The following is a 144,179-nucleotide window of genomic DNA, read 5'->3' on the forward strand; positions in this document are numbered from 1 at the left end:
TCCCGAAATATATGGAGACCATTTATTCACTGGCTATTTATACTCAGTTTTCAAAATACACAAATATACGCGTAAAAGCAGATTTTAAAATAAAATCACGTTTGAATAAGTCGGTCAAATGAGTGCCATTGTCGGCTAAAACGTTGAAGTGGCTAATATCCATATGCGCTCGCCCTTTAGGCTAACGTCAAGTTAGTTTTTACAAAGGTAACGAGATAGCGTCGGTGTACTAACTGTTTACTAACTTTAAATCCCGCTTTGCTTTGCTTGTGTTTCAGTAAATTACCTTTGCAGCTCTGCGGCGGCAGGAAACAGCCTTAATTAATCACAGGTGTGCGTGCTGATTGCCCAGCTGCTTCCGTCAGACTGTTAATTGCACAGCCATAGAAAGAGAATACAGTCACGTGCCTACATTGTTTGTAAGACAGAACGTTTGAATATTGATATTTATATTGAGACTGAATTTAATTTTTGGGGGCGCTTATTTAATGAAGTCCCAGCTGTTAATATGTGACGCTCGGCCTTTATATCAGTGGCGTAAAGGAGGCACACACGTCATCGGCTGCTCGTCATAACTAACACAGAGCAACGTGTGAAGGAGACCACTAGGTGGCGGCAGTGCACTGCCCCTATGGCTAAAGAAGCTGAGCCGCAGCTGTCGGTGAGAACTGGGTTATATTTTGGGGGCAAATGACCTCATACTGTAGCATCATCTTCATCATTAGGAGATGAAGAGAGAATTAAGCAGTCCTTCTCCCTCGTCGTCACTGCCATCCTCTTTTCCAACAACAGAAATATCAGCCTTGTGCACGACTCGCCATCACCCAGTAGACCATATAACTCCTAGGAAACTAAATAATGCAACACCAGAACTCAGTGGCCTCGTGGGAATAATAAATTCACGTTTTTCGCAATAATTCAGCTACTGGCCTACGTGATGAGGTTAAATATGATAACTGCTATACTACTATGCTACTATGAGTATTACACTTAACCTATATTAAACAAAAACAAAGCATGGTGTCGATATGACATCTCCCATAACATCTGGGGCTTTGAGCTATTAAGGCACGCAATCCCGAAGGCTGACTCCCACGCAGCCCGCATCAGCACCGCAGTGAGGGACGATGGGGGCTGTGGCGCACGATATAAATTTGGGTGGCGCACAATGCACCAAAACCCCCCGAAACGGAATCCCAGGATATCCCACCCCCCACCCACCACTCGAAACGGAATAGCCCTCCTCCCTCAGACCTCCTCCCCCCTCCTCTTCTTTTTTTTTTTTTTTTCTACCTCCGCCTTCTCTCGCTGTCACCCCCATTCCTCCGCCTCCCCCCCCCTCACGTCCCAACTCGGGAGCGCCGCCGATCGGTCGCCAGGATTTTCCCTTCTCGGCCAAAATGGAGGAGGAGGTCTCTCGCTTAATGAAGAGAGCACCGATTGCGTGACCGGATCTGCTTCAATGAAAGGCGTCGGGATCCGCTTTTGCTGATAAATAATCATTGCAACAATAACAATAAAAAAAAAACCTATTGAGGGATATAGCGGTTGCTGTTTCCGCACTCGCGACCCACCGCCATGAGCGCAGGAGAGGGACTAGATGAGGCTGCGAAGGACGCGGCAGACATAGCGGCGTTTTTCAAATCCGGTAAGTCGGGAAGGGGCGAGTCTGGCTCAGGGAGGGATCCAGTAGATCACTGGTGGTCTGCCACATTGTTGCCAAAAAATGACACGGGGAAAAAAAGAAAAAAAAAAGAAGCACGCACGGGGTTTTTAATTGGGCGAGTTGTGGGCGTCGGTGGCGCTGGAGATGCGCACATCTCGTAGTTATTTGCCACATTTAAGTCCTCTGACTTGACCATCTCGCAACCTCTGATGACAGCAGCTTAAATAACACCTCCTGGAATATGTGCGTTTTTAATTATTAGGCAGTGACCCCATTTTGTGTTGGTCCAAGTACGCTACAAGATGTGGATGGTTACAGCTGCTGCGTGCTTTACGCGTATATTTCGTCGTCACGGGATGTATCCATCACGAAGCCATAGTGATGTGTGTCTCACATTTCTATGAATTGTTTTTCGTTTTCAGAGGTGTGTAGATTGAACAATCTTGTCAACGAGCATGGAGGGGTCATGCACGGCTCTCTTAGTCCAGGTCTCACATCCGATGCATGGATGGAGGCTATAGGCCAGGGATGCACGTATGGGCAATAGGTTGCACTGGGCCCGTCTGATATGATGGCATCATGCTCACAAATAATAAGGGGAGGCCTGCCCACCTTATCACTCTGCATCCAGAACACACGCACCTCACAGAGGGGGGCTGCAGTATACCTGATATCAGCCAAATAACAACACAGGGGCACGTTGTTGCTCGTGAGAAACATTATTCTCTAATGTTATTATTATTATCTGGTAGGGCAAGGTGTCATTTGCATTACATGAGCATGCTCTCTCCAATGATAATAATATTTTACCTGGAATTTCTTTTTTTCTTTTTCCTCAAACCTGTATAACAAGCATTTATAGGAGTGTGAAAACATGGCGTGGCAAGTTTTAGAGTTGAGACTTTTCAACGTTACGTGTTTAGAATAGATGTTGTTTTCTCTTTCTGAAACCTCCGGGATTTCAGATGATTACTCACCATGTTCTAACCTTATGAAATACTTATTTAACCCAATCTGACACCGCTATCAGGATGCCAGGGAGTGCTATATAGCCCTTTTGGAAAGGTGCATTTTAAAGAAAAAGTGCAGTGTTTGGAAATATGTGGACCACCTCTGATACACACCAGAAGAAGCAGCTGTCTCTCTCTCTCTCTCTCTCTCTCTCTCTCTCTCTCTCTCTCTCTCTCTCTCAGCTGTTTTTCTCTGTGACACCTGGTGCCTGGGGGTCTGCTGTTCACTATTACTGCAGATTGCACACACAGGAACACACACAGACAACATCTCCACTTAAGTGCATATGAATAAATAGCCGGCGTGCTTGCATGTGCACACACAAACACACACATACTACTTCATACTTTGTTTAAGCTGCCTTTAAATCACACACTTTCTCCTATAAATTGCCTCTGCCAGTCAGACTGTTAGGAATGTTGTCAAAGTGGATTGTTTTCAAATGCTGCAGTCTCTCTTACGGTCGGTTGGAGGCCTGCCAATGTATTTTCCTATAGCTGTGTTGTATCAGGCTGGAAAGTTGGCTCACTGTGAAGTTGGACTGCTTGGATGTTTATATAGCGGCAAACGCAGTTCATACAGTATTCATGATGGAGACAGGAATAGGTTATATGGCCTCAGGAAACTTTAATAAGATACTATTATAAAGAAAAAGCATGGAAAGTTTTTGGGCTGTTACAATGGGAAAAGGCACTTTGTGTCGTTTATTCAATTAATTCAAATATATTATTGCTCAATCCAACATTTAAAACGTTTACTTCAACTCTCGTATAAGTATTATCAACCACATATACAGATTTGCAATTTGTCCAAACATTGCTCTGACATTCTAGTCCTTCGTGCTTAATGCATGCACACTACATCCCAGTCTTCCCACAGCTTCCCCGTGAGGGACCAGTAGTGATGGCCACCCCGCTGCCGGCAGCCTCTCCAGCAGCCTCCATGATTGCTGCCAGCTTGTTGCATGTTGAAGTCTTGGCACAGAGCTGCTCATCCCAGTTGATCCCTAGCACTTTATTGCAGGGCTCTGTGTGTACATGTGTGAGTGTGTTTTGCTTTGCTGGGGCTCTGGATGCACTTTGCTGCCTGTGGTATGATAGAATACATCTGATTCTTCTCCTGAAACAAGAACTGTGAGCGACTGGCTGTCTGAGCTGCTTTGATCACTGGCTAAGAGGCTGACTTAGTGTGAGAGTAACTTACCGCCCGGCTGGATGCCCGAAGGAGAAGTTACTGTTTGTGTAATTAAACTAAGATTTCCATCAAAGCGAGCAGAAAGTGTTTAAATATCCTAATCTTCGATCCTGCACTATTTCTTTCTTCGTTTTCTTCGCCTGAATCAATGATATTCTCGTCGGCCCTTGAACATCGATGCACCTCTCTGCTTGATTATTTTTAGTGAGCAGATGGAGCTCCATCTCTGAGTCCCACACTGATGCTGTGGATCACAGCTCAGCTGCTGAGTCACTCTCCCTAGTTGCTCATGCCGTGATTTAACATCCAATCCTGGAATTATTGCAACCAACCGGTCGCGGATGAGGAACACAGAACCGCTTTCTTGAACATTTAGAAGACATGAAACTACATTATCATCCCATCGCGCGCAGCTGTCCAGGTGTTTTTTACTTTTACAAGTGTTTGTAAAAACAAACCTCTGAAAGCACGGAGATACAAAACCACTCTGCAACTATATTTAGTAGTTTATAAATAGCTTCATCGGTAGGCTGTCAGACCAATGCTCTCTCCTTGTGTTTTGAGTTGATGATAGCGCCCCTTTGTTTCCTGTTTGGAGTGTTGATTTGGACTTAAAGGAAGCATTCCTCAAAGTGAGTCATCCAATAGCACACTGCTGGTTACTCTTAGCCCACACACCTGAGTAGCATAGCATGCCCCCGGCTTAAAAAAGATTAGATAATTCGATCAGGGCTCATAACTCTGTTTTTCCCTAGTTCTGTCAAGAATTGCATTAAGATGATTCTGGAAGTTGTGTTTTTTGTTGTTAAATATCCATAAACTGAGTACATTTTGTTTGGGTTTGATTCACTGCCTATCCCGATATCTTTATATCTGCCCGCTTTAAAATGTTGATGTCATGTATTACATTTTAGGAGTGGATGAGTGAGGATAGCACTCTCCTTCTCCGTCACGTGCAGCATGTTCAGATCATCACTTGACAGACACACAAACACATGAATTGATGACACACAAGCACTGCAAATACCGGAACATAAGAAGAAAATGCACAACACAACGGGAAACAGTTTCCAGGGGGACAGTGAGACGTGAGGCAGCGCTTGTTGTTGTAAACGTGTTGGCGTTACGTTGGTGAAGATGATGCATGTGTCTTAAAGCTGATGTTTTCATGTGAAGATCTTGTCAAATGGGCGAAGACGTTTCTTTTATTTGCTCTCGGCCACCGGAATGACCTCTCAAATTGTAGCTGTGAATGAAAAGTGTGCATGCCGATGGCGTAACACTCTTCTTCACTAGCAATGTGAACTTCTCAATCCATCAAACAGAGCAACACTTGTGTCTCAACCTGGATCAATGTGCAGGGCCCCCAAAACCAGATCAAGCCAATCCTTATCATCATTGGATTTCTGCTTTCCCAAAGTCTGTAGTAGTGCATTACAAATTGAAAAGCCTGTTAGGAAGACGCTGTGCTACTGTCTCTGCGGTTTGTGATGCTCGGCATACCTTAATGTGCAGTCATCTTTTGCAATGCAGAGCCCTGCATGCCAAATCCCTGTGGTCGTGAAGTGATGCATTACATCTTTAGGTTATTAACCACCGTTAAATACATTGGAGCACGATGGACAGAGCCATCCTGGCAAAACCAAAAATAACATTTGCGCCCACGATATAAGAACTTCTTTTTTTTTTTTTAAACAAGGTATTAATTCATGGATAGTCTCTTGAGTAATCTGTAATTAATTTACTGGGCCTTTGCAATAGCATTACTGTACAGAACTGCACTGTGAAACTCGATTAGGACATAAAAGCAGCCGGATGTTCCGTATGCTGGAATAAGATTAAATAACTGTCTAAAGAACTTGCTCCAGAGCCGTGTCCCCAGCCATAACTACAGCGGTCATCAGTATGGGACTCGGGGTTCGTTTGCAAAGATCTACTGTTTATGTAATCTGTGAAACGAGAAGCCAGTTTCACACACAGTACTGTGTGAAACTGGCTTTCCGTCTACTCATTACTTATGCAGACCGGCTTTCAACTATATGTGTATGAGTGTCTTTGCAGTCTGCAGTGTTAAATAATAGATTTTTATACCAGAAGAATAATTGATAGGCAGGAGCATAAGTGATTACCTCTGCTTTGGAAGAAGCCCTGTGTTGCACAGACAGGTTTTAAAGCCCCGATGCTTTTAAAGATCTGACTTTGTAGTCGGCCTCGAGCTCGATTTCAGGCTGACAGCAAGTTGAAGCAAAAACAAACAACTGAGTAAACACCAATAATGTTGTTGCACCGCTGTATATACACTTCATTGCTGCATTGAGTATAGAAACAAGACATTAGCATCACTGATGACAGTGTCAGTATTGACAACACGGTGAGGCATTTCCCCCTGTGAACCCACTGACCTGTGCCAGTGCAGTCTGTAACCAGAGCCAAGTCAGTGCAGTGATTCTGCATTTTATTCTCATCGTAGTCGATGAAAGCATAATGACCTGATGCTATCTTGCATACTCTTGCAGAGCAGAACTCTCGTATAATCGCGTAGATGAGAAAGAGGACCGTGCAGGGTAGCGTACAGTGGACAGTACAGTGAGAGACGGAGGGGGGTGAACGGGAAGGCAAAGACAAATGAAGACCAGGTAAAGACAAGAGAAGGCAGGTCAAGAAAGTATGCACATATAGAATTGAGGGAAAAGAGAGTGAGCTTCAGAAAGGGAGAACTTGACATACTTACAGGGACAAACAAGCCTTCACTCATCAAATTATAGAGCTGAGGCTTGGGTGGAGCTCGCCCTGCAAAATGTAGGCTGCTCCGCTCTCCACGAGGCTGAAGCCTTTTGGTTGCATCCAGGGGCACAGTCTAATTGGCAGTTGGTCAGAGTTAAAGACCAGGAGCTTAGGTTGGCACTGCCTGCAGCGCTAAAGCGCCGGGGCCCGCGTGCAGCTAGCTCACGTATTCAACTCAAGGAGAAAGGGAGGACTCGCTTTGGAAAAAAAAAAGAATCATATACATCTATATAGTTATGGTATGATATAGTACAACATGTTAACCTCCTGCATTGCAACGTCTGCATTGTCAACAGAGCGAAACTGAAAGATTCTATTGGTCAGTGTTTTAGTTCAGCAGCAGCAGGGTCAGCTCACTGGTTTGTGATCCGCATTGTACTGGTTTAACAATCCAATACAACAGGACGTCTCAATGTGACAAAGTTACAACATGAAATGATAGCATTGCTTGTATGGGTGAAGAGTTATTGGAAATCAGATGCTTCCAGAACTCTTCAAATCCAACAAACATAACTAGATTTCCATGATAATCAATAATCATTGAAGTGGTTTGCTTTAAAAGAAAGAAGGTCCTTCCTGCAGGAGCGACTTGGTAGCCGAGTGGTCACAGTCAGTGCTTGGTTTTGATTTCTGACTTTCTGACAACACTTGCTTTCCCTATTTCTACACATTTCTACATCATCTGTTCAAGAAAGGCTAAAATTCCCCAAAAGCAGGGACACAAAAAGAAGCAAAAGTGACTGTTGCGTCCTGGAAGTTGTTGTTACTGTGACCTATAGCACTGTAAAAAAAAAAATACACATTGAATGCAAATAACTCACAAAAGAAAGTTAAATTGTGAAATACAAATGACCACATCACGGCTAATAAGCAGTTAGCAGCCTGCCACGAGCGAGGGATCCCAGGCCAGTGTACTGTATATGTGAGTAAGAAGAGGCACTTTTTTTGAGCTTTTATAAAAAAGCCTCCTGTATGCTCCCAATACGTACCAGATGTTTGCTATAGCTCGTTCCTCTCTTACTGTTTATTGGAGACTTTTATGGAGAGTTTCAATCAAGAAGGTAGCACAGTGAGGCGAGTCCCTGCTTTTACATCCAGACCATGCTGATCGATCTCATCAGAGACCCTCAACCAATTTTCGAGAGAGTCGTAATACACTTTACAGGCATGTAACCCTCTCTATCTCAACAAATTATTGATTGGTGTAAAATGTCATGTACATCTATGACAGGGGTCACTTTGAAGACACACAGACCAGGGCTTCTTTTCTTCAGCCCAGAGAACATGTGCAGATATATTCCAGTTACTTCAAATTAAAGCTGTTCAAATGTTTTAGCTTGTCATTCATTCAGTTGGACCCAAATCTCAAGACATGCCAGATTAATATTTTACGCAATGCATTGGAGACCACAGTAAAAATTAAACAGAGCAGTGACCTATATCTATATCTATACCCATACTATACCTTGTTAGATCTAAGCTACTTTATTCTGCATTGTGCAAATGCCAAGAGAGATCTTTTGCATTATTTAATGTAAAGTGATAAACATAAAATGAATGCACGGGCCTTAACAAAATCACCTCAAACCAACCAAAGTAGTAAAACGGTCACTGTGGATGAAGACGGGTTTTTTTCTCTGGGACTTGTTGATACCACATGATATACCTGAAAGATATCTGTTGTGGCCATATGTCGATAATCAGGAATTCCAATTGGTTGGTAATGCGTTTGTAGGATGGGAAATGTAGCCTGTGGGACAGCCTCATTACTTCACACACAAGACACACACACACACATGCACGGAGGTATAAATCATTACATCCCACCCATGTCGCCCGGGGGCTCTGGAAGCAAGGAAGAGGGGGATGGAGGAATGGAGCGAATGACCGAGGGATGGAGGCCTATAGGAGGATTGCGGGTCATAAAAATAGGCTGTGGGCTCGGCTGGGTGTCTCCTGCAAATCCCTCATCTGATAAGAGAGAAGCCTCTTGTCAGTCATCTGCAGACTCCCTCTCATTCTATCCTTTTCCATTCCTTTCATCGCCTCCTCCACTCCTCTCCCACACGGCCTTCCATCATTACCTCACACCTTGCCTCTGCTCAGGGTTGTCATACATTCAAATAATGATCCCGTTTGTGATATCCGGTCTCCTGTTTCTGACTCTCACCTCAATCAGTGCCTTCCTTCGCCTTGGGCAGTAACTATGACATCCAAACAACAGTTTTATTGGAAATTAATATGTATTCAAAAACAGGCGGCACATTAAAGAAAGAAAAAAAAAGTGTCTTAGGTTTTTGTTTTGGCATGAATCCTAAAAGAAGAGTGCCAAGCATCATTATTTCCAAAAAAGCAAAGCATTTTCACAGTATTGTAATTCCCAAAATGCCAATATGGATTCTTCCACATTTCAAACGGTTCCTTCCTCGACCTCCTCTCTCCTCGTGCCCCTTCAGCAGATGTTTCAATCATCCCCGTCTTTTACAGTTCCTTCTTTATCTCCTCTCCTCTTTCCCGGCAGCTTAAACCAAGAAAGCATCTGGAACTGGTGACTGAAGTTGCAAGCCTCCCACAAAGCTCTGAGCCTCCTTTGAAAAAGAAACCCGGGACTCACGAGCCCCCCCCCCCCTCCTCCTTCTCCACCACCGCCCCACTCGTTTTTTTTTTTATTAAGTACTTCCGAAGTCAAGTGTCAGAATGTGTGTCACTTTTTCATTCATGAAGTAGGTTAGTGAGTGAGCCAGCTCGACTCCTCGGGTAGAGGGAAGCAGTAACGGGTCACTGGACTCCAGTCTCAGCCTCTTTTTTTCACCCTAGCTCTGGTATTTAGAGTATAAGGGTTGATAGGTTGGCAATAACTTTAAATAATTAATATTCTCTCACGTACACTAGCACACTTGCACACTTGCACACGTCCATCTGCATCCTTGCAATTGTAGTACGTACTAGTGTAATGCACTAGTCTGCATTAATGACATTTTTAACCTTTTTTGGCAGACTTGGGCTTCTTCAGTCTCTATGGAAAACAACAACAACACAACATGTCATGAAGCAGAACATGGACTTAGCCTGGGTGAAATCAAAGCAGAGCCTGCAGTGTGTTTAAGTGTACATGTGTGAGCTTGTGCGCTGCCTGAGACTGCTTGTCTTCTGTCAACAGCTGTGCTCAGTCTGTCCAACAGGAAATGTGTAGTCTCTCTTTCTCTCTCACACACACACACACACACGCACACACACACAGGGTAGCATTCCCCCTTGCTTTGAAGACAGCAGCAGGCTCTGATCCCTGTCGCGTAAACAGTGCCAGCCCAGCGCTCCCCTGGCTTAGGAGGGCTGAACTGCCGCTTGGCCTCTCTGGCTTCAGATAAAATAGGTTGAGGATCAAACTTATCATCCCGCCCTGCGGTTTTGGTACAGTTTTTAGAAGAAATACTGCCAATTGTTGTTGTGCTGTTGTCGCTAGCTGTTGTTTATTTTGCTGGTTTAGCTTTCACACGGAAAGCTCTGGCGAAAACCTGCAGTTAAATGTTCGCACGTCAACGAAAAGGAAATTCATTTGATATTCACACTCTGCTACCGCAAGATGAACCTGTGAAAGCAAAGCGCACAATTCTACTGCCTTCTGCTGTTTTTAACATCTGGGTTGGGCATCCCGCTGTTTATGCACATTAGATGTATATGCACTTTATTGAAGCTGCACGGGCAATTGAAAAATAGAGCTCGTCTCCCTCACAAGGCAGATGGAGCTCAGACGAGGATATTATTGGGTTATGGCGTCCCTTCAAACTTGATGTTGATCACGGAGTGAACGCTCCATCACACGGTTCTTTCTCTCCGCCGCTTTGGTGGAAGATGACTTCTGCCTTCTCCTCTTCGCAGACTCCCTCCTGTCCTCATGAGCATGTTGCTGTCTGATCCCTGCCCGGCAGCATAGAGATACCCATGATTTCTCCAGACAATATCTAGATGGTTTAATACTGAAAATGATGCCTCTGAACATTCACTCCAGTTAAATTCGTAACTTCTTTTTTATACACGCTTCCTCGAGGACGAGCACTTTATCCACAGCGCACTGCAAGAAGTGAAACATGCGACGTGTGAACAGGTGAACAGGTGCGTTGGGTAATCCTCGTTAGGCAGCAGCATAAGCCGGCTGGTCTTTGCAGACAGGTAGAAGAAGAGCGAAGAAGAGCTAAGCTGCTCCGCTCTAGAATTACTATTTATTTTCAGGGTTAATGTCACTGACACAGACATCGCGTCCGTTTTCTATTTCAACTTTTCCTTCCTTCCTTCCTTCCTTCACTTCCTTCCTTCCTTCCCTCCTTTCTTTTCTTCCCTCCCTTCCTTCCTTCCTTCCTTTCTTTCTTTCTTTCTTTCTTTCTTTCTTTCTTTCTTTCTTTCTTTCTTTCTTTCTTTCTTTCTTTCTTTCTTTCTTTCTTCCTTCCTTCCTTCCTTCTGTTCTTCCTTACTTCCTTCCTTTCTTTCTTCCTTCCTTCCTTCTGTCCTTCCCTCCCTCCCTTCCTTCCTTCATTCCTTCCTCCATCCTTCCTTCCTTCCTCCCTCCCTTTCTTCCTTCCTTTCTCCCTTCCTTCCTCTGTCCCTTCCTTCCTTCCCTTCCTTCCTTTCCTCCATCCCTTCCTTCCCTCCCTCTCTCCCTTCCATTTCTTCTTTCCTTCCTTCTGTTCTTCTCTTCCTTCCTTCTGTTCTTCCTTCCCTTCCTTACTTCCTTTCTTTCTTTCTTCCTTCCTTCCTTCTGTCCTTCCCTCCCTTCCTTCCTTCCGTCCTTCCTCTCTCCCTCCCTCCTTCCCTCCCTCTCTCTCTCCCTCCCTCCCTTTCTCCCTTCCTTCCTTTCCTTCCTTCCTTCCTCCCTTCCTTCCTTCCTTCCTCTATCCCTTCCCTCCCTTCCTTCCTCCATTTATTCTTCCCTTCCTTCCTCCATCCCTTCCTTCCTTCCTTCCTTCCTCCATCCATTCCTTCCTCCCTTCCTTCCTTCCTTCCACCCTTCCTCCCTTCCTTCTTTATTTTGCCTTGTTTAATGATGTCTCCATTGAGATGCATTTAATTTGTGGATGTTGTGGATTAGCAGAACATCCACAATGAGTCCGTCGTTATTTATTAATCAATTCTGGATTGATCGTGATGCAGAGATTGCCGTGAACTGGTCCCAGCGCTGCAGCTGCAGCACCAGACACACCGCTGTGAGCGCTTGATGTTCTCAACATCTCATCTCCGTGAAGAGGATTCCTCCTCCGGCACTAGAGATGCAGCTATCGACGGCACATGGTGTCTTTAAGCGATGCATTGGCTTATCAGCCGCTGTGCTGAGAGTCATGCATGAGCCTGTGTGTGTGTATCTGAGGGTGTGTGTGTGTGTGTGTGTCACTTCCTCCCTTCCTTCCTTCCTTCTGTCTGTCCTTCCCTCCCTCCCTCCCTCCCTCCCTTCCTTCCTTCCGTCCTTCCTTCCCTTCCTTCCTTTCCTCCATCCCTTCCTTCCCTCCCTCTCTCCCTTCCATTTCTTCTTTCCTTCCTTCTGTTCTTCTCTTCCTTCCTTCTGTTCTTCCTTCCCTTCCTTACTTCCTTTCTTTCTTTCTTCCTTCCTTCCTTCTGTCCTTCCCTCCCTCCCTCCCTTCCTCCATCCCTTCCTTCCTTCCTCCCTTCCTTCCTTCCGTCCTTCCTCCCTTCCTCCCTTCCTCCCTCCATCCCCTCCTCCCTTCCTTCCTCCATCCCTTCCTTCCTTTCCTCCATCCCTGCCCTCCCTCCCTCCCTTCCATTTCTTCCTTCCTTCTTTACTTTCTTCCTTCCTTCCTTTCTTCTGTCCTTCCTCCCTTCCTCCCTCCGTCCCCTCCTCCCTTCCTTCCTCCATCCCTTCCTTGCTTTCCTCCATCCCTGTCATCCCTGTCATTTCTTCCTTCCTTCTTTACTTCCTTCCTTCCTTCCTCACTCCCTTCCTTCCTTTCTTCTGTCCTTCCTCCCTTCCTCCCTCCTTCCTTCCTTCCATCCTTCCTCCCTTACTCCCTCCATCCCCTCCTCCCTTCCTTCCTCCATCCCTTCCTTCCTTTCCTTCATCCCTGCCCTCCCTCCCTCCCTTCCATTTCTTCCTTCCTTCTTTACTTCCTTCCTTCCTTCCTCACTCCCTTCCTTCCTTTCTTCTGTCCTTCCTCCCTTCCTCCCTCCATCCCCTCCTTCCTTCCTTCCGTCCTTCCTCCCTTCCTCCCTCCATCCCCTCCTCCCTTCCTTCCTCCATCCCTTTCTTCCTTTCCTCCATCCCTGCCCTCCCTCCCTCCCTTCCATTTCTTCCTTCCTTCTTTACTTCCTTCCTTCCTCCCTCCCTTCCTTCCTTTCTTCTGTCCTTCCTCCCTTCCTCCAATCCTCCCTTCCTCCCTCCATCCCCTCCTCCCTTCCTTGCTCTTTATCTCTCTCCTTTACCTTGTGAGAGCACAAGGTAAAGGAGAGAGATAAAGAGCCTCATGTTCAGCTGCAGCATGGACTTTAAGTGCATTTGTACGAGTGTGTGTGTGTGTGTGTGTGTGTGTGTGTGTGTGTGTGTGTGTGTGAGTGCAGTCTAATGTTCTTAATCTCAGGGAGGGACTATCCAGCTCCTCAGATCAAAGAGCTAATCCACAATAGCTCCCTCTCTCATGTGTCTGTAATGTCAAAGCTCTAACGCCTGACACTAAAACATGCTGAATGTTTCTGTACTGCTCCACTCGGCTTTCACTCTTTAAACTTCCCTCCTCCTAACTTTGTTTTAATTTGTTTTCTCTCTCTATCTCTTTTTAGATTGCTCTCTTCCAAAATGTGAATCCAAACTGGATGGCCCAGGTCAGGCTTCAGGTAGGTGTGATGTCACTCAGTCAGGAACATCCTTCCAGACGTGTGCACGTGATCTTTTTATTGCATTTACATGCTCAACATCCCTATCTGTGTCTTGTAGGTCATGCAAGTAATTACGAAAAGGGGTTCCACGTAATCCTATTTGTCCAATATGAAAAGGACCTGCGTCTTTATGTTTGTCTGATCTTTAAATGCTGGATGAGACCGTGTCGCTTATTTCCTGCATGTGTTTGTGTTGCTGAGCTGAAACACCACGTGCACCCTGCCTTCGTTAAGTAAGATGTTGTGGTCCATCAAAGCTTTACCGCGTTGAATCCCATTAGACACAAGCTACTCTCTGGCATGACCATGACCTTGTAGGTTCACGTCCCTAATACCCCCAGGACCTACATGCTAAAAATACACCACTCTCTCCAGGGTGAGGTGGTGTTTTTGGGGTGTAAATGTGCCAATGAATGTGGTTCTGGTTGATAGATTATTCCGTTTAATCTCCCTTTGACTCGAATGCTTTGTGCGTTTGTGGCGCTTTTCCCACAGAAAGGCTCGTTTAAATGGATAGGCTTTGTGTCATCGGTTCCAGGAGAGCGAGCATACAGTAGCAGACATTATATTTGAGCTGTTATTCCAAGAGTGAACAAAAAAAAAGACATTTTAAAGATGTGTCGTAAGCGTTTGAGTGACAGGGATGGATGGGACGCACATCCAGTCTTCAGTAGATTGTGTTGTGTTTGGCTCTGTGAGCCACAGTTTTGACCTGATGTTTCCCAATTGGGTCATTCAGGGATGAACATTTTACAAGAATGTTTTCAACCCGACAGCTTGGCCTATTATTCCCACTTGCCAGAATTTGAACTGGTGTCAAGGGAAATGATTGGGACATGCCAGGACAAATCCTGTGCACAGGCCTTTTGCCCAAAAACAACCCCTTGGAAGTTCATCCCTGAGGCTGACTCACAAAAATGAAAGCTGTGTATATTTTTGGGGAATCGGGCAGAAAATCTGCTCTCAGAGAATCAGAGTAATCAGGTTGTACTGACAGATTTCTGACCCAGCCAACTGTTATTGATTTTCAATGACTATACAAAATGAAAAAATTAAGATTAATGCATTTTTCACTTAATTCTCAGCTGATCTGGTGCATTCTGGACATGAAGCGTGTTTGTGTGTGTGTGTGTGTGTGTGTGTGTGTGTGTGTGTATATGAGTGTACCACACCTCATCAAGGCTGACTAAACATTCAAATATCACAGAGTATCTTATCTGGCTCTTTTGTGTGGGAAAGTATGTATTATTTTTTGTTCCAATCGCCATTTACTGTGGAATTGGCGTGACCTCAACTGGGTATTTCCTGTTTTTTTTATCCAAACTTGGCTTCTTTGACCAAGGTGTTTTGAGAAACATTTGTCTTTTCAGGGCTTTTCAGACTTGTTTTGCTCCCAATTGTGTGAACTGGGAGGACCTCAAAGCTACATGTGTGTACATAATGTTTCACAAGGTATCCCCATATAGAGAATAATGGTTGAAGCCAGGTGAAAAGTGTCACTTCCTAACTTAGTCATCAAGTCAAAGCAGTTAGTTTAACCATTAACGAAGCACAATGCCTCATTATTATTGTTTCTATGGTTACTTGCAGCCTAATATAGGCAGAGCAATGGTTTCGCCCAGTGATTACTCATTTAGAATGAAACCTTGAGCCAAAACCAAGCGACAGTAGGCAGTACTGGAGAACCTGCCCGGAATTAAGACAATACATTGAGTCATTTCTGCAGATGCACCAATACCCAAACTAGATATTGGTCCAATAGCGACTCAAGTAGCTAGATGGGTTATCGGTGGCAAAAGGCTGATCTGTTATTATTTAACACCATTGTTTTAATGATTAACAGTTCATTTCTATGTATTTATGTGCTCCATTTATTATTATTTTTTACAAAGTTAAGAAAGCAACATTAAAATCAAGAATGATCCCAAATCACTTCCTCACAGTGAGGCATACAGGAGCACCAACAAGCCTTTTCCGTTATATTATTATCTCATTATATTATGAGACGAGTGATTAATTACTATCAGGGGTCCCAAGCTGAAGATGGGGGTTTCTGATTGGTGTAGAAAAGGAAAAATAGAATTCATGCACAGGATTGGGCCTCACTATAGTGCTGAGTGTGCGTCTCTAGACTAAACCCAGACTAACTTCAACCTCTCTACCAGCTTCAACCTGCTCATTACACACACACACACACACACACACACACACACACACACACACACACACACACACACACACACACACACACACACACACACACATACATACACACACACACACACACACACACGTACAAATGCACCTAAAGTCCATGCTGCAGCTGGACATGAGGCTCTTTACCTCTCTCCTTTACCTTGTACTCTCACACTTTGGGATGGAGGAAAGGAAGGAAGGAAGGAGGGGATGGAGGGAGGAAGGGAGGGAAGTGATAGAGGAAAGGAAGGAAGGAAGGAAGGGAGGAAGGAAGGGAGGAAGGAAGAAATGGAAGGTAGGGAGGGAGGGAAGGGATGGAGGAAAGGAAGGAAGGAGGGGATGGAGGGAGAGAGAAAGGGAGGAAGGGAGGGAGGGAGGGAGGACGGCAGGAAGGAAGGGATGGAGGAAGGAAGGGAGGGAGGGAAGGACAGACGGAAGGAAGGAAGGAAGGGATGGAGGAAGGGAGGGAGAGAAGGGAGGAAGTGAGGAAGGAAGGGAGGGAGGGAAGGAATGAAGGAAGGAAGGAAGGAAGGAAGTGAGGAAGGAAGGAATTGTGGGAGGAAGGAATGGTGGGAAGGAAGGAAGGGAGGGAAGGAAGGACAGAAGGAAGGAAGGAAGGAGAAATTGAAATAGAAAACGGACGCGATGTCTGTGCCAGTGACATTAACCCTGAAAATAAATAGTAATTGTGTGTTAATCATGATGAATATGCATTAATTTGAAGTTGCACTAGTTAGCATTGCCATAACTAAACCTGGATTAGCTATGGACATGCAATCAGACGAGCTCACACATTTTATTCAGTACACGTGTTTGATAAAGGGGAAAATGAAAAAAGCCTATAATCTAGATGAGTTTGAGAGAAGACACTTTACCACAAAAACACTGTTGGCTGCATATGGATTTACAGACTGAGCGTGCTTAGATTAAATAGTTGGACTCTTCCCCAAATATGCTCTTACTCTCAGTCCCAGATAATCTGCACCAGTAGCCAACTGCCTGTTCAGGCTCATCTCCTGCTGCACTGGTAATGTTTAGCATGCAGAGTATGGTGAGATTTAATGAGAATGGTTTGCAGTCCTTGTCACTGACAATACAATACGCTAGATGAATATTTGAGAGGGAGAGGGAGAGAGGGAGAGAGAGAGAGAGAGTTCTCCTCTCCATATGTTTCTGTTCAGTTTAATTCAGCTGTGAACTCAGCCTCTCATCTCTACCCATAGAGCTCACTGTGTGGTTCCTATTGAATTCAGCTTTGAATGCTAACCATGTGCACTGCGGGTAGACAAGCAGGCACACACACACACACACACACACACACACACACACACACACACACACACACACACACACACACTTCTAAGCAGTGGAGGAAGTGGTTTTCTCTGGAGTTCATTGGATTTAGTTTTTTTCATTCCCCCCTGCAGAGGCCAGCGTGGGGAAAACTAAACTCTCCCTCTGGTGTGTGTGTGTGTGTGTGTGTGTGTGTGTGTGTGTGTGTGGATGCAGTCATTTGTGCGTTTGAATGAATTGTGTGTTTACTCTCTCTCTCTCTCTCTCTCTCTCTCCATCTTTTCTCTCTTCTTTGTTTCAGTTGCTGTCTCTCTTTCATAGTCCTGTTATATCTTTCAAAAGATATATATGTGACATATATGCAGAGAAATAATATGATGCCTTGGCTGCACTGTTTGAACTTTACCTGCAAAAAAGCACATTGTTTGACTTGGTGCTGTCTCCGTATTTGCATACATGCACAACAACAACAACAATAACAACTCCCTAATGTATTTACTACTATGGAAAAAAGACTTTGCAAAGTGGTTTAATCTGTTTATTTTCTTTAATTTATTATTGGATTGTAACATTCCATTCATTAGTTTGGAAAGTTTTTTGTTTCAAAGTAGTTCAAAGACAAAATGCTTCATGACAGCTGCACTTTTGGAGATCTCTCTCTCTCTCTCTCTCTCTCTCTCACACACACACACACACACACACACACACTGAGGCGATGGGTTGAAAAGGGAAGAAAGCCAGTCAGACGCCCTGTGGTGTCTTACATGGAGACAGCTGGAACTCTGCACCGAGTGTGTTTGTGTCGTGTTTGTCTGCACCTTTGTGCGTCTCTGTGCATGCAGTTCATTCAGATGTGTGTGTGTGTGTGTGTGTGTGTGTGTGTGTGTGTGTGTGTGTGTGTGCATCCTGACCTCTCCCTGTGTGTCTTTTGCCTGCTCGTGTGTATGTCTATTTGTGTGTGTCCGTGCAAACGTCCTTAATTGGATCATGCTTTGAAACACTGGCTGTATTGGTTTTAGAAAGCGCACGGCTTGCATCCTTCTGTCACAGGATATCAGCATAATGATTTCTGTTGAGCCAAGTCATATTTCCTGTGGCTGCAAATGACTCTAAGATCAAATCCCAACACCACATGAGTTCATTTATCTGGCGCTTTTTCATAAAAATGTTATAAATTTGCTTAAAAACGTGCACATGGACTAAATAGGTGTTTGTTATGTGACTGGATATTGTTGTTTGGACACAGCTTTAAAGTTCTGTATGACGGATTTGGACCGTTTTTTATTGGAGTTATTAATTACAATATATAATACAATATAAGCGTAGACTCAAAGCCCAAAATCCTACAACGAATGGGAATATTTATCCCTTCAATGCTAACTGTCTTTGTAAAAGAAAGCATCTGGTCAAGGAAAAAATATTCCAATTGTTTTCTTTATGCCATATTGCAAAATACATAATAAATGACACATGACCTAGAGCAAGGCCTTGGGCAGAAAGAGCATTACACACTTGCACAGTCAAATTCTTTCAGTGATCTATCGGCACCAACACCAATAATCATGGCTCATCAATAACGATTTCCCTCATCTCCATGCGTTGCTGAACCCGGCCCTCCATAAACACGCGCACGCAATAAATACGTCAATTCTCCACCACGCTGCATGCTTACGGGCTCCATCTGTTCCACACTGCATTATCCCTGAAGTCAAGACAGTGTGTTCTCTGCACTGTCGACGTCACATACGGAGGTTTCACCATCACGATGTTGTCTCTCTGCAAGACTTGATGTTCATAGTCGTCATACTAGTGATCATATCTTATGGATGTTATGCATGGACAGCGTATGGATAACATATAGGTGAGCAATGTAATGCATCTTTTCCCTCTCTTCTCCTCTTCTTTTACCTCCCTCCCCCTTCAACACTCTTATCTTTCCTATTTCCCACATCCTCATCTTTGTCCTCTCTCTCTCTCTCTCTCTCTCTCTCTCTCTCTCTCTCTCTCTCTCTCTCTCTCTCTCTCTCTCTCTCTCTCTCTCTCTCCCTCTCTCTCTCTTTGACCCTGGCCTGTTCCTGGAGAGCACTGATGCATAGGGCAGCAAGGTTCCACTCCGTCTCCCGTCCAATCGCCATCAACCGCTCCCCCGTACACCGGCCAATCGCTCGCTAGAGATGGGTGAAAAGGGAGGGGCTAAGCAGGAGGCGGGTGGGGGAGTTGCTGGTCGGTCCTTGACTCGAGGGATATATAAAGGATGCATGGCTGCTCCGGGCACGGGGGACTATCACCATAACGATGGATGCACTCACTGCCTTTTGTCGGTCGTGCCGCTGCTGGAGCCACTGCTAGTTTATGCTAAATATTTTTTTTTTTATAGAATTAATTCCAATAATCCCTTCAAAGATGAAATAGGGTGCATGGTCTGTGTGATATAATCGTCATATCTCTGCAAACACATGCATGATTTGGTTAATTTGGTTAATTTGCCTGCTACAATACGATTGATTAATGTTTGATTCATAGCTGCAGTGTAGTTGCACCACAGGCAGACTTTAGATACTTTTGCTCATGGAGTGGAACGAAGACTGATTTCTTCCCTCCCCTTTACTTCTTAAGAATTGGATTGATTAACAGCCTGTGGTTGTATGTTGCAGTGGAGATTGTGCCACTGTGTTTGCTTGCCGTGTTGATGATGGAGAAGATGGGGTGGGGGGGATAAAGGCTGTGATTGTTGAAACCTGCAAGCATTTCTTTCGTGGACGGGAGGTTCCACCATCTCTCAACCTCTGGAAGCTCATATATGGATGGAAACCCTCCTGTTCTGTCATGCCGCTTGCTTTATTGGTCACTTTACTGGTTTGAGTGCAGAGGGAGCAGACACCAGCTGGAGGCATGTCCATCCAGATCCTGCCTGCTGGACCTTGTAAGTATTATATGATTTACAAGGCAAGGCTGAATTTTTTAACATTAGACACACACACACACACACACACTCTCAACACACACGAGAAACGTGTATTGCCCGTTGACAGCTCTGGTCTTGGAGCTATTTCTCGATAGCATCACATCTCTCTATTTTTGGTCTGAGCTAACTAATGAATGCATGTGAGTCATGTGGTCTCACTGGAGGAGCTGAGCCGGAGAGCTATCGTTGGTTTGGGTAGCGTCACGCTACATCTCACTTTAATAATTGACATATACATTTGCTGTATTCCTGAGTTATAACATAACATCATCACACTGAAGACATGAATCGTTGTATTTGGCAACATCTATCACATTTATATCCTGATCCTGAACCGTATCAGAAGCATCTCCCTGACTTCGGCTCATCACCGCTTCCCCTGCACTTTGTTGCTCATCTCTCTCTACTGTTATATGTTTAATAAGATTAGATATACACATGTCCATATGTACATTCAGTGTAGCGCACACAGCCACACAGATTTCTCTCTATCTCTGAAATCGCTGCAGATTTTGTTCCTGACGTCACGGTTTTATGTCTTAAACTCTGTGTCGTTGCATCTCGGGAGATGATAGTTTCACAAATCATGAAGAACATGTTTTAGAATCTAAAATAACTCAAATTGAGTGGAATCTTCATGTAATAAAATGCAATCTGATCACACAGCGATTGAAGATTGAATTGAGTCTTTCACCCATTATCTCCCCGATACACAGTCTCTTATTTATAATTGAGAGATAGGAGAGTTTGGTATTAGGAGATGTAAATGAATCATCATACAGTATGTGTTTGATAGGTGACGGGAGGTGAATTAATGAAAATAATTTGACTGAAGAAGTTTGAAGTGCAGCGTTCTCAAAGACTAATCTTTGATCCCACGCCTCTTCCTCTCCCACTTCGTGACCTTAACGTGAATGAGAGGTCGTCTGGTTCCTTGCTTGGTCACTTAGGTGTTATTTGTATGCTGCAGCTGACTTGGCATCACTCATAGCTTGACATTCACTTCTCCACGTGTGTGGCTTGTGAATTGTGGTCAAATGGGGCTTTGTTAAGTCACAACAAATGCAACATGTGTCACAGAAAATTCTGTTTTGAATTGTATATTTTAAACTGTAGTGAGCTGATTATTTATGGAGAGGAAGATGTTCAGGGAGCAAGAAGAAAAGACTGTCAGAGAGATAATATATGTCTGGCTGGCCCAGTGTCACCTTGACACCTTTGAATTGAGTTGCTATTCTCTCACGGCATGGGCAGCTTTATCCATCAGAGTAAGCAGTTCATACTTTATAAGATTAGCAGGAGACGCTGTCTGTGATGCCCAGTTTTCACTGCAAGTAACAAAGTGCCAGCACTATTTTAGGCTACACATTGTACTGTTTGTTGATTGAATGACAACATTATCCAGTTTTCTCTCTGCTTCCCATTGACACCATGTACATTCTCTCCAGTGAGCTCCTTGTCTGTGAAAAATAGTGCGATGACCCAAACACATTTAATATTTCAGCAGCCTGTCAATAGGGCTTCTGCTGCGTCTGGATGATGGGAATGCGTGGGTCAGAAATCTTGGGAATAATGCCGCCATTTGGATTCCTGTTGATTGTCTCCTATTGTGCTATTTGGGATGTATCGGATGCAGTATTGATGACGGTCAGCAGTAATGAAATGATCTCCTCCTCCTTTATTTTCTTCCTCAGGTGTTTGGCAAAGCTGTTAATTCAAGCTTGATTAATAAAACATGAAATGTCAGCGTTCTCAACCAGATAGGTAGAATTCGTTAGATGTGTTTTTTGTGTTATCATCCAGAAATTAACCTTCGCAGCAAACACTAATGAGGAAATGTCAGTAACCGCGGCTCCTCACAGCTTTTCCTACACGTTCTCATTTGCCATTTTCATTTAATTTCTCTTTTCTGGCCTTGAGGGAGTCGTAGTCTATCACACTGCAAAACGTTCCTCCAGAAACCCAGTGGTGATGTCACAGATGCTGCAAACATGTTTTTATGTGTTCGCTTTTATCTGTCCTTGAATATGTTTTACTCATGAGTGTGTGCAGTGACCCCTACTGTGTGAGACAAAGAGTGCAGGGAGTGTCAGTCTCTCTCTCTCTCTCTCTCTCCTCGGAATAATAATAATGTCATTTTGTGCGGCCTGTGATCATTCACATTTCATTTAAAGTATGTAGGTATCACATGTATTTGCAATTCCCTTAATACAAACGGAAGGTATGAAATGGCCATGTATGGTCTCCTATCCATATATGGTTGGGGTGAGGCCGGATTCAGATGTGGTTCTTTGTTGTTTGCTTGGAGTTCAGGCCCCAAAGTCATAAAAAAAGACCTGCAATTAAATGGCTTCAGGAGAACATCCTAAATTGGGAGTAGACACAAACCATTCTGAAGCAATGTTTCTTCCTTTTTCTCTTCTCCTGCTCCTTCCTCCTCATTTTTCTCACCTCTGTCCGTTTCCCCTGTCTCTCTTTGTCTCCGCTTTCTTCTGTGAGGATGGTTAGAAAGTGAGACACTTGGGAGCCTCAAGTGAATAGGAAAATAACTATGAGATTAGATTTGGAATGGCTCCGCAGTCTAAATTGGTGTAAAAATATTTCCATCTGTAAAAACACTGTTGTAAATCAACTGGCAAGTTGCAAACATACTCCCACGAGCGTGCACAGCTTATTCCCTTCTTTATGTTGTTATTTTGGCACTGCATCATTTTGTGTTCATGAAATGGAGTCAGGTTTCAGAGGCGCAACGATTAAAGCAGGGAGCAAACGGGTTACGCGTTACCCTGAGTGACCACTGGCCACTCTTTTGTGTGTTTGTGCACGCCTGCACGTGTGTATCCATGCATGCAAGTCAGATATTCCATCCCAGAGTCCCATGGTTCCCTGTTTGCATAAGCCAGTTGTTTTCAGGGCCGTAATAACAGGGGTTAGCCATGGGATCCAACAGCCGCCTCCTGGCGAGGACGCGGGCTGTGGAGCCATAGCCTGAAGTTCCCTGTCTGCTGGGTATGTACTCAACAGGACTTTGTCTTTGTTGAGGTCAAGTCTAGTGAAAAACTATTCACAGAGGAACGGAGGGACTGAGAGACCGGCAGCGAGGAGCGAGGAGGGAGGGGAGGAATGGAAACTCACTGGAGAAGAGTGTCGGAGAGGGCGCGAAGTGGTCGGAAACAAAGTCAGGAAGCGGAAGACGAGGATGAGGAGGAAATGAGGAAGAGGCGAGGAGGAGGAGAACGGAGGAGAGGACCAGGGAGGAGCAGAGGGGGACAGGAGAGGAGACAGTAATGCATGTGCGCACCAGCAGCGACACATCTCTCTGGACACACACACACACACACACACACACACACACACACACGTCATAAAACAATAATGTCCAGAGCTAACAAAGGCCTGTGCGTGTGCGTGTGCGTGTGCGTGTGCGTGTGCGTGTGTGTGTGTGTGTGTATGTCTTCCTCTGGGAACTGGCTGTGACTGCTGAGCTTGTAAACAGGAACTATCTTGCTTTTGGCAAACTGGAAGCCCTGCAGGTGCACAGACACACACACACACACACACACACACACACACACACACACACACACACACACACACACACACACAATTGGATGCGGTAAGTTATTATAGTTTTGGTCTGTTTGCTGGATTCGTTGAGGCAGAAATCACAGGGTTTGACTCCCAGTGTATTGTGCAACGCTCTGTTCGAGGCTTTCACTTCAGAAACTCTTCATGAAAACAAAAACACAAAGTCACTGCCGGATTTTTTTATTTGTTTACCATTGACGTGTGTTACAGAGCCCTCTGTCTGCACCCTCATCTCCACAAAGTGGAAGTGCATATCCCAGTGTCATCACAGCATGTGCGTTGTCCCTGAGGTTTGCAGAAGTAAATAATCCTATTATCAGAGCTCAGCTGTTAGTGCTGCTGTCAGCTGAGGACACGCCTTGGCTGACCTGACAGAGATGGTCCTTTATGTTTGGTCCCACGCAGGAGTATTCAGCGTCTGTTACCTTGATGAGAATAAAAGATGTTACATGTTCAATTCAGCACCAGTGAGTCATTTTGTTGCTGCTTTTTTCACAGATGTGTTTGTTTGTTCCTGTCACACGTGTGTTGTGTTTATCAGCCTCTATGTGGATAGAGAGGAGCAGCACGACATGGATGTTTTGTCTATACCTCATGTGAACACACTGCAGTGTCAGCGTGTGTTTGAGAAATCTGCTGACGTCAACCTTTTTATTAAAGCGTCTTCTCCTTTTTTTTCTCACTTTTTTAATGTGCAAAATCAAAGGTGGTCTTAAAAACAGGATGATGGGGTACAGATCTCGCCTATGCCTCTCTCTCTCTCTCTATCTCTCTCTTTCTCGTGTCATCTCTCTCCCATTGTCTGACATCATCAGTTCAAGTCCCATCTGCTTTGGGCCACAACTGTCTAAAATGAATGAAGGACAGCTGACATGGTTTTGTCTCAACACTTTCTCCTCTTGCTCTTTCCTCCTCTGCCCTCTTTTCATCTCAGGCAGTTAGTGACACACTGGACCACACACACACACACACACACACACTGTCAAGTGTAATTTGGTGCACTGTGGTTTATTGGCTTGGTTGTGTTGTGCGGTGGGACAATCGGCGCTCGGTGTGGATGGAGGGAGCTGATGAATAGCGTTCCCCGAGCCGTACAAAGCGTCCTCCTCTCCACTTCATTGATGTCGGGCTGCCCAGTGAGTTTGTACTGTATTACTGTTGTGAGCTTACAAGCAGGCAGATGCACATGGACGCTCAGCTCTGAAAAGGGCTTTTATGCTTCTTCTGTTTGCGTCGGTCCCTCTCACACTGACTGCTTCTGTCATGGTCGACGTGCAACAGTTAGACTGTGTGTGGAGGCCACACAGGCTCGAATATTGCAGTCCTCTTGATGAATTCATAATCTATTATAATGTAATGCAAGATAACAGTGTAAATAAAGGTCAACGAGGCTGAGTCACAAGGGGATAAGTGGGCAGACAGAAACACAGCGTTATGTTCCATTGGGGACTTTGAGATACGGTGAGGCCATCTATTTATGGAGGTTATTATAACACAGATACGTTATGCCATTGCAAAACAAAACAAAAAAAGCAAGTCATCTCCATTTGCAAAGACCTGACCTACAACCCACTCACTCATCTGTTTGTATGTTCCTGTCACAGCTGACTCCCTCCAATCCATGCCTCTTTCTCAGAGGTGACAATCCCCCTCAGTTATTTATTCCAGCAGGATCATACAGATATGTCACGCAGCTCGTTTGCACACACAGACAGCAGGACAGACCCAGCTTTCAACTCACAGACGAGAGAAGGCCGTTAACTCTCCTGCAAAGACACGCGACATGAACGCCGCTAACGTAGCGCAGTTAGCTTTCAGATTTTTTTGCGCTCGAATACTGACTTTCCAAAGCCAGTTGCAGTCTATAACCACAGGATTACTCTTTTTATTTGTGTTGTTGCCACTTTAGTGTACTTTGGATTGTTATCTGTGACACAGAACATGGCTGGTCTGGCCGTGTGGTTCCGTTCCCACTACACGGGCCTTGTCAGGGACAGGAAAGGTCGGCTGACTGTGGAACCATGTCACCCAGCTAAGGAAGCGGGTAGGTGGTCCCAGAAAGGAATACTACACACAGTGTGACTTCAAAGTGGATGTTCATGCGGTTTTGGATGTTTACAAGCAGTAATATTAGTCTTAATTTGATGTTTTAGATGCTGGATCATGACTTTTTGGGCTTTGCCTTTGAGCTCCATGTCTTGTAAACCCACTTTTAGAGCTTATCAGAGCTTTCCTCACAATTTGGAAACCAATGGTAATCCCCCCCTTTGACTTTTCCTGTGAGAGACAACAAAGAAGCTTAATTTTCCTCTCGTAGTAAACAGTGAATGAGCTCTTTGTTTCCTTTCAAGTTTAAAAGATTGTGGCTCCCAGTCAACTTCTGTTTTATGAAAGTGGATATGCATGAGTATTTTAATCAACTTTAGCCAACTCACAAAAGGGATAAACACTAAGATAATGTGGCCTTAATTAAGTTATGCATGGTTGAAGATGTTGTTTGAGTGTCTTTGGAGTTTATTGACGTCAAGATGGCGTAAAGGTTCAAATCTAAAAGCTTTATACATGATTATAAATTAATAAACTTATTAGTAGTGTGTGTCGTAAGACTTCAAAACAAGATGATTGTACTTCAGAATTGACATTTCATTCAGGGTATGTCTCATAAAGATACTCGCCCTGCTCTTAAAAACACAAGTGTGAAGCAGAGGTGCTCACAAGTCATTTTTTGCAAGTCCAAGTCAAGTCTCAAGTCTCTTATGGTTGTAATGAATGTGCCATCCAGCGCACAGAACTCAGCATAGCTAGAGCTTAGTTGGTTTAGTTGGTTGGCCTTTGGTCAATTTCATCAGGCTATTGCAATGCGATATGAGAAAAGCACACTATATATAAACTCTCCTCCAAAGTACATAACTGTATTTTTGCAGGAAATATCGCTAACATTATTAGGCACGCAATACTAACCGTAACTTATTTATCAATAACATTACAACCCTTTTTCTATTACCCTGTGTCTCCAACTAATACCATTTTACAATCTACTGTAATGTAACACATTCCTCTCGCCTCTCAAACCCAGAGATGCTCACACAGCAATATATTGTGTTCCAAGTCAAGTCTGTGTGACCTGAGTCCAAATCCCAGGTCCTGTTATTTACATTAGTGGTCCTTAGGTGCCCGAGTGCAAAATCTATCTATCTATCAATTAGACAGAGAGGAGATTACAACAAATCATTATTAAAGCCCATTTCACCCACAAATCCACCAGCGACAGGCGCACAAGGGAGAAACTGTTTAATGCAAAGCAGCACTTGTTACTAAATCTTGCTTTGGGGAGGGGTTAGTGACACGGCAAAGAAAAGCCAGTTGGTGAAGGCAGAAAGGAGCTGGCAGTGCCTCTGGCTTTTGGCAGCTCAGTGGGTGGCAGGGCGTTGGCCAATGTAGGGCACGCCGTTGTTCAGTGGCCTCTTCGCCGGACTGTGCAACAATGGTGCGGTTGGAAACGCTCGAAGTGGTGGTGGGATAACCGCTGTAGACCTGTGGACTGCATGAGAGCGACGGTTCGATGCTAGCTCTGGTTCACCATGGCAGTGCTGGATAACCACAGCTGGCAGTACGCCCAGGCTGGGGAAACCCTGATCAGACTCTCAGGTAGAGTATTCTCAATCGTAAATATATTCTGTTGTTTTTATCCAGAATCCGGTTTATTTTAAAGTCATGTCTTTGTCTATTTATCTTGTGTTTGAAATAATTAGATGACATTTCTAGGAAGTAAAGGAGAAACAAAAGGCAACTACTTTCATGCACATTATTTTTCTTTTTATGCACTTTCCCGCCGTCCCTCATACATAAGGTGTCCTGTTTTCACTGTACTATATGGGTCATTGTGCTCAGCTTGGGCTGGGCTACAGTACACAGACAGACAACGGATTTAGTTGCAATAGGATAAAAATAGAAAACAAGTCATATGTTGAGGCTATGCTAAACACAACACCTCACTAGAACAGTTTCTAAGCCATCCAGGACTGCTGGCGTACGCCTTGAACATGGGACAGAAGGTAAAATATGAGACAAGAACAGTCCATAACACCCGACCCGGCTTTTACCTCCCCAAATACTTTAATCAGGTAGCTAGAAGATACTACAGCCATCACTCTCAATAAAAAAAAGTGTTGTTTTGTTCTCTCTCTTGCTCCATCACCAAGCCTTGGTGCCTGCAGGGGTAATGAATGCAGATGTCTGAGGAGTAGCTCTGAAGCGATTAGGAGAAATAGTGCTATTCATCATGAGGGACAGCACTGCAGAATGAGATCACAACAAGGCAAGCAAGCTGAGCGAGGATTTATAACGCCTCTGGCGTATAGTCTCATCTGGAATACGTGTCCCAGGACCTCGCACAAAATGTGAAGTCCTGGGTGCTCGTACTTACTCTTGAGGATAACTGTGCAATCAGATGATCAATCCTTTCACTTGGGACAGGTGGACCATTTGTCCTTGTACAGGACCTTTTCACTTTTATAGTAAGTCAGCCCCGCTAAAAGCTAAAGTACCAATGCCTTTATATCGCGTGAAGGGGAAAACTGGTCCAACACGAGAAGACTCTGTAGTTGTCCATTTATGTGTGCACCCCAGGAAGAATTGTTTAATACTGACAAATAATAAAGACAAATGCTTCCAGTCAAAGAGCTGTTGCTTTCTGACGCAGACAAGTTAGGCCTCACTTTTTCTTTATCTTTTAGAATGAAGCCATGTTACAGTGCGTAGACACAACCCTCTAATTAAAGGAGAGCATTAAGTACTGGCAAGTGCCACAGAGGGTTGCCAGTAGTGAGGCCTAGAGGGACACTAAGTATGTCAGAAGTCAATAGAGGAGGGTGCAGAGAGAGACCGACGTCACATGAGATGAGAAACAAGGGAAAAGAGAGAGAAGAGGAGATTTGTAAATGATATACGAAGGTGAGGCTGTTATTCAGACAGGGAGAGAAACAGCTGTAGCACTACAGTACGAACACATAGAATACTTACATTCTGTCAAGGTGTGTTACAACCTGAACAAGTGAAACAGACACACACACACACACACACGTCCTTGTGTGCTGTCTATATCTGCACATTATTATTGTTATGATTTGCCATATTAGAGGGAATGATGTTATTATTCCCATTCACGTGCGATTTTCTACCAATCAAAGCTGTTTTCTTAGGTATGTGGACTATGAAGTTTAGGTTATCTCGGCAGCAGAAGAATATTTCATTTAAAATGGTAATATTTCATTTAAAATGGTACTCATTTAGTCTTTCTCAAATATTGCTCCTCCTGCTATTTTAGTGTTGTGGTTGGCCATATTGCAATTTTTATATAAATGTTGATTCATTGTTTATCCATGCATTGCACCTTTGCTGCTCACACACTGTACTTAATAAGAGTCATATTTAGGGTATATCAGATTGATTGTGCTGAATAGTGTGGATATGATTTACACAACTGTATGACAAGTTGTTATTTTTAATAGCTCCTAATCTATAGTATATATTTAGGTGAAGAGTTGTTAGTTTCAGTCGGTCATCCCTAGGATTTTGTTCTCTTATGCTCAATAATTAATTATTTGTGTGGAAATATTGGCAGTAATGGGCTGAATCATTGAAGATAGATAAAACCATAACAGTAAAACTACTTGTTACTGTATGTTCTGAGTATGGGACTATTTGAAGACATCAGCTTATTCCATGGGAACTTCTCATGGGCATTTGGCACTATTTTGGGCCTTAGACATAGACTAAATTATATTGAAAAAACCTGACAAATTAATTACATTATGAGTTATTATGAATTGTTCTTAAGGTCTTAACTTGCATAACATCCATATATTGCTGTTTAGGTTACACAAATTGCAGGAATAAACGTACAATAACAGTTATTTAGTGGCGGGACGGCATTGTTTTATCTGAAGGCGCCACCCTGCACTTCCAGATTAAGCACACAAGCACAGTGCCAGAGCTCCACCGTGAGATCCGTTCTTGTTTCCTACCCTCGCCATTTGTTATGACTTATTCATGCCTTTTTTTGTTGCTTTGCTTAGGGGTTATATCCAGGTCGAGGGGTAGCGGTAGGAGCAAAGTGTTATTTTTACAGTAAGCCACACTGTAGCAACAATATGAGAAACCCGATGAAAGTTGAGCTCGCCACAGTCCCCAGGCCCCCTGCCAGCTCCGGCTGAAGGTCACAGCATGGGAGTGGAGTAGAGCGGCTGCTAGAAGTGGCTTTGCATCTGAGGGAGAGGAGACTGTGTGTGTGAGTAAAAGATAGGACGGTAAATACATGTAAAGGATGCACAGTTTAAGAGAGACTGAGAGATGGAGCGGGAGGCAGGACAAGAGGGAGATTGAAGTTGTTTACCGTATCACTGGGTTGCACCGTGGCAACACCCGCTTGCTGTTACTCTAGTCGGGGTTGTCACATCGGGGACGCGACAAGCATCCTGCTGGTGACAGCACATTATGTGGACTCCACCAAACACTCTGCTCACTGCAGCCTGGAGGGCAACGGCAGCTTGATGTACCTTCACTCCAAGGTGTAACGCAGATATAGTGAACAATATAGCATCTTCATGATGGGAGTAGATATTTTTCTCAGAGTAAAATATGTTATCATTACCGAGCTCAAAGCTGAATTGTTGGGTTTGAGTCTCTTGGGTGAACTAGCCGAATAATTCCAATCTTAGATCAACGTTAAACTGTGAATTCAGCAGTTTAGTATGTTTTTGCTGAGTGCTCTAGACTGATATTTGACTCAAACTCCCAGGTGACCCCAAACCCCGAAAAGCAGACATATTGTGTGTCTTACCACTAAAACGTATCAGATCAAAACCGAAGAGCTCACATTGCTGCAGACGCCAGCCGATGACCCGCAGCCATGCAGGTGGACATGCAGGGCTCGAGCTTTCCTGGAAGACAACACGACGTTTTCGACCTTTTCTCAGTGTAAGATATTCATTTTCTGTTCAGCTGAAGTGAATTCCCTCGAGGATCTCGAGTGGCATGCGCCCTACTTTCTGCTTGGGTTCTGTTACACCAACAAGCTGATAAAGTGACACATCCCTCTCTCCAAGGGAGCCCTATTCTTAGAGCCCTGCAAAGGGGTTTCAGTGAAACACAGGTCACAACAAATGCATGTACACCTGCACAGACTCACACATGGCATAGACATACGCACACAGCCACGTACAGTAAGGCTAACATGATGACTAAAGCTATCCACTTTCACACTTCCTCTGTTTCTGCACTGTTCCCAAAGCCCCCCCACTTTCTAAACCAGTCCAAGTCGGGCCGAGCTGAGCCAAACCAGGCCGAGCAGTGGGACAAATATTATACCTCCCAGTTCTCTCTTTTCACTCAGACTCGTAGTGAGGTTCACATACTGGGCTCTGACCCAGCACTGAAGTATGAAGGAGCCATCTGAAATCCATCACATTCATATGCGCTGTAAATCTTCTTATATAGCAGACAGTACATTCTTACAAAGGGCTTACATTTATACAGCTGTGATTAATAATAAGCATCCGTTTGTTGAATCTGTACTGTGACAGATTGGCTGAGTGGTCAAGATCTGGGTGCACATCATTGCTATAAAATGCATTTCATATAGAGACTACTGCTCTGAATCTTTGGATCCCAAACACAGTTATCCTCACTGGCAGATGAAGTCAGGTTGAATTGTGCTGTAGTATTTCTGCAGTATAATGTCACAGTCCTGTCTGTTCTGCTTTACTACACATACAGCCTAGCTTGTAATTGCTCTGGGTTTGAGGTTACGAGGTTGTGAGCCAGAGGATTGGCATCATGCGGCGTGCCAGGCTGTGCAGATGCACCATGTACAGTCTAGCCTGTGGTCTGAAGGATTGGAAGCAAAGGGATTGGCTCAATGCACTGAGGTCGTCTGCTCAGACGACAGCAATGTGCAGTTGTGTTCATTCCAGGGTCGTGAATTAGGGTTATGATGCTTGTAGGTGAATACATTGGTTGTGTTTATCCCTTGCACGTGTTATTTTGGTCGAGGGTTTGTAAACTTTTCCCCATTCTGACCTAAACGTAGTGCATTCATTCCCCATTATATCTCATAAAGGCCCTCTAGAAACAAGTCTGTAAACCAGAGTGGGTTCTTTAGGATGCCGGATGTTTTCTCCCCGTGGTGTGAAGGCTCGGACACAATCTGTTCTGTAGTGGTGTGTTGAAATCAGCACGTGAGTGTTTTCAGCCTGGACCTAATAGAGCAAAAGGAAATGGATTGGCTCACTTTCTCCAGTTGTCCAGTTGCACTGCCGCTGACACACAGCGATGTGAGTTTAAGGATGGATCTTGCTCTCTGTCTGTTCTCACTGAATTCTCACTGAGCAGCAGGAGTGAAACTATATTCACCGCTTTAGCTGCATGTGAAATATGTTCTCAGTAACATCAAGCTTTGCTGAAACATAGGCTGAGAAATGATTTTAAAAGGGATGGGTATTGGTTCATGATACCGTTAAGCTATCATGCCAAGGAGTATCAAACTTCATCACTGTACAGACAAAGTTTGCATTATTACAACATTGGGCAGACTGTAACTTTAATTTGCATGCAAGCATGTGATTGGAAAAATCCTGACCGTACATCTAAAGTCTAAATTATGAATGATGCTAATGCTGGCAGTTTTGCACAGGTGTTGTGGGAACATATGCCTCTGGTCCTTAAGTTTTGCCAGTTTCCCTTATCAAGACAATACATTACATGTATGTACTCGTCTTCCAGCATTCCATTGTTTTGGACATTGTTGTTGCATAGTTATCACATGGAAAAGATCTACAATAAGAGGGGGCAATCATTCACTAACTGCTCATACATGTAGTGGCAATGCAAATTACCAGTATAATAAATAGTTCCACTTGTAGATGCATAGCTCACAAGCGCGAGTGTTGTCCTTCTCCAGGGTTGTCGCATGTCACTGATTCTGTTTTCATGCACAAGAAGCGACCGTAGGGAGGAGAGTGTACTCTTTGGGGACCTCAGAATTGCGTCTCTGCTCTTTGCAGATGATGTGGTTCTATTGGCTCCATCAGAGTGTGACCTTCAGCATGCAATGGGACGGTTTGAACCCGAGTGTTAGGCGGCCGAGATGAGAGTTACTACCTCTGAGGCTGAGGCCATGGTTCTCTGCCGAACAATGGTAGGTTGGGAGTGAGTCACTGCCCCAAGCGAGCCAGTGTTCTTGGCATGTCCAATGGTAAGCGGACCCCGGGGTAGAACCAGACCACGCTGGGGAGGTTATATATCTCTTCTGGTTGGGGAATACCTGCGGGTCTCCCAGGAAGAGCAGGAAAATGTCTGTGGGGAGCGGGACATCTGGAATACCTCGCTAAGCCTTCTGCCCAGTGACCCGACCCCCCGGGTAAGCGGAAGATAACGGGTGCATGGAGCTCACAAACAAGAGCATCGTTGTACAATATATCATGCATTATGTGTTGTCACGCCAACCCAAGCGTGAACAGACTCCACCTGACACACTACTATTGTCCCTTTGATTAATGTATTCATAAGATGTCTCTATTACTAAATATGCAGAGAGGGAGCATCAGTGCACATGTGAATGCCCGCGTGTGTGTGTGTGTGTGTGTGTGTGTGTGTGTGTGTGTGTGTCATAATGACAGAATGTCATCCGGCACTCCTGCATTGGTGTCTAAATGATCCACGACCTGTCATGTGTGCAGTCATCACCTTGTCATTCCTGTTACTACGTAGATATGCCAGATGCTTCACAGTGAGCAATGAAAAACAAATATATAATTTCCTCGTTTTGAGTTCTAGATGTATAAAAAAATATATATATTAATACACAAAAGCTCACCGTAAAAAGCGTATTTCTTGGACGAACGCGGTGCATTTTGCCTGGTTCTGCAGGCCACTGAGTGCAGCCTGCCAGTGGAATGGATTGCTCTCATTATGAGTGCGTTATGAACAAGCAGTCTGTGATTGAAAAGCTTTATTTCATGCTCGGCAGACTTGCAAATGAGGGGTTGCGCGGGAGATTGTTGCGTGTGCTCGTGTGTTCCGGTGTGTTTGTGTGAGCGGCGATGATGGGATGTCATGAATCACAGTGTATAGGCTAATGCTGTATCTCTGGAGGATAGTGTGTGTGCTTTATTGCTGCATATGAACATGATGAAAATTAGGAAAGGCTCCGTGGTTGTTGTTGTTCTTTTTCAGGGTCGACATGATAAGTCATCATACCATGGGAACAACCGACAGTTCTCCATTATTGTAATAATCGTACAGTACTTTATGTGAAATGAACCAAACTGATCTACAAAGTCCCGTTTTCCAGCGTTAAAATGTGCAACTTGCTGCATAAAAGCCAGAGTACGTGTTTGTCCGGCCTTCCTGCCAGACTCGGCCCAAGGTGGTGTGAACTGCGGTAACTGGTGCTGCAGCATTGTAATAGAGGGCAGTGTTGGCCCTGTGCCAGTGCCGTATCTTACATAAACCACCACAGTGAGGAATGTGTCTGGGCACGCTTCACAGGGAAACACACGTGCATGTGCCAACACACAAAGTGCAGGAGGAGTATTGTTTCTGTTCCGCTCGGGCTCTGTAGTGCTGATGCTCAACACACACACACACACACACACACACACACACACACACACAGTGAAGCACTCTTCAAAAGCTGATGTCTCTGTTTTTAACATCATTTCCAGCTATTGCCTTGCGCAGGCCTCTTCCCTTGTTCTCTGTGTGTGAGAGACAGGGGGTTTGGATGAGAAACAGGTGCGGCAGGTTATGAAGAAACAGCCAGCGACAGAGGAGATCATAAAACCCATGAGTGTGGCTCCCTTGTGAGGCCCCTCCCTCCCTCCCTCTCCCTCTCTCTCTCTCTCCTCTCTCTCTCCTCTCACCAACCGTGGAATGAGAACGAGACCATTATTGCCGCCTCAGTCCCATCTCCTCTCAGCTAGTGAGACATTATTGAGTCAGGTGGTGTCCGGTCCGGCCACTTCCCCACGTGAGTGCATGTGCAGTCATCCTGACCGCTCCTCCTAACTCTCTCCGACCGTGGATGAAATTGATATTACAGCAGCCATTTAAAACCTGTAGGAGTTATTTAGTCGTCTCTGCAGTCTCCTCTGTCTCGCTGTACTCTGCAGTTTGGTCTGTCTGTCCCAATATTCTTCTCTTCGCTGTCAGGCTTGAATCATTAGCTGCCTGTGCTTCAGTGTTTCTGACGTTTCACTTTGTGCCTCTCCAATGCAGTCTTTGATCTATCTATCTATCTATCTATCTATCTATTCATCCATCCATCTTTTCCGACCTGGAAGTAGCAGTTAACGGTTTAATCAGATTGTGTCTTTACTGTAGTTGAAAATGCATTTAGAGTCATGACTGACTTTAATGTGAGGGCATTGGGTTTGTGTGTGTCTGAGCATGATGAAGCTCTCAGTCTGGCCACCATCTAATTGGCTCATTTCCATTTGTAGTCGTGTGATTAATAAATGTTTATATCATAACTGTCAAAGCAGCACGGTGTTTATGTAAAGTTGTTGCTCTTTCCTCTCTCGTATTTGTCTTCCTTTTTTACTCCTAAACTCTGTTTACCAAAACAGAGCTCAAACACATTTCTTATATCTTCATGTCTCATTCCCCTGACGGCATTCTTTATGATTATGATTTGCCGTTAGCACACCACTTCAAATGAGGAGGTGTGTGCGTGTGTGTGTGTGTGTGTGTGTGTGTGTGTAAATGTGAGGGAGATGACTCAGAGCCAGAATGAGTGATATCTGATGACATCACCAGCTTACTGCATCTGCAGAGAGGCACTGCCCCCCACACACACACACACACGCACACACACACACACACACACACACACACACACACACACACACACACACACACACACACACACACACACACACACACACACACACACACCTCCTCACTCACATGCATTCATATTCTGTGGTCAAAGCTGTCCATATCATGGTCGATGTGAGGTTTTCTTTCGAGTAAATGCCGCATTATAGCTTTCAGCTTCGGATTATTGTGCATTTCAGTGTTGCTGCATTTTCATATTTAAATTATCCAGAATAGTATTTCTGTGTGTGTGTTTTTATGATTCTTGCAAGACCAATGGTTTAAACAAGTATTTGAGTCGCGTTTTCAAGAAATACAGCTGATGTTATTGTCCAAGGTATACGTCCATGCTTATAGTATAATATTAATACCTTTTAAGCTATTTGTCAAAGAAAGTTTCCTGGTTGAGTTGTCTTTCCTCATTGGCTGTAGACAGTGACTTGAGTGGGAGACTTGATGGAAGTCATCCGAATTAAACCCATCAGTGTGCCCGGTCAGTTAAACCTCAAAGCATTATCACACTAACCATGAAGAAATATTGTCTCCTTGACTGAACGCATGATGGAGATTCATTTGTCTTTGTGTTTGAATTCCAGTTGCAAGCCGCCTGCCTCTTCTTACGTCTCCATCTTTCTCTGTGTTTCAGGGTTTCATCGCAATGAGGACATGAAGGCCATCGATGTGCTTCCTATCCTCAAGGAGAAGGTTGCCTTCCTCTCAGGTCAGATCTGTACTGTGTTTGTTGTGTTAGCGCGCGGATGCAAATCTATTCATCTGAAGAGACGAATGCGTAAAGCGAGGTGAAGTCACCCAGCAAGTGACAAGTTCAATATTAATGTAGCGTACCCCTCTGAAAAATAGTCCTGCACTTGACTGGTGATTTAAAATGTATTGATGAATTCCAATACCAACGTAAGAGCAACAAAGGCACAAAGAACTATAATTACGTTAGCTTACTCCTCGTTAGCATTAATAGCATACATACATAGAGCCAACACTTATGCTAATTACCTTAAAACATACACAGTTATTACATTTATTACAACTTGAACTAACCTTGTGCCTCTTCGGGGGAGTGATAATGCAATTTCTTTCTCTAATTTGTATTAATTTTGACACTAAACTGCGCACAATGCGACTTTTTAACTCTGCGAGCCGCCTTCAAAATAAAAGCATATCATCTTAAAACAGGAAACCAGATACATTTAGCTTCAGGCAGGCCACAAAAACAACAAAATTGATTGACAAACAGTTTCTAAAGCCAGAACTCACTGGGTTACTTACACTTAAGCTGTTCATGTTAGTGCTTACGAGAGTTGCAAAGGCAAAGAGTTCATGTAATTCCTGACTTTTGGTGTTTCCTGATGCACATGCATATCACAGGACTGATGTGTGGAAAGCAGGAAATCCCTGGACAAGTTACTAGTCCATTCCATTAGTGACACAGGAACAAAGAGTTTACCACCGAGAACTTGTTTTTCTTGACCTTTGCTCTGCTTCAGCCTTGCTGCAGTATAGAAGCAACATCCACATGGGTAGTAACGGCTATTTAATTGCTTTATTTCTCCAAAGGTGGCAAAGACAGACGTGGCGGTCCCGTTCTCACCTTTCCTGCACGGAGCAACCATGACAGAATACGACCCGAAGACCTGCGCCGGCTGATAGCCTACCTGGCTACCATCCCCAGGTGGGAACACTTCACTTACAAACACACCAATGCACAGGGTTTCTGTGGAGGATTCAAACTTTATCCAAGCACACACACACACACACACACACACACACACATGTGCACATGCACTAACTTTTGAGACCCTTTTCTTGATCTGGGGTTAATTTGAAACAGACTCCTCCTCTTGGCCTTTTGTGCAGTCACACTCACACTCATCTCATTGCTTTCTTTGTGTCAGACTTGCCACCTTGCTTTCATTTAAAAACGCTGAAGCATAACCTGAGGCTACAAAGAGCCGGCGCTGGTTTTATTTTGGACTCTGTGAATATTCAACCCCCTTTCCTCTTTCCCCCCATCGTGTCATATCCTCTTGACTTTCTAGAAAAAAGCTTTATGTAGGTTCCCACTAATTCCTTTTTTACCAACTCTCCTCCCTCTCTCCCTCTGCCATTCAGGTCTGACGTCTGATTAAAGCTTCTTTTCCTTGCGAGGTTGTACTCCATTGCGCTCTGAAGTTCTGTTGCACGCTAACGTTCAGGTCTAGAAACGCCTTTCCTTCACATTTACCACTTGGCTGCAGGCTGTTGTGTTTGGAGTCGGTTATGATTAGCTTAGAGGAGAGCTTGCACTCTCCTGTTCTGCTTCTTCTGATCCTCCTGCGCTGCTGTGCTTCTAGTGTCGAGTGCTTTCAGTCTTTTTCACAGAGTTTGGAGATTTGTCGAGGCGAGAGGTGGTCCGGATCAATTGGGTCCAGGTGTCTTAAGGGCTTCAGGGCTTTCTGGGCTGTACAAAGGCAAAAAAACATATTTTCCAGTCAGCAGTATTCAGAATGATGCAAATATCTGTATGTTGTAGATTGTTTGCAATGCTGTATCAAAGTCCAAGAACAAACTATTCATCAGATATGACCCCTGCAAAGAAGTCTTATATTTAAATTTTCAGAAGGGCAAAAAAACTCAAAAAAATAAATCCCAGAAATGTTCAATCATGTAACTTTCTTCTTTATCCTTGTGCTTTTATCTTCTACTTTCATGCCACATTAGTTGGTGTTCAGTTTAGAGTGCCGACTGGATAAAACTGTTAAAAAGTGACAAATTCAATCTGTTTTCCTTCCTCTGTCCCATACTAATAGAATGCATTAAAACCATATCTTAAAGTACAATGTGGCGTTGCTCTGAATCAGGACATCCTGGTTTCAGGCTCACGTCGGCGTTCAGAGGAAAGTTAGGGGGAGAAAACACACGTCTGTTCTCATTTATCAGTTTGAGGCGCAGAAGGAGCCGAGTGTCACGAACTCAGGAGGAGGTCAGCTTGATTTCTCTTTCTCCTGTCTAAATATTTCTTTCGTCTTTCCCCTTCTGTTACATCTGCTTCTCTCTCTCTCTCCCTCTCTCTCTCCCTCCCTCTCTGTTTTTCTCTACCCATTTGGCCGCCTATCTGTTTTCAGACGTGAGGTCAGAGAGAGTTAGAGCAGGACCTGGGTTTGTTTCTGTCTCCTAGCTCGACACATTCAGATTAAAGCCTTTAACACCGAGAAACAACCTTTTATGGACTTATTCAGCAGCACGACTCCTGGTAAGCAGCAGTGGAAATTTCAACGCTTGAATGTTTTAACAATTTTTTTTTTGTTCCTCCCCAGATGCTCTGCAGATTTGCATGAGATCTTTTTCACTTTAAAAATAAATAAATCGTTTTGCCACTTTTAAAATTCCCATATGTTTTGTGGCTTTAAATCGCCTCCGATTCTGGAATGTTGTGCGTCAATAGGTCGACATTGCTTCCGTCAGCTCATTCAGGTTCGTTCAGTCTCAAATCAAACACATCTGGTTTTGCTACCGTCACTTGTTTATACTCTCCCCCGAAGCTACCCTAATGGTTTAAGCCTCATAAAATAATTCAAAAGTTGCACATCTTCACACGCGTTAATTCTCTTCTCATCCTGGGATCTGACCTGTTTATTCCTGTCTCCTTTGCAGTGAGGAGGTGGCCAGACATGGCTTCACAGTCATCGTGGACATGCGTGGTTCTAAGTGGGACAGCATCAAGCCCCTGCTGAAGATCCTCCAGGAGTCTTTTCCGTCTTGTATCCACGTCGCCCTCATCATCAAGCCAGACAACTTCTGGCAGAAGCAGAGGACCAACTTCGGCAGCTCCAAGTTTGAATTTGAGGTTGGTGACACTCAACATACTTCTACTACTTATAATGCACAAAACTAAAGCCTTTAACATAAATCCTGCTTTTGTTGTTGTGGATGTTAGAGTCTCCTGGTTCATGATTATACTACTGTTTTAGATATTAGTAGAGCTCAGGACATCAGACTATTGTTCTATGTGTTATGAAGATGAGTATTGTGTCGTGAGTTTAGACATCGGTCTTAATTTATCAGCTCTAATGGAGCTGCCGCTCGGTGACAGTGGCACTGTTCTGTCCTCTGTGGGCATGTGCTGGTATATTTAGTCCTGACCCAGTTACTATGGGAACAGGATATATAGGACATGGCAAAGCATTACATCCCAACAGTAGGACGTTGGGTTTGGACCAGCCGCTTGTTGTCGTTGTTTTTTTTTACGATCAAGCATGTACTGAATGTGAGTAGACGATGATGATGATGATAACCAGGAGGTCACTGGTTTGAGTCTCTGGCTGCAAACTTCTAGACGGGGGAGGGAGGGCCTGATCAAGATGTGGTCCCCGTCTTCCTCAAGTACTGTTGAGTTTTCACAACTGCTGCTCGTTATCCAGCAGGACCAGATGATGTTTTCACTGCACGGCCCCCTGCTGCCAGCGTGTGGAGGTTCACCCCTCAAACAACAACTACTACTCGCAGTTTAAAAAAAGCGATAATGGCATCTATACTGGCTCCAACCCCCAAATCTGACCATTTATTTAGCATTTTATTGTGTTTCCTTCCCTCTAGTGAACCTCTGCAGTGTTTGCTTTTACTTCCCTGAGGGTTTATATTCGTGTATTTCCATCTTACTAACGATAACACGAAAGCAGCTTAAAATGACTGGAATGCTGTTTTTTTGGTCACTCCACCAATCTAAACAGTAGACATGAGGAGCCACTGACGCTTCACATTCTTTTCAAAACCTCGGTTTAACAGCTGGAAATGTGTTGACAAGTTAGCGTTTGAATAATTTGGAGCGTTACGAAGACGATGACTGTGATGGTGATTACATTGTTTCTCTCTTTGTCTCCTTCTTGTTCTCCCTTTTTCTTCTTCACTTCTTCTTCGCCTGTATTCGACCATCTTTAATTGTTTTTGTCCTGTCTCTTTATTGTCACATCTGACTCCATTTGTCCCACTTACACCCGCCCACTCCAGACAGTGATGGTCTCCTTAGATGGTTTATCCAAGATTGTGGACTCGTCCCAGCTGACAGCTGACTTCGAGGGCAGCTTAGAGTACAACCATGATGAATGGATTGAGGTTTGGATACTTACTCTTTTTGTTCTGTATCTTGTGTTTAATTAAGAAAAACAGCTGTGCTCTTCACAGCAGAACTTTACCTGCAAGGCTTGTCTTTTACTCAGACTCAATTAGTTGAAATTGAGTATTTCCATATTAGAAAAGGCTGTTCCTTTTTGACTTTCATCCCAGGTGCGGCTGTCGTTTGAGACCTTTGCCAGCGACTCGGCGCGGGCCCTCGCTCGCCTCGAGGAGCTCCAGGAAACCTTGTCCCAGCGTGACCTCCCGCGGGACCTGGAAGGGTCTCGCCGGCTCATGGAAGAGCACTCATCGCTGAAGAAAAGGGCCACGAAGGCATCGGTGGAGGAGCTGGACGCGCAGGGACGACGGCTGCTACAGAGGCTGCAGTCTCAAACCGCGGGAGGTGGAAGTAGCAGTGAAAGCGGATACGGTAACCGCAGCAGCGGAGCGAGTGGAGATTCCAACGACCATCATCACGGCTTCCAAGTGCAGGCGGACGCGCACAACCTAGTAGCTAAAGTGACGGGTTTGCTGGATAAGTTGCATGGGACGCGCCAGAATCTGCAGCAGCTGTGGCACATGAGGAAACTGAAGCTGGACCAGTGCTTCCAGCTGCGTCTGTTCGAACAGGACGCAGAGAAGGTCAGAGTGATATTTGTATTCTATTCTCCTTGTTATACATTGAAACCGTGTCGTTTGATTGGCTCCTCACTGCCTCGTACAAATGAAGACACAATGGGCTCACTTTGAGATTAGATATTTGAAGATGGGATGCTGCATCCTTCATGTGAGTAATATAAAAAGAAAGACTAGGACTGCACACCAATTTGACTTGTTTAATACTGCCACACGGACGTTTTGGCCAAGATGCCGTTCCTCAGCGTTTATTCTGGCAATTTCTCAATGACTGCACCCAGGAGGGGTTCATTATAGGTGGTTGCAACCAGAACTCACTGCCTCCTCATTTTATTCCTACTTCCTGCGTGAATGTTGATATGTGCAAATGCACAAATCCTTTCTTGAGTATTTTGCGTGCATAGAAAGGGAGAGGAAATGAAGGTGTTGGAGTGTGTGCGGGTCAGTGTTTCAGAGTGTGTGCGGTTGCCATGTCTGCTGCTGAGTAATGTAACCGTTTTAAACTGTGCAGAGCTGGAGGCCGATGCAGAGGCCTGCTCTGCATCGGAGCTGTAATTAAACACACCTTTTCCGTACGCCGAGCATGTAGAGAGAGGAACATAGAAAGAACACACCGCCACGTAAATGAAGGGTGTGCAGAAGTGCACACACACACACTCAGAGAGAGTGTGTTCTTTTGTTCCTACTTATTACAGAGAAGCTTGAAGATTACTTCCTTCTAGAAGTCAGTGCAGTGATGAAAGGTTTTGGTTAATTACAAACAGCAAACAACAGGCGGTCTCTTATTCTCAGTGCAGTTGCTCTGAGTAAACATGAGCTGGAAAGACCCTTTTAATTTGTAGTGCCTTTTGTAACACTATCTGCATTTTCTCTCCCTCGTTTTGTGTGCAGATGTTCGACTGGATCATGCACAACAAGGGGCTTTTCCTCACAAGTTACACGGAGATCGGAGGGAACCACCAGCATGCTGTGGAGCTGCAGACCCAGCACAACCACTTTGCCATGAACTGCATGGTAAGAACACACAGGCGATGCAGTCACAAGCTATCATCATTACTGTCATTCGGAGTAATGAACAACCCTTTGCAACCACACACGCATGCATGCGCCTCTTTTTTTACCCGAGCCGTCCATCCTCTTCCTTGGGCCACGACTCGTTGTGGACTGATACTTTCTGTTTTCCACTCCGGCTCAACTCTGCCCCCTCTGAACAAAAACACAAAAACATACGTCATCAATACCGGACCCTGACCGGATTTGTCTTCTGTCCACCGCAAACAATACACTGCCCTAATTCCGTTATATTGCCACATTTTATTTCATTCATCAGTGACAGTGAGATATAATCCCTGTCTTGCAATACCTACTCGTGCAGTCCATTCCCTCTATTGTGACCAAAATGCCCCCCCAAAAAAACATCACCATCATACAGTAAAGTATGTTTTGTTAATGTCCTTTATTTTTTCTCCAAAAAGCACCACAAAAAAGAGACATCCCAAAATCTTACAGTAAATATGTTTATTCACCGATGTCAACACTGGCTTGAGATGAATAAATAACCGCAGAGAGAACAGTAGCAGAAAAGACAGATGGAACTGCATTATAAACACACGTATTGTCACAATACACTGGACACACACACACACACACACACACACACACACACACAGTCGGGTACACTCAGAGTGACCACCGCGCCCTCCACCCATTATTCCACAGGAAGCAGCGTTTCCCCTTCCTGTTGCCTGCGTGTCTGAATGGAAATACATAGTGTCAGGGTGTGTGTGTGTGTGTGTGTGTGTGTGTGTGTGTTTATTATATATATATATATAATAAATTATTTTAGCTTCACAAATGCTCAAAAGCCAATCAGGAGACAGAATTCTTCCTGCTCTCTCCCGATTGGTTGGTTTGTTTTCTCTGATCAAAGATAAGACAATTCAGTGTGAAGCTTCACTACCTAACTTTTTTTTTTTTTCCTCCATCCTGCGCTCTCATTGGCTTGTTCTGGCATCATTTAGTTTTAGTACCAAAGTGTGCATGCAGACACACACACACACACATACATATACATACAGACAGTATGTATATGTATGTATGTATGTGTGTATGACAGGTGTTGGCGTTACATGTTTTAAAAGATCAACATTATTTATGCAATATTGCATTGGTGATTATTGCTGTCAGCATGGTAATTCACTGATATACACTGCTTACAAAAACAACCACGAACACTGTAATTTCCGTGTTAAGAAGCAAAAGATCACAAACAGAAATGTGACATGATTTTAGCAGAACAAAAGAGGAAACCCTGGAACGCGGGGATCTGGTTACAGCCTGGGTCTCTATCGCTCTTTAGATGAATTTATCTCTGGATCAAAGGTGTGGCCCTCCTTTTCCTCCTCTCTCTCTTTCAGTTTCACTTGCCCCATATCCTCTCATCAGGTTTGCGTTAGGAAAACCTTCTCCCTATCTTTGCCCTCCCCCTCTCCTGCATCAGTGTTGGATTAAGGCTTTACCACCCTGCGGGTTTGAGGAGGCCAGCTTCTGTTGTCTAATCTGACTCATAATGTCCTACAGATGGCTCGAGGCCTCAGGCCTTATTGGTTGTGACTCGTGTGTGTGTGTGTGTGTGTGTGTGTGTGTGTGTGTGTGTGTGTGTGTGTGTGTGTTCTCTTTGAGGTCTTTTTCTCCATGTTTCCACTGTTCCCCGTTGAATAATTCCACATAAGACTTATAGCAGTTTAGAGATAATTTCCCTGTTATATTGTATTTGTGTCTTTGTAGTATTTCTAGTAGTTCTACTGTGCAGAACTGTTCCTTTTTGCCTCCTGCTTCGTGCTCGAGAGCAGTGTGACTCCCTTGATTTCTCATGTGAGCCGTACTGAGCTCACCGGTGTCTCTCTTATGCTCGACTTAATCTCCTGCTTTTATGTCCCACTGCCAAGATTTTCTGGATTTTGGTCAGTGCGGGAATGGCTTTGCATGCAAAAAACTCCTTCAAGTAAAAGTAAAGCTCTTCTAAGCCATTTCTAAATCCTAAATTTCAGAAGAAGAGACCATCAGGAAGCATCTCAGAGCCATGTAGGGTTCAACAAAACAATGCACCAATCAAGTGTCCTCAATTTTGATGAGAAGTCATAATTTGTCTGTAGCTGGTGTTGGGTTCATCTTCCCTCCCCGTTGTGATTGAAACAAACAAACTAAGAGCCATAATAGGCTCCAGGAGCAGTAATTGAATAGAATAATAACAGGCTGTTAACACAGTTGTTAATTAGCGTTTGCTGATCCGTGCCTATCTACACGAAACAGCTTGGAGCCCATATATTAAAAAAAAGACTGAATGATAAGAGGCAAATGAGTTTCTTTTCATTATTCACACGGGGTATGCCTCCCAAGTGAATGACTTTTTAATGCCCACAAGTATGTGTGTGTGTGTGTGTGTGTGTGTGTGGCGGAGTGGTAGTTTATGGCGAGGGTGCATGTATTGACTTTTATTCTCCCTGATATTACTCACTGTGTATACGTTAATGTGATCGCGGCTACAATATTTCACAAACACACTCTGATTGCTTCGTAGGAACACAGCCGGTCGAGCTGGTTCCACCTTCACGCATCATGGCAGCCAAAATTAAACCACAACAATACCTGACAGCCTGTGAATTTACCTTTTGCAGAATGCCCAAATACTAACATTACACAGAAAACATTGTTGATATGAGGCCTACTGCCATGGCCCTGCTGATGGAACCGGCCTGGAACTGGCCTGGAACCAGGCCTGCCAGCTGCCATGTCCCTGCTGATGCCCCTTCTCTTCACCTCCTTCTGCTTAATGGATCGTGGACCATGCCTACTACTCATTATATGAATCATTTCTGTCATATTCATGTAATGTGCTGTAACTCCGCTACGTTATTCATTCTGGCCACATGACATCTATTGCTTCTGTCCATCTGGGGAGAGGGATCCTCCTCTGTTGCTCTCCCTCAGGTTTCTTCCCCTTTTTTCCCTGTGAAAGGGTTTTTACTATCTTTATTGGGGGAGTTTTTCCTGATCCGATGTGAGGTCCCGGGACAGGGATGTCATGTGTAAAGCCCTCCGAGGCAAACTTGTATTTGTGATGTTGGGCTATATAAAATAAACTGAATTGAATTGAGTGGGGCCTCAGGTCAGATCTTTAGATTCAAACCATTGGATGTTCAGTCATTTTTTCCAGTTTATTTCATTAAAAGCCATTCATTTTAGTATGCATTTTAATCGTTGCCGTCTTCCTTCTCTTGCCTCGAACACAGAATGTGTACGTGAACATCAATCGGATCATGTCGGTAGGGAACCGGCTCCTGGAGTCGGGCCACTACGCCTCGCAGCAGATCCAGCAGATCTCAGGACAGCTGGAGCAGGAGTGGAAGGCCTTCGCCGCGGCGCTGGACGAGCGCAGCACGCTGCTGGAGATGTCTGCCAGCTTCCACCAGAAGGCTGACCAGGTACGGACAGACACGCTGATGCACAAAGCAAACATCAAGCACGGCTCTGATGATGTCACCAGACAAAGCTGAGGAAACACTGACATGCTGTGCGTGACAATGCGTGTGTATTCCCGTTTAATTACACTACAAAAAAGGAATTTCAAGAAAGTAAAAAAAGCCTTGTATCAAGAAAATAAGTCATATTTGCCCAAAAAAATGATTTTTGGCTTATTTTAAGAAATCTTGTCAAGCAAAAAAATCTGCCAATGGGGTAAGTTTTGTTTGCTTTGATATAGGATGATTTGATTGAATATAAGAATGTTTTGCTTCTTTCTAGAAGGGCTGTTTTTGCAGTGTATGTACACAAAAGCACATGGACATGTCCACATATGCTCAGCCTGCACACACATTCTGGGCTGAAATCAAGTTTTTAGGTGGAATGGAGCGTAGATCTACTCTTTTCTGAATAGTTTAGTGTCCAAACCGTATGATAGTTTTATCTTTTATCTAAAGAAAGTAGATTTAAAGTGAACGAGTGGTAGGAAACGCATGTGTTGGCTCCACTAGAATGTGCAAGCACTAAGCTGCTTTCTCCCTATTAGACGTGAAAGAGCATTTCAAAGATCAATACTGCTCTCCAGCGTTCTGCTTACGGCTGCAGTAACAATGCATTAGTTAGCTGTTGGCACTTATTAATTGCTGAGTGGCCTCTTTGCGGTACAGTTTTTGATGTTCAACATTTCCTTGTAAGTTATTGATATTTAGTTTTCAACAGGGGACAGAGCGGCGTTACAACATTAGTTATTGTATGTTTTGATTACCGTAACTTGTAATCAATTTATCCAACAGTTATTGATTAAGACTGTCTGCCATTGGACAGTCTGAACAGTCTGAAGAGTCCCAAAGCAGTTATTATACAAGTATGTTCAGTTAGCTCACGGCTCATGCTCAGACATTCTTCTTTCCTCGTGGAGTTGGAACATACTACATGCTACATTTTGCATCTTACTTAGTATGATTAGTGTGTTAGTATGTCATTTCAAACAAATCCATACACTTTTCACATTCTCCCCTTCCTAAAACAGAATAATACGAGCTCACTGCTCTTTTCTTTCTTGAACTTTCCCTTCCGCTCTTGCTTTATTCTTTTCCGAATTCCTGTTTCCAACCACAACAGTGTGGATGCCAAACCTTTATGTCGAGTTAGTTTTAGCTGGCAGACAATCAAGAGTCATCTCTTTGTGCATACTGAACAGAAAACAGTGCTAACAGCATATATGATAGAATGTTTAACCCTTTATGTTGCTGTGTGCCTGTATATATCCAGCATAAGAAAATCTGTGTCATACAATGTGTGTATCATGTGTGTGTGTGTGTGTACTCCCCAGTATATGAGTAAAGTGGAGCCTTGGTGTAAGGCATGTGGTGAAGGAGAGCTGCCCTCTGAACTCCAGGATCTGGAAGACACGATCCACCATCACCAGGGATTATATGAGCACATCACCACTGCATACTCTGAGGTCAGGACACACACACACACACACACACACACACACACACACACACACACACACACACACACACATACCACAAATATATATGCAAATATTAATGTCACCTCCGCAGAACACAAAAGAAGACGGGTAATTATTCAAATGATGTATTCAAAATATACACTTCATTAGAATACAATATATGTAGTAAAAATACATTTGTTTTGAGTTATATTTATTTACAATGGAAACACATGGTGTATGCATTGTGTCTAGGTAAAACCAAAAATATTGTAAATATTGTTAAAGGTATATATATATATATATATATATATATATATATATATATAACAAAAATATGTAGGAAAAAAAAGATTCTATTCCTTTAAAATGTCTTTTTCCAAGTCAAAATAAATGTAAAAAGTTCCATTATTAATATCCCTATATCATGGGAAAATATAAATCAGATGAATGTGTTCTTTTTTGTCAAGCTGAGATTTATCAGATCACTTCATTATTCTCAAGTGAAATACTTGAAGTCCAATACGTCAAAAACTACCTGTCTCTTTTCCCAGGTAAGCCAGGATGGGAAGTCTCTTTTGGACAAACTGCAGCGACCTTTGACCCCAGGGAGTGCCGATTCATTAATGGCATCGGCGAACTACTCCAAGGCCGTGCACCACGTCCTGGACATCATCCACGAGGTGCTGCACCACCAGAGGCAGCTGGAAAACATCTGGCAGCATCGCAAAGTCCGCCTGCACCAACGGCTGCAGCTGTGCGTCTTCCAGCAGGACGTACAGCAGGTAAGAGACGAGTCCCGCCGCACGGACACCTGCAGCTCTGCGGCCTCTGCAGACGCACACGGCTTCATTGGCCACGTGTGTGTACTACACACATGCATGGAATTTGACGTTGTACCTATGTACATATTATATACAAGAGAAATAGAAAAAAATGACATTAAAGACAACAGAGTCTGTACACTATAAAATATATTGAATAATATATATGAACTTATTGAGCTTTTCACCAGGCTTGGTTTCCTGGAGTTGGCTCAAGACATTTTGGTAGCACTTTATAATAAGTATTAAGCACACACTATTTAGCATTAGTAAAGCATGAATAGCTTCTTTTACTCGCAACAGTACACATGTATTCTGCATCGATAGTTCATCAATATGTTAAAATGGGAAATCGCTCAAACATCAGACATTACTATTTTGAATGGTTGTAAAGATCCAAGAAGCGTTTGTTGTTTTCGTTTCACACTGATCAGCAGAAGGTGTGATATTAAGATACAGGCTAATATAATCAGCTGCAGCTTCTTCAAAGCCTTTTTTCTTCACTTCCTCCTGGGTTTTCAGAGTGAGAGTCTCTCTCTCTCTCTCTCTCTCTCTCTCTCTCTCTCTGGGTGACAGAGCTCTTAGATCCAAACTTCTGAGTTGGTGTATAGTGTCATCTCTGCGTTTCTACCCTTCGGGCATGATCTCTCTCTCTCTCTCTCTCTCTCTCTCTCTCTCTCTCTCTCTCTCTCTCTCTCTGTCTCTCTCTCTGTCTCCCTCCTCTTCCATCCACTCTTTCATCACCCTTTTCTCCTGGTAGCGGTTTCCATGGTGATGCAATTTACTGTCACATAAAGTGTCGAGGGCATTGTGTGCGCGTGTTCATACGAGTGTTTGTCCCATCAAAAATATTCTCACAGAGACCTTGAACGCATCACGAAAACGCCCTTTAATTACCCCACATAGAAACAGATCCACTATGGCCATCTGTTTAATAGATAATAAGGTAATTATGTCCACAGATTTATAGCTAATCTCATCCTCAGTGTAAATGTTGACACTTTGCTCTGCTCTGGATTTGCTATTAGGCAAAAACCTAATTGTCCACAGTTGTGTAATTTAAACATGACAGACTGCATATGGGAGAAAAAGAGTAAAGAAAGGGGTGAGGGAGAGAGTGATGACATCTACAGACTACGTAATATTAATAATCTGAATCACGCCAGTCAATTGCACCCCCTACTGCTCGGAAATTAATACTGCATCCTCAATGTACCATAGTTGTTAAACTGTGTGCATTAAATGTGTGTGTGTGTGTGTGTGTTTCAAGGTGCTGGACTGGATAGAAAACCACGGCGAGGCCTTCCTCAGTAAACACACTGGTGTCGGGAAGTCTTTACACAGAGCCAGGGCTCTGCAGAAGAGACACGAAGACTTTGAGGAGGTCGCACAGGTGAGTTCTCCTCTCGGCATCACATGCACAAGCATGCATGTCTGAAAGTTGCAAAACGTAATATCAAATGTTCAATGAAGTCGTCATTAATAATGTGATCTAGATTTGAAGCTGCTGGTCCGAGACCAATGCAAAACTGACGAGGTTTCAGCGCCCATTTTAAAGGTGCTCCACGTTGACGTTTCAGAACACCTACACCAATGCCGACAAACTGCTGGAGGCAGCAGAGCAGCTGGCCCAGACCGGAGAGTGCGACCCAGAGGAGATCTACCAGGCGGCCCACCAGCTCGAGGACCGCATCCAGGACTTTGTGCGGCGCGTCGAGCAGCGTAAAGTCCTGCTGGACATGTCGGTTGCTTTTCACACACACGTCAAAGAGGTGTGTGTGTGTGTTTGCTCTCCTGTGCTCTGCTCTCCTCAACCCACATTGATTCGACTCATCTGTTTTGCCCAGAGCTAAAGTTTACGCTACTAATAATGCATGAGCCACTAGCTGAGGAGGTAGAGGGCTTTTCATGTATTGATCACACTGGCGGGAAGAAGCTCGTCATATCTTGGTCCACCATGAACAGCTGACTCATTAGTCATGAGTCATACTTTTATTGACTTGGTCTAACAATGAGTTGCGGTTGCAGGCAGTTATTACTGTGAGAAAAAGACATGATTAAAAAGCCAGCAGAGGGTTCAAACCTTCACCGGGACTTGACCGTCATTCTGATAATAAAAGGACATTTTTAATTATTTAATTTGCATCAAGATGATTATGATAGTAGTGATAATGATTCTAACAATTGGCCACTACCATCTATGTTAGGACTTTTACACGGGCGTTAAGTGAGTCACAGTCATGTCCACTTGACTGAATTCATTTATTATATTTCTGGAGTGTTATATATAGCTGAAATGCCATCTAAGTTTACTTTTTTGCATTTATCATTATATTTTTGCCAGAATATCAGAATTCTCAGAATATGAGATTGTGTGTGTTTGTGTGTACGGTTCTCTGTGCAAACATTGGTGCGTTCCCTTCCTTCTGTTGTGCAACCTGCCTTACTCACTATTCAATTTCAGTGAGGAATATTTTAAAAAATATTAAGAAAAGGCAGGGAATCAGTACTTGCTTTGCAGCCGGTATGCTAATTACTGCCCCGCCCCCTTAATTCCTTTCACAGTGTTGAAAGTCAGACATTGCACATCTTTGACTGTCAAAATTGACCCACACTGACACGTCGCTGTTGCTCTGCATTTGTTAACACTACACCCTGTTTACACAAAGTCATGGAGACATCAGAGCCGTGGTGTTATTAATGAAGCTCGTCTTCAATGTCCATATGGACGAATCTCCTTCCTCCCATCTGTCAGCTCACGCTGGTGCAAGCCGCTGTGCGTGTGTGAGAGCCCTAGTGTGTGTGTGTGTGTGTGTGTACCTGCTTGTCGTCCTGTGTGTGTTGTGTGCACACGTGAATGCTTCCACCAGCTCTTCTAGCGGTTCGATAGAAGCCTTTGGGTGCAGGCCGGCATGTTGAGAGGCCACAAACGGTTCACTGTGGAGACGGAGCGTGAACTACGTGCACTGATGCTCATGACGTGCACAGATGAAGTCACTGCAAAAAGGCACAATCTCTTATTAATTTCTAATATTGTAAATAAATCTACATTAGTGACTAGTTTGCAGAGTGTATACCATGCTGCAGATGAAAGCCCATATTGCCTCTTCCTCCAAACACTGACAATGCAAGTCTCGTCTAAATCTAACATAAACTGCCCCCAGAAAACAGCCCTGTGTGTATGTGGTTGACAAACAGTGTCTATACCTTTATGCATGTCAGGTATGAAGTGATGATGGTTACAATACCAAACGTAGGCTTGTTTCTGAGTAGGCAGTGTGGGTGCCAGGGTCTCTCTCCTGCAGCCTGGGTGGTGTGCCAGGGCTTTGCTACGCTGAGCCAATTCAGCCAGATGGCTAATCTGTTACAAAGGTGACCATTCACAAAACACCAGCTTTGAGCAGAGCTGGTTTGGATTTTATTTCTGTCTCCGATGTTCTCTCAGTCCATTGTGTAGCCTGTCTATCGATTCCTCCATCTGTGTTTAACTCACCCGCCTCCTTCAGCATGTGTACTCTGTTCACAACAGGACTGTCTTTTTTCTTTCTTCCGCTTCTCCTGGAGGCGTGCGCTGCATGATGCCGTGTTTTAACTGGCTTGCCTTTTCCTGTCACTCACCGCTAGCTGTGGACGTGGTTGGAGGAGCTCCAGAAGGAGCTGCTGGATGATGTGTACGCCGAGTCGGTGGAAGCGGTGCAGGACCTGATCAAGCGCTTCGGCCAGCAGCAGCAGACCACCCTGCAGGCGACTGTCAATGTCATCAAGGAGGGAGAGGACCTCATACAACAGCTCAGGTGACCATTATGAACGCACGCTACACTCGGATGTGTGTGAATATACTGTAAGCCGACACGCATGCATTACATTACAGGGCTCTTATGCTCATGGAAAACCTGGAAAAGTCATGGATTTTTTTAAAATGGTTATTTCCAGGCCTGGAAAAGTCCTTGAATAAAATAAAATCCCCAAAGTTTTTGGAAAAATGATGTTCATGACGTTCATTTACGCTGAGTTTGAAATAATGAATATGCTTTTAAAAGAAAGAATATAAGCAGGCATACATACAGGCATCTATATACATGTGTATTCTTTTAATCAAACTATTGTCTCATTCATTTGAGTCACTTAAGGTTTACTGTATGCTTTGTATTCTCATTGTTAGTTTAAATACTACATTTACTCACTTCTTCATGTTTACACCCAGATTTCACTAAATGTTTGGTCATGAAAATTGATTTTAAAGTCATGGAAAAGTCATGGAAATTGAGTTTAAAGTCATGGAAATCCATCGATCAAAATGTGTATGAACCCTGACATTAAAACTTTAGTTTTATCCAGGAAGGTTTAGAGTGACAACATTACAACGACATTCCTGTATCACTGAAAACAACTTATTTCATATCAAAATGAAGGAATGCAAAGCCATGTGGCATAATTTGTCATTGTGTCTGTGATCATTAGACTATCATGTGGTGTTGAGGTGATGGGGGGGAAAGTGCTCAAGCTAAGGAGAAAGATAGAAGGGATTTTCCCAAACAGACGAAGTAAACCGAGCAAAACGAGAGGGGATATTTTTCAATAAGAACTAAATTCAGTTTTCTTTGAGTCCTTTCGCGATGTATTGGCAAAAACTTAGAGCCCCCAACTCTGACCACAAATGCACTGCACCTTTTTAAATCCTCTGCATTTCACCTCTCTCCACAGAGACTCGGCCATCTCGAGCAACAAGACTCCCCACAACAGCTCCATGGCCCACATCGAGAGCGTGCTCCAGCAGCTGGATGAGGCCCAGGGCCAGATGGAGGAGCTGTTCCAAGAGAGGAAGATCAAACTGGAGCTCTTCCTCCAGCTCCGCATCTTCGAGAGGGATGCCATTGACGTGAGTTAGGCGGGAGATGGAAGTTTGGTGCATGGGGATTATTTATTTGTGCTCCATCCTGCAAAGTTCAGGAAAAAGTGAGATTGAAGAGATGAAGTAGAGCGGTATGAGACGGGGTTTGAGGGTTGCAGAGGGGACCGTGGATGAAATGCATTGCCTTGCATGTATGACATGTGAAGGGGGAGTAATTGGGAAAAGAGCTTCACTAATGAAAAACATCAGAGGTGTGCTGGAATTTATGAACTTACATTCAGGAAGAAGGTGGTGGTGGAGGAGTAGAAATGTGGGAGTAAAGCAGAGCAGAAAGGTGTTTATGGAAAGAGGTGAAATTGAAATTGAGTTGAGAAAAAGGGAACGACGGATATAAATGTAACACATAACCCCTTTTTGTTTAGTTTCATTGGCCTTGTAGTTATTCTCTGAAACGCATAAAGATTAGTCACATATGACAAGCGACGCTCTGGAAAAGCAGAATGACTGTGACTGTGAGCTGATAGAGCGTTGCACAGTAAAAGAGAGGTTCATTCCTGGAGGGAGGAATCCTGCTGGTTGAATTCACAGCGATACTCTCACATGTGCTCCAATTAAAAAAGAAAAAGTATTTAGTTCCACTTGACGCGTCTCATCCACTGGCTCATTCCAATTTAGTCCCCCCCCTTCCCATCCAGCAATTGGCTGCATTGTATCCGCTAATTCCTTAATGTCCCATTGTGAGAGTGAATGCTCAACTGCTCCTTGAAGACATATTTGTTATGTTACTCGTGATGTTAGCAAGGCTGTCAAATCCGATTGGTACATTTTAATCACTTTGATGATCCCCGACTTTTCCCCTAGCGGCAAAAAAAATTGATTTGTCCAATACTTTGATACTCAGATGTGTTCTGCTTTCTAAAATCCATCAACTGCACATTTGGCGTGGTGTGAAAATATATGGCGTTTTATTTCGTGGCTTCTCGTGAATGTATTCTCCTCCACTGTGAGCGGATGCAAGTTCTGGGCTTTGGTTTCAAGTATTTCTGTCTGCATTGTAAAGTCCAAAAGACCAGATAAGTCTCGCATTAGCTCTGTGTGTCAAGTCAGGGAATGGTGGTGCATCTGCTAATCTCCCATGTTGAACACTAAAGTACGCCCACACACACACACACACACACACACACACACACACACACACACACACACACACACACACACAGACACACAGACACACAGACAGAGGATTAATATGACAAAGTGCTCGAGCATGAAGATGGGTGGAGGAAGCATTTGGCTCCCTCCACTCCCTACACACACACACACACACACACACACACACACACACACACACCACTCCCTCTTGGCTTGAATGGGGAGGTTAAGGTGAGACATACACGTGTCTCACAATGCTGTCTTCTCTGACGATAAGCTGTGTGTCAGTGCACACCCCAGAGGGGGAACCAGCATGGCCAGTAGAGGACTTGTCTCCATTATTTAGTTTCCAGTGTTGGCCGCTGAGGGAGATGGTGTTTTTGCACACAGAGGGCATTTTACTCAACTGCAGGAGGAGAGGGAAGCAGAGTGCAAACGACTGCTTGGTAAGTTCATATTCTGTTGCCAGACTTGTACAATTATAATAGTAGTTAGAGAATTTTTTTTTTTTTGCTAAAATAATTAATAAAATGTGCTTCTCCAGAAAGTTATGTTTCCATACAGAGGAAGTTTTAGTACCTTTTGCTAAGTGAAGCACTATCGTAACATGCTCTTATTTAGATACATCAATTAAATACATAAATTCATATAAAAATACTTAAAAGCCAAATTACCTCTTGTTCTTTTTGGCATTTGAGGTTTCATTAAAAACAGTGGGGCTTTCTCTGTTCTCACAATAACGACTGGATCTAAACGAATACTTGTTCATGGTGAAGCTGCATCTTGGAGACTGCTGGTGTTTGAAGGTAAACCTGAAAAAAAAAACAGATGTCATTGTCCACATCATGAGAATTACAGGAAAGCACAGTTTATCTTTCTCAAAGAACGACTCAAAGAAACCAAGTGGAGGAAGAAGTTATAGAAATCGAAGACTTTCTGAGATTCTGATTTGCTGAAATAATGTACATTATATTGCTTATTGTAGTTTTTGCAAATCTTTCACTGTAAAACTGAATTTTCAGTTTGCATATAATCTGTCCGAACGTGTGGAAGCAGTTGGCATCTATTCCCTGTTTTCCCCTCAATGTTGCATATGTCAAATAGCATAATCATACACTGAGCCTGCAGCAAACTAATGCATTGCTAATGGTATTGCTAATATGCAGCACCAACCTTTGTTGTATATCCTATATGTTGCTGCACTATGAGCCAAACCTCAGTATCAGCAGGATTGAGGTCTAGTCTGGAAGTACTGTACCTGAGAGATTCATAATTTAAAATAGCTCAGCCTGAGAGAATCATGTTCTCAACCAGATATTCTGTTTCATGTGCAGAATCTTCTTACTTGACCATCTCGTTTCTATTTGATCTTCATCAAAGTTACAGACATGCAAACATCAACATTTTTCTCTTCTGTCCCACATTCGATCTCACTGGACTTTCCTCTTTTCCACGTCCATTCACTTCATCGTTGGAGATGTTTTAACACCAGATAGCAGCGGGGGACTTGATGAGGACAGCTGCCAAAGCATCTCCTTTTCATTTTCATGCACAGATCAAATTTAACCACAGTTATGAGCGACTGCGTGACATATTCCCATTATGTACATGTAGCTCTCACAGACATCCAGTGGTCAGGGCATGGTTACTGACACGTTTGTTACCTTAGTTTATACGGTTGCAGAACAGCTGAATGTAGGACAGACTCGAGGTTCAAAACATGTCGAGAAAGTAGCCGAGAATGTTGAAATCTGATCCGTTTTGTCTTTCGTGAATCATGTTATGACCAAAGTACTGTGAATGTCCATCTTTAAGGTCTGATTCCAACCTACACCGGGTCCCAAATCAAAGTTTATTCGACCCCTTAGAAACCAGAAAATATAATTACCTATTAATGATTAATGACTGTACAATAAGCTCACATTATAGCAATTCAATAACATTTTTTTATTGCTCAAAATCTCTCCCAAAAAAACCTTTAATGGAGAGAAAAAGGGACGAAACCTTCGGGAGAGCAACTGAGGAAGAACAATAGATGTCATGTGACCAGAATGAACAACGTAACAGAGTTACAACACATTCAATGCATGTGATATAAATAATGCATATAATGAGAGTAGTAGGCATGATGGAAAAGTTACGACTACCAAAAATAATAGCAGCAATATAGTCTTGACAGTCTGACCTTTGACTAGAAATGAACTCAAATCTACTGAATGTAACCTCTCCTGCTGTTCTCGAGGTTGCTTTCGTTAACACTTCCTCCAGATGTCAGACAGTAAAAACCTTCCAGGAGCGGGCGTTCCCAACCGCACCGTGACAGCTATTATTGCGTCAATCAGAAAATTAGGAAAAACTGTAATAAAATACACTTGCACAAAAGGGGACATTGTTCTCAAACCCTGTTTAGTAACGGTCTTTCTTAAATAGAGACCTGATGCTCTCTTCAGGTACAGTCCGCTGGTCATTTAAAGAGATGGATGAATTCTCAAAGTGTAGACTAGACCGCCGCCAGAGTTTGTGAATAAATAAAACATTGACAGACATTGGATGGTGCCAGGATCAAGGTGCCCCCGGCGTCATGATTCAGTCTGCGTGGGCAGTCAGAGACAAGCACTGACATCTCAGTACATCTGCTTTACCAGCCATGCAACATCAGTGTAATATGTTATGTTTTTTTATAGTTCAGGGTGTTGGTCACGGTGATTAAACTGTCTGACTGGGGTTGCAAGAATGAGCTTAATCATACAAACAATGTGCATTATGGAATGGCTTTATAGTCCTTTTGAATCATGTTTGTAATACATCGTGTTGTCTTAGTGTAATATTGGGTTCAAGAGCAGTTCGCGAACTCTGTCACACATTATTTCATACAATATTTATCTCATATTTAATCTTTCGACTGTTAAATGAAGCCAAAAGGGCATGCTAAATTATTTTAAACTAGAAATGGGTTTTCATAATTGGGTTGATTGTCCCCCAGTCATTTTCGTGAGTGAGTAGAATGCCATTCTTCTTCTTTTTTTTATCTGAGTTGACCCTTCTTCCTATCTCCCTCTCTCCGTCCCTTTCCCCCTCTCAGATCATCTCAGACCTGGAGTCATGGAACGAGGAACTGTCCCAGCAGACGAGTGAGTTTGACACAGAGGACCTGACGCTGGCGGAGCAGCGGCTGCAGCATCACGCAGACAAGGCGCTCACCATGAACAACCTCACCTTCGACGTCATCCACCAGGGACAAGAGCTGCTGCAGTACGTCACGGAGGTCCAGGCGTCCGGTGAGTGAGGGAACAGGAACAGTAAGCACAGAGTACAAATCCGCCGCTCCCGCTAAGCTACACTCAGGACAATAATATTTACTAGCCCTGCAGCTAGCGTCACCACTGGCACACAATGCAGGATGAAAATGGGAGTACAGATGAGGATGCTAAATTTGGCAGAAAAGATTTGTGCTGAATTGGCGTTGTTTCGTCAGCTTTCAGTACATCAGCATTCCACAGTCTCCGGGGCTTTATGTTATTAAAAAGTACGCTGTTTATGCCATCTATGTAAAAAAAAAAAGTGGATAAATGAAATATATATTGTATACCTCTCCCTCTAAATACCTCTATTCAATACCCATTCAGTAACAGTACAGGCATTATGAAAGATAGATTGTTATCTGCAATATAATACAAATATGGACTGTGTGCAGGTGTGGAGCTGTTGTGCGACAGAGATGTGGACATGGCCACGCGGGTCCAGGACCTGCTGGAGTTTCTCCACGAGAAGCAGCAGGAGCTGGACTTGGCAGCGGAGCAGCACAGGAGACATCTGGAGCAGTGTGTCCAATTAAGGCATCTGCAGGCTGAAGTCAAACAGGTACGTACTGGAGAGAAAAAGACAAGAGGGTTTAACAAGGATAAACAACGACACCGCCTTAAAGCAGCGAGAGGGAAGTGTGCTGTAGGTCGGATCTTTTGCAGCCAAGAAAACAAGGCTTCATGCTTACGGAGGAATAACCGCAGGAACTCACAAGATGTGTTTTCCAAGTACTTGGAACACGCTTTATTGACGATAAACAACTGTTGCATCGGGCGTTGAGCGATTGGAAGTGGACATAGAGGGCGTGCACGTGCTCACAGATGATCGCTCACATGTGCTGTGCTTCAGAAGCCAACGCACCTCGGGCTATCTGCGGTGCCGAGGTCAAACCGACTTGTTGAAAGCCGGTCTGACAATGCACTGCTACAGCGTGCCATGACGTCACCGCAGAGTGTGTTGAAGTGCTAAGAGGCTGCACTATGTTCTGTCGGTACATGACCATGGGTAGATGACTCATCCTGTGTCAACAATCTCTTACCCCCCCCCCCCCTTCCTTCTCCCTCTCTCTTATTCGCTGTATTTCTGTTATATCTGTGTGTATCATTCTGGCTTTGGGGAGTAGTCAGAGCGATACAGTTCGGTTGGATGCTCGGTCAAGTTTTAAAGAGAGAGGGAAATTAATTGAAATTTCAGGACAAAAGATGACAAATGGGCAACTAGCTTTCTTATTTTTTTTGCTCCAGTAGCTGAATGTAATCAAGACAATTATGAGTTTTCAATGTAGCCTTTTGATGCTTTATTATTGTCACACCTACGCCTGTTATCACAGTGGTGCAGCCGGATGACAAAAGGCTTTATGTTCCAACTTAAACTGGAATAAACGAACGAACAAAAGTGGAGGGGGCAGACATGAAATTGAGACAAAAATAACAAAAATGATACGCAGAAAACATTTCAGAAGATTCACTGCCATTGTATTTAGTGAAAGATCTGACAGCAAGATGATAGAGTGATGTTATACGATGCCGGTGTTATTTTTACTCACCTACCCACAGAGGGGCGGTACTATATACGCACCCTATGCATGTCTGTGCAGCGCATGTGATTTATAAACCAGGATTGTCTTGTCTGGTTTTTAAGCTGGTGAATACATTTAAACGACTTCGAGCACACATCATAACTAATGTACATCTTAGTTGTTGTCTCAGATCACAGTGTAAAACACAACTAAACTGCTTCTGCCTTACAAAGCCTGGCTGTTATACCTCCTCCACCAAATCCTGTGAAATTACTGCCACCCTGTCAGACTAAAGTTAGACACAACCATAATCTGGTAATTGTAGCCTATAATATATATTGTAGCCTATGATATATTTATACATATCAAAGCCTTTCAATTCTGGCAAGTTTAAGAATAGAGATTATGGATAGAGCGATCATAAAAGCACTATTACAGTGCTGTGAAGCGGCATCAGTTGTAGTGGTTTGATGAACTATTAGTTCAACCTGGTATGAATCATATATGGACTCATCATGTCTAAAGTTGCAGCTGTTTGTCCATGCATTATGTCACGTGAGATGTATATACCACTCCTCTAACATGTTGAGTAGCTAACATACCTCATTGCACACGCAATGGAAATGTAGGCTCCATCATCACTTTTATAGCCGAGCTTCAGTGGCAGTTCACCATCACCCACACAGCAGGTGTGCTTGAGTCAGAGAGAGAGAGAGAGAGAGAGTCAGAGAGAGAGAGAGAGAGAGAGAGATGTGTTTAAATGCCCTTTGGCCAACAACACTATGAGCAAACAGGATTCTGTGTGCATCTAGGAGATTGGGTGCACGGCAAGGTGTGTGCAAACTAAAGAGATAGGAGAGAAAGGACGAAGCAAAATATGTAATCCATACTGTCGGTATAGGGAAATGTGTGCAAGGTAACAATTTGAAGAGAGAAACAGGAAGTGAAGGAGTGTGGATGCTAGGGAATGAGGAGGTTACTGGGTTTGAGAAGCAATGAAATATATATACATATATATATATATATATATATATATATATATATATATATATGTATATGTGTATATGTGTATATGTGTGTGTGTGTGTGAGAAGAGACAGATAAAAGTTGGCGCACATGGAGGAAGAATATTGTAGAGCTGATTTTTTTTTTTATTATTTTTAAAAAGCATAGAGGACCGAGAAGATTGAGAAATTCACTTTTTGAGTTTGATTGGAGATGTTTTCAAAGCATAAGGAGTACAATTGATTCTGTTCAAGAGAACGACTAATAAGATCATGAAATAACGTCTTTGTGTGTCTGTGTGTTCCTCAGGTCCTGGGTTGGATCCGTAATGGGGAGTCGATGCTGAACGCTGGTCTGATCACTGCCAGTTCGTTACAGGAAGCCGAACAGCTGCAGAAGGAACACGAACAATTCCAAAATGCAATAGAGGTAAAATACAAAATTCAATGTATTTAAAATGTCCCTCTTCTTGCTCTCTTTTCTTTTTACCTGCTCTGGTCTTCACCTCCCTTTTACCTCACCGTTAATCTACTTTACTCCGTTGCCCTTCATCCTTTAACATTTTGCCTTTTCCTGAAGCTCATCTCCGCTTCACCGCCTCCCCCGCTCACCACAAGTCACACATGAAATAGAATTATAAACGACTAATATCTAGACTTCTCTCTGCTTACCTTTCTCTCTTTACTACTGATTATGCAGGGTGTATTTCCTTTGAACCCCCTTCATGCCTGGCTAATTTAATGCAGGCCTGTACCTGACCTACTTCTACAGAGCTCTCTCTCTCTCACACTCACACACAAAGATGCATGCTCGGAAGAAAGCTACGTTTATATGAGACTTGAATTTTAACACGCATGTCGTAACTGTAGTCCCCGAAGCCTGCAAAGGGTCCTGCATGATGAGAAAAGAACAAGAGATATGTGAACGTCCTCCACGACATCACTCTGCAGGAGCTGCAGACGTTACCAAAGGTCGCAGGAAGCCACTCATGCTTCCTTAATCACTTTCTGTTGTCCTTTCCTCTCGTGCTCTGAATCCATCAAGGTGCAAAAGCCTTATTATCAGGCTAACCGCTATGACACAAAAATCACCAGATACGGTCCTTTGACCGCCTCCCTATCTCATTTCCTCTCCAGGATGCTCACTTCAGGACAATCTGTATGACACAGCTGTAATCAGACGCGATCCTCCGTTGCTCCCCAAACTCATCACCACACTGCCCTGCAGGCTCCAACAGGGAGATGCGGCTGTACTTTCAAAGCAATCGTTGGCATATCCATATAACTTTTGAATTTCATTATTTTTTTTTTTTGGTTTTGTTTTTATCTCGCCCTTATCCCCCATGAAGAAAACCCATCAGAGTGCGCTGCAGGTACAGCAGAAGGCTGAGGCTTTACTCCAGGCAAACCACTACGACATGGATATGATCAGAGACTGTGCTGAGAAGGTATACCGCTCTCTTACAATCGCATACATCTGTAGAAGGAAACCAGAACAAGGCAAGTGCTGAGCTGGTTTGTTTCGTTTGACCTCCAGGTGGCAGACCACTGGCAGCAGCTGATGCTGAAGATGGAGGACCGACTCAAGCTGGTTAATGCTTCCGTGGCCTTCTACAAGACCTCTGAGCAGGTACTTGTGAGCTTGAGCCAAAACCTCGAAAGGGGATCATGTGAATTGCACTCCTACCTTTACACTCCTACTTTTACACCTTTAAAGTGTTTGATGAAAGAGTATGATGAAAATGCTCCCATGGATGTGCAGTTTCACTGGTTGCATTAAAGCAGTGGTTCTCAAACTGTGGGGCGCGACCCTCTAGTGGGGTGTGGAGGTATTACAGGTGGGGAAATTATTCTCTGCATTTTGCCCAAATATTAGTTATTTTTCGCACAGATAGAACTTTATTTGCATTGTTCTAACAAAGTGATTTCTTTATTGTATTATTTGAAAAAGCACGGATGGAGGAGTCACAAAAAGTTGGACGGAAGTTTTGTTACAATTTTGTTGGGTCGGTGGGGCCCGAACATTTGTCTTCCTCCAAAGTGTTGCGTGACAGAAACAGTTTGAGAGCCACTGCATTAAAGTCTGCAGCAGGAGAAGGCTCGTGTCTTTTTGTACAACGGTTGCATGGACTGTGTCGTCTGTGTTCCAGGTCTGCAGTGTGTTGGAGAGCCTGGAGCAGGAGTACAAGAGGGAAGAGGACTGGTGTGGCGGGGCGGATAAACTGGGGCCGAACAGCGAGTCAGACCACGTCACCCCCATGATCAGCAAACATCTGGAACAGAAAGAGGCCTTCCTCAAGGTGATGAAGAAGAATTCATTTGACTTTTTTTATTGAAGAAAAGACACATTTAATCACTTATTTGTGTGATTTCAAATTGAATTAGTCGGAAAGGTTATCATAATTGACCCTCTGTTGTCATCCTGCACACTTCCAGGCCTGTACGTTAGCCAGGCGTAATGCTGACGTCTTCTTGAAGTACCTGCACAGGAACAGTGTCAACATGCCCGGCATGTTGTCCCATGTCAAAGCTCCAGAGACTCAGGTTAAGAGTAAGTTCATTTACCTTTTTCGATCCAAAGATTCTAAACTGATTCGCAGAATTTGAAATTCAGGTGTTCAGTATTTTTCCTGTATGATGCCGATGGTGCTCGTGTTGTGTCATCAGATATCTTGAATGAGTTGCTGCAGAGAGAGAACAGAGTGCTTCACTTCTGGACCATGAGGAAGCGCAGGCTGGACCAGTGCCAGCAATACGTGGTGTTTGAACGCAGCGCCAAGCAGGTGTGTGTGTGTGTGTGTGTCCTTATGATGACGTGTGTGCTATGACTGTTTTTATGTGTGCATTTGCAAAAAAAAAAATCCAATATGCAGATAAGGCTGAGCAGATTGGTAGATTGTGTCATCAGATGTATTACAGAAGAGAGTACGTATAAATAAGCCTCCTCCCTGTGAGATGATTGGCAGCTGTTTGTGTTGGAACCAAGTCAGTGAGCGTACAGCTGCAACTTCCATCTGGATTCGTCTGTTTTCTAAGTAATGATACATTTCAGATGCACTTGACAGGTTGTAAGCTGTCAAGACAGTCCTGAAGACAGCTATCATTATATGGCCCCAGTAAATATAAACACAAGGTTTATTACAGAGCATTGACAAACACTCATTTTGGCCCCTCAGGCAGGACTGAAGAGTTCAACCACTGGTATTTGTTTTATTGTGACAGGTTTGTTCTCTCTTTTTTTGAAGAATAAAGATCTGAGCTAGGATGACAGGTCAAGAATACTTCATATTTCTCAGGCAAACAAGTTGTAGATCATTTTAACATCAAACTATGAGATGGACAGAGTTTAACACAGACACTTTGCTCCATCTTGTGGTGTTTGCAGAGCATAGCGCAGGCACGCGGCAATGCACTTAGCCAATAAAATCAGATGACATCATAGATATTTTCTAGGACATTGCTATTCTAGGGCGATCCAGGTTTTTATCCCCATGGCCCAAATACTTTCTGGTCCCACAGTTTGACTTGACCTGGTGGTCGGTGCCTGCAGGCCAAGCTATGAAGCGCAGGATAAAGAATAGAAATCATGTCGGACCTTTTTGAAAACGGAATTCTAGAAATGTATGAATAAGTTACATTGTAATAGGCGGTAACATCTAAATCCTGGCTAGAATTACGGTTGTGTCATTTTCTAATCCTGAAATACCATGAATGTGATCAGGTAAACTGTACATATCAAACCCTGATTAGTTCAGAAGAAGGAGACCCTTTGACTTTACATTAACCGCCATGAGAGTTTCAAGCTCACCTTGTACCGGGTCTTCAGCTACGGATTATTAGCAGAGCAATCCCTGCCGTGTAAATGTGCTCACTCCTGATTGGCTGTGTCCTCAGGCCCTGGAGTGGATCCATGACACTGGGGAGTTTTACCTGTCCACACACACATCCACTGGCTCCAGCATTCACCACACACAGGAGCTGCTTAAAGAGCACGAAGACTTCCAGATCACAGCGAAGGTGAGCGTGCGTTTGTGTTTATTTGAGTGTGTTAATAGAAAGGTGTGAAGGATAGAAACTCGTGTGTGTGTGTGTGTGTGTGTGTGTGTGTGTGTGTGTGTGTGTGTGTGTGTGTGTGGGGGGGGGGGGGGGGGGGCCTTTCCCGTGTTGTGTGTCTGTTTTCACAGTCCTGCGCTCTTCTGTGAGGCCCATTCCCAGGGCGATGTATTGTCCCGATCCCTCAGTGCCGTGTTACTGTTATTGTGTTGGAGAACACGCTATTGTGTCCATGAAACAACACACTGATTCCCAACTCTCTCTCTCTCTCTCCCTCTCCCTCTCCCTCTCTTATCTACCTTTCCTCCACCGGCGCTGGCTCTCTGCGGCCACCTCTCTTTTCTCTCTGTCCCCTCCCTAAATGTCTCTCTATTGATAGCAAACCAAAGAGCGGGTAAAGCTGTTGATCCAGCTGGCGGATGGGTTTTGTGACAAGGGCCACGCCCATGCCCTGGAGATAAAGAAATGGGTGTCCTCAGTGGACAAGCGCTACAGGGACTTCTCTCTCCGCATGGACAAATACCGAACCTGCCTGGAATCAGCCCTTGGCATTTCTTCTGACTCCAACAAGGCTGTGAGTACACACCACTGATGAAAATCCACGAATAATACAGATGTCTATTCCTCTTGACTATGTGTATGGTTCATCCTACAACCTTGTTTTGGCCGCTGGATAATGAAAGAACATGAAGCGATAAATCCGTTGATGGAGTCCATGTCTGGCACAGGTTATAGTAATAAGGATATCATCTTGGCCTGCAGCCTTTTTAGTATGAGATTAAAACAAAATAATGTTTGATCTGATTCATTTAATCATACATACAACCCCTAGCTTTACTTTTATTGTCGTTTTAAGAGTAGGGTCAGATACAGATAGATATTGGAGACTGTCAAATGTCACCGTCTGTCATTCATGTCCCTTTTTTAACTCCATCTCCCAGCAGTGCATTTTAATGAACTGGTGCTAAGAGAAAGCAAATATGTCGCACATCGTTGTGTTGAGTAGTGAATGACCTCCATGCTTGTGTGTTGTGTGCGACATAAAAGCCACTGTCTCTCCCTTTCAGAGCAAAGAGCTCCAACTGGACATCATCCCAGCCAGTGCCCCGGGGTCAGAGGTCAAGTTGAGGGATGCCGCCCATGAGCTCAATGAGGAGAAGAGGAAGTCAGCGAGAAGGAAAGAGTAAGTGCAGTTCAGCATCACAGGTTTCCTACGCAGGCGTGGATGAATAATTCAGTAATTCCTTGCAAACATATGAAAACATGTATTTTTTTTTTGTCCAATTTACATGTCAAAGCTGCAGCCAGGATTTGGGTTTACTGATAATGTGGAATCAAATGCTATGCAAAAGTTATACATAGAACATGAGCACGTTATAGCAAACACGGAAATATAACACGGAAATTGCATTTAATGGAGTGTGACAACAAATGGAAATGGAGTTTACGGTCCATGTGAGAGGAGGAGGAGCAGCAATGTGCCTTTTATGAGCAGTCGTCACAAAATGTGGTCCTGATGCTGCATAGAATATGTTTGGTTTTTAAATGGTTTTTGGAGAAACAGCCTGTACATTGCAGTACAACAAGTTAACAAGCTACACATGAGCCATACGGGAGTTATAATGCATCCACATTATTTTATTTTTGTATAAGTCTTCCCCACAGGTTGTTTTTATTTCTATTTGGTCAACTACAGTTCAGCACCTGAACGCCTCCCAATGTGTCCTCTCAGGTTTATAATGGCTGAGCTGATTCAAACAGAGAAAACCTACGTCAGAGACCTGCGGGAGTGTACGGATGTAAGTATTAGTAATACATGTACTTTGGTTTTTTAAATGTTGTTGTCGTTATGCACGTTGCTTATATTGCATTTGCACATCCTTAAAAAAAATGGGTTACATTTAACTTTTCCAATTAGTTACACTTTTTCTTTTTTCTTTTAATTAATGCGTCTTACTTTTTTTAATACATTTTTAATTAACTGTTTAATTAGCTGCAGTTGTATTAACAGTTTTTTAGTCAACTGTAACTATTATTGGATTTTAACTCACATATCTCAATAATTCTCACTGGTTGGTCTTATTTTATTGAAATGTGCATTCCTACTTCTTTATGTTTTTAATTCCCATGTATCAGTTATCTGTCTGTTTTAAATTGTCTTTTCTCATGTCACACTATAAATCAATATGCTGCAATATGTTTGTGGCTGTAACTTATGCGGTTGCTCGTGTGTGTGTGTGTGTGTGTGTGTGTGTGTGTGTGTGTGTGTGTGTGTGTGTGTGTGTGTGCAGACGTACCTGTGGGAGATGACGAGTGGCGTGGAGGAGATTCCTCCTGGTATTGTCAATAAGGAGCACATTATCTTTGGGAACATGCAGGACCTCTACGAGTTTCATCACAAGTCAGTAAAGCTGTGATCTGATCTATTCTGTTCTCCTAACCACCGACGTCTGTTAATTTGGTTTAAATCTTTTTTCAAAAGTAGTCAATATACAGAATTGGTTCCGCCTTTAAATATGTCTGTCTCTGTCCAGTATCTTCCTGAAGGAGTTGGAGAAGTATGAGCAGCTTCCGGAGGATGTCGGCCATTGTTTCGTGACTTGGGTGAGAGGATCTACAAGTTTCATGTACCATCACAGTGTTAATTTGACTAGGTCCATATGAGGTTTATTTAGCAAAACATGTGCAGTACACTAGCATGATGGAGTACTACACTTTTCTTTTTAAAAGTGGTTGTTTTGAGACTCTTAGTAAGTCGTGAGTAAAGACCTTTTTTCTCCTGCCTAGGCTGATAAGTTCCAGATGTATGTGAACTACTGTAAGAACAAGCCCGACTCCACTCAGCTCATCCTGGAACACGCTGGACCCTACTTTGATGTAAGTGACTACCATTATTGCTTAGTGTACTATAAGTACAGATATTAGAGATGGAGTTTATTACTCCTTTTAGAATAATAAAGCAAGTAAGACATGCGTCTGTTTCCCTCGTTTGATTTGCAGGAAATCCAGCAAAGACATCGCCTGGCCAACTCCATCTCCTCTTACCTCATCAAACCAGTCCAGAGAATCACTAAATACCAGCTCCTTCTCAAGGTACGGCAAACAAAACAAAAACTGAATCCATCAAAGATATCATGGACGTGTTCTTCACTTGGTATAAATGTCACGATGTGTGTGTCTCTGTTCGTAGGAGTTGTTGACGTGCTGTGAGGAAGGTAAAGGTGAGATAAAGGACGGTCTGGAAGTCATGCTCAGTGTCCCCAAGAGAGCCAATGACGCCATGCATCTCTCTATGCTGGATGGTAGGTAGACACACACACACACACACACACGGACACATGCATCTCCTGTTCTTGGATGTTAATATTCCCCTGTACAACTCTGTATTCTGAGGTTTTGATGTGTCCTATTAAATTAACCTTTAGTTCTCTTTTGCGAACATAGTAAACTCACACAGTAACTTCATTCAGCTGCCTCTCTTCTCTACCTCAGGGTTCGATGGGAACATAGACTCCCAGGGAGAGTTGATACTTCAGGAGTCCTTCCAGGTATGGGATCCCAAGACTCTGATCCGGAAGGGCCGCGACCGACACCTGTTCCTTTTTGAGATGTCGCTGGTCTTCAGCAAAGAAGTCAAAGACTCCAACGGGCGCAGCAAGTACCTGTTCAAGAGCAAGCTGTTTGTGAGTAGTGCACTGCTTGATCCGACTGTTGTTTCTGCTTCTTCCGACTAATTAGGATAGTGGAGAAATCAATTAAGATGTACTGTGAAACTTACCGTCACACACCAGTCATTATTATGGTTGTCTCTCATGTTATCACTCTTCCTTGGTCAAATGTGTAAATATATAACTCAAAACTGTGAATTTAAGACCCGGATTGGTTCAGGGTTGATCCTTGATTTTTGGGGACTTGAGTCAGCTGGAAGACGTCGATGCCACGCGTTGTTTTTATGTTTGGTTCCACATTGTTTTCGCGTCACTTTGTTGTTGTTTATGCATCATGTACATTTGCTGATATCTTATTCATGCCCTTAGACGTCCGAGCTCGGAGTGACAGAACATGTGGAGGGAGATGCGTGTAAGTTTGCCCTGTGGATGGGCAGAACCCCGACTTCCGACAACAAGATCGTCCTCAAGGTATTTCAAGATGGGGATTTTGGTAAAGATGTTTTGGTCTCTGCATTCATATTTTCATTAACAATGTACATTTGAATGAAAACCTGGAGAAAAAAAGAAAAAAGCTGGGAATATTCTTTTAAAATGAATAATAATAATGCATTTAATCTATATAGCGCTTTACAAAACATTTTAAAAATCATCCTAACAATACAATAAAAACAATAAGAACATAGAGCACACAATCACACAATAAAAGCAGTTCTAATATTGTACAATCCGATATAATTTAACAAGTTAAAACTGAGAACCAAACTATTTTTGCTCCATAAGGAGCTTTATTTTAGTTTAGATCTCCCTTCTGCAGAAGAGGCCAAGTTGTCCATGCATAAAGAAGAAGAGTCCGTTCTCCACCCTCACTAAAGCCGGCATAGTCCCCTCTGCTCAGCCAGGAAAGTTCCCTCCCTGCAGGGGGTGGAGTGTTACTTCATGCACTCACCACACAGAGGCATTAGCATAGCAGAGGATGGGTCATACTCCAAACTCACAAGCAACTTGGTAGTTCTCACGCAGTGAGTCAGAAGCAATGTTTTATGCAGATGTCGATGTGTTGGAGAGAAATACAACAACTAGCGGATCCCAGTGTGTGTGTTACGATGTGTGACTGTTGCTGTGCAGCTATCGGTCTTATTACACAACTTCTGATGATCATTTTAATCTGCGGGTTGTGTAGCGGTGCTGCAGCAGCCTTGGTGCTGCTGGTTGCTAAGTGAAGGTGAAAGCGGAGACACAGACGGGCGTTGCATTGCATCAGTGACGTAAATAAACAATAAGCGCCTCTCTGTGGAACCCCCAAGTGAAGTACATGAGGCATTATCGTCATTTCACAAAGCGTCTGAACTGTGACGTGTGACTCGAGTAGAAGATAGCGGGGATCAAAGCACTCGTGGGATCAGACAGAACTATGTAATTGCTAAATTAAACTTGATGCAGTGTCATGGGTCAACAATGCATTCATTCAGGCCAAGTGGGCGGGGCAACAGCTTTTATTCGTGTCTCCGCTGTTTCACTGATGTTTTTTGCCTTTTCATATGAAAGCACACTGATGAAAAGACCTGCCTACCTTGCTGACATGACGCATGTACGTACACAATCCTGTCTCCCAGGCTTCCAGCATTGAGAACAAGCAGGACTGGATCAAACACATTAGGGAGGTCATCCAGGAGCGGACGGTCCACCTGCGTGGAGCTCTGAAGGAGCCCATCCACATCCCTAAAGCCACCACAGCTAAGCACAAAGGCAGACGGTAAGCTGTACATATGTACAGTAACAGATCAATGAAGATGTAATTATATATTAATATAACAGAAAAGATTCAACGACTGTAATGACACTGTCCGCCTGCAGGGACGGAGAGGAGCTGGACAGCCAGGGAGACGCCAGCAGCCAACCGGATACCATCTCCATCGCCTCACGCACATCCCAGAACACACTGGACAGTGATAAGGTTCGACTACACACACACACACACACACACACACACTCTCCAGACATTCTTCATCCTCAAAGCGTCGTAGGAAGCACTTTAGTGATACAACAAATAGACGTTTTTTTTTAAATTTCAGTTTAATTTCATTTTAAATTTTTCCCTGCACATGCCACACAATTCAGCTAATTCAGTCAGTATGGAGCTGATCTGTCACTCGCTATCGGGTCCATGTCATGCCATCACACGTCGGAAGCTGCAACCCGGCTCGATGCAGGCAACTCTCCTCAAGTCGCTTCCTGTGAGAGTGTTTGATTGTGTTAGGAGGAAGAAACAGCCCATCTGACAGGGCTTTAAAGCTGTGTGTGTGTGTGTGTGTGTGTGTGTGTGTGTGTGTGTGTGTGTGTGCGTGTGCGTGTGTGTGTGCGTGTGCGTGGGACAGTCGGTTGTGGTGGTTATATCTGTAATAGCACCACAGAAGGCTTGTCCTCCTACGCTCAGTATGAGCAACTGTAAAGCCAACACACACACACACACACACACACACACACACACACACACGCCAGAATACACCGAGAACAACATTTCCATACTTTTATGTCATACTAATTATAAACTGTAGCTGTAGACTCTTCTCTGGCCTCGTGCTCGATCAGGAAGTGAATTATCTTTCGAGTGTTCGCTGTATCTGTTTAGTTAACTGTTTGCACAAAGCTCCGCTCTGTGGTTGTTTCATTAAGTACGACAACCAAATTGTAAAGCAGAGCTCTGTGTGTGTTTGTGTATGTTTAATTAACAGTCATTGTTCAGTTAAGGACATACGCTCAAGCATAAACATTCAAAAAGCACACAATAACACATGCAAGTATACATTTAGCATGTTCTCGTGATCTTGAATCACTCTCTGTGAGACCTCTCATTCAAGAGTGACATTGGTGTGTGTGTGTGTGTGTGTGTGTGTGTGTGTGTGTGTGTGTGTGTGTGTGTGTGTGTGTCCACGTCCCTGTGTGTGTGTGTGTGTCTTTGCTTGAGTGACTGACTTGTGTGCCAGCAGCTTCCGCCTCCCCCGCTCTCTTCACAGAGGATGCTCGTCTGTATGCCAGACAGCAGAGCTCAGTTTGAAGTCCTCGCGGCGATCCATCATTAAACATAGAAATACACGGGCAATATTCAGGGTTTTCTCTTCACATTTTTGGTTGATCACCAAGGGACATTTGTGGGCTAAATTGTGTGCAACACTTGTGTATAAAGATGAGGATGGATTAACCGCTCCAGAGAGGAGCCACACAGCAGGGAACCGGTTAAGCGGAGTGCTGGTGACCGGCGCACTGGATTGCAGCAACTTTTCCTCCTGGCTTTGGGATGTTATAATGGATCAGGATTGTGATTATCTGGGGAAATATTACATGCATGAATCACTTGCCCTGTTTTCCAGACAGCTTATGCTTACCCAGTGAGCAACTTCTCATTGGGATCGAGCACATTTAGCGGATTGCTGTAGATATCAGACGCTGGAGAGGTTTTTTGTTTAGTTTTTGGAGTTTATTCGTAATGAGGGAGTGGAAAACAATGGAGAGGCTGGAAGACAGGCTCTCACATCCCGTTTCTCAACTCCTCAGCTCTCTGGCGTTACCACACTACCAAAGGGTAGGTTGCAAGTACTGTGCTTTGCTAATGTTAATAACTACTGTGACATTTACGCTGTGAATATCTTTGAAATGATCAATGCAATCTATTTCAGTTGTGAAGAGCATAAGGGTCTTGCAGCACTGCATATATTTCAACACTAGAAACACGGAGCAGCAGTAGACCTTTGAAAGCATGGAATGTGTGAATGTATACACTTTATATGTAATATTACAAAAGTCATATGTAATATAAATGCTAACAAGATCATTTAAATAATGTAAGGTAACTAAACATTATTTAATACAACCATATGTTACTTTTTCTTAAATCACAAGAAATGTTAGGTGAAGAATTAAGAACTTAAAAACATGAAATGTTCATTCGGACTATTGCTGTAAAGAGCAAAGAGGACAAGCTGCACATGATCGGACATTTTGGGTATTTATGACTTTGAATTATGTCCCAGATCATTAAGAATTGTATACGCTTTTGTGCTTAATATCTGTAGAATAACCCTCTTGTGTAGTGTTGCTGCCCGTCAGTCGTTTGTGAGCACAGACCACTCGCTGTTCGCACCGAGATCGGAGCCTTCGTGGCAACATGCAGCTGCATTTCCAGTCACGTGTTGACAACGGGACTAATCACGCCGTGTTCCACCTCTCTCTAATAGCGCCTTTTTTCCTTCTGTTCACCGACACTTGAATAGATGTTCGGAGTCAGGTCGTCAGAGTGACGTTTTGTTCACTTGTGCTAGGATGAGTCACCGATCATCAGCGCACGTAGACTTCCACTTTGCAGTGCTTGAGTACCTGCGCTCTTATCAAAGGATGCGGTGGAGGGAAATGTTGCTGTTGCTTCTGAGAGCCCATTCATTCCATTGTGTGATGTTAGAAGTCATTTTACTGAATGACAGTATGGCATAAGTACGACTAAGTAAGTACTAAGTGTACTTACTAACATACATTCCACCACTGCTGAATGACCATGCGTATTAGCATCCCTTTATACCTTTTAAAATATGTGTGGCAATACTATTGCTGATCATAAATACTATCTGGACGAGATACATATGAACAGTAGCTTGAAAAAAATGGTTGTTTTCCATTTGTCATCCCTCAATCTAACCACAATGCATCACTACACACATGCTCACTGTATTTACCTTAACAGTATTCAGTTTTCAGACTCGTGCAAACGTGCACAGCAGAACTAAAAAAATTACCAATATCGGCATTCGTTTCCAGATAAACATCAAAATGTCTCCACCCCGTCTCTCTTTCCCTTTCAGCTGTCCGGTGGCTGTGAGTTGACGGTGGTGATCCACGACTTTGTGGCCAGCAATGGCGGCAGCGGCGGGGAGCTGACGGTGCGGCGGGGCCAGACCGTGGAGGTTCTGGAGCGGCTCCACGATAAGCCGGACTGGTGCCTGGTGAGGACCACGGACCGCTCTCCGGCCCAGGAGGGCATCGTACCCTGCTCCATGCTCTGCATCGCGCACTCCAGGTCCTCCATGGAGATGGAGGGGCTCTTCAACCACAAAGGTAGGATGAAGCATAAGGGAGCGCTAGTGGGATGTGTTTCTTGTGTAATAGTAGGGATGAGAGACAGTAGGATGGGGGCTGGACCAAAGAAATATTCAGCAGGATCCAAACAGATGGATCCGGACACCAAACAGCTCATTTATGTCGAGCACCAGGCTCTTCCTCAGACTGCATGCATTTCTTGTTTGCAAACAAATCATCGGTGACCTGCAGAACCTTAACTTCTCACCAAGCAAGCATGGGAAAAGCACAAACAAGTACTATTTCTAGGTGTTGCTATGCAACTGTGGAAAGCCCAGCACAGCTCTCTTTTAAGTATCTTAAAATAATTTCAACCTTTTATGTTCCAAGCACTGTAACATCTGCCCATCTGATTCCAGTCAGAATCCCTTTCATGTGGTGTTGTGTTGTGTTGGAGCAGACGGCAGCGTGTGTGTGTGTGTGTGTGTGTGTGTGTGTGTGTGTGTGTGTGTGTGTGTGTGTGTGTGTGTGTGTGTGTGTGTGTGTGTGCGCGTGTGTGTACATTTCTAATATCCATATAATAACCATCACTGCAGATTATTGTTGTTATTTTTCTGCATGCATAGATGCACACAAACATTATAGTCTATTGTGTACATATATATATTTATATTATATATATATATTTTAGTATTATATATATATATATATATATATACATATGTATATATATTTATATTATATATACATATATTTTAATATTATATATATATATTTATATTATATATATATATATTTTAATATTATATATATTTATATTATATATATATATATATATATATATATATATATATATATATATATATATATATATATATATATATATATATATATATATATATAGTGCAGGCTTGCTCATGATGGCTGCATGTTGTAACTCCATCCCATCATCAAGTCAACCACAAACTCCCTTAACATGTGTGTGTCTTTCTTCACACTGTGTGTGTGTGAGTGTGAGTGTTATGAGCGGCTGCCATTATGTCTTCTGTTTGTGTCTCTCCCTCTTTATCTGGATGGACTGGTGAGCGCTGCACCGCTTGTTTCTATGGTAAAATACAGAATACAAATATGTTGCTGTCTCTTTGAAGTCGGTGTGAGAAAGGTTGGGATCTGTGTTTAGAGTGAGAGGATGCCTGGATTGTACACACAGAGACGCACGACTTTGGAGTTAGCTGAAGGATTTACTGTCTGTCTATGGATGAATCTTAGTTGCATTATGTTATTGGAAATTTTGTAATTTCAGGCTGCCATCAAACAATCTGGCCAGGGACAGCAGTACAATGTAGTATATATTATAACAAATAGTACAGCACAGAAAGAAGGGGTAGAATTTCCCAACTACTTATTATATTATTATCATTGTTCGTAACACTTTCTAATACCTGTACGCTATGAAGCATTAGTTAAATATGAGTAAACACTTAATTCATAATTTATAAAGCATTGTTCCACACTTTATAAATTCACCATTTGTAAATGAAGTATTATATAATGCTTCATAGCGTGCAGTTATTATAAAGTGTTACCGTTTATTTGTGTTTGTCTGTGTAATATTTGGTCCATTAGAGGAGCAGTGGCCTAAATAAGTCTCTCTCTGGTCCTCTGGCTTGGTAACACTTTAGCATTATATAATACTTCATTTATTATAAAGTTTATTTGTGTTTGTCTCTGTAATATTGTGTCCTGTTAGAGGAGCAGTGGCCTAGAGAAGTCTCTCTTATGGCTCGGTAACACTTTATAATAACTGCTATGAAGCGTTATATAATACTTTATTTACAAATGCTGAATCCATCATGTATAAAGTGTGGAACAACGCTTTATAATTGATGAATTAAATGTTTACTCATACTTAACAAATGCTTCATGACTTGCAGTTATTATAAAGTGTTAGCTTATTAATAATATACACGTTTGACAGGTTTGACTTGGTCCCTGTGTGTGTGTGTGTGTGGTCAGGAGGAGTGGTGAAAGGAGCTTCTCTCTACAGGGGTTACTGGGCTTTAAAAAAAGGACGAGAAAGAAGATGACAAAAAGCGACTTTGCTACTTTGTCAGCTTTTTAAAAAAAAAATCCGACCAACCGTGTGGGCCACTTTGTCCAAAGCTGTGTAAGGGTGACAGTCGTGGGGATTAGCGCTCTTGGGGAAATCTCCCCTTTTTCCCTGCTGTGCGTCTCACACAAATGAATAATTGACTGCTGGGGCAATGTGTGGAATAACAGACCAGGGAAGAATCAGAAGGCTTATCCTGCAGAGTGTACAGCCGGCAGCTGGTTTGTCTGCTCTGATTATAGGACGTGTGAAATAACAGTAGTTGGCTGTACGTGCTCAGCTTGTTTTCTAAATGTTTAATCAAGACCTCTGTTGTTCACTTCGCTGCTGAAACCTGCGACGCATTCCTGTTGAATCGGGTCTCGAGCACTTTCATTTGCACTCTAATCACATTTTGGGTGTGATTGCTGGAATCCCCCTTGTTCGCCGAAGCATGAAGGTTGACTCTCGGGCGCCTGTCATAATGAAATAAACACAAAGGTGCAAACAAGGTAACGGCGGCGCTGTTGATTAAAAGACTGTTCGGAGCGGAGGAGTGTATAAACAAGTGTGTGTGTGCGTGTTCTTACAGGATAGAGTGTGTTTAGAGACCATGGACACACACACACACACACACAGTTAAACAGGGGGATCTTTGTGCGTCCAGGCTGCACTGCACAGTGTGTCAGATGAGGTGAAGATGTAGGCAAACAGAGTCAAGTTATGAATATATATGCATATAGTAGTTAAGATAAACTTCTTGAAATCCCCAATTGGAGATTTGGATTTTCAGAAAAATGATCCGAAATTTCCGAACCAACCACTAAACATTTTGCAGTTGACTTCTCTTGGATTTCATAACCGAGTCTATATTGGTTCGGAGCATACTGCACAACGTGTATGCGTCCTAATGCCTGTAAAATATGCACCCGCCCACACAGAGTGAGTGGGCGCTTCTACAAAGGGTAATACGGTAGATGTGCTGCATGTTTACAGACATCCCCTCGGAACAGAGAGGCACAGTGGAGGCTTGCCCAATATCCTCACAGCAGCCCACTCGCAAGAGAGGGAGGGAAGGAGATACAGAGAGAGAGAGAGAGAGAGAGAGAGAGAGAGAGAACACATCCTACTCTCTAATGCTGCATTTGACTTTTTCTTTTTCTTCACTCTGGACTTCACACTTTCCTCTCTCTGGAATTTCAGCTGCGCAGTTACTTTAGTTTTTTTTTTAATTTGACTCCTAACTACGAGTTATTTAGGAATGGTCATCGTAAAGTTGGAGATGTCGACTCAGAATCTGGAGGCTTGATTATTTGACTGACATGGCCCGTGGAATTCAGTCCCTCGTGTCTCTGAACCCTTTCTGCTCCATGGACTCGGCGCAGGGCGGACCCTCTGACAACTGCAAGTTCTGGCTGCTGGACCTTGGTAGGTTCCTCGATCATGTGCAACACACATAATGTGCAGAGCCATGTTCTCGCTCTTCTGCTTCTAGCAGGTTTTGAGTCCTCTTGGCTTGTCGTGTTTTTTGCAATTCTGCAGTTTTAATACTATACAGTTGAAAAAAAAAACAGGAAAGTTGTGATACAAAAGTTACAATTTGCTCAAAGTCACCAGTTTGGCTTTACTGCCTGTTCATCTTTATCCCGTTGAAGACAGTTTGGGCTTATTGTGTTGAGATTTCAGGCCAGCTATTTTCCAATGGGTTTAATGCAGAGGGCATTTACTAATCAAGTGTGGATTATGTTGTGGCATTATGCCAGTGAAAGTAATTTGTTGAATGCACCCTTATGTGATGAGATATTAAGTCTAGTGAAATCACGTTGACAAGATTATATCTTATGTCTGTATGCCAGGTCAGGCGGGTGCTGCACAGATGGACAGAGGATGTTATTGTCGAGCCCGGGGAGAAAAGACAGTAATGAGGTCAAAGAGAATGAATCAGGAGCTTCTCACATTCTCAGTGCTTCTTCTCTTTCATGTTTTCACAGTGGTGCGTCCGATAAAGTGTGATAAAGCCTCATCGAGTTTTGCCAGACTATGTAGCAGGTGGTGTCTAAACTGTCCCGCATCTCCCATCCCAACTCCACGCCCTCCCTAACTATGGCTGTTGGTGGCGAGCCCTGTCCAGCATTGTCCACATTTTTTTAGATTTCTGGAGCTACACCAATAAAAGTGTGTCTTCAACCACACCGACTTATGTGTGTGTCTGTGTGTTTTGCATCACTTCTCCTGTGGAAGGTAAGACCACACGAAAGATGCTCCCCTGGTGACACCTCTGGAATCCCAGGCATGCTTCTGTGGAGCTGCACAGACCTTTGGGATCATTCCAGCTGTACAGCTGCCCCTCCCCTCCCCTCCTATTCTTAGACACACGCACGCACACACAAAGTCGTAAATCTGGCGTGCTCTTTGCAGTAGCGCCAATGAGCAGGGACTGGCTTCTGATAGCGGGTCGTTAGCTTGCAGGAGATGAGCAAACGTCTGAAGGTGAAGTGGAGAGCCTCTGGTTGGCTCTCGGTCAGGAGCATCAGCACTGAGAGCATGGTGGTTGAATATAGATCTGATTTTCTTTTGCATGTTTTGACTTTTGAAGGTTCAAGATGGTGTCAACACGCTTTAAAAGTATATATTGCATGTATGTACGCACATGCATGTACTTTATGTAAACACATACAGTTTGTGTACCCTGTGCAAAACCCTAATGATACATTAATATATATATATATATATATATCTCAGCAGAATGAGTCCACTGATGACTTAACCAATTCGCTAGTTTAGCATAATTATTAGAAAAATGCTGTTGACTATGATACAGAAAGGTTATAGCCAGTCTCAATGTTTACAGAAGTTAGTGCCATAAATGATCGTTTTGCTACATTAAGTTTCGCCTCTTGCAACTTTAGGAAAATTAACGGCAGTTACATTGTTGTACGTAGTGTCAGCCTATCAGCAATATTTATTTAAGCGTAGCAGGTGGGACAGTTGGGTCTTGGTGTCTTCATTATGTATTTTTGGAGAGTATTTAAGAATCATGTCTTAATAAATTCAGATTTACTTTTTAATGCTTGGGATAATTCTGTAAATGTAACTCTTGACATAAAATAATACAAAGGGAACGGACAAACTCTTAGCGTCAACCCTGCAAAAAAAAGTGTGCAATTCTGACCAGCTGTTCTTGTAGTGTCACCCTGGAGGGCAAAGGTCATGCCCTCTGTCTGTGTCTGTGTGTGTGTGTGTGTGTGTGTGTGTGTGTGTGTGTGTGTGTGTGTGTGTGTGTGTGTGTGTGTGTGTGTGTGTGTGTGTGTCCCTGAGGTTATTTTCTATTGAGGAGGAATGTGTCAGGGCCGCTGACTCCATGTTTCACTCATTTACCCTTTTGTTTGCCTGACCTCTTCAGTCTAATCAGAGGACGTATCTCACTGTCAAAGATCATTGTCTGGCACCTGAAGAACAAGAGCTTTTACCCAAAGGCCCCACAATAGCCATGGTTCTTCCATTACCACTGAAACCACATTTAGTATTTGAGTATTTAAATGAGATTCACAGAGATGCAAGTGATTGTTTCTCACCGGAAACCCACATTGGTGTGAATCTACATGGTAAATATTTGGGATACACCTAAATAACATCTTTTAGGACCCAACAATCTAACTAAATGTGCTCAAATTATAATATATTGAGGTTATAGATAGAAATATGTCATATTGCATACTTCAAAATGTAGGACTACTCCTACAAAGGGATGCAAGTACTTGTTTCTCACCAGAGCCCCACATTGCTGTGCGTCCACAGTGTAAATGTGTGTGTGCTTAACTTGCCCTGCAGCCTTTCATGTAATGGCTGAGAAGTACTCGCTAGCAGCACAGACACATGTTCGGTTGTCTCCAGGAAGCACGGTCGGCTTGCTCTACATGGGAAGTCCTGACTCCTGACTCCTCTCTTCTAGTTCGTTCCTTTTTAAAAGCACAAGTTTTCACTTAGGTGTTAAATTATGCACGCAAGTAAGTGTAGGTCTGCCAGTTTGAACACAAATGGCAGAAAAGGGCCCGGTTTTCACTATAAAAAAACTCTTTTCCACTTGCAGTGTATATATTCAGCACATTAAAACCCTAATTCAAATGCCTTGTAAGCGCATTAACTTTCTGCTCTTAGTCTGAATAATGGATAAAGTGTGCTGGTGTTATCCAGTGAAGTTACAATATACCGAACTCATAAAAGAACATTTTGATAGTCCTTGGAGAGCAGCGATAGTAAACGTTAAGGTATTTTTACAATATAAAAGAGGCCCCGTGATTGTACCTATGATTAAAACATTCCAGGGCAGTATCGTAACAAAGAGTTGTGACTGTGGTTTTCATTCGGTACTGCAGGGAAGATGAAGGCAGGAGGTCGAGCATAAAGCTCTTCTCCTTCCCTAGAAGATGGAAAAATATCTGTCTGGTGAATAACTGAACGGCAGGATAAAAACAGGATCAAAAGATGCGTACCAGGACTACTTTGCTCCGACTCATAGCTGAAAAATGATCTTTGCACGAGACAACTTATTGCAGAATCAGTGAAAGACGGTAACTTTTATGCTGCAGATATCTCCAGATGACCCAGAGTGAGATGGTGAGAGGAGCCTCAGATAAGATGGCTTCAGAGTCTCAACGATGTGAGAGAGGCTTGTTATTCCAGGAACTGGGCTTTCTTCTACCCTTGCATGAGATGTGAGAACACATGCTTCGTATCAGCAGAGCGCTATAAAAATAACTCTCCCAGAGGCTGAATGAATGACACGCTCATGCAACGTTCACATGCAGATGCAGATGCAGATGTGTTCATTCAGGCTGTGTAAAAGTGTCCAATGAGGGAAGGCAGGGTGTCCACACCTCCCGTTCATAAGAGCCATTCAGCTTGGTCACATGGTTTAATCTTTAGCAGATGCATGATTTTAACCACTAGGCTGAAGCTTGAATCTCTCAAAACATTATGCACTTCAATCAAGCTGTACAATATAGATGATTTAGTCTTGTATGCAGACTTAATACATTTGAATTGAAGCTCAACAACTCGATGCAATAAGAGCATAGTATCATCCTTGAGTCCAGCCCCTCAGACATGCGCTTGTCTTTGCAGCCATTCCCTCTCATCAGTCATGTGCTGATCTGCCTAATGAGAACATCATCACCAGAGGTCTCTGTTTCTTTACAAAGGGATACTCCCAAAATCCTGCTGGGGTCGTTCATTGAGCTGTGAGGTCTTACAGGAGGTCCATGCTCTGAGTTGTCGCAGCGTCATCCCAAGACTCATTGGTCACATAGCTTGTTGAGGTTTTGTTTCCTCATTCAGTCGCCTGCAGCCGCCTTGTAGAAAACGGGGAAGAGAAGACTGTCAAGGTAATGGAGGAGAAAGGGGGTTAGGCTAAAGATAGGAGGGAGAACGGGAGGGAAGGAGCAGACGGGTGGATGTATCTTTGAATCATTCAGACAAAGCCTCAAGCATCCATGTCCTCTATTGTGTTTTGCATCTCTCCATCACTAGTCGAAGAAGAGCTCTCCTCCTACCCATTCCCAAAGGAGAACAGCCTGCCTCCTGCACACAACACATACCAACCTGTACAAACAAACAAAAGCACACACATTGTCTTTCCTCAGTGTTCTCTCACTATATGCAAACTCACATATGCATATACAGCATGGTGACTATAGTGTCGTTTATGGGTTGTTGCACAACATGTAGCATACATTAACTACTGACTGAGGGCCTAGATAAAGATATGAACAGGGCTTCAATGCAATGCTGAACTTGTAATGCTTTAATATGTTGAGGTATATTAGTAATTAAAGAGGAAATATTCCATATTGCACATGTTCCAATCCTGCGCTTTGCTTTTTTGGTGATATCGCAGACTATACTTGTGATGAATATCATAATCAGCGTTCTCTTTATTTCCTTCCTCCCACCCTTAGACACCCTGTCTGTATCCAGTAACGACACCCTGCAACCAGGCTCCAGCCAAACCCTGGGTCATCACAGCTCGCCGGGCCCCAAACGCCCTGGGAACACCTTGAGGAAGTGGCTGACCAGCCCCGTGCGGCGGCTGAGCTCCGGCAAGGCCGACGGCCACGTCAAGAAGCTCGCCCACAAGCACAAGAAGAACCGCGACGGCACCAGGAAGAACATGGACACCATGGTCGGCTCGCAGAAGGACTCTGACGACAGCGCCGCCACGCCGCAGGACGAGACGCTGGAGGAAGTAAGAGCAGACGAGCGAACACCCGAACACACACTTTTGGTTTCCGAACCGACCGGTCGATCATTGTTCCCCTCCTCTCTGTCTCCAGCGTATGCGTAACGAGGGGCTGAGCAGTGGTACCCTGTCCAAGTCTTCTTCATCGGGCATGCAGAGCTGTGGCGAGGAGGAAGGAGAGGAGGGGGCGGACGCCGTCCCTCTACCGCCCCCTATGGCCATCCAGCAGCACAGCCTGCTGCAGCCCGACTCCCAAGACGACAAGGTTGGTGACCCAGGGCGACGCACACGCATGCATTACGAGTACGACACGTGCTCACGGACAAAGGTGTGCAGAAAACACAATGCACACGACCAACCAAGCCCCAAGTGGTTTTACGTTAACAAAGCAGATCTATGTGTCGGTGTACTGTATTTAAAATGGGCCAAATGTGATTTTGTTTGCACATAAATATGGTATGTGCATTAATAGGTAAGTGCAAGCACACACAAAATAAGTTGCTCTTTACAGGAAGATGCCTATTGAACCTTATTTCTTTACCCCCAATTGCTAATATTACAAATATTTGAACCACGTTAATCTTAATTTTGGTCCACACAAAGCTGACAATAACACAACTAAACTTTCACGTTGGCATCAATAACCTTTCTTTTTTCTCTTATCTCTTTGATGGTTGCATGCTCCTCCCTTCAGCATTACGTTGATTTCTGTTCTACTTCTCTTTTTTCCCAGTTTCCCTATCTCTCCATGTAAAATCACTCCATCATCTCCACTTTGGATCCTTCGTCATTTGAACTTAATTTCTTGCCTTTTTTTCTATCTTTCACCTAAAACAACGTCATTCCCATGGAGTGTAATTGTTCTGCTGTCGCTGAAGTGAATGCTCCATTCACGTGTCGCTGCAGCGGTCCGTTGTTTGTCGGACTAAATGGTGAAATCCCATTCAGTCTGGTTGTGACTAGGGGTTCCTCTTGACACTTTGCCTGCCACTCTGCCTCAGCCTGGGCTCTGTCGCGGAGGCAAAATGTCTCTTCGATGGAGTATTACGCAACAATGTTTGCTGTTGTCTGACCAACCTTGGTGCTTGTGCTTGAAGAGCAGTCTCCAATCCCAGAGCTTGCCCTTGACCTAAACCCACCTCATAACTCTTAACCCTGTTCCCCCCCCCCGAGACCAGTCTTTGATTGGCTCCAACTTGGCCCCCAGTTGACCCTTTTATTAGGGCGATCACACCCACCAAGTCCTTATTCGGACATGTGGAATATCGGGGTCCAAAGTCAACGAGGGTGAGCCTGATCACATACACAGTAGTAGCCATTGAGAATGTACCACTACTGCACGCATGCCGCTCCGCCAAGTTTTACATTAGTCCTGTTAACAACTTCACCGTTGACTTCTTTCTCTTTTCTTTCTTTCTTCCTTCCGTTTTCTGTCTCTGTTTTCAGTCTGCATCTCGTCTGTCCGCTCGTCCCAACAGCTCAGAGACGCCCAGTGCTGCTGAACTGGTCAGTGCCATCGAAGAGCTTGTGAAGAGCAAGATGGTGAGAGAGAGGAAAAATAAATCAATCAGAAACAAAAGCTCACAAATACATGCAAATGTGGGACATTTGCACAATTCTGATGGATCGTTGTACGAGCTTTTCCGGTGTTGTTGACAGAGAATGGCATTATGGCCTACTCGTCATCTGTCAGGACTGTGACTCACGATGCCAGCTGTCCACTGTTCCAACAAATGGACATTGAACTTTGGCCAATATCACACACATGCCCACTGGCTCACACACACCAAAGTAAAGATAATGCAGTTAAATGAAACCCGCTGTCCAAAAGATCCACTCAGTGACAGATCTTTCTTTCATCACTCTCCTCTCCTTGCCTGTGTCCTCTTTCCTCAGTCCTTGGAGGATCGTCCCAGTTCCCTGTCGGTGGAGCAAGGCGACAGCAGCTCTCCCTCCCTCAATCCCTCGGACAACTCCCTCCTCTCCTCCTCCTCGCCCATCGATGAGCTGGACGAGCGCAAGTCTGGCTTCTTCAAGAGGAGACAGTGAGTTATAAGCCAGCGTCGTGTTAGTGCTTTCATAAACAAAAGTTGCTGGAGTTCAATCTGTTAATCACGTTTGTCTTCCATTGTGTGCTTATATGGAACATTTTTGATGTGCATCCACAGCTGAGTGCATTACATTTGTATTTCACGGTGACAATTTCTGCTTTGTGTCCCTCAGTTATGTGCTTCTGGAGCTGGTGGAGACCGAGAGAGACTATGTCAGAGATCTGGGATCAGTGGTGGAGGTACAAACTGATATTGAAGCATCGGTTCTTAGAGATAGCTTCTTTTTTTTTTGTCGGAGTGTTTTACAATTGAGTCGACTTTCCTCCCCTCAGGGCTACATGAGCAGGATGAAAGAGGAAGGAATGCCAGATGACATGAGAGGAAAAGACAAGATCGTCTTTGGAAACATCCATCAGATCTATGACTGGCACAAAGAGTATGCTGGCAGTTAACGCGCCCTACAAATGTGTTTAAAGACAATACAAATAATACAGGCAGCGCCATGTTCCCTGGCAGGTTAGCTCATGAGTTTCTCTCTTGATTGGTCCACAGTCTTTTCCTGGGAGAGCTTGAGAAGTGTTTGGAGGATCCTGACAGGCTGGCTCCTTTATTTGTCAAACAGGTGAGGAACCTCGTCGCATTACATTTTTCTGCTCACGTACATTTCATTGTAAGTAAGGACATTGTATTTTCTAAGCTGTCACATTTCTTTCTCCCCTCTAAAAGCTACCTTTGTTTTGTTCCAGGAGCGGAGGCTGCACATGTACATTGTGTACTGCCAGAATAAACCCAAATCTGAGCACATTGTGTCAGAGTACATTGACACTTACTTTGAAGTAAGATTGATTTTACACCTACGGGATGTTCTCTGTATTTTATATCGTCCAGTATAGAGATAATAATGTTTGCATCTTTCACCAGGACCTGAAGCAGCGATTGGGCCACAGATTGCAGCTCACGGACCTGCTCATCAAACCCGTCCAACGCATAATGAAGTACCAGTTGCTGCTGAAGGTAAATCCACCACAGTGTTCTTACCTGGCAGGCTGCATTCAAGCTAAGTAGAGTACTCTTAATATTGATTAACATTCTATGCATTGCACAGGATCTTCACAAAATTTCGAAGAAGGCTGGGGCGGATACGACAGAGCTGGAGGTAACGTGACGCCCGGGTTGCAGCTCAAACGTTCTTAAAGTGACGACGCACAAAAATCCTAATTTCTGCGTTTGTTGTTGTTCACTCTCATGTTGTCCTGTAGAAAGCTGTCGAGGTGATGTGTGTGGTCCCCAAACGCTGCAACGACATGATGAATGTTGGGCGCCTCCAAGGCTTCGATGTAAGATGACTTTGTGTGCTCACCAGTTTGTGTGTGTCTGTGTATGTGCGTGTGCAACTGTACTATATATTAATAAGGTATATATGTAAATAGTTTATTCCCTGCAGACATTACATTCTGTCAACTGCCACTAGGTGTCAGTGTGCCCTCATTTTTGCAGATATGTTATCAGTGTTTTTGTTCATGCTTTAGCGACACTTGTTTATTATTTCATTTAAAAAACAGATAAAAATGAAGCCACATTTACACAGGTTGAACTGTATGTAGTTTAGATAGCATTAGATATTACTTCTGTCTTTGTTTCTCTTGTTTTTTTTACCTCTCTTACCTCGCTTACTCCAAATTTAAGCTGAGCAAACGTAAAAGACCCTCCAGTCCTCCACTGTCCCTGTCTTCTTATTTGCTTTCTCTCTGCTCTCGCTCTTTCTTCAGGGTAAAATCGTGGCTCAGGGCAGATTGCTCCTCCAAGACACCTTCATGGTGTCAGACCAGGATGGAGGACTTCTGTCCAGGATGAAAGAGAGGAGAGTCTTCCTCTTTGAGCAGATCGTCATCATCAGCGAGCCCATCGACAAAAAGAAAGGCTTCTCTTCTCCTGGCTACCTCTTCAAGAACAACATCAAGGTCAGTGCAGCTCAATGAAATCGCCCAAAGCTGCACTTAGAGCAGAAAACATCTCACTTTTCGCTTTAACTATTTCCCTTCCTCTTCATTCTTCTTCTCTCTTCTTGGCTCATCTCTGCAGGTGAGCTGGTTGGGTTTGGAGGAAAATACAGACGACCCCTGCAAGTTCACGCTCACCTCCAGATCATCGAGTGGCAACCTGGAGAGGTACACCCTCCATTCAATGAGCCCTGGAGTCAGCCAAGTCTGGGTCCACCAGGTCAGCCAAATACTGGAGAACCAGCGGAATTTCCTCAATGGTAAGAGAATGATGTGCATGTTACCGTGCACACAATTCAGCAACATATATAAGTGGAAATGTTTGGATTGTACTAGAACTTTTTCAACTTCTTCAAACTAAATAATATCCGACGGTATTCCATCTTTAATTATGAGGTTTTACTCAAATGTGCTTTTGTGATATGAGTGAAATCTTGCCCCTTATCCTTTCCCACAGCTCTAACATCCCCCATAGAGTACCAGAGGAACCACGTGGGTGGTGGCGGGCCGGGCGGTCCACCCGGCAGTAGCAGCAGTAGTACTGGAGGGCTGCCCGGAGGCAGCAGCTCCAACGCCACCATGGGAGGTGGAGGTGGCGGCGGCGGCGGCTCTGGAGGATCAGGGGGCAGCTCCTCTTCCCTGTGCGGCCCTCGCTCCCGACCCTCCCGCATACCCCAGCCATCCTCACGCCTCCCCCAGCCCGTCCACCACCACCATCCCCCGGGCCCTGAGGGGCCCGACCAATCAGCAGGTATGTGGTCTCCCTGCCACCCTCAGTCCCTCCCCTCTAACCTGTACTCTGACACCACCACAAATGGAGAGGTGTTGGCCTCAGAGGTCCCTAAGATGAGGATGCTGGATAGTCCTCATGGAAGTAACAGTAATAACAGTAACACGCCTTCAGACGGCATGGAGGGCAGAGTCAAACTGGGTCCGGGGGGCTATGAAGAAACCCAGAAACATCCAACAGCTGGTATACCACAGATGGCCGTGGCTCCTCTGAATTTGCCCCTAAAAAGCCCCCGAGTTGGGACAGTTGCTCCTCTCATTTCACCTCAGTCCCCTGGAGGTGGAGGAAAGGAGGCATGTGTCCCCTCCAGCCCAGCTCATAAAGGCAACTCCTTCTGGGCTATGGTCCCTGCTATGCCTGCCTCTCCCGCCAGCCGGCCTGGTTCCTTCTCCTACCCCAGTGACGGTGGTGGAGGAGGGGACTCTTTGGGCAGAGGAAGCCACGGGACGCCCTCTCATCACCGCAACTCCTCCCACAGTAAGGACATAGACCGCATGAGCACCTGCTCCTCCACCAGCGAGCAGTCCATACACTCCACCCAGAGTAACGGGGTAAGATGCCAAGCCGAGGCCCAGGCTTTAGTGAGGCCTAGAGCTACTCGCTAGTCACTAACCCCGCCCTCACCGACTGGCTGTCCGTCAGTCGCCCTGCCGCTGCCTCTCAGAATGGCTTGTGCGTGCAACTACTACTACACTGGAGATTAACGCCTATCTGAGTGCACTAACTTCACCGACGGTGTGTGTGAGAGAGAATTTTTTCGTTGCTCTCAGAATGTACTAACAGTGTGGATCTGCCTCCTTAGACTCTCTGAGCTTCAGTATGTGTTCGCTTCTTTACTGCAGCTAATTGCCCGTTTACTTAAAAAGCACCATTTCTCTTTGATCCTTTTTCATTAATGCCTCCACGGGATTTTTGCTATGCGATTATCAATGACCTTAATGGTTACAACTTTGACACATTACCTTCTTTCTCGTTTGGTTATCTTTGAGACGACACCGGCTGCTGTTTGCTTCACTTCCGCCTGCTCTGTCTCTCCTCAAGCTGATGGAGTGTCTTCTATATTTCTTCTTGGAAATAGTTTTTTTTTACTTCAACTTCAACTCTGTGTACTTGGAACCACAAAGTTCCGTATTTCAGCATCTGGCCTGAGAATCATAACTTCTGCTTCACATCTTTTCAGATCATCACCTCTGTCTAAAATCATTTATTAGTCAAATATTGCATTAAAAATATCTCTGCAAGATTAAAAAGAAGAAAAAAAGCATTTTGCAATTCTTCCTGCATGCATCTAGCATAATAGCAGGATTGTTTGTGTGTGTTACCGTCAATCAAATCCTGCATTTGATTGGTGTGAAGATACTGATACACTTGTGTACTTCCCTTTTGTAGCAATGAATGTGCATGTGTGTATTGTGTGTGTGTGTGTTCTACAACCTCACTGTGCACGGTTTAAAGTGTTGTCTGGTTAAGTCAAAAGCTTGACGCCGTTCTTCTCCGACAGAGTGAAAGCAGTAGCAGCAGCAGTGTGTCCACCATGTTGGTGACCCAGGACTACGTGGCAGTGAAGGAGGATGAGATCAGTGTGGTGCAGGGTGAGGTGGTCCAGATGCTAGCCAGCAACCAGCAAAACATGTTCCTGGTGTACCGGGCGTTCAATGAGCACTGCCCTGCCGCCGAGGGCTGGATCCCTGGCTACGTATTGGGACACACCTCATCCTCCATCACACCCGAACTCCCCGAAGGAACCATCAAGTAAGACTACAAGGCATGTGTCCTGTTTCGGTGTCAGAATTCATCGTGATTATAATCTAAACTGAGATGTTCTCCCCTCTGGTCGGGTTTAGAAAATCATTATCATGGCACACGGCACTCCGCATCCGCAGAAAGTCTGAGAAAAGAGACAAGGAGGGCAGGAAGATGGAGAACGGCTACCGCAAGTCTCAGGACGGCCTGGCCAACAAAGTCTCTGTCAAGGTAGAGAGTGTGAAGTTATTTTTCACACCCAATTCATTTGCTCTTTCTGTTTCAGTATGTGCAAAAAAAAATCTAATTCTGTCCTTTCATTCTCATTACAGCTTCTAAATCCCAACTTCATCCATGATGGTATGTAGCCAGTGTTGCTTTTGTCAAAGGTGTGTGTGTGTGTGTGTGTGTGTGTGTGTGTGTATGTGTGTGTGTGTGTGTGTGTGTGTGTGTGTGTGCATGATAATGGCAACCTGAAGGAAAAAACAACCCCATAAACCTTACAGATCTATATGTGGTTTAAATTGGACACCATGGTCATTTACTGTTACAGGCTTTGAAGCCTGTAACTTTATACATATGTAATAAAATGTATTTCAAGCTGATTTGAGCCCCAAGGTGCAGTATCACTTTCTCTTATGTATGAATGAATATATACATTATTAATCCCTATGGGGAAATTTGGTGTCGGGGTAGCAGCAATTTACAAACAAAAAATAAAAATATAAAAACAACAGGGATGAAAGATAAAAGATATATATATATACAATAATGCAAATTAAAATCTTTCTCTGCAGCTCCCCCAGAGTTCCTCGTCCCGGTCAGCGATGCAGCGTGTGAGGGCGGCGACAGCGTTACTCTGAGGTGCAAAGTGTGTGGTCGACCCCGGGCCACCGTCACTTGGCGGGGACCCGACAACAACACTCTGAGCAACAACGGCCACTTCAGCATCACTCACAGGTGACAGCACATGTTCTGGACTTCATGTGAGGTGACTTAAATGAAGCATCTGGCTCATGGGACGTGACGCCTTGGTTATAAGAAACATTAAATAGAACTGTGCATTTTGTGCAAAAATCTCAAGCTAGCATGGTGCATCTTGTTTGATGTGCATATCTCTCTCTCTCTCCCTCCAGTGAGACAGGAGAGGCAGCTCTTCGTATCCTGGGAGTGTCTGTAGAGGACAGTGGTGTGTACACCTGTGTTGCCACAAATGTAGCCGGCTCTGTCACCTCCTCCGGCAGCCTCGGAGTCTCAGGTGAGAGTCTGTTCACGGTAGAAACCCTTTAACTATTTGCCAGTAAGCCAATTGTTTCTGTCAGGCTCAATTATTGTGTATATTGTGCTACTTAGACCTCCGTGAACAACTAAAGCGGTACACATTAACTGAACTTTCATTTGTCAGACAAACAAAATGAAAAAGTTATAATCGCTTTGAAAGCCATGTTCCTGCTTCGTAGACTTGATCCAGCCTCCATGTGTTCTCAGGAGCCCCTGATGATGGCGGTGAAGTCCTCTGGAAAAGCAGCTTTGAGTCCCACTACACAGAGATCACTGAGCTAGGAAGGTAAGAATGTACTGATGCAACTTACTGAGTGTGTAATCTACCTGAGATCCAGAATAAGGTCAATGCAACCTTGTATTAAACAGGTATTCACATATTCGTCTAAACCCTAATTTCTGCTCCCAGGGGCCGGTTCTCCGTGACTAAGCGGTGTGACCAGAGAGGGAGTAAACGGACAGTCGCAGCGAAGCACATTAACAAGAAGCTACTGCTTCGGGAGCAGGTGCTGCAGGAGGTGCGACTCCTCCAGGCTCTGGACCATCCCAACCTGGTCAAGCTGCTGGACACATACGAGACGGCCAACAGCTACGTGCTTGTGCAAGAGATGTAAGTACAGTTGTGTTTCCAATGTCGATGTTGAAAGATCCAAATCGACGAATGCATTATGCGCTTCTGTTTCTGTTTCCAGGGCGGACCAGGGACGTTTCCTGGACTACATCGTGAGCTGGGGCAACCTGACGGAGGAGAAGGTGGCTCTCTACCTCAGAGATATTCTGGAAGCTCTCCACTACCTGCACAGCTGGAGGATAGCACACCTTGATCTCAAAGTAAATACATTACATTTCATTTAGCTGACGCTTTTAGCCAAAATGACTTACAATAAGTGCATTCAACCATGAGTACAAACTCAGAACAACAAGAATCAAGAAAGTACAATTTCTTAAAGAAAGTCAAACTACAAAGTGCTATAAATAAGTGCCATTAAAGTGCTACTACAGTGCTACTTTCCTTTTTCAAGTTGTAGTCGAAAAAGATGTGTTTTTAGTTTGCGACGGAAGATGTAGAGACTTTCTGCTGTCACGCAGAGCTAAATAATTAGTAATTAGTTGGCCAAAAAATGCCCAAGTTTCTCTGATCCAGCTTCCAAAAATGTCTGTTTTTGATTATCTGATGTGATAGCAAAATGAATATGGTATGGAAATGGGCTCTGGGCTCTGGGAGCTGAATATAAGTGCCACGCGAGTCAGCAAACCACTTAAAACTGTAAAAACTGGATCTCATTTTGTAAGGAACGATGTCGCTCCGGGTCTAACGCTTTCCCCCGCCCCTGCAGCCAGAGAACATAGTGGTGGAACATGCGTCTTCCCAGCCAGTGATCAAGCTCACAGACTTTGGTGATGCCACTCAGCTGAACCCTCCCTCCTTCTACATCCATCCTCTCCTGGGAAGCCCAGAGTTCTCTGCTCCTGAGCTGATCCTGGGTCAGCCCGCCTCACTGATGTCTGACCTCTGGAGCTTAGGTTTGTAACTAAGCACCAGTAGTTTGACGCACATCCCATAATATCCTGTTGCTCACTAATTGATTCACTATCTACCGTAAACGTCGGGTTACAAGCCGCCGGTCAGTGTCCCCGTTGTAGCTAGCTAGTAGCAGCTGCTAGCTAGTAGCAGCTGCTAGCTAGCGCTGCTGCCCGCGTCCCCTCTGCCCAAGTCGGGTGTCGAGCCTAGTCCCGCTACCTTCGGTGGTTTCCGGGTAGGTAGCGGAAGTTAGCGGGGAAGTAACGGAGCGCTAGCAGGAACACCAGCTGGCTACAGCGGGGAGCTAACGGGGACACTGACCGAAGGTAGTAGCGGCTCGTAACCCGACGTTTACGATATGTACACTGTAAAATCTGATGAGTAAAGTCAACTCAAATAGTTTAAGGAAACCGATTGCCTTGAACCATTTAAGTTAAATAACTTAAATCCTTTTAGTGGAAAAAATGCTTAAATGGAGTACTCCTAACTCAAGTATTTATTGTTAGGTATACTCAAGTAAATAAATTACTAGTACTAACTCCATTCTTTGTATTGAACTTAAAACATATTTACTATTTAAACTTATTTGTAATGTTCAGATGGAATGAATTTATTAGAACCAATATGATTATTTGACCAAAACATTACACATAGGGCTGTGCGGTATACCGGTTCTATTTGAAACCGGTATGAATTTTTCATATACCGCATGGCCATAACGACTGTTGTCGCTCTTCGGCAGGCAGCCACCTTTATTTCTTCACACATATTTTCTTTACACCACTGAGGGCGCAGCAGTCGGAGCTACTTACGTGTCATGGTTGTAATTTGTGTCATGGTTAAAACTTTATAACAACAATCAACAATAACCCACAACTAACGCTCTTTAACAGGGTAAAACACCACGACACAAACTATTTGTAACACTAATAATTGTGATAATTGTGCTGAACTGCATGCTGGGTAGACTCGCCCACTTCACAACAAGCAGAAACTCCGTTGCAGGAAGAGACAGACCCTTCCGGTCTGCTGGTTACAGTAACAGTGTTATCGGATAGTACAGTGTATATTTCTCGGTAACTTTTGAAAAATCAAATCGAAAAAATGGCGAAAAATTTACATTTCTTAACGACAGATCAAGGATCAGCTAAGTTTTCGAACACATCCACTGTCTATAAAATCCATTTAGATCAAATGAGTTAATACAACTCATTGGAATTGATAGACTTAACGTGAAAGTCTACCAGAAGTTGATCAAACTCAATGACTGAGTCATTATGACTGCAGTTCACTTTCGAGTTCATCTTAGTGTATCACTCAAGTAACTACAACTTTCTATGCCATTTAAGTTGGGTTAGCTTACTTCTTTTATTAAGATGAGCTGGTAGGTTTTACAGTGTATTGATTGATGTACTGGTGTATTGTTCTCCAGGGGTGGTAACCTATGTTATACTGAGTGGCGCCTCCCCCTTCCTGGATGAGAGTTTGGAGGAGACGTGTCTGAACATCTGCCGCCTGGACTTCAGCTTCCCAGAGGACTACTTCCAGGGCGTGAGCACATCTGCCAGAGACTTTGTCTGCCTGCTGCTGCAGGGCGAGCCGGAGCGACGGCCCCCTGCGGCTTCCCTCCTGCAGGAGCCTTGGCTGCAGCCTCGAGGCGTGATCCACAGAGACACCTTAAATCACACGCAGCCATCTCAGAGCCATCACACCTCACATCTGGACACCTCCAGACTCATTTCCTTCCTCGAGAGAAGGAAACACCAGAACGATGTTCGGCCCATCGGCACCATCAAGGCCTTCCTTCACAGCCGTCTGCTGAACCACATCTAATAAACGGGTCTCGAGGTGGATGCGACTGTGACAACATGTACTGTAGACATTGCTGGGGTAAAGAAGGAATGCATGCCTGTCCAGCAGAATTAAGAGGATGGGTAACACGTGTGTTTAGTTGAGCTGCGCTACTGAGAGGACCACCAGCAACATTTCCACAATGATCACCTTTTCCCTCACGAAGCCACAAAAGTCCTGCTGCTGCTGACTGTTCGATCTCTGCTGATAAACCCTTTGACTCTCCCCGACCCCTCTCCTTCACCTCGGCATATTGTCATTATGCCTGCACAACAAATGAACTGTTGGAATCTGTGTGAGATTTCAAACCTTGACTTAGCAGGGAGAGAAAACCAAGCGTTCTCAACAAGCTTCCTCCGCGAGCTTGAGCAGGTTCTTGCGTTTTTCGGACGGCGTTGAACAGAGGAAATAGAATGCTGTATAATAAGAGTTATTCAGGCTGCTTTCGGTTGAACGCGAGGAATTGTTTCTTTTCTAACGAGAGATTACTTTTTGTAAATGAAACCATGTACAGTGAGGAATACAGAGGACTGTCTTTATTCATACCTTTTGGGAAACAGAGGTGAGTTAGTGAGGAGGAAGAGGAGGAAGAGGAACGAGATGTGTGTACAAAGTGGCACCCGTCAGCAGGGTCCACTCATTCTAGAACAATATGAAGACCAAAACCATGTTTTCCAGAAACACATTATAGTTATATTCAGTGCAATAGTTAGCTTATCTTCATGCCCCCCCCCCCCCCCCCCGTTCAATTTGAAAGGTGAAATCATTTCAGTTTGTTAAACTAAATTAACTTAAATTAAGCATTAAAGCGATTCAGCCAAGCTTCTCAGATTTGTACCTGCATCCGCCTTATTTGTAAATAACGTGTTCCTGCCTTTCATTCTCATTTTGAAGAATTTGTCTCAAATGAACAAAAGGTATATCATTTGCCGAGTATTACTGAGACCATGCAGTTGGTGAAGTAAGTCACTCCCTGCAGCTGGATTTTCACTATGAACAAACCGCTACTAGGAATGCACTCGTATTTTGCATCAATTCCCATGTGCAATGTTGCAGCTTTAACATTTATGCAACTATTTATGAAGACTTTGTGTTGTAGCCGTATTCTTAAAAAGGCATGTACGTACCTGGTACTGCGGTAGATGTCTGTATTGTGTTAACTCTTATGTATTAAGTTCAGTATTAATATCTTCAAAACCCCCAGACAAGAGGCGGGTTTTTGGAAATAATGTATAAAAATGTGTATCTATAAAATATAGGCACTTATGCTTTCATTTTGTCATTGTTTTGTTTTTATTTTCTGTAACAATACCAAAGTTGACTATGCTTTCTTTTCCTGCTAAAAATGTGTGTGTTTTATTTTTTAATGATTTGTCATGTTAAGTTATAACACCACACTGAATCAGGACATACACGTGTTTACTTCAGTCTGGCTTTATTTATTCTTATTGTAATAGGAAATTGTTTGGTGGCTTCTGAAAAAAAAACCTAATATTTCACTTGTCTTTTTTCCAAGCTGTGCACAAAGTGGTTTTGCTGTGTGAGTTTATTTGGCTTTTGTAGGTATAGGTTCTGGTGTATGTCGCAAGATTTTTAAGCATCTCAGTTTGACGTCATAAGACCTGGAAAAATGTCTTCTTGTGGCCGACGCACCACGGACTTAACATGATTGGAGAAAGCATTAAACCCTTTCGGAGACACACACATCTTGCTCCTATAATACTTCAAATGTATCCCTTTGATAAATATCATTCAGCATTAACAGGCATCTGACACGAAAGAAGTCTCTTCCAGTTTGTTTTTTTCATTTGAATGAGTTGATGTCTTTTTTTTTTAAAGTGCCAGTTGAGGGAGTCGACCTAGAGAGGTGGGTGGAACTAAAACGTGCATTGTTTCTGATTTTTATTTGAAGGTTGTAAGAGTTCCTGTCCCATTTGATGTTAAAGAAGTTTGTCTGTACAGTCCAAGTCTCTCATTTTGTGTCATTGTTATTTATTGGTGTGGATCTAGGTTTCCCAAAATCATGCTGTTAATCAGTTTATCAAATTCTCTCAGAGCCTATTCATGGAAGATTATGATCTAACTAATAAAATGCCTTTGGGAAACCCAGCCCACACATGATGTAAAGATGTACAGAGAGGGTCGGGCAGTTTGCCCACACCCAGGATGTAAACCTCATAACTATGTCATATTTTAAATACAAATAGAACAAGACTGCAGCAATGTCATTTTGAATGTCTTATTATGACTTATTTTTACTTTTGCATGTATATTTCTTTGTACAGAAGATTGTGTCTACATGTTACTAAGTGCTGTAAATATTTAATTTTGTCCTCTGTTATTTTGCCATTAAACATACAAGGAACAACTGGTGTCTGAAACTGTGTGCACATACAGCGCACTCGCATGCACCCACACGTGGAAATGTCACCTGTCTTGAAACTAGTCATATTTATTCACGATTTCCCATAAGCTTCGAGGGTTGGAAGGCGAGGCGATGCTGTATTTTACGGCATGAAGGCCGGGGAAACCCCCGGAATGGTCAACGTAAGTCCTACTTGAATGAACACAGCAATAACAAACATCCTCCACAGTGAGGGGAAATCCTGTAGTTTCCAACAATGAAAGGCAAGATGCTAAAAAAAAAAGGATATGTGCACAGTAATACTAAGCTAATGTGTTTACTAGGATAAAGATCTGAGTCTGTGATAACCCGTGAACAATAAACCAGAGAGGCGACGCTGCAGATCTTATCGGCCCTCTGCAGATGCTGCAACTGTGCATGAATCAGTAGAGCGTTCAACTTCCCCATCTCAACCCACTTCTCATCTCAGATACCTGCGTTTATATCAAACAAAAGAGAGTTCAAAGTTACCGGAAAGACGGTCGTATACGTGTACGCTCATAGGATGACTTCCATCCTCACGTAGATATGTGTTGTTTGAAGAAACCGCAGAGAAAGAATCCGTTGGAAGCAAAGCGCTGCGCACTTGTAGTCTTGGAAATCCCACAGATTTCCAATATTTACAGAACTGAAGCTTTGCTGCTGACATTAACATGTCACTAACTTTTTAACTGCCAATTCAGCAGTTCACCTGCAGTACCTGTGTGGTTAAAAGCGAACCTGCAGGAAACTGTTTGTACACAGATGTGTGAAAGGACACCACCTTATCAGTTGTGAAATCCTTGTTGTTGCTCTCAGCAGCAGTAGCAAATATGTTGCATGAAACCACAGAGGCTATGTTTGTCACCATGTCTAAGAGCTGTCAAGTGTGAAGGTGCAGCATCCTGGCAGAATATTATGTTATGGTTCAGAAGATCCGCTTGCATGATATTTTTCCATTACTGAATACTGTTTCTTCCAGCATCACTACTATCCCCTCTGTGACAGCTCATCCTTTTGCCTCGCTCACCCACTGAATTCAGCATTCACTCATCTATTGAAATCCCCACCTCTTCATGTCTCTTCATGGTTCAAATAAGTGAAACTCTGATAACAAGTCATCTGGGCCTCTGTCCAGTAATTGAAAAAGGATTTTATGAAGAATTCTTCAAAAGTCTCTCTGCAGGGAAAATTGTGTGATTGTCGCCTACACACACACACACACACACACACACACACACACACACACACACACACACACACACACACACATACACACACACACATACAGTCACATATTGTAAGATTGTTATCAAAGAATGTGCAGAAGGCCCACGGTGAAACCGGTCTCTGCTAGGCCACTAGATGGCAGCAGAGAGCTGGTTTGATGGTTTAATGATCACGCTATACTTTGGGACAGAGTCTCTCACATTGTGGAAAACTAGAGAAACCAAACCAACTTCCACTGTGAGGTCATCAACGAGTTCACATGAGTAATACAGCAGCCGGTCTACATTATACATGTCTAGTGACGTGAAGGTTGACGGCTCACCGTCTGTTTAAAAGCTTGATTCCAAGCTGAAACAGTTTCTTTAACACTAAACACTGCAGGGTAAGTCCCTCCACTGCTCTCATTGGGGAGAGTTTCAGAAGTGTTGACACTTTTTTTAGAAAGAAGACTTATTCAAATGAAGTAACTTTCTACTCTCTTGCTAAATATAAAATTGCTAAGCATGCAGATTTTTGGTATCAGAAGATATGCAACTAGTGGTCGCTAAACTAATGTTATGCACTTCAGATTTTCATGTTTAGAGAAATACACTCTGGACACTACTGCAGGGACCTTTCCCTTTTAAAGCCTTGATGGTTTGTTTTGTGTTTCCTTTTTTATTATTATATATTTTTTTTATGCCTGAAGATATGTCCTCCGAATCGAATGAGGCACGCCAATCGTATAGCTTTATAGTGTATTTATTCTTGGGGATTGTAAATGCATGTAAATATATATATATATATATATATATATATATATATATATATATATATATATATATATATGTATTTTCTCCAACTTTCTACAGCTCTCTCCAGAGGGATCGCCAACTGTGCGAGGTTTAATTAATAATGCTTGTTGTACCTGGTATCTATACACTTTTCTTTCATGTCTGAGTTGTGTCTCATATTTGTTAACCTGAGGCTAGACTGAAAAAATGGGTTGCATCATAGATCATCAGTGTTGTGACGTGCAAATGCATCTCCAGTCCCACCCGTCACCCCTAGAGCCCACTGGTTCACAATCAGCCTGAATGTTTTGTTTGATTTCTCCTCATGACGAGTGCATCCTCATGAATGAGTCTAGAGTCCACAGAACTGTTGCATTAGAATCAATGCCTTTTAGAAAAGTCAAATAATTGTGAAAATAATAATAATAAAGTTCCAAACGGGGACAAAATGTAAACCATCAAAGGGAGATGCATGCAACAATGCAAAAAGAACAAATGTATCAAGTGTGTGTGGTATTTTAATAAAATTGTTTTATTGAAAGGAATATCATACATGCATATTGAACACAACTTTACACAAATATAATATGTGTTGGTTCACCCGTTCTGCATACATCAGCACGGTTTGATTAAAAACAGCAAATGTGTGATGCCTATTCTTCAGAATATACAACGGCTCATACAATAGAATACAAAAATAAGCTTTAGAAAACATATACAAGTTAGTAAAGATACAATTGATAAGACCATTATTAAAAAACTACTGATGTTACAGTGTTATGCATCGTAACCACTCGACTCCCGGATGAAGGCGCTTGCTTGTCTGGTGGCCCTGACAATGTCACAGTGATGTCATCAGGCTTTGAAGTATTAAACAGACAAGGATGTGGTGTTTATCTCTCTTTCTCTCTCTCTCTCCCTCTCTCTCTCTCTCTCTGTTTCTCTCTCTCTCCCTCTCGTTACCCAAATTTGGGAGAATGCAACACTAAATAACTTGACATTAAAGATGACATTATAATTATTTCTATGTGAAATGTTACCTCCCATGTGAGGAGGAAAGAAGGACAGAGAGAATACTCACATAAAATGTCTTCCACGGGGGACAACTTTACTTAGCTGTGAATCGATTGAATTGGATGCTGAGTCAGTCTGCATGACAGCATATAGAGAATATTGATTTTAGAAAATTACCTGGTTTTGTGAAATTCTGATTAATATCAGGAGAAGTATTGCAGAGATATTTTCACCATTTGACAAAATGCAAATGTCTGCACAGAGCCTGCAAGCTGACGTGGTTGTGCACTTCCTCCTCTCGGTTGTGGTTTCCTCAAGGTCAGGTGCATAACTCTTTTTACGTATGCTATGAAACTTGTCATATTAACCTTCACAGCTGCACCGGGGACCTTTTTTTTTGCTCTGCAACAGTCTGGGACACATACAAACCGATGCATGATATTTATTTTACTTCTCTTAGAGGCGTCTCCCCTGATCGAATGCGACGAAATGGTCGGTATCTTGAGCTCGGCTCTGGCTGGTTGGCTGTTTTTAAAGCTGGCAGCTGATGACTACCTGAGGTTTCTCTGGCTTCTGCCGCTGACCTTGTTGACAGCTGTTCTAGTTGACACAGCTTCTCCCTGAGCTTCAGCCAGCAGCGTGTTCACCGAGCAAAAGTACATTCGCAGTTCCATTACACATCCTTTTTTGTTTGTTTTTGTTTACATAATTAACAAAAGTATAAAGATATATACATGTACGGTAAAACACTGTTTGCATTGCAACATCCTGAAACAGGAGCATCAGATGGCGGTGCTCCTCTCGTCCAGGCTGGTGGTCTGCGAGTGCATTGATGGGCTGTTCCTGTCCTGAGGCATGCAGACCTTCACCACCTTACACAGCCTGCAGGGCGCCCTGTTTATCAACCTCAGCAGGTGCCTCCTGAACTTCTGCCCTGCAAACACATACAGGATGGGGTTGAGGCAGCTGTGCGAGTAGGCAATGGCCTCCGTGACTTGTAAGGCCAATCTGATGGCTTTGCTGCTCTCGCAACCCACATAGATGTGCAGTAGCTCCAGTGCTTTGAAGAAGGATGCAACGTTGTAGGGGATCCAGCAGCAGAGGAAAACGGCGACCACTACGACCACTAAACGGATGGCCTGCTTCTTGGACGACTGACAGTACAGCAGCTTCCTGACAATCTGGGAGTAGCAGAAACCCATGATGAGAACTGGGACAAATAGGCCCAAAATGTTCATTTTAAAAAGGCTGAAGATCCTCCAGAAGTGAACGTTTTCATTCGAATCCACATTGGGATACACAGGGTAGCAGAACTGAAACATATCAGCAGCAGGCTGCTGTTTGATATAGATCAGGTCAGGGAAAGAAGCCAAGAATCCGGCCACCCAAGTAACGGCAGCTGCGATCATTCCAAAGGACCTGGTCCGTGCTCTTATGGCGTAAATGGCGTGTACTATCGCCAAGTAGCGGTCGATGCTCATGAGACTGATGAAAAAGATCCCGCAGTAAAAGACGATATGATATGTACCCAGGACCACTTTGCACATGCCATCCCCAAACCGCCACTGTTCCCAGGCTTGGTGGGCCAGGAAGGGGAGGGTGCACGCCAGGAGAAGGTCGGCTGCAGCCAAGTTCAAGAGGCACACGTCGGTCATGCTGCGGAGTCGCGCGCTGCGAGTTATGACCCAGATGACCAGGCAGTTGCCCAGGAGGCCCAGCAGGAAGAAGACAGCATAGAGGGCTGGGAGAAAGGCGGCCCCGTGATGCTCATACACACACCGCCCATAGTCACCCTCGGGGTAGTCGGAGTAATCGTAAGAGTATTCTGTGGAGTTTACGGTGATGTCATCGCCGAAGGATGCTGTAGTAGACCTGGTGAAAAACAGAGAGACAAAACCAGGAAGGAAAAATCCCATTAGTTCAGCTCAGTTTATTGGATCTACAACAATCTTGCTTACCATAGATGCAAAAAAAAATATTCTACTTCTATAACACTGTAGCTGTAAGGAGTACAATGAACAATTTAACTAACTTTAAGAAACACTGTCAAACAAAAGCAACAACAATAGGTTGTGTTTTTGCAGCCCAATTTAGGAGCAAAATAGATGTAAGGGCAAAATACATATAGGAATGAAATACTAGATTGAAAGGAAATGCTCGGCTGCTAGCTGCTAATACACATTCCTATACTAGGCGTGCAGTGGAAGCTATGCAAGGCATGTGCTGCTTGCTGTTGAAGTCACAGACTTCATGAGGATTTGAGGCACAGAAAGAACAAACCATGGTGTCATGTGTAGGGATGGGATCGTTTGGGTTTTTTCCGATACCGATGCTAAACCGATACTTTTAAAACGATACCGGTGCCTAAACCGATACTTTTTTATTGCCAAGGAAATTCCTTTTCTTAAAATTGAACAATATATTAACTGTTTAAAGTATACTTTACATATAAATAAATAAATACACACAACACACTTGTCTTCAAACTGCAGCTTCAAACCTTTTAACTTCAAACTATAAACAATATATATTTAAAAAAAGAACAGACACAGGCATCCGGTGTTCTGATGGGACCGTGTGCAACAGAACTCAGACTCTGTTGGATTCTACAAACTGCTGCTTTACTGGACTACACGTCATCATTCATATCAACTGGAGAGATTTGTTCCATCAAGCCGAGGACGGACCTTCAAAAGCTCGTGCTCGTGTCTGCAGCGATCTGTGTGCGCGCTGTGAGTGTTGTGTGAGCGCTGGAAGCCCCGCCCCCTCGAGCCCCGCTCTGCATGCAGGCGGACAACAGAGAGTGGAGGAGTGCGCTCTGATCCGCGCTATTTTAATAGTATCGATACATCAAAATCCTATCGTTTTTAACGTGCGGGTCCCGCGGTACCTTTTTAGTATCTATATACCAAGCAACATTACAGAGTAGTGTAAAAAAAAAAAAAATCGGCTCAGGCACCGGAAGAAAGCACCGAAATCTGCGTTGCTTTTCGGTCCGGTAGGTACCGGACGTGTTGGTTCTCGGTACCCAACCCTAGTCATGTGTAGAGGCTATCGGTTTAATCTTACCTTGTTAAGTCTTCCATTGAAGAAGTCTCACTTGATCCTCTGAAAGTAACGACAGCAGAGACGGTGGTCAGCTTTCTGCGGGAAAAACAAGGAAAAGGACATGACCTACTTTCTGAAGGAAAAGAAAAGAAATAGAGGAATACACCCTGGATCAGTTTTCCGTGATTCATCTGAATAAATTGTGCATGGATGTTTTTAGTATATCTCTGTGCCACATAACATAACACATAACATGCATGCAAGTTCCACCGAATTTAGATGTACTGTGAATTAAAAGAAGCGAGAAAAATGCAGTTCCTCATCAAAACCACGCGCGTGCATGTTACATTACATTTTGCAATAGCATAGTGCATAATTTGTGCGGACATTATTAAAGTTGTGTGGTCAGATTTATAAGTAATAGTCTTTTTTCTGTTTATCACAACAAAAACAAACCACCCAAACATTTCAGCACATATAGAACCCGCATCCTATGTTTGATGATTAGTATCTTTCTATTAATAAATAGGTGTGTGTCTGAAGAGTCACGAGCCCAGAAGCCACAGCAGAAAGAAAAAAAACAGCAAGTTGATTTTTTTCAACAAACATGTTGAGGTAGTTTTACTCGTCTCCTAAATTCTGAGGAAGTGATCAAATGATACATAGCTGTTATTTAAAAAAAAATGGGTTTGAGCAAATTGTCAAAGGAAGTGATAATTGAGTACACTTGTGTTTGCTTCCTCTCCCATGGACCCGTAGCCAGACAAGCATAGGGTGGTGTAATGACCTGAGACTCATCATGATACCAATCCAAATACGCAACACAATCCAAATTCAGGAAACGTAACTGGAAGTAGGTCTTCCTCCTTTTCTCCTGTTATGTAAAACTGTAAATCATAGCTTGCTAAATAATGCTTTTGAAAAAAAACAACCCCAAACTGCTGTATTTCGATGTATTGAACACCATATTAGTAATATACAAGTGGAATATATGGTTTGGTACATGACAAAATTTAAATGTCACAGATTTGCGCACATTTTGGAGTCCTCGCCTGAATGTTCTCTGTTCTAAACCCTCTCTAACTTTGTTCTGCTTCACTTTATCAAAGTCAAGCTTTGCAAAGAGAATGTTCACATATTGTGCTATGATTTGGGTTAGAGTTGGACCTTACAGCTGCATCATTTCAAAGAAAGTAATTTTTTTATAGGCGGACCTGAAACCTTTTCTTTTTTTCTGTGTGTCATCTTCTTTACTCTTAACCAGTAACATATAGATAGATATCTGAACAAAATCGCACATGTGTACCTTTTATTTTAACACAAAAAGTATTAAAATAGCCCTTGGTGGTTGCAGGGACATTTTCGAGGAAAGGGCCTACAAATAGGTTTGTTTTTAAAAGGTTTTAAAAGACACAGTGACTACTCTGTTTCAAGCAACTGAATTAAATACTGGAATTAAATTGTCTATTAAACTCCATAACCCCAACTGAACCTCTTGTAAAAGCTGGACCAATAATGACAGCATGTCTAGAATGATCCAGCGTTAAGTTAGGGTCAGTGTTAGTCAATTCATTTCAACCCCTGTTGAGCTTATTATCCAATAACAATTGTAAATGTTAAATAAAAGACTACCTGCGGGTGCAGGAACAAGATAGCTGATCGCGGTGTTTATTCTGGATCACGAGATGCAGAGGTGATCAAATAAATCGTCCAGATCAAATAAATGATCAGCTATGCATCAAAGCTCATTGTGTAATGTGTGTGAGAATCAAGAGACACTTCTTATACCTTCTCCTATGTGGTGTAAAAAAAAAAAAAAAAAACACTCCCATCCCCTACCCAGCTTTAGGTGGGCTTGCAGGTTTGCACATGAAAGATGGTTTGTAACTTCCTGCGAATGCTTTCGAAAAGTGCTGTCGAATAGGCCACAGTGTCTGAACCACAAGTCCACATGCAAGCCGTATCAGAAGCAATGCAACTTGGACCAGACCTGCAGCCACACGCAGTTGGAGGCTGCAGAGCGCTGCGTGTTGTTTGCTGTTGTGCAGCCATCATGCAGTCTGGACTGACAGCTTCAAAACAAGCACAGAGAGCATATTACTTTTTCTTTTGAAAGGGAAAAGTTCTGACTAATATCTTCAGCTCAAATTAATGTGACTCTCGCACCATTTTACAAAGTGGTTTGTGCATCATTGGAGCAGAATCGTAGGCCCGGATGACTGAACACTGGCTTGTTGTTAGTCAGGTGAGTTATGTGACGGGGATTCTGCTCGGCACACTTCTGGTCAAATACCGAGAGCTGCCAAGAATTCCTGCCTGAAATGGATGCATGGCGATGCAATGCTGTGTCAAGAAGTCACGCCTGTAATATTCCACACACACACACACACACACACACACACGTGCTAGAACAGCAGTTTAAACTCACAGATTAATAGTCTGAGTGTTTTTTTTTTACCAATTTTTTTTCTTCTTTATTTTACAAAAAACTATATTGTTTTACAAGCTTTTATAAGATTATATACACTTTCAAAATAAAAGATTCCCTCGTTCTTAGAAGGAAGAATCTTTTTTTTTATACTTGATATTTTATTTAGGTATTTTTACAGTTAAACAAGAACTACAACCATGCATCTGGCCAAGTAGGGCCATAAAAAGAAAACAAAATTCAAAAATGTAAGCAGGTAAATAAGTAAAAATAAGAAATCAAAGCAATCAAAACAACCATGCAACAATTTAAAGGCATCGTCAGTCGATCGTGTAAACCATAAAAATATATTCAAAGAGTTCCATTCACAGGGTTTCTCTAACTAAGTTTTACACTTATATATATGGGGTTGCATCTTGGTCAGTAGGAATAATCTAAGTACCATTTTACATCTCTAAACACTCGCCACATCCACCACACCACACTGTGAATAATCTGATTTCACAGGTGTGTTGGAAGTCTCCTTGTCTGTGGTGTCTCTGCCGCTGAAGGTCCTTCTGCTCTCCTGACTCCAGCAGAGGTGCCTAGTCAGCACTTTGCCCAATGACTTCCTAAACTTCTCCCCTACAAATGCGTAGATGACTGGATTTACACAGCAGTGAGCCAGTGCAATGATCTCAGTGTAGTGCATGGCAGAGTGGATTCTTTTTGAAGCCTCGCAGGTGTCCAGGGCGTCCAGGAACAGCTGCAGCGTCTGCAGGAACACCGTGACGTTGTAGGGGACCCAGCACACCACGAACACACACACTACGCTGAAGATCAGCTTCACAGCTCGATCCTTTTTGGCGTTCCTGGACCTGGACCTGGACAGCACGACCAGGATTTTCACATAGCAGAAAACTATGATGGGGAGGCACACAAAGAGGCCCACGGTGTTCTCGTTGAAGTTTCTCAGTATCTTCCAGAAGCGCTGCGTCTCCTCTGGGTACAGAGGCTGGCACTCGAAGATGTTGGCGTCTTCGTTCATCTCCAAAGAGGCGAATGTCACCCCGGGTAGCGCCATGATGACAGAGATGACCCAGATGGTGACGCTGGCTATGACGCCATAGCGAAGGGTCCGGGCTCGCATGGCGGCGACGGCGTGGACGATGGCCAGGTAGCGGTCCACGCTCATCAGGGTCACGAACAACGTCCCACTGTAGAAACCCAGCTGTTCAGAGGAGCAGAGGGGGGAGCTGTGAGGCTTTTCATACAGATCATAGTGACAGCGCACAGCAGCGGTTTCACACATAACAGGGGAGAAGACACCTTGGTTGCTGACAGAATATCTTCCCCATTATTACTTTCTTTTCTTTTTTCTTCTAGAGAAATTGAACATAGAAAAAGTTGCGCAACCTAGTTCTACAGAAACATGTATTTCATTTTGCTCTTTGCAAGAAATACTGATTATTGGCTGTTAACACCTCACAGAGAAAAACAGAACTAGTCAGACACGCATCCATTTCTGCACTTTTTTAGATGCATTGTTTGTTTGAAAAAATTAATGCCTGAGTAATCTGCACCTCTTTGAGTTCTGCTTTCTAAATTTGTCATAAGTATCCAAAGTCTGGTCCGTTTCAAATTATGAGTAATTTGTTTGTGTACTATATATTCATTTATATATATATATATATATATATATATATATATATATATATATATATATATATATATATATATTTTTTCTTTTTTTTTTTCTTTATTTATATATATATATATATATATTATTTTTCTTTATTTATATATATATATATATATATATTATAATTTATTTTTTGTTATATATATATATATATGCATTTTTTTATTTTTTTTTCTCAAGAAAATATATAAAGCCCCACCTGATAGCCTCCAGTCATCAGTTTGCATGCTGCAAGGTTTGGGTAACTGTAGGCCCACAGAGGCAGGGTTAGAACCAGGATGAGGTCAGACAGGGCCAAGTTGAGGAGGCACACGTCCGTCATAGTCTTCAGCTTTATGTACCGGAGGAGAACCCAGAGCAGCGTGGCGTTGCCTGTGAAATCCATTCAGATCGTTAGTTGTTACGTTAGGTATCAGTGTATTAAAATGGGAGTGATGCATGTTTCCTTTTCTCTTTTAGGTCTTTGTGAACGTACCTATCAGACCTAGACAGAACACCATGTAGTAAAGAACCAGCATGAGCGTGGCTCCATCAGGCAGCTCTGCACCCTGACCCTCATCGCAGGTGTCATTGTAATCGTACACCAGCTCGTATTCTGAGATGTTCATAATGCTGCGTGAGGAGGAACACACACGGATTACTTTGAGTGAAAATGAAGGGTTTGAACTCACTTCAAACATGTGTGGTCTTTAACGTAAAGAGACAACAGGCGCACGCTTCTGCGTGACCCGGTGTCATCAGACATTCAGCAAAACATTCAAATATATACCAGAATCAACATCATTACAATGGCTCCATGCAAAAAAATGCATCTTAGAAAAATTACAAACAAGTTACACTGGCAATGTTTCACATTTGCTAATATTGTACCCCTTTTTTTTACATTTCGCTGGCTGCCTTTTGTGTGTGTGTGTGTGTGTGTGCACCTACTATCCCAATGAACTAAGTACCCTTACTCATGGGTTCATTTCATTTGATTTTATAGAAGGCACTGACTCGTGGTATTCCTGCTCTGACCTTCAAATGACACTTCGGAGCTGTTGGGCTCGATGCAACATGGGTTTGAGTTTGCTCTCAACTCAGACGACTGTCTCCCAGAAATAACATGAACTAACAGAAGACATGTGCCCGTCTACAGCAGAACAATCTAAATCCAAATGTAACCCCATTCTGGTTTTCCCTCATTAACTACACACCTTCTTGTCTTCCAGCCGACCCTTGAGGTTGACCTTGAGGTCATCTCATTCGTAGCCAAAGTGGCTCATCATCAGTCAAATATAACACAAAAAAAAGAACTACTACTCACAGCGTCTACTCAAATCTATCGACTCCTGATTTGGTTTTCTTCACTCCATTTTATTTTGGAAGTGTTGCCTCGATAGATGAACTGTGTCTGTGCCACACTGAACATGTTTGTACTCATTCACACTTGAAAGGGAGGGAATTCAGAGATGTATCTGGACTTTCCTGCCCTTTTAAGGTTGATTCTTACAAAATCCAATCATCATTTAGTGAGTCATGCCTGAACGGCGTCTATAACAAAGTTCAACTGCTGCCACTACAAACCTCAAAACATTTGTCTAAATATAAAAGAAAGGAAAAAGATAACTTCAGCAACCATCACCAGTGTTGATGTTTTCTATGAAAGTCACAAACTTCCTCTCACCCAGACCATAATCAAATTTAGGCAATCTCGTTAAACCACATCTCACTATCATGTACGGAACCACTAGCTTTGACAACCATGCCGACCCTCACTTCCTGTGTGTACACACAAACACACACGCCCCCCTGCACACATAATCCTCAACTACACACTGTGTCTAGGTGTAGGAGGTGAGAGGTCAAAGGCGTCTAGTGAATGACAGCTAAACATTTTAAAAGTTATGGTAGCTTACCACATATTGTGTCAAAATCTCTGCTCCTGAATGTGGACACTGTTGTGCCGAGCATCAAACCCCCGTGTCATCCCGTCAACTTGCATTGCTCACTTTTTGTGTCGGATCCTGCTGCAGAGCTCATTTCTGGTAAGGTGAACTCTTGGTTTGGTTTTTTCTCTGCACAGAGGTGTCAGTGGTTTTCTGAGAATTCTCCCTTCTGCAGCCTAAAAGGAGTACGGGGGGGGAAATGTATTCTAATGAGGAGCTTTTTTTCTTCTTCTTTGCAAAGACACATCTCAGGTGATAGAAAGATTTGAGAAAAGCATCCAGCTCATCAGGAAATGCAAAAGTTTCGATATGACTTTAGCTATATACTTTATTTAAGTTTTCATGAAATATAAAGAGTACTTTGTCCTCAACTGATGGCCTTTTAACAACAAGATGCCTTTAAGTATTTTAATTGTGACTATCTGAAATTACCTTTTTTTTTTTTTTTACATATCTCTTGAATTGACTTGTGTCTTCTTTTGACTTTTTTGTTATTTTTTTGGAATCTTATTAAAAAAGCAGCAAAATGTGTCATGTCAGATACTACGTGAACTACCTTATGGGGAAAGTACTTTCCAATATGAAAGCCACAATGTGCAGTAGAACCCACCGGATGCACATGACCTTCATCGTAAATGAGCACAAGTTGTGTTGACCACAAAACAAGTGCCAATTAATCAAACACGATATAATACATAGAGATGTGACACTTTATTATCTGCACCGGCTCACTGAACTATACCAAAAAGGCATAACATGAACAAGAAAAGAGCAGCAGCAAGCTGGAATATGTGAATAAATGAATGAAGATGATTTTGTGCAAATAACCCCGGAAATGAAAGTGACAAATATGTACTGGGAATAAAAAACAACACAATAAATACATTTTGCATTTTGCATTTTACAGTGCAAATGTGGGGCAGAAAGTAAAATGGAGAAAATATATGATGAGCTAAACTTTGTTCCACATACACAGATTAAAAATTAGAATGTGCAAAAGGTGGAACATAACCTTGCGTTGGCTACCTTGTGCCTTTTTGATTCTTCATCAACCACTGAGGGAAAGAAAAGTTCCACAAGGAAAGTGTAAAACAAAACCATTTATTGTTGAATATCATACAGGCATGAATGCTAATTAGTAATGTGTGAGCGCTTCAAACACACAAACAAACTTTGTTGTTCCAGGCTGCTGCAAACAAAAGGCTCATGGTTTAATAAAAGAGGGTTATTGCATACCTTTTGAGAGAAATGATCATAAAGGTCATCAGATCATACACATCTGACACAATATATTCCAGTGTGAACTTAATTAAAACGTAAATAAAATGAAGCGGAGTCTAAAGACAATATGTACACATGATGCATCTTTGTGAGATTAGACCGTGCAGATGACTCACGCTGTCATAGGTGGATAATGGAAGTTGACAGGAACATTGACAACATGGTCCCCAGTCACAACAACATTACCCAGATCAAAACTTGTCAACTCTGCACCATGTCCATGAAACATAATCTGGCCTCCGCCTCCTACATGATGAAGTTGGAGGTGGCATCGGAGGACCTGGACGTGATGGAGCTTTTCCAAGAGCTTGAGGATCCTCTGGCGGAGCGGAGGAGAAGCTCAGGCACCCATTTCCTCAGCATCTGCACGACCCGTCTCCTGAACTTTAGACCCACGAAGGCGTAAATGATGGGGTTCAGGCAGCAGTGAGCGTAAGCGATGGTCTCGGTCACCGCTATCGACAGCATTAAACGTGAGTCCGCGTCGCAAACGCTCGCCAGGGCTTCAGTTTTCAGAAAGTGCAAGAAAAGGCAAATGTTATACGGGGCCCAGAAGAGGAAGAAGGCGATCACCACGGAGATGATGAGCTTGACGGCGCGGTGCTTCTTGGCGCTCCTCATGTTCAGCAGTATGGGGACGATCCTGGAGTAGCAAACTATCATCACCAACAAGGGGATGGCGAGGCCCAACACATTGATGGAGAAGATGTTGTAGAGCCTCCAGGCGTTGTTCTCCGGGTCGAAGCTGCAGGTCGGCAGCCCGTTGGACTCGTTCTTCACCCGCGTGAAGAGGACGGCGGGCAGAGAGACGCACGCGCTCAGCGTCCAGACCAACGCGCTCAGAGCGACGCCGGCCCCCAGGGTGCGATAGCGCGCCACCTTGTGGGCGTGCATGATGACCACGTAGCGGTCCAGCGTCATGACGACCATGAAGAAGATGCTGCTGAAGAACCCGGTGCTGTGGCAGCCGGAGGCGAAGCGGCACATGAAGTCTCCGAAAGGCCAGTGGCCGACCACGGAGTAGTGCGAGTAGACCGGCAGCGTGAGGACGAAGACCAGGTCGGAGGCGGCCAGGTTGAAGAGGCAGATGTCCGTCAGGTTGGTCTGGTTGCGGTGCTTCAGCAGCACACACACCACTAAGCCGTTGCCTTGGGAGAGGGAGGGAGACGTGCTTTATTATGACAGATTGTTATGCAGCGCATGTAGAGGAATGGTCTCGCTCACATACCTATGATGCCGAGGACGAAAACCAAACTGTAGATGATGGGCAGAAAGACCTGGCCAAAGTTCATCACGTTGCCGATGCTGCAAGGACTGAATGAGGGACCTTCTTCATAATAGGATGAATAATCATCTGCATACAATATGGTGCTGTTTCCTCCACCTGTCGACAAAGATGTACGAATATATATCAATATTTACAACATCTACAGTTTGAATGCTGTTCTTGGAGGTAAATGGATGGAATTTTAACTACACATAATCTCCCGGGTGCACACACACACACACACACACACACACACACACACACACCGTTCTCCACAACCTTGACTATATGATGTTTTGCTGGCTTGTATCTCACTGTTATGTATTGTCTTTTGTCTTACAATAAATTAAAAAAAATTAAAACTCTACATAATCTCAACCATTTTCTTTGGGACTATTTTTGTAGTTCTTTAGTCCTAAAGTAGTTCCAATGAAAGCGATATCTTTGATGATTATTCATTGACTGTAAAAGTCATTTGTTTCAATGAGCTCCACAAATGAAACCCTCCTCCCCCGTGTTGGTGTGAAGGCAGAAACCCCAGTGATGGATACCACGAAACCAAATGAATAAAATACAATGAACCAAATCTAAAACTACCTGATAGTCAGTTGAGAATGAAGGTTATCATGCCCCCTGCTGGTTTTCATAGGTAATTTACAAAACAATTAAAACACATATGAAAAGGGACTTCAATTTACATCACCAATACCAAGTTGCTCATATGAAGTTTCATAACTATTAACAATCAACTTGCATACTGTCCATCATCATAAATGTGTTCCATCTATACAATAATTATTTTAGACCTATTTTTCAGTATTGAAATGGTATTTAAGTTACTTCAGTTGTGAATTCCTTTGAACTGTTATTTTGCCTCCCTTAGTCGATTAATGTTTGAAGGCTATGTATTTGACAAATACATACAGTATAAAGCAGTCGTTCCCAAAAGACTGGGTCGGACCCATAGAGGGGTCGCAGGAGATCTTATTGACGCCCCCAAATAAATGTGCAGAATTTGAAATATGAAATATGTCACCTTTTAATATCTGCAATCCACCTCTCAATGGAAACACACAGACATGAAGTGAACTGACAGCAGTGTATTAAGGCTCAGGCATTATAAATGATCACACACACACATGTCTTCAACAACATTTCAATGATCTACATGCAGCCTAAGCTGTCAAAGTGCATTCACCTGACATGGTGATATCTCAGTGATGCCTCGTCCTGCAGGTGTAGTCAGCTGCTGCACTCCAGGGCTCCTTATTTCTCCGTCTGGATCTGTATGGACACGATATCCTCAAACGTGTGAATATAAGAACCAACTGTCTCTAAGTCTGTACTCCTCTATTAATGACTGGCAGAGAAACAGAAGTTCAGCTGTTATTTCCTGTACGTCCCTAAGTGTGACTTCAAGATGCTTATCAGGAGCCCACAGATCACAACGCACGCTCCATATGTCGATTAACCAAATAACAGACGGGCACATCAGAACTAAACGTGTGGCCACAAGCGTATCAGGCTCCACTTACATGCTCTAACTATATGTTTTACCAAATAGAATTATATAAAAAGTGAGTAGTTTGATGAATAGTAGGTAAGAATAGGGTTACCAACTGATTATAGTTAGAATTATAGCTATTTTTGACACCTTTGCAATTTCGACTCATCTGTAATTCAATCAAAGCAATGATGATTCATATATTAGTCACAGTCAGTATGATTATCATCTGACTATCAATTAGGTGGGTGATATGTTCCCGGTAATTTTGGTGAGAGGGCGAGCCTTTTGTTTGCTATATTTACAGCTTAAATTCAGCAAAATATTAGTCAAATGTATTTAGTGTTAGCAAAAACACAGCATTACCATCAGACACTATACTTTCAAAAGGCGTCTGTGTTATCATATTGATATATCAAAGTCAAAGTCAGTTTTATTATCAATTTTGTGCAATGTGCAAACATGCAGAAGATCGAAAGTATGTTTCTCTTCTGTCCAACATATAAAGAATTGTGCAATAGTAATAATAATAATAATATTATAAAAAAAACAACAATATATAACATATAGACAACATAAATTTGGAACTATTAAGACTATGACATATAGACAACATAAATTAGGAACTATTAAGACTGTGAAGGACTAAACTATAAATAAATGACTGTAACTCCTTAGCAGCATCCAGACATGTGAGTCTAGAGAAGAGGACGGAGTGGGACGGTGGGGAGAGAGTTCAGCTTCCTGACAGCCTGGTGGATGAAGCTGTTGGACAGCCTGGTGGTGTGAGCTCGGAGGCTCCGGTATCTCCTACCAGAGGGCAGGAGGCTGAAGGGACCGTGTGAGGGGTGGCAGGGGTCGCTCACAATCAAGGTCACCTTGCGGGTGAGGCGGGTGTCGTATGTGTCCTGCAGGGAGGGGAGGGGGGGGGGGAGTGAGGCACCGATGATCCTTCCAGCTGCAGTCACTATGCGCTGCAGGGCTTCCCTGTTGTAGTCTGTGCAGCTTCCGCCCCACACAGTGATGCAGTTGGTCAGGATGCTCTCGATGGTGCCACGGTAAAAGGTGCACATGATGGATGGGGGGCTTCCTGCTTTCCTCAGCTTGCGGAGGAAGTAGAGGCGCCTCTGGGCTTTCTTTGCCAGCGATGTCGTGTTGGCTGTCCACGAGAGGTCCTCGCTGATGTCCACCCCCAGGAATTTGGTGCTGCCGACCTGCTCAATGTCCGCACCGTTGATGGTCAGTGGTGGGTGTTGAGTGTGGCCTTTCCGGAAGTCAACAACAATCTCCTTGGTCTGGCTGCTGTTTAGCAGGAGGTTGTTGTCTCCGCACCACGTGGTCAGAAGGTTGACCTCCTTCCTGTAGAGGGTCTCGTCATCCTTGGTGATGAGACCTATCAGTGTTGTGTCGTCTGCGAATTTGACCATGTGGTTGGTGCTGTAGCTGGTTCTGCAGTCCTGAGTCAGCAAGGTGAAGAGCAGAGGACTGAGCACACTCAGTCCACTGCCCTGTACATATTGCACAGTGTCTGTTATTATAGAGACATTCTTCTTTATATTTTTATTATTATTATTTATTGTTAAAGTAATGCTTTTTCAGCCCTGACTGTCCATTAACGAACCCTGTGTGAAGCGCCAGATCAGATGGATTTGCTGGAAAGTGGTCCAATGGCGCCCTCTTGTGGTGACGAACCATACCTGTTGTGCAGGGAGATGTCGCTCGAGCACGATAGCACAAAGCATGCTGGGAGAAAAGATTTGAATTCTCATCACTGAATTTTAATGAGACATTATGCGTAGAAGCTAAATTACGACTCAAAGTTGTTGTTATCCCAGAGGCCTATGCAACGTAACGTGCAACAACGATGTTGCTACTGCCTACATATCACTAATAATAAGTCGAGCAATAACTACAGCAACGTCTCTTATCTGAAACCTAATATTAATGCCTTTATTTGTCGTGGACCGTGTGATCTCTACTCGCTGTCCAGCTGCCGCTCAGTGAATTCCCAATGATGATTGACGTGCGATTTGCTGACGAAGGCGGTCTGCAGAGAGAGAGAGAGAGAGCTGCGCTAAGTTAGACAGAATGCAGCAGCAACGTACCGGAAGTCACGTGCCACTGCCTCCCAAAAATAAGAGAGGACGCGCTCAATGGCGTTATAGAAGCCCAACATGCACACGTTGCATTATTATGTATCCACGCATGGCATTGAGTACAATACATGGATTAAATTGAATATTAAAATGCCTCTCACAGCTGTAATAGTCGTAGTAGTTTTACTTTGTTCATTCCCAACGGGTAATTTGTTTGTGGCAGCTGCAAGCAAAGTTACATAGAAGACACACACATATCAGGTATGAAAAATACTCAATTTATACAACCAAACAGCAGAGTGTATTCATTTAAGGAAATGAAACAATAAAGAAAGTACAAAAATGCAAAGTGTATGAAGTGTATATAAGTATACAGTGAAATAGAAGTATGTACATTGACTTAGTTAGTCAAACAAAATGTTGATGTTGATTCTCCTTGCACGTACTGTATATAATACAGACTCGTCTCATATATAGATATTTTTTTCTTTGTATTATTATTATTTATTTATTTCCCTATTGTCATCTTTCTTGTTGTATTGCTGCCTCTATTGTTTGTCATTACCATGTAAAGTGCCTTGAATACATTTTAAAGCGCTATACAAATAAAATTTATTATTATTACTATTATTATTATTATTGTTACTATTATTATTATTATTATTATTATTATTATTATTATTATTATTATTATTATATACAATAAGTAAAATGGGGCGAGAAAAAAGTTCTCGTTAAATGCAGTTACCTTTCCGGGACTCTTATTTTGAAACCTCTCACCGGAAGTTCAACGGTAATTCGGTTTTCTTGACAATGCGCGAGGGGAAAGTCAGCCGGAGGGACCGCGAAGATTATATCAAGTGGATTTGACAACTAACACGAGTCGGTGGAGCTTTCTGACGACAGTAAGTTGGCTCTAAAATACTGAACACTTATCACGTATCGGTTCTCGTGACGTAGTCAGCGGTCACTTTGCGGGTCTTTGTGCGTCGGGTCCCGCTTGACTTGTCACTTCGGCGCACTGTCACTTTGTTGGACCTGTGACAGTACATACAACGTTTTTCTTGTTCATTCAGAAATGTCGCTGTATTTTGGGTCGTAATAATCTTCCGAAACCGCATCAAAATAAAAGTCTGCTCGGTGTCGCAGGTGAGAGCTGGATGGACGTGCGGGTCTGAGGAGCGACATAATCACTGCAATGAGCGAGTCCTCCAAACCGCCTTCAGGGTAAGTCCTTAAAACAAACACAAAACATGACGTTTAAACTCTTCCTCTGGCGGTTTACACAACCTAGAACCAACTTTCTCGATAATTAACCTTTTAAGAACAGCCGTGTGTTTCTCCTTTGATGTGCGCAACTAAACCGCTACATTTGTATCCAACGCTACGTCTTTGATAAAAAAATAAGCGGTGCAGAAGCACTAATTATCACTATTCCAGGTGTTCTCAATACTAAGTTATCTCGTGTTTTTTTTTCATTATTATATATGTTACCAGTGTAATAAAGCCGTTAGAGGAATCAGTCTAGTTGGGCTCCACTGAGCAGCTGCCCCATGACCAGCACTTGAAAGGTGTGTGTGCGGTCTGACAACACAGAGAAGAGAAGGTTCGAGTCCCGGCCGACCAGGCCGCTCTGCGGTCGCCTCTACTGTCTCTGGCGCGGCCTTTCATTTGATGGCGGGACAACATCAACAACAACAACAACCACATCAGCAGCACCAACAGCCGTGCTGTCCTCAATGTGCTTTTTAATTGTGTTGTTTTGTTTCGGCCCAATAGTGATATTTATTCAGCTTCTTTTTTTTATAACGTGCTGTTGGGATTACATGGAGAAACATAGCTTAAACACAACAATAAATAACAAGAATAGTGTCCATAAAGCAGTAGAATGCTACTCATTCACTGCAGGGATTTGTTGTTGTTGTTGTTGTTGTTGAGGTAAACAGCTCTTGGCCTTACGGACAGATGTCTTTTTTTTTCATTTTAAATGAAGAATGGCTAGAAAACAGTCCATGTCTGGTTTGTGCAAGTTTTCATTAATAGGAGTAAAGTTTAAGTCCATTTATCTGATTTTTCTTTTTATAATTTCTCATTGACAGAATGGTATGAGACACAATATTGCACTATAGCCTTTCATGTCCTTGTTTTTTTAAATATGAATGTGTTATTGCAGTGGACTAGTCTGTAACTAACTCAAGGTAGAGTTGCGATGCCTTTGTGAGTAGTTCACTGACCTGGTGGTATAATAGCCGTGTACTATAGAGCCACAAGTTGCTGACCTCGTCAATTTTTGAGACCGCCTTGTAATTATTGTTTAAAGGTGTTAGAGGACTCACACCTCCTTAACCATCATGCATCAGCTCTTCAGGACGCTCTAAACGCCTCCATCCTCCTGCAGGTGTGTGGTTGAAGCGGCACCTGATGGACCGTAGCACACACAGGTGTTCTTCAGTGGCAACAACAGGGTGTGAAGCAGAAGCAGTTGGAGTTAAATGAAGGTTCGGTCTGTTTCCCCTCTGATCTTTCAAGTAAAGGTCCCCGTTAACCAGATACTCCCAAACACTGTGATTCCAGACACTCAAGAGCCTTTTGGCCAAAATAACAAAGTAGACCGGTCACAGTCAGCTGGCAGCGGACCCCGAATGCCTCTTTTCATCCGGTCGGTGTTTGACATTTCTGTCCATATAAATTACCATGACAACTCCCTTTGTGCCGTGATCTCGCTTTCGTCATCACGCGGGGAGCAGCTACTTTACTGCATAGCTCTGTCCTAATGAAACAGCTCATAAATACTAAATGAACATGTCTCACGAACACACACACACACACACACACACACACAGAGCGTGTTCATTATTATCCAATTGAGTAGGGAAGAGACTGTTTTTTTGAGGGAAGTGAAATTCGTTTGTATCTGGCTCTTGGTATGTGTGTGTGTGTGTGTGTGTGTGTGTGTGTGTGTGTGTGTGTGTGTCAGTGTGTGTGTGTGTGTGTCAGTGTGTGTGTGTGTGTCAGTGTTTGGAAAGCCTGAGTGCGTACTTCAGGAGGTGAAAAGAAAGCCTGAAATAATCCTCATCTCTGAGCTTTATACGCCTGTCGTGAATCATGGAAAACCAAAGGCGACTTCCTCACCTCCCAGAGACTAAATGAGTGTATCGCTCTTGACATCAAGATCATCCCAAATCTGGCAGCTTGCCTCCCAATTAATTTCATCAAGATATGAAACGCCTGTGACTTCGTTTGGTCCTTTCGTGTGAGTTGGAGCATCATGTATGGTATATAGCCATACATATAGCATACTCCACAGTCTTCTGCTACATGTCTGGATCTGGTGTGCATGCGTGTGTCTGCCTGAATGCTTGTTTATGGGTTGAGCGAGCTTCAGTCCAGAAGCCTCTGATTAATGTGGTTTTGTTAGTTGCTTTGAATTTTAGTACCCACTCCCAGAGGAGCAATAAGGAATCAACGGATATAAACGACGGGAGAATTAAGAGGGGACTGCTCGAATAAACTCTACTTTCACAGCATCCCTTACTCTTTTTTTTCTGTTCGTCTTCTCTTGAGACGCGGCCACGTGTGACCTCTGAACCTCGTGTTTAACGCTCGACGACCAACCTCCTGATGCAGACACACACACTCGAACTTTCTCGATAATTAACCTTTTAAGAACAGCCCTGTTTTTCTTATTTGATGTGCGCAACTAAACGGATACATTTGTATCCTTTTTGCTGTTTTCTCCTGTTCGTCTTTTCTGGGGACGCGACCACGTGTGACGTCTGGACCTCGTGTTTAGTGTGACTTTACTTGGGTCACGTGGTTCAGCCCCCGGCGATGCTCGACCACCAACCTCCTGATGCACACACACACACACACACACACACACACATTTGTTGCCACCCATCACCAAGCAGGCTTCCTCATGAAATGCGAGGAATAGAGAGTTGAAAAAAGCCTCAGCGGCTCTCTCCATCCTGATTTTTCTTTTCTTTTGTGTTAGCGTCCCTTCTGTTTCTATTCAAGTTTTTAAACTCACCCACAGGAAGACCAGACTGGCAGATTCTACAGATAAATACAGTGTGGGATTACAAAATAACCGTCCTCCGCTCAGCACACACCCAGAGATAATTACCGTCCACCAACTGTCCTGTTTGCAGGCGTGCGCTCATGAGCGCCGAGCATCCACAGCAGCTGCTCGCTGCACCGTGAACAAACATTCATCTGAAGCTGCGCCCACTGGACTGAAATGTCGGTCCCTCGCCCTTGCGTTTGAATTTTGAATCCCATGTGTGTCTGTCACTCTGCAACGGTTCTTAAAATACTCTCAGAGAGAGGAGATGTGTGGTCAGATAACGAAACCCCTTGGTGCTGTTTCTCTTCCTGTGGTATCAGACGATCGGGAGATTTCGAGACGGATGCAGGCACAAGCTCCCCACCCTATCTTTCACAAAAAAGAACACGTCTACTAGAAGATTATGGTTCTTATTATGCGGTCAGCCTCGAGCTCAGCCCTGCTGACTAAGGGAGCTCCGTCTTTTTCTTCTCTCTCACATGAAGGCTATACTGTATTTGTTTTTGGAAAAGAGGGACGTGTTTTAGTGTATGTGGTCACATCTGGATATATATATATATATATATATATATATATATATATATATATATATATATATATATATATATGTATATATAGGGTTATTTTTAGGATTGGTTACATTATACTCCTGCGAAAACTGAGATAGGCAAGGGAGCATTTGAGGCTACGCACTGCAAAATATATCTTGTAATATCTGTTATATATCGAGCATCCTTGATATACATAGAGAGGCTGTGGATGTGATGCTTCCACAAGCTTGTTGACCAAAGTACACACTGAACTTATCGCATCGAAAGAGCACACCGTAACACCTTTGTTCAATTTATGGGTTCAATAAGGAGTCGAAGTGTGGCAGAAATATATCACGGGACCGATTGGTGAAGCTTATGATTGTTGAACTTTGCCCCATGTGTGATTTATTATTATTATTATATTATATCCGCTGAACACCTGTGATAAAGTAGTTCACTCCTCTTTAATCAACTGCTGGAAGGTGCCACCGTTATTCACATGCAATAAGAGCAGACCGGCGTCTGTGTGTGCGTGTGTGTGTGTGTGTGTGTGTGTGTGTGTGTGTGTAATTAACAATTACGGCACAGTCTAGTGTGGTTAATGCTCTGAGTAGGAGTTCATTACGGGGACAGGCACAGTAGGATTACATAATGGCTGCTTTGCTTCGCTGTGTGCACAAAGCAAAGCAGCGCCGGCTCTCTGAACGCTTTCACTCCAAAGCCGTGCCGCGATACATCGGAAACATCTGAGACATCGAGACTGGCTGTATTTATAGATTGTTGTCCTCCTTAGGCCCCGCTCTGGAGTCTCACCTTTTTTTCTTTATACTGCTATCTGCCTGCCTCTGTCCTTGGTGAAAGAAAACATTGGCAGACACCCTTAACAACAAAGTACGCCTGTGTATCAAGTATCTGTCGTACAGTGTATCTGTACTGTTATGGGCAGCTGTTATGGGCCACTCAGGTTTATTTCTGGCAAGCCTGCAGTTATATGTTAGTCATTGTGGTATGTGAGGTTTGTCAGAGTGTGTGTGTGTGTGTGTGAGTGTGTGTGTGCGCAGACTGGACAGACTCCGCTAACGCCAGCTGACGCGCCATAGCAGCGGTATCGTCCGATAAGGCCGAGGTGGAGGAGTGCACAGCACAAGCTGCGATGGTTGTGTTGTGTTTAACCCTTTAACTCTGGATTAGAGAGAGAAAACGCAGCATAAACGTTGTCAGTATGCAGCAACAGGTGTGGCATGGATGTCTAAAAGTGTTGTCATTCTATGAAAAGGGCATCAATAAGTGCTAAAATAATATCTTCCCCATTACCTGCTGGTATGGTAAAAGAGCAAGTTTATGGCATGCACAAAAATAACTTTATTTGTAGCCCTATCTTGCACAAACTGGATTCAGTAGTTAACCTCACTAGAGATACTTTAGACGTTTTTACTGTGTAGCTTTTCAACTGATTTGTGTTTTCTTTGAGCTTTAAAGCTGCAGATCTGTAACATAAGTGTTCCTCACAGGAGCTCTCTCTAATTGAACATGCAGCTTAGGGAATAGGGAACAGACTAATTATTATTTCCTGCTGTTCTTGCCTCTACATTCCACCTCTCCTTCCTTTCTTCTCTGATGTTGGACTCCGCCCATCTTCCCTTTTTCTATTCCCTTTCTTGTTGCTCTGCAGCCATGTGGGGCTTTGTGCCACCTGAGATTCCCTCATCCCTCCCTCTCTCACCAAGCATCATTATCGCTCCTTCCCTTTCCCCTCTGTTCCTCCTCAGCCGTGGGCTTGATGTCTGCTTGAGCTGGCGTCTACATACACTGTAAATGCGTATGTGACTCAATAGTTGATTTATTTATCTCCCCATGTGTGTTTATAATGCATGCATCAATTAGGAAAAGCACCGGGACACCGGGTTCTTGCTTTGACTTTAATGGTGATTTGATTAGAAATGTCAGAGGATCAAAAGTCAAGTAGCTCAGCTTATACATATGGGCTGAAATGGATTAAATGTAGAGTGGCCTTATCTTTACACTTAAGTGTAATGGACATTAAGAACACCAGTTTTTTCTATGACTGTCTCCCTTTATTGATGTCGCTCCATAAATCCCCTGCAGTCATATAGCATAGCTGGAGAAGATACAATAGGCAATGAAACAACTGCCATGCTGAAGAAAGAATGTGAATACTTTGTTGGCGAAGGTCAATAATAATATAGTAGTAGAATAATAGTTGGTCAAGTAAGGTCTCCAAAGGAAAGACAGGCGTGTTTTTTTTCCAGCTGTTCAGACAGAGAGGCATGCCGGCTCCCTGCTCCTATTTTTGGAGAATTATTGTTGCCTCGGAATATGTCTCGCCTTCGACAGCCACGGCTCCGTGTCAGTGGTCACAAGAGGACACGTTGACCTCATGTGTCGAGGGAGGCGGGGAGGGGAGGGGTGCTGCTGCAGTAAGTGGATTCATCTCCTTTAAGTAGGTGTGAAACAGACACTCCTGGATCACCGGTCGTGACTTAATCTGAGGTCATTGAAATAAACCGACGTAAACCCCTCGACTAACTGTAAGGAGTGTAAGCAACCTAATTGATCCCAAAGAGAAGCAATTCATTAAGCACCCGAGGTGTGGCGTTGTCTTTTTGTTATCTCCCCGGGGTTATTATGTAACTGTTACTGACTTGAACAGGTTGTGCTTCGCTCTAACCTGCTTTATAAACAGGTAAACCAGGGACTATTCTTATTTTAAATGCTGGGACCTTTGTATAAACATGGCAGTGGCAACATGTTTTGTCTTCCAATGGAATCATATCGTAAAAAATCATATATTGAGAAACTGTGATACACATTTACGTCGTCTAAATTGACAATAACGAGCACTCGTTAACTCACATTTCTCTGACAATCTGATGTGAAATATTTTGAGGGAACATATTTGAAGATTGCTGTTTTTGTTTGTTGCATCTCACTTTCTGTTCCCACACAAATATGTCATATGGGAAATATTTATATTTTCCTGTATAATTTCACTTGGAACAGTTTTGCACATTTTGCATAGAACCCTGAGAGTAAGTATTTAATTAACAGTTGTTTTGAACAGAGATATTAGCTATAGAGACTAAAAAAGCTGCTGGAAAGAGTTGCTGTCACTCCCACTTCATCTCTCAGGACCAGGGGTTGCCGCATTGCATTGATATTTTAAATTTGGGGTTTTTTGGTGTGTAGATTGAGCCATTAGGACAAACTGTTGTTGACTTGTTGACTACAGGAGCTTTATTGATTTTAGAGAATTATGTGTTATTATGTGTGACAGAGGGTCAGAGTATCATCGTCATGGAGCCACTTTACTCTTATTTTTTTATCCACATGGCTGGTAATATGAGCAACAAGGCATGTGCTGAATTAGGAAGTTGAGTGCCTAGCAACTCTCCATGTTTTACTGGGCTCATGTGTCTCCAATACTCCCAACACAGAACACAACACTTAAAAACAGTTAGCTCACGCCTCTCTTTCTGTATTTCCCTTTGCTTTTTGTCCCTGCTCATTTCTGCGTCTCTTTTCTCTGGATTCCTCGTGTGCATTTCCCCCCAAAAATCGACAGCTGCTACTAAACTAAGGGGCTGCACTCTTAAGCAGTCAAGTAGTATAAATATAGGTTGCCATGGGCACACCGTGACACCAGAGGGGTATGCATGCTGGCGAGGGACTGTGAGTGTCGGGGGACTCTGGGTCCAGGATGTGTATCATTCACACTGTGTGCAATGCACCATGGGAGGTTCAAACTCAAGCGTTGGGTGTGGTCTTGAAGTGGCACTCGAGTATGAAGCGTGCTTTCTTTGTTGATGTTTCTACTGGTGTATCTCCCAATTAATATGCTATGTTTTTTAAGGGGGAGTGGGGCTACAATCTTTTCAAATCAAATAGATTTTGCAGTTGAATACATTTTCCTCTCCCGAGCTGCAGAATGATATACTTTGACATTGCTATTAATTAACTTTTAGGTTCAATGTCGGGTCGAGCTCAGGGTCTGAGGTCAGGGATCAAAGTTTACACCAACCTTACTATTGATAGCCAACCTCCTCTCCCAACTAAGCTACTGCTGCCGTCTTTAAAGACATTTACAAAAAATTATGCGTTAATATGTAGAGTTACTTAAACATTAGTGTGATTCGTAAAACAGAGTAATATCTTGCAAGTATTGTAGATGCTCCGTAAACCTCCACAAGGCCAAATACAATGTTTTAGCATCTGTAACGCCAACCTTTCCTGGCTTTAGGAACAAACAGGTCAGGTAATAATGTGGCCTGTGTTTGTGTGCACTAGAAATAGAAATATTTTCTGATGCAGTGTTTATGTTGTATGTTTTTTTTTTTTACATCAATCCTTTATTCACAGCTCTTTGGTTACATCCATTGTTTGTATTCTCAGAATGCACAACAAGTGTGTCATGGGGAATGTGGGTCAGTCGGCGATGGGTTTTTGGCCAATCTACTTCATTCCCAGCTGGCTGTCTTCATTAGAGGATAGTGGCTCATTGTTGTGGTGATCCTATTGTCTCACACTAAAGAGACCCGTATCTGACTGGATGTCCAGGTCTCTGACTTGGGACACTTCTGTCTGTCTGTCTCTCTCAATGTTATCTACAGCATTAGTTTTAAGGCTCAAGTGAATATTCAGAATCAGCTTTATTGGCCATGTGTGTGGTCACATACACATTTGACTCCGGTTACACTTTGCTCTCGCCGTTCAAAAGTTTGGGGTCACCCAGACAAATTTTCAGTTTCTTTGCAATTTCCTGCATGGAATAGCCTTCATTTCTAAGAACAAGAACATGAAAGTTCTCTTTTTCTGGCCATTTTGAGAGTATAATGGAACCCACAAATGTGATGCTCCAGATACTCAACTAGCTCAAAGGAAGGCCAGTTGTATAGCTTCTCACCAGCATAACTGTTTTAAGCTGTGCTAACATAATTGCACAAGGGATTTCAAGGGTTTTCTAATCATCCGTTAGTCTTCTATGCGATTATCAAACACAATGTACCATTAGAACACTGAGTGATAGCTGCTGGAAATGGGACTCTATACACCCATGTAGATATTTCATTAAAAAACACCTAGAATAGTAATTTACTACATTAACAATGTATAGTGTATTTCTGATTAATTTAATGTTATCTTCATTGACAAAAACAGTGCTTTTCTTTGAAAAATAAGGACATTTCTAAGTAACTTTTGAACGTTAGTGTACATATTATGAACAATAAACAAGATAAATATAAAAGAAGACATTAAGATACCAGAGTAGTCAGAGTGGAAGTAGCAGAATCTATTTTTCAACAAAGAAGCAGGCTGCTTGTAGATGGAATATGTTGTGGTGGGGGTGATGCTGACAGAGCACAGTTCTGAGCATAAACTAATATTTTCCATTATTTTTCACAAGACTTTTCTATGAGTGGAATAAATACAGTCACCGACAGTTTTTCCCCCAGAGCAAAATCCTGAAGGTAGTTTCCAGTGTGTCTGAGCAGTGTTGTGTAATTTAACTTGTCAACTAACAACAGTAATCTGAGTGTCATGTCATTGTTTTTGCAGTGCTCTCGCCAAACCTGTGATTTGAGGGGCATTTAATGCTTTGCATACGCTTTGCAACCATTTGACACGTTTTCCATCTCTGTGGGGACAGTTTTAAATGTGTGTGTGTGGCTTTATTGTTGTCCTGTTTTCACACTGATCTGCATCTTTGCACGAACGCTGTCCTTCTCTCACACGCAGGCTTGATTCATCCCAGGTGACTCAATCAGGAGGGAGCGTGGTTGTATTTGGGTCAGGAAGGAGGTAGCCTTACGTACACACACACACCGTGAACGCACTCACACACACACACACAGACACTCAGACTAATCTGTTAAAGAGGCGATCAGACACACAGCAAAATAGGATGACTGGTAGAGGCCTACGTCTACCTACAAAGGTGCGATATAATTGATTTATGCCATGTTGACAGGAAGCACCTGGTCAGATTATTCATCTTGTTTACTCTGAATTTAATCAGATTTTATTAAATGTAAGTCTTCAAACTTTTCTCTTCTCACCTGGCTCTTCACGCACACACAGGGATGTGTAGGATTGAGCTGTTGTGCTATTAAGAATGACATCATATATGTCATGAATCAAGCTTGTGTTGCTGCTGGATCATATATCCACTATCAACACTATTATGTTATGTATCCAGGTAACCTGCCTCCTAATTCCACATCGGTGTTCTCTGTTCGCTTTGTTTTATAGCTGCTCACATTTTAGACCACGTGAGTCTACTGCACCTTTGGCAGTTTGAGATGAACTCGGCATCTTTTCGGTTTTAGATCCTTACTTTTGAAACGTTTATGAACACGTGAACATTCACACTTTGAGTCCAAAAAGAGTTAAAAGAGGATAGTGAGAGAAATATATCCTTGTTAATGGTGTTTAGTCAAGCGAAAATAACTGAGTGGTTCTGAAAGGCCCATTAGTAACCGTGTGTGTGTGTGTGTGTGTGTGTGTGTGTGTGTGTGTGTTTTGTAACTCAGTCCCTGTAACAGCTCAGCACTTACTGCCCCCCTGTGCCGGAGCAGGGTTTCCTGCCTTCGTTCCCTGCTTCTCCTTTGCTCCCTCACTCTTTCTCTCTCCGTTTACGCTCATCCTCACTCTGTGGGAGACGAGGCTTTTTCCTAAAAGAGTCTTTGTGCGCGTTAGAGGGAGAGGGAAATGCTTTGGTGAGACTAGCCGCAGGCTAAAGGGAGAGGAGGATACTAGCTGCCTGTGTGAAGCTGGGCCGGGGCCCAGTCCCCACAGCTTCACAGAGCCCGGTTCTGTTTACTTCCAAAGACTGACCAGGAAAACACAAACATTTCCCACATGTACAGGTCTCTCTACATTCATTTCTTTCTCTGTTTGTTTCAAAATGCCCTTTTTAGTCAGAGCACCTTGCAGTGCGTGATTAGAAATGATCTGCACTGTGTTTACACTCGTGACCAGATTCTGATCCGAAGTGAGGTCCGTCACTCCCCTGTGATGCGTCCACGTTTCCACGTTGCATAACGAGTCAATGACACTATATGGGTTGTTATATCCGACTCAGCTGTTAATGGTTAACTGTGGCCGGGTTAGAGTCCGCTCGCTGTGCTACGTTAACATGCATTCTTCCTTCACTGAGCTCTCCTTGCCATTTAAACTGGGCAGGAGCACCATGAAGGCCTCTGGAGTGATACGCCACTGGATTTAACAATCTCTCTGGGAGCGAGCCTCATCCTTGGAGCTGGATTTATAAACAGCCTGACATATATATAAATATATATACAACACTTCTGGAATACTTAATCAACACAAGGGCTGCTTTTTGACGTGAGTGGGATGTTTTTCTTTTTGTTATCTCGGGCTAATATTTGTGCTGCGGATACGGACGGACAGAGAGGGAGTGTGTGCGTGCCGAAATGTGTGCGATGGAAACGCTGTTTGTCATTGTTTGCAGAATGAAGTGCTCGATTTCTGTCTAATCAGCTGTGTCTGTCAGGCGAAGTCGAGGTCAAATGGGCGGATAGCGGCATGTCATTGACATCTGCCCCGTCTCCACCTGCAGGAGTTGTGGTGTGAATGTGGTTTGTGTATTTATTTTATCTGGGTTGTTTTAAGGTTTTCATAGAGCTATTGTCAACAGACTCATAAATCATGGTGTGCACCTGAGCCAATCAAATACCGTAGGATATAACTATTGTATAACTTCAAAGATCGTTTCAGTCAATGACAGTCAACCTAATGTTCACATTTTAGTATTACATGTTTAATAAACTGCACAGATATAGAATAAGATTCGATAAAGGATGTTGTTTGTGTTAAACTAAGGCTGTTAATAAGAATACAAGACTGTACAGTGCTAATAGAGAGGGTGCTATTATGAATGAGTCAATTATAAGTTAGAGGAGCGTTGGGGCCATATTGAATAAGCAGCTGCTCAGATGCAGCTCATCTTGACAACCAAAAGCATGAAGCTCAGCACATCTGTGGAGCGTTTTGTAATCGGAGTGAAGAGAGAGGTTGTGTGGCGAGCGGAAACAGAGACGGAGCAAAGTCATTGGTATTCAGGCGGCTGCTGAGGAGGCGGCAGAGGGGTTGCGTTCGTTAAGCTGTTGTGCAGCTGAGACCGAAAAAAATGATCTGCGTCGTTTCATTGCATGAATAAAAGTGGTAACATTGCATCAAATGAATAAAGGTGTTAATTGAAACGTCACGTGTCCTCCATGAATCCGACAACAGATTCATGTACAACATGTGAAATAAATACTCTTTTTTTTGTACCAAAGTCCCACAGGAAAACTACTACAAACACCCAGAAGTTGATAATATTAACTTGTCTTATATATATATATATATATATATATATATATATATATATATATATATATATATATATATATATATATATATATATATATATATATATGTCTTGTCCCAGGAAGAGAATGAAGGCGCGCGCCCCACCTCCGCCGCAGGTCCCTCTACCCGCCCCACGCCACATCTTTAGAAGCGCTGTACCTGATGGGGGCGGGACTTCCGACATGGACGCCAAGGAGAACATGCTGAGGCCCACTGTGGATTTACAGCTCACCCTCCCACAGGGAAGCCAGACTTCGGTCACCGAGGATGGCAGGTGAGAGGGGAGAGAGGGGCACGCAAGCACAAACTCAATCTCAGTGTATCACCCCCCTTTTGGTCAGAATACTGTTGTTTGACAGCAAAACGTCCATCCAATCTCATCAAAATGAAATGATGTATATATTTATAGATTCGAGCATCTTAGCCATTGTTTAGCTGAACAATTGATCTGACTGTAAGCTGAGCAGACGAACAGCATGAGACTCGTTTGCTGCATCTATGTCTGTGTTGGTTGCGGTGCCAATGGGGCCTTGTCAAGGGGTCCTCTTCCCAGTCTCAGCACCAGCATTGTCCCAGAGAGTCGCTGTCCTGCTAGTGCCCTCGGTCCCTAATGAGGTTCTCTCATTTGGGGCAGAAAATCCGGCATGCCTCCTTAGTACAGAACAACATGATGCCCTGAGGCAAACTTTCAGCTAGTAGATGCCAATGTGCTCTGACTAGAAGTACCCAAAGTAAGTCATTAGTATAGTTTTATTAGTATTAAAGGGAACTTTCTTTACTTCAACATGTGGAACCTTTCCGACTGCCTGTTAAAATCCATTTAAAGAGGTTGTGGTGAGTATCGCAGCTTCATTCTGGATCATTTTGGGGAAAGGAATGTATGATGCTACATTTTAGCGTTAGATGTGTTTACAGCTCATCCTCTGACACGGCTGTGTAACTGAATTTAAAGCCTGACGCTGTGGTAGGTTGCGGTCATAAGACAAGGCAAAGGGCTCATAAACACGCAGATGTGTCATAAATATCTGATACTACTGCAGATTTGATTATACTAGTACATTATGCTGTAACTTTATAGTATGCAGTGTGCTATTCAAAACTGCAATAACAACTTCAAGATACAGATAGTGATATCATTTATTTAGTCTTTCTCTTGCCATGAATGGAAAATCAAATGATGCAGATACAGTTAAACTAGGGACATTATATTAACATATTTAATACCACATATGTGGATAGTGATTGTGACACACACAATCTTCAAAATCATCTTTAAGGAGCACTCAGTAACACAGGCACACTGGGTCTGTTGATGGCGGCTTGTGGTTTTAGTGATGGTCAATGGCGTCCTTTGTGGTGGTAGCTCTCTCGGTTCTGTCATCCGATCTGGCCGTTCCCAGAAAACCATTGGAGACTGTCTCTAGGTTTCTTTCTCTGAGGATTGACAGGTAGTACTGCAGGCCTCCTCATCAGCTGCACCGGACACACAAACATGAGTAGTATGTCATGTCAACACGTACTCTGTCATTATTTCTTTATGCCGCTATGTTTTGTCTTTTTTTTTTGTTGGAGGCTCTTAGCTCAGAGTTTCTGTCTAGATGCACCGTACAGATTAAATTAACAGCCTTCTGTGGACTGGATTTATGGGTTTTCATAATGGTTAGGTTCATTTTCAGGTCGTATTAGTCGTGGTTAACAGCCCAACGTGAGCAAGACATCCTTTTGTATTTTGTCTATCAGAGTGCATTAGTCTGAAGTGATCACTATTCCCTTTAGCAGAGCTCAAACTAAGTTAGGCTTTTGTAACCCTATCTTCTTTTCTGCTTCCCCTTTATTCTCCCTCGCTCCCCATCTCCTCCTGTGGTTCTTTCTTCCAAACTCCCTCCCCCCTCTCTCTCTCTCTCTCTCTTTCACTTTCTGTCTCTCCTCCCCTCCCTCCCTCCCCCAGTAAGGCGCTGATGGACCTGCTGGTCGAGTCGTGCAGCCGCCACCATCTGAACCCAGCGCTGCACACCCTGGAGCTGCTGTCGCCCGAGGGCCACTCTTTGGGGTTCAAGCCCAACGCTCTGCTGGGCTCCCTGGACGTGGCCTGTGTGCTCATCAAGGAGAAGGTCTGGGAGGAGAGAGTGGTGCGCAGACCGGCGCCCAAATTGCCAGAGGTGAGTTACGGCGGAGCCTGATGGCGTTAAGTGTATGCTTTGTATGTTTAGGATTGTCGCAGCGGATATATTGTATATATTAGGTTTGGTTCGGCTTGGCATGGATTCCTGTGGGCTTTGAGACATCTGGTGTGGAAACAAATTAATGCAAATTAAAAGAAGAATAGTGTACATGATAACAAGAAATAAAAATACACTCCTAAACCATGTTTTTGTTTTGGTAATTAGGATTAACGTCGTCTAGAACGGCAGTGAAAAAGCCCTTAAATATGAGCTCCTTCCCCCGTTGCCCAATGTAAAGCTCCTCCCTCCTCTCTCTACCTTTTACCTCTGACGGCTGGCAGAAAGCAAGGCCAGAGAAACCTGTAAGGGCCCGCGCTAAGGTAGGAAGCCTATTGGGATTAACTGGCTTCGCATGACATTGGAGTCAGTTATTACTCGCTGGTTTTTCAGCCTCAGTGTGCCTTTTGTCGTCTTTATCACCGGGCTCATTGTCATCGTTTTTTTTTCAACTCGCTTGCCTATCTGAACTTATTTCTCCTGATAGTTAGTCTCTTTGTCTCTCCATTTCTTCTCTGCTCTCCTCCTACAGTTTGAATATTTGATGAGTGCCTTACCTTTAGTTACCATGCATTATTTCTCTGCTCTCTCTCCCTTTGACCCTCGCCTGGCTTCAGGCCAGAGGCCGACACTGTTTCAGACGCTGCTCTCCGTCATCCTTCTCTCGGTTTTATCCGTCTGCACCAATGCATGCAGTCTAACATGATATTTAGAAGCGACTGCAATATACAATCTACCCTCATTGATATAAACGATTAAAGAAAAGACATGTCAGTAACATGCAATGCAATGTTGATGCATACGGCTGTATGTCATTGCCTGCTTCTGTTAGTTTATCTGTCTGAGGACCAAACACACACTTTACCAAAGTAAAAAACTAAAGAATTTCCAAGACTTTCATCCAGCAACACCAATGAAGCTAATGTCTCACCGGGGACGTTACAACTTCTGCTCAAAAAGAGACATTTAGTGAATATTTCAGGCACTTTACTAGAGTGTGTTTTCTATAAAGGCTGAGTGATGAAGGTCCTTCTATCTCCATAATATAACACTATGTAATGTCCAATTTTTACTACCTAAATGCACACACACAGGCACACAGACATCATCATTTTTGGTCTATTAAATCTGTCTTTTTTTCTTCTGTCCGCAACCAAAGTCTAACCTTAGGTTACTCATTGTTGAAGTGTCTTCCTCTATCTCTGCTTCTCCCCTTTCTACATGTTTTACATTTCACGCGCTTTGCTCTTACTCTGTAATGCTCTGTCTGCTCATTGGTTTGTAAGATTCATTAGTTAATATTATGATGTTATTTCTTCCATCAAGGCCGACCTATTTCCTTTTTGCCTCAGGTAGAGATGTATCCAACAGAGGACCTTCCCTTTGCTTATCTCTTTTATCCTGTTATGATGCTGATCCTGTTATAATGTTCTCCATTAATGCTTCCGCCGCTCTCCCCTCTCTCCATCAGAAAACAGTGCGTTTGATGGTGAACTACCACGGCAGCCAGAAGGCAGTGGTGCGGGTCAACCCGTTTGTACCGCTACAGGCTCTGGTTCCTGTCGTCTGTGACAAGTGCGAGTTCGAGCCCGCACACGTGCTGCTGCTGAAGGACAGCATCAGTCGCCGCGAGTTGCCGCTGGACAAATCCTTAACGGAGCTGGGGATCAAGGAGCTCTACGTGCACAACCAGAGTCTAGGTAAACCATGACCACTGGATTCTCAGTCGCTTTTAGATTATTCAATGTATATTAAAAATGAAGTTCCACAGAACTGTAACCACATGTTTGCGTGGAAACAGACCATTTTTTAACGTTTCCCCTCCTTAGCGTCTCCAAGTGGTATTATAGTTAGACAACCACAACGCTTCCCCTTTTTCCTCTGAACGTAGCAACAACCAACAACACAGGAGGAGGACGCACTGCTTTTGTTTTTCCCACAGTTACTAGGGTTGTTCCACCACGGGCCACACACACTGCAGGGGATGGTAACTTCCAAGAACTTGCATTGATACACTTCGCACTGCAAAAAAATGAATTTCAAGAAAGTAAAAAAAGCCTTGTATCAAGAAAATAAGTCATATTTTTTGCCCAAAAAGAAAATCAATCTTGTCAAGCATGTTTTGATTAGAAAAATTATCTAATTTTAGGAAAGTATGCCTTACTTTTTCTTGATTTTTGGCTTATTTTAAGAAATCTTGTCAAGCAAAAAAATCTGCCAATAGGGTAAGTTTTTTTTGCTTTGATATAGGATGATTTGATTGAATATAAGAATGTTTTGCTTCTTTCTAGAAGGGCTGTTTTTGCAGTGTGGTAACTGGGGATGGCGACCGGAGGAAACAAAAGTGTGGTTAACGCACTTATTCTGTGCCGTAAAACCTTCATTTCTCGAACTCGGTGGCAGACAGAACTGCTTTTCATCATTATTGCCACTTTAAAGAATAAAACAATTGGTATTATTTTCAAATGAGATGTTAATGAAAAAAAGAAGGTCATTTATATCATTATTTATATAGTTATTTTGTTGTATTTTGAATAGAGCCCCCCCTGGTTTATGCTAATGACCTGAAAGCTAATTAAATCAGATAAAAGACGTCATTATGGACACTGATAGGAGCCTTGGCTTGTCCAGCTATTATTATCTGATGTGACTGCATATCATCCCCAATGCAACTACTCTATCATAAGTGTACAAATGTATAAATGCATTTACAAGCAGAAGATACATATTGATAGAAATTAGGAAGGTTTGACATGCATGATGAGAATAAGACAGCTGCACAACAGAACTCGTGTGAGCTTCTGTTTAGGGGCCGTAGGTAAGCATGGAGGATGGTTTTCTTAGCCACCTCCACTCCCTCCCAGCTGATTCAGCACAGCCCTCCATGTGATAAAGCCTCGAGAGAAAGAAGAAGGGTGTGGCCGCTGAGCCCGAGCCCCTCCCACATGCAAAGCACGGCGCCCTCCGACCTTTCCATGCATGAGTACAGAAGGAAAGGCTCTTCTCGGGAGTAAAGTTTAATGTCAACTGTGTTTATTTGCCTTCGGTACCTTGAGTTAAACCAGATCATGAGAATAAAAGACTTGGCCTCAACAGTAAGTAGAACAAACCATGGATGTCACACAACCCCAGCCGGTAGCAGCTGTCTGTTGACACGGTTCTCAGCAGTCAGAGTCAGTATTAGTTTCACCGGCAGCAACAAAAATATAAGCTTGTTTCGTGTTTCTTCTAATATTTTCATCTAAATGAACCTTGGTAAATGCAACGTGTCCCTGGGGGTACAATAACTTGAATATTGTATTCTTTATCTAATAGTGTGTTGCATTATGGTCCATTGTTTATGGTCCATGGTTACAGACTCCACCCACTGACATTTCCAGATACTGTTGATGTCACAGAGGAAAAGCTTGTGGCTTATGATCATGACGGACAACATTGAGAACATTACTCATTTCTTATGGTCAAATACTATTGCGTAATCGTTATATTTTGGTATTCAACCGCTCACTATTATCATGAAGGATATGGAACCTGGTTTATCACGTCATGATTTGTGTTGTGCTGCGACAAAAAAGTGCAAATGCAACAGATCGATTGATTCTTTTTGCTGCAGGTAATTTATCCAATAAATGACTTCATGTGTTTTCCAGTTCTCCAGCCTCAAAGGGCTTCTGCTCCAGCTCTTAACTACTCAGGTATTAGCCATGATAAGTCTTAGTGTTGCTGTTTAACCCAACGTACTGCTGCTTGCTTACTAACCCTGCGTCTTTGACAACCTTATACACGCTTGTTTGCTTTTTAGCCACCCGTATGACAGAAATCATTTTTGATATTTGTGTAAACGTCTATCAATTTGAAATGATTTTTTTTGCTTTTGCTTTTTTTCCCAGAATCCAAATAACCCAGTAGTATAGCTCTGTGATTGTTTTAATTGTCTCAAGTCAACAGTGTTATCAGGTCACATTCTTACTCACTGCTCTGTGGACTGTGAAGGTTAGACAGGGGTGGTCTCTGAGAAAAATAAAGCTATAGCGCCCTCTGCTGAGGGAACTCAGGAGATTATTCTCTTCAGGTCTTTGTGGAGTATGTAGACCATTCCAAAATGTTTAAAATACCAATTTGAGAGCGTACAAATAACGTAAAGCAGATTGGATATCATTTGACTCACAGCATCCCACTCTGAATTGTCTTGTTATCTAATCGATCTGCATGCTGTGATCATCTGGCACTCCTTTCTACTAAATTCCTCACAAACGTTTCCTCAGACTGAACCCGACTTATTTGCTTTGCTTTTATGAGTCACTTCATATCATGTCCAACTCCTCTCTTCCTTCTCCTCATCCTCTTCTTTCTCTTTTTCTTGTCCTAGACTCCATCCGCTCCAGTACTACCAGTTTGGACAGAGCAGAGAAAAAAGGCCTCTTGGGTATCTTCCAATTCAGCAGGAGGAAAACCAAGGTACGACTCCTGTCTCTGTTGTTGATGTTTTTATAATTTGTTAGTATTCTTCTCCCTTTTTTAACATATTCCCTTTTAGCAGTGTCATTATGTGTCGCTATCAAACATGCCATTGGTCACATATACAGAATGATGCATTGGATTCATGGAATTAACTGCACCTCTATTGTCATCATAACTGTCCATGACTCATTTGCACAAGTGAGAGATATGTAGCTGTGTAATATTTAACAAACTCACCTCGAGCGGTTGCCATTCATACTCACTCAGAGGGACAGCCGAGGCCGGCTCACTGCATTGCTGAACTCTTGAATGCCGCATGTTAGCTTTGCCTTCCGTTTTGCAGACAGACACAACATCCGTGGACATGGATGACCGTGATGACAAAGTTATCCAAATCACAGACACTCACTCTAATGTAAGTACTACTAACACAGGGTTGGATCAAGACTTCTTTGACATTTTTGACACATAAATTGGACGAACTACACAAGGTAGTACGTACTATTGCAGGTCAGTAGTGTTGGGTTTTATCACATGCTGTTGGGGCTTCCTGTTATGTGTTATTTCTTGCATGGCTGCTGATACTTTCTATGGCATTAATATAAAAGCCTTCTCTGTTTCAGCCTAGGTAAATAAGGATCTCTTTCTATTTTTTAATATAGTGCATGCCTGTTGTAAAAGCGGCACATTAAAGATGCTCTGTTTATTGAACTGTTGAGAAGATTGGGTGAGTAAAAAGAAAGTAGCACTTTCGTAGCATTTAAATGGCACTTACTCATAGCACTTTGTAGTTTAACATTCTTGAAGAAATTGTACTTTCTTGATTCTTGTTGTTCTGAGTTTGTACTCATGGTTGAATGCACTTATTGTAAGTCTCTTTGGATAAAAGCATCAGCTAAATGTAATGTAATGTGGCACCAGCATTGACAATGCCAAAATCACCAAAGCATACTACTTTAGTGGCTGGTCATTGAATTTATGCCACATTCCTATCACAAAAAAAGCAAACCAGCTTCACCAGCATGATCCTGAAGACTCTGATTTCTTGACTGCAGTTGTTGTTGTTATCATTAAGTCATGTATTCAATTCAATTCAGTTTATTTTGTATAGCCCAAAATCACAAATACAAATTTGCCTCGGAGGGTTTTACAATCTGTACACATAACATCCTTGTCCCAGGACCTCAGATCGGGAAAAATTTCCCCAAATAAAGATAGTAAAAACCATTCCACAGCACCTTGTTATCACCAGCCACGCTGCTGGTATTGTTTTGACCTTGTGAGTCTGTGTGTGTGTAAGCATGGCAAAAATGTGGGACCGGAGACACCGCCTGTTGTAGTAGGAACTACCACAGAAGCGGTTTGGAGTACTTTACCAGGTGTTTCTATTTCTGTCCGACAGATTTTGTCATTGAATTCAGCTGCAAAACTTTGCGTGTTGATCCAAATGAATGCAGAGCTTGTAGATGAGTGTGGTCTGATCAAGGGTGCGGGGCTGTAAGGCGGTAGGAAGTGGGGACGGGCCATTTAACCACCCCTCTCACTCTGCAATCCTAGCCCGCTTTGGCATTGCAGCAGGTGTGAGATCCTATCAGTGGATGTGGTAGGAGAATTGTTCGAAATGAAAAGAAAACTGTTTATTTCGGAAGCTGTAGGTGGCGAGACCTCGTATGAGCTACAGTCACAATAGCCACATTTATGGGAATTATGCAAGCTTGAACTGTTTATTTCAGCTCAAGGCAATCTTTACAGAACACGGCCTGCAGAATTGTTGCTCCAGTGCAATGTTTATTGAGTTGGGGGTCATGTGCACGGCTGTCCACCAGAGGGCAGCAAGTGTCTCCAGAAGATTAGTCAACAGTTTGTTCGCACTCTCGGGTCCAAAGAGGAACAGTATCGAGCTCCAACTTACTTTTCTTTCCTCCGCATAAGTACAGAATAATAAAAGGGTAGCTAGTGATGCTTATGAGGGAGTGAGAGTACACTCTGTGCTCCAGGACCAAGGAGGATCCATTTACCCAGCAGCCCACATGACTGGTGCTGACCAGCTTTCAGGAGATTCACAATAAAATTCCAACCACACTATAATCTCCCTCCGACCGCTCCAGTGTGTGTGTGTGTGTGTGTGTGTGTGTGGTGTTCACATCCATGTTATTTATACCAGACGTACATCCATACACAGCTCTCTACCTGTTTGTTAGATGTGGAACTTAATCGCCAGCTGCAGCCATCTGTGGTTCACCTCAGATCAATATGGCGTTTGATTACATTATCTGGAAAAACACTCACTCTGGTTCTTTTCTCTATCCGGCACAAGCTACCACTCCACCCTTCCACCTTTTTGTTCTCAGCGTTTCCTTCAACATCTCGTCAACATTGGGTTGTTTTCGTCGTCCCTGTTCATCATCCTCTTCTTCATGATCTAAGATTTCTTTGGGGTTTTCCTCATCCTCTTTTTAATGTCAACATCAGATACTTCTGTTGACACATTTTCCTTTTGAAAGAAATATGTATATAGTATGTGGCATTTCATTTGATGTGAAATGTATTTAAACAAAAAACTGAAATGTATAAGAAGGTCAGAGCTAATTTGTATGTATTCATATTGCTATTTCTGGGCTGTAATGCAGCTGGGCCTTTTCTCTCCAATGTGATTGTTTCTCAGCCAGGGACTGTTATCAGACCACACACACACACACACACACACACACACACACACACACACACACACACACACACACACACACACACACACACACACACACACACACACAGCCACAGTGTTATCAGTCTAAAGGCATCAGATTACCTTACCTTGGCTACATTAGCACTAAAAGCCCAGCCTCTTATCTCTAATTGTTCATTAGGGGCTAAACTGTGTGTGTGTGTGTGTGTGTGTGTGTGTGTGTGTGTGTGTGTGTGTGTGTGTGGTCTTAGAGTGCATCATGTTATGAGGCAGTGCTGATTCTGAAGCAAACTCATAGGACAACTTCTCATTGCCCAACATTTTTTTTTTACCTTTTCTGTATTTAATTTAGTCTTCCTTCAATCACATGTATTTAGCGAAGTCTGTAAGTCTTTCGAGTAGAACTTCTCTGCGTGGAAGTTGGATTAACTCTGTGATTAGTAGGGAGAGATTCTGATATTTTTAAAGAACGCCAGAGATTTCTATATTTGCATGTGTGGTTTGTAGTAGGATCAGTCATAAAAGCACTAAAAAGCACTCCCCAGATATACCGTCTGAAGAAGTTCTGCAGAAGTTCAATACACTCATTTGAAAATATGCCCTTTGTAATTATGAGGAGGACACTGTGAGTTCGGATTCCCCCCCCAAATGCTGCAGTATGTTTGTTACGGCTCCCTTTCCCCCTCTCGCTGCTTTGACAGATTTCAGATTGTTTACCAGAGGGAAGGAGTAGATGAGAGCAGGTGAAAGAGTCACACAGAGTTCATGTGAATTTTCTGCTTTGAACATTATATTTTGGAAAGGTGAAAGCAAGCTCCTCTTTTTTTTTTGTAGGATTCCAAATAGAAAGAACACAAAAAAAAAGATGAGATGTGGAAGGACGTGAAGGATTGATGTGATGTCAGCCCCGTCTGCCATCCGCCTCACCTGCTCCTTACCTGCTCTTACCTCTGTCACCCAGCATAGGGAACAACTACTTTTATTTCATTCTTTAGATCGCCATTTTATTAAGTTGTGTACTGTGCTTAAATGTATTTTTTAAGCCATTTCTTTCTTTATTTTTTGTTTTATACTAGGTGTTATAGATGTTTCAGAGTTTTAACACCAGGGCCATAGTGTTTGGATATTTTGTTATTTATCATTTTCATGAACGGTTAGAGGGTGAGATTGATATGGTCGATCCTAATCCTAGTCTATTTCTTCAATAGTACGAACATGTATCCTGCTACACTCCATCTCTTTAAATTGGGTGCAAGTCGGGTTGCAAAATTCCGGGAATATTCAAAGTTGGAAACTTTCCACGGGAATTAACGGGAATTAACGGGAATAAACTGGACATTTTGGGGTAATTTAACTGTATTAACCTTGTCATAAGCAGACATGCATGCAAACATTTATAATACAACTTAAAAAAATGACATTTCCTATAATCACCACCACCCTCCAACCCAATTTTTTTTGTGGCGAGCTATAATTTAAATCTCTATCTGTCTGCAATACCGCTCTTGGCCTCTACGCAACTCGCCGCTCTCACACTTGCCAGCATAGGGCTGAAACGTTCAGACGCAACACTGATGACAAAGACGTTCAAAAACAACAGAACGTTTTATGTTTACGTTTATGTTTCTGGCAGACAATGGTCCCAACCAGCTGCATTCAGGGTCCAGCTGAGCTAGGCGTGCACAGTCTTGTTCTCAACTACATTTAAGTTCCCTGTTATATGCTTTTGCAAAAATAAAAATGTTTTAATTACCGAGCCAAAATTCCCGTGGAAGCTTTCCGGAAAATTTCCGCCCCTTTGCAAACCTAGGTGCAAGACAACAAACACTTCACTAGAACATCATTCTGCATGCTGGAACAATCAAAATATTTTTAAACATATGTGAAATGTGCCCAATGTGACAAAAGCTGCAGACACACCTGCCTCTTTTTTCCTGTTCTTTCCCCATCCCTCCCCACTGTGAGATGTTCTAACCTTGGGTCCAATTAATTCTAATGACCTGAACTTTATGTTCCTTTTTTTCTGCTCCTGCTTTTTACGCCGTATCCAGGCATTGTCTGAACGCATCAATTAATCTGCCTTTAAACCACGGCCCTTCTCTTAGATCACGGGGGCGCGAGTCATGGTTTGGTTCCCCCGTTGTGCCGAGGCTCTGTACCAACCTGAGCCGCGGGGGGATTCAGAGTTTCAGGAGCACTTTGGGATCTCTTTGATCAGTTATCGAAAACCTTTTTATGTTTTTGTTCCAATGCTTTGGTCAGAAGCAGCCATCCCTTGAAAATGCGGTTGCACTTTCACCTTTGTCAAATGAATGTTGCATTAATTGTTGTGACTGAAGAATGGACGACACCTTCAGAAATGTTGATTGCATGTATGCATGCTTTTAGATCTCGAGTTCAGGGGAGTGGGGATCTACTTCTGAGATCAATTTGAAAGTTCATCTGTATCTACATGAAATAAATGCTTATATTACAGCTGTCAGTTTTCACCATAAAGTCCTGTCTACGCTTATCTGTGGCTAGTTAGCAGGATATCTTACTATGTGAGTTTTCAATCGTATTTTGTTGATTCCGATCTCTATTCTTTTGTTGTTTTTTGAGGATTATTGTGATTTACAAGACATAGTAATTGATATATAATATGATTGACATCATATAAGCTATACGGATAAAGTTATTGCCATAACAAAGTTAAATGGTTAGCCTTTGGAGAAGCAGAGATCACGAAGGAGAATCCTTCAAGGCATTTGAGTTGTGGAATAGTCAACAGCAACATGACCAATGCATGCGCCCGTAACTCAGTGGTCATGTGACTCTCTTGAGATTGGCAGCATCGTGTCCTTAAATATTTGATACGTGTACATGTTTGTTCATGTGTACACGCACATCCATGTCTGTCAGACTTCCCTCACCCTCTTTATTTCGACATCGCCCACAGGGTCTGTGCACTGCATCTGGGGTCTCCGGCGTGGAAGACCGGCCCAGCACCTTAGGCCAGTCTCAGTCTGTCATGAACATCTCCAGGATGTCTCCTAAGGCCGAGACCAAGAAGAGGAGAGCCCCAGCACTACCCGGAGCCCCGACACCCGCCGTGGGACACGCTAGCTTCGAGGTCTACGAGGTGAGGAGATTTAAGAGCTGTGTGTTTAGATTTAGACACATCGATGAATCCAATCCAGTGCTTTGCAGCATGACACAACGCTGGCTTCTAAATTGTGTGTAAAGGACAAACACGAAACCTCACAAACTCACACACATACAGAAATGTATTAATTATTGTATGAAGACACACTTTATCCACACACACTTCCAAACAATGCATTATTAGGATTATAATGACAACACATAATCCATTTTCTCCTTTTTAGTTTAGTTTAGATTATGTAAAATATCTAAATCCCTCCGCTCTCAGGCGTGACCCGAGGTAGTCCGTCTGAAAGCTGCCTTTCCTTCGGGTGTTTTGGCGCTGATCGGCTCCTCAAGGTCAGAGTGACCTGCACCGCCTGCGTTAGAGAAACAGCTCCCCACGGCCTCATTATAGTGTTATGGCAGCGGGCTGGGAATTGTTGTTCAGCAACCAACATCCTTCCTCCCTCCCTCAGACAATAAGCTTTGTTTTTTTTGGAGAAGCAAGTGTTGTTGCTGGAGAGGAGATTTTGTTCTCAGAAAGGCACGGAGGACGGTGTTGTCCTCTTAATTAGCGCAAATGAGCTGAGAGCGGAGGAGCAGAGACATGTATGATGAGAATAGTAAATCAAGGAAAGTCTGGAGGATCTGATTCACAGCGTCTTTTGTTCCTAATAGCTGGACAGTAATTATAATAATGCCACAAAAGCACACACATCGTAATTCATTTCAGCCCCAGTGTATTCCTACGGAGGCTATCTTTAATCTAATGTGGGTGAACTTCAGCTCAACCAGAATATTCCATCATCTGCCCACTGAACTTGATAATGGTAGAGTAGGTTTAACAAGTATGTAGCTACAAGCGGATCTCTTCAGAAAGTATGAATATGGCTAGAACGTGTCCTTCCTTTATGGCATTCGTATGGACTAAATTATAGAAGTTTGGTCTTGTACTTGCAGTGCATTGTGACTATCAGGAAGCTCCTTGTAGCTGCTGTGATTGTTTTTTGGAGCGACAAACTGTAGCTGTGCAGATCACTTATCTGTCAGCCAGGTGAAAGACACCAGAGCTGAAATACTGACACTGAGTCACACTGGTCATCTGAGGACTTGATGACAGGTCTAATATTAGATTTCTCTGTCTCATGTATATTCATGCACATCCACACGTTGCACGGTCATCCTGCTGTGCCATAACACCTCGCTCGCTCTCTCGGGTTGAGAGGCTGAAGACAGGCTGTCGATGTGTTCAGCCAAGTAGTAATGTAGTCAACAAGTTCCTACATTAGTTCCTACAATACATATATATAAATATTTATTTATTCATGTATTTCTTTATATATATATATATATATATATATATATATATATATATATATATATATGTATGTGTATATTTCTTTATATATATATTTATTTTATTTATATATATATATATATACAAAATATATACTTATTTATTTATATATATGTATATATATATATACATATATATAAATATTTATTTATTTATGTATTTCTTTATATATATATGTATGTATATATTTCTTTATATATATATTTATTTTATTTATATATATATATATATATATATATAAATATATACTTATTTATTTATTTTGTACAATAAACAGACATGCTGCTATTCTGTTGTTCTTGTATGTATATATATATATATATATATATATATATATATATATATATATATATATATATATATAAATATATACTTATTTATTTATTTTTGTACAATAAACAGACATGCTGCTATTCTGTTGTTCTTGTATATATATTTATTTATATTTATTTATATTTATATATATAAATACATATTTATTTATATATATATTTATTTATTTATATTTATATATATAGATATACAAGAACAACAGAATAGCAGCATGTCTGTTTATTGAACATTTTTAACATTGAAGTTTACGCCCTATTGATTTATAGATGAATGAATGAAAGTTAAAATGATTGATAAAGTACATGTGATCAGCCAGTTTCCTCTGAGGACATTGCGGAGGTGTGAGCAGCAAGCATTTGTGATTTAATAGGATTTAGTCATAATGACGGTGAGGTAATCATAGCGGCCCGGTCTTCTCAGGACAGTTTCTCAGGGGCCGCTTGCATTCAACCGCTCTGCATGACTCGGATCCGTGGAACAATTATACGCATCAAATCAATCACGTCGCGGCAGAACGTCTAGACGTCAAGCTATACGTTAATGTCTCCATAGTTCAGACAGACAGGGTTGTGCACAAGCCGTGGGCTGGAAGTGGGGCAGTCCGTCTGACAGGACTGAAGCGCAATTAATCATTCATAATGTGCAGTGCATTTTTTTTATGCGTGTTGAATTTTGCTGACTAAGATTTGCATTGCACGAATAACACTTTCTCAATTCTGCGGCCGGCATGCAGGTTTGTGTCACAGTCCACGCCACCTTATTTACATACTCCCTGTGTGTACAGCTTGAGAACGTGTGTGTTTGCGATGGCGCAGGATTAGGCTCATGACAAGCTGTGGTCACCTCACTGTGACTTACAGGGCACAGTAATACACATCGACACCATAATGTAAGCCGTGAGGGTGATGAGATCGTTATAATGAAGCTAAACGCTTCAAATGGACTTTGGAGGAGCAGAGAATATAAGGGCAGTCATTTAAATCATAATCTTAGTTAGAATTAACATTATCTAACAGATGATGATGGATCACAAATGATCAATTTAAGTTGAGGGGATTTTTGCTATATACATATATATATATATATATATATATATATATATATATATATGTTAGGTATTTGATTATATATTTGTCTCTGTACACATTCTGAGCGATTGGAGGCGATAAATCTGCGACAATGCTTCTATTTTACTGCAGAAGAAGAAGACAAACCTCTCATTGGTTGGAAAGAGGAAGTTGCGTCATATTTATGTGTATATATATATATATATATATATATATATATATATATATATATATATATATATATATATATATGTATATATATATTTCACTTGGTCGTTCTTTCCCACTCCTTAGTTTCATTTTCCTTATGTTGGTGGGCTTATGTTTAATTTACTTTAGTATGTTGGGTTTCGTCTATTTTATTTTTAAATTTGTTCCACAGTGTTTCTGTGTGTTTATATATATATATATATATATATATATATATATATATATATATATATATATATATATATATTTGTTACGTTAACAAGTTTTTACTTCAGATATTAAGTCACTGCAATGTATTTGATCTTTTATACGTGGTAGTTATCCAATCTTTTGATTCCAGGGTGTTGAAACATAAAAACGTTGAGGTCTCTATTCACGCTCTTATTTCATTCACAGTAATGAAAGTAGATCTTTGACCTTCTTGGTGTCTGAGGGACCGGCTGCTGTGAGAATGTGAACAGCATTCGCACTAAAAACGTATGACGCAGTGTTCCAGGAAGAGTGTAAAGCCATCTTTCACTGTCGGAGAATCGGATGTTTTCTCATGCCGGAGCCATCAAGGAGTCAGAGAGCTTTGCAATTTAGTTTCTCCAGCTTTGCAAACAACAATCTGTGTCTGTCTCTCTTTCTCTATGAGAGCAGCTCTGATTGAAACAATGTTTTGGAACATCGAGTGCAGAGAAACACAGCCTTGTTTTTTTTTTTTGTTTTTTTTTTTTTTTTTTTTCTTCAGCACTGATAGGCAATCTGATATTGTGGTTTTGGAAAGAAAGCCGTGTCTACATGGCCTCTTGTGATAAACAAGTTCGGAGAAATTCTGAGCGTTGTGCTCCAATGCTCAATAACAGACGGTGCTTCTAGAGTGCATGTGTGTGTGTGTGTGTGTGTGTGTGTGTGTGTGTGTGTGTGCAGGGAGACTGAAAGATAACAACAGACAACTGAAGCAACAGAGAAGCAGAGAGGATACAGACCAACAGAGTGACTTAGAGGGTCACAGAGAGTCAAAGGGAGGCAACAGCAGTACTTATAAGTGGGTGTTTATTCTAGTTGTGCAACATTAACAATGTATAAGCTTTGGGATCATATTTCCAAAACGCAGTACAGCATGAAATCTGGTTGGCGTGCCCTGAGCACCAGCCTCGCCTTCAGGACACGGTGGGAGTGGCACTGAAGTTCAGGAGGTGAAGCAGTGCAAAGTAAGCAGGCAGAAAAGTTTACAAATGTTGAACTCTCAGTTCTCGTTGCACTTTCTCCGCTCCCATATTTAATTTACCGACTTTTGACGAAGCAAATTTAACTTCTCTAACCACTCACCGGCCTAATCTCCTCAGAAATTAGGTGATCCGCAGCAATATGCAGTATATATCCAGACTTTTATGCAGCCAATTAAAGCAAATACAGAAACATCTCTTGTTTTTACACTGCAGATTTTATTGCCAAAGCCAGGAGAGGGAGATCGGAGCCAGAGAAGAAAGTCGTAATGTGCGTCACATCTGTTTGCTGTGATGTTTCTCACTTGGAGGAACACAAATGAACCGTGGTCGTTACAGTTGTTTGCGGTTACATTTCTCAAGGGAGATCCAGCTGTCAGATCATCTGAGAAAGGTTTGCCCCCGGGCGGCTCTGACATTATGGGATCGCTGATCAGATCTTAACTCTGGCAGTTTGCCTCACCGTGAGAGACAGAAGTATAGTTTTAGTATTTGAATCAATAAGCTTTGACTACGTGGTTGTGTGTCTGTCTGGACATTCAGTTGTGTGTTCAACACTGAGCTTTCTGTCCTCGTAGGTTTCTGCGTTGCATGAATCTGTTTTTCTGTGGCTTCTTGATTGATCGAGCTGCTTCGTTTTATTTCCCCTTTCCTGACGATCTGTCACTGTGTGAAAGTAGAGAGTTGGCAGCAGGGGAGGCTTGTTTTTCACAGCCATCCATCAGTCATGTAATTGCCTACAACGGTAGCTAACTTTAATCTGCTCTAATGCACAGCTCTGTTTAATCAGCCAGACAAAACACAAGTTGCTACTGGAGCTGTGTTTTGGTAATGAGTGCTCCTGAAATGGATTTTCCTTTCTTTTGCATCTGTTTTTCTTCTTAGTTTCGTTATCCATCTGTCTTTATTTATTTTTTTTTACCCCTCAATATGAGCTGTTCTTCTAATGCACAGCCTCTGTTTTGTCTCTTTTACAACACTTTCCGACTGATCACAGCTTCACCAAGTGAATACAAAACAAGATGGAACACAACACATGTTATATTACATATTATATATTCTAGTCAAAATATACACAGGAAAAACAGAATCTAAGTACAATATGTTTGGATCCTGCTGGATTGACCATCAGCAGTGCTTTAACATTATGACCAACAGAAGATCTTTTCCTACATTATTAGATGCAGTGCAAGAGTAAAGTTGAATTATTTTACAGTAGAAGACGCTTTAGGCACACAGCTGAGTAGTTAATGAAACAGTACTTATAATATATGTATTACCTCATTTACTTGAATTTGGCCTGACAAATAATCTTTACAGTAATGTAGGACGTGTGTGTGTGTGTGTGTGTGTGTGTGTGTGTGTGTGTGTGTGTGTGTGTGTGTGTGTGTGTGTGTGTGTGTGTGCGCACGTGGATTTACAGCAAACCGATGATCAGGATGTATTTCCACTATAGAGAGGTAACTCACTGATCTGTTGGGGATGATCTATCTGCCTTTTGTTGCTTTGGTTTGATGGACGATTACTCATTAAAGTTATTATTTCATTTTAGGAAAAATGACAAACATTAAAATGTAAGAACTTGCTCTTGCCAATGTGTTCTTCTACTCTGATTCCTCTAACCTAACTTATAAACATTCAATTTATTAGGACAAAGTAGACGACAATGGAACTGGGTCAGCCATGTGCCTCCTTATCCTATAG

General features: G+C 43.0%; 5 protein-coding genes across 5 annotated transcripts in view; 2 read left to right on the forward strand and 3 right to left on the reverse strand.

The window, feature by feature from the left end:
- Positions 1–1,578: 1,578 nt before the first annotated feature.
- Positions 1,579–94,541, forward strand: triob (trio Rho guanine nucleotide exchange factor b; the record flags this gene model as incomplete). The annotated part of the gene is made up of 61 exons (XM_079227369.1): positions 1,579–1,648; positions 13,436–13,489; positions 36,097–36,171; positions 37,023–37,137; positions 39,099–39,295; positions 40,456–40,556; positions 40,728–41,198; positions 42,084–42,206; positions 45,485–45,676; positions 47,047–47,178; positions 47,727–47,957; positions 49,267–49,389; positions 49,577–49,768; positions 51,621–51,790; positions 52,701–52,875; positions 57,083–57,278; positions 57,695–57,861; positions 60,137–60,256; positions 61,176–61,274; positions 61,364–61,456; positions 61,977–62,126; positions 62,263–62,377; positions 62,494–62,609; positions 63,721–63,843; positions 64,259–64,453; positions 64,956–65,062; positions 65,612–65,678; positions 66,171–66,280; positions 66,414–66,483; positions 66,667–66,756; positions 66,880–66,972; positions 67,070–67,181; positions 67,372–67,562; positions 67,917–68,018; positions 69,164–69,303; positions 69,405–69,504; positions 72,401–72,653; positions 80,661–80,947; positions 81,036–81,269; positions 82,388–82,483; positions 82,838–82,986; positions 83,165–83,231; positions 83,325–83,428; positions 83,545–83,614; positions 83,739–83,828; positions 83,914–84,006; positions 84,098–84,148; positions 84,252–84,329; positions 84,762–84,953; positions 85,075–85,252; positions 85,450–86,333; positions 87,284–87,534; positions 87,627–87,756; positions 87,858–87,885; positions 88,323–88,485; positions 88,662–88,783; positions 89,014–89,092; positions 89,216–89,416; positions 89,499–89,637; positions 90,144–90,330; positions 91,761–94,541. The coding sequence occupies 61 exons, from the start codon at positions 1,579–1,581 to the stop codon at positions 92,159–92,161; spliced, it is 9,504 nt and encodes a 3,167-aa protein (XP_079083495.1). The 3' UTR covers positions 92,162–94,541.
- A 3,820-nt stretch (positions 94,542–98,361) lies between these two features.
- On the reverse strand, positions 98,362–100,742 carry ccr8.2 (chemokine (C-C motif) receptor 8.2; the record flags this gene model as incomplete). Its single annotated transcript, XM_079227370.1, has 2 exons — positions 100,649–100,742; positions 98,362–99,451 (listed from the first exon to the last, which is right to left on the reverse strand). Exons 1-2 carry the CDS (start codon positions 100,663–100,665, stop codon positions 98,362–98,364), a joined length of 1,107 nt encoding a protein of 368 aa, XP_079083496.1. The 5' UTR covers positions 100,666–100,742.
- A 2,767-nt stretch (positions 100,743–103,509) lies between these two features.
- LOC306744689 (C-C chemokine receptor type 2) lies at positions 103,510–105,341 on the reverse strand (the record flags this gene model as incomplete). The annotated part of the gene is made up of 3 exons (XM_079227371.1): positions 105,212–105,341; positions 104,936–105,108; positions 103,510–104,265 (listed from the first exon to the last, which is right to left on the reverse strand). Exons 1-3 carry the CDS (start codon positions 105,252–105,254, stop codon positions 103,510–103,512), a joined length of 972 nt encoding a protein of 323 aa, XP_079083497.1. The 5' UTR covers positions 105,255–105,341.
- A 2,850-nt stretch (positions 105,342–108,191) lies between these two features.
- LOC306744690 (C-C chemokine receptor type 1-like) lies at positions 108,192–110,417 on the reverse strand (the record flags this gene model as incomplete). The annotated part of the gene is made up of 3 exons (XM_079227372.1): positions 108,192–109,093; positions 109,174–109,329; positions 110,411–110,417. The coding sequence occupies 3 exons, from the start codon at positions 110,415–110,417 to the stop codon at positions 108,192–108,194; spliced, it is 1,065 nt and encodes a 354-aa protein (XP_079083498.1).
- Positions 110,418–113,973: 3,556 nt separating this feature from the next.
- cobl (cordon-bleu WH2 repeat protein) overlaps positions 113,974–144,179 on the forward strand; it is a 46,479-nt gene continuing 16,273 nt past the window's right edge. Inside the window, exons 1-8 of the mRNA XM_079227116.1 lie at positions 113,974–114,039; positions 125,885–126,079; positions 127,754–127,964; positions 129,496–129,724; positions 131,675–131,719; positions 132,394–132,482; positions 132,829–132,900; positions 138,110–138,292. Coding sequence (XP_079083242.1) covers positions 114,011–114,039; positions 125,885–126,079; positions 127,754–127,964; positions 129,496–129,724; positions 131,675–131,719; positions 132,394–132,482; positions 132,829–132,900; positions 138,110–138,292 — 1,053 coding nt within the window. The 5' untranslated portion in view covers positions 113,974–114,010. The remainder of the gene's footprint in view (positions 114,040–125,884; positions 126,080–127,753; positions 127,965–129,495; positions 129,725–131,674; positions 131,720–132,393; positions 132,483–132,828; positions 132,901–138,109; positions 138,293–144,179) is intronic.

This window comes from Taurulus bubalis, assembly GCF_910589615.1.
Source record: "Taurulus bubalis genome assembly, chromosome: 12".
Lineage (NCBI taxonomy): Eukaryota > Metazoa > Chordata > Actinopteri > Perciformes > Cottidae > Taurulus > Taurulus bubalis.